This window comes from Stegodyphus dumicola, chromosome 6, assembly GCF_044657685.1.
Source record: "Stegodyphus dumicola isolate Sdum_Otavi_A_Nest chromosome 6, ASM4465768v1".
Lineage (NCBI taxonomy): Eukaryota > Metazoa > Arthropoda > Arachnida > Araneae > Eresidae > Stegodyphus > Stegodyphus dumicola.
This window is the reverse complement of record NC_140773.1, coordinates 44,393,856-44,538,034: the sequence shown is the minus strand read 5'-3', so window position 1 is coordinate 44,538,034 and position 144,179 is coordinate 44,393,856. Positions and strand designations below refer to the sequence as shown.

The following is a 144,179-nucleotide window of genomic DNA, read 5'->3' as shown; positions in this document are numbered from 1 at the left end:
TATCCCCTATTAAAGACCGGATGTTTCTTGCTGGACACCCATCACAGGGATGTTTTGGCCTTCAGTCGCATTGCGCTCCATGCTACTTTTTCAATAAAGCTTCTTTTTATCCCTCTGATTTCTCTTTTAGTAAGTGTTGCTTACATTACTCATGTCCTTACGTATTGGGGATCAACCGTCTCGTCCTTAATTTTTGCACACCAGTGTACACCTCTTTGCCACCTTGTGGTTAAAGGCCTGTCTTCTTTATTACAATGATGTACAGATGCCCACTTTAAGATTTGTAGTGAATAGTGAACATACTGTGAAACTGGTTGCTTTTTATAAGAGATTGCGAGGAATATTTCTGACTGTTAGGCAGGATTTGTATCTTTTTTATGAAGACAAAGGCTGTATTAGCAATCAAGAGACTGTGAACTATAATTTTCTAAAATAATGATACAGTGGAACCTCCAGATATGAAAAATTCCTCTATATACGAGAAATTCAAGATAAGAGGAAATTATGAGCAAAAAATTTGACTCTTAAATACAAGCATTGACTCGAGCAATAAGCCGGGCTGTTGGTGCGTGGCACCATTTCCCATCCTGCTCGACTCGGGGAATCCCATTGTCAGATCCCTCCAATTGTTTATTACATTCAATTTTAAAATAATTATTTCACGATGCCTTCCAAGAAGATTGTTGCCTTGGATAGTGCTGCAAAGAAAAATAAGAAAGCTATGGCTGTTGAAATTAATATAGATATCTATACAAGTATGGTGTAAGAGTGACAGAATTGGCGAAGACTTAACAGCCTTTCGACATCGACAATTTGCGCTTTTCTGAAGACTCAGGAAGAAATTAAGAAACTTGATGTAGCTAAAGGAGTTAAAGTTGCTTCCAAGCACTGACCGTAACTCCTAGAAGATGTTGAGAAGCAGTTTTTGGTGTGAATTAACGAGAAGCATTTAAAAGGTCGGTGTCGGAAGCTATCATAAAGATAAACTGTGGTTGTATTATTTACTAGTGTTATGTATTAGAAAAAATTATTTTTATGTTGATATTTTGAGGGGCGCAGAACGGATTAACTGGATTTCCATTATTTTCAATGGGGAGGTTTGCTTCTAGATACGAGAAATTCACTATACTAGCTCGGTGCTGGAACAAATTAAACTCGTATCGCGAGGTTCCACTGTATTTCTGTTTCAGTGCCCACTTTGTGTCTAGAAATATCTACTGAATGCTAGCGATGAGATAGAGATTTCTATACAAATATTTTTTTTGTGTGGGGGGGGGTGTATTCAGCAAATTACTTATTTTAACTTTTCAGCACATCCCAGTCCTGCTATTTTGTTTAGACAAAATTTAAAGTAGAGTAAAGGAATGCCATTGTTGTGATAAATAATACAGTAGTCATTCTAATGCTTATGAATTTTAAAATTTGGTGTTTTTCTTTCAGAATTCAAAGAGGCCTTTTCATTGTTTGATAAAGATGGTGATGGCACAATCACAACTAAAGAATTAGGTACTGTAATGCGATCTCTTGGCCAAAATCCTACTGAGGCCGAATTACAAGATATGATAAATGAAGTAGATGCTGATGGTAAGAAATTTTACTATGCTAAATCATAAATTTAAGTGCTGAATGTAGTTTTAATATAAAAAATGCAAGTTAAGTAAATTAAAAACTTCTGTTTATTATAAGAATCAGAATCTAAAATTTTAAAAATATTTCTTTATGAATTTGAAGGTTTATGTAATAAGAAGAATGGGGGGGAACAAGACTTCTGACAGTATGCTTTTTAAGTGTTAAACCTGAATTGGTGGGTTAACAATTAAGAATGCATTTTAAAATACTTTAACCTTTTCCAGTTACTGGGACATATATGCCCTGCACTACTTTAAGTATGTCTCAAGAAATTTCAATAAATTATGCAGATTTAAAATTTATTCTTTAATAAGGAGTAGGACATGTAAGATCCTGTTGATTTGTTTTTCTGCTCCTTGCTATGAACTTAGTTGACTGAATGGTCCTAATGCAGAAAAAATCTGATGTGGACATCACGACTTCCTTGTATTGTCTTATTAAATTATGCACTTTTTGCTGCATTTCATTTAAACTTATAGCCTCAAATTTCATTAGAGATACATTTCTCAGTCGATTAATTCGCATCTTTCTTCGTGGCAAGACAAAAATACATAAAAACTCCAAACATCTTCATTAAAGAATGTAAAATATAGAAAAACATAAAACACCAAATAGAAGGTTTTCTTTTTTTTAACACAAATAAAATTTGTTTCTATGCAAAAAAAGCAATTTGGCCGAAAGACGGGTTTTTGGTGCACAAATCGAAATTTTTAAAATGAGACATCTAACAATTTTAGAATTATCAATTTAAAAGTTGTTTGAGTGACACTAAGCTCGACTTCTTAGGCTTAGTACCAATTAGCAGCTTTTAAATTGACAGTACTACAACTATTGCATGCAAATTAACTACAGGCATAAAAACTTTAACCAGAACATAATTCAATGACTTGTAAAGCAAAACATGCACAATTTAAATTAAAGCATATAAGGATAAAAAAAACTGAACTCTCTAAGCAAGGTAATAGAGTGCGTATATATGTATGCAGATCTTTAGTGCTGCCGATTGCAACCAAAATGAGAGGTGCACAACTGCATACTTTAATTCTCTCATATACAAAATTTCGAGTCTCTGAGGCTACTCGTTTTTGAGTTATGACAGATACGTATGTACAAATGTCGCGAAAAAAGTCTGCTAAATTTATTTACAATTTCTTTTTTGAATAGATTCCTTTATTTCTGTCTATACGTACAAATGTCACTTAAAAACATCATTCAAATGTATTTAAGAGTGGTCAAAATGGATATTTTCATCAAAATATATCCAAAGTTTTTTTGGATTGCAATACTTCCTTTAAATTGTACAAGGAAGTAAAAATTAGTCCGTATAACACATGGAAAAAGGTTAAAGCATAGTAAATGTTAAAATTTGTAACTGATACTGTTACTTTTAGTCATAATTCTGGGAGATTTGAGCTTCTCTCCCCTCCCCCTTTTTCTTCTGGTAGAGCTGTTTTTATCTATGCTATGTGTTCCTTTTGGAAGTTCATAGTTAATAAAAACTTATCTAGTATGGCAGATTTGTAAGGGCCCTTCAAGTGTTTTGTTAGAAGTGAGTGTTTAGTTTTGATGGGCAAGCCTGTAAGCAAAAAATATTTTGTGAAAACATTTTGTCTATTTATCTGAAAATATTAAACTGAGTTATTTCATTGAACATTTTGAATAACTTTTTAAAGTGCCTAAAATTTACATAACCAAAACATAATGAGCTGTCAACTTTATATGTATTACTGTGTATATAACCTAAGGATATATTAGGCTTGTGTATATGTGTGTAGTTTTTCTGGTAATTGAAAAATGAAAGTGTACTGTGGCTAATGTTTAAAATTTATTTTCGATAAAGTTTGGGAATAAATTGATAAAAAATAAGTTTATTAAAAAAAGTACTTATAAAATTTTACAAAGTATATATTAAAATAATGTAATTTTATCGGTATTTTTATTATTACTCTAAGATGATATTTTATCTACTGTTATGAAAGATGTATTTTAAAAAAGTTAAAACAAATTATAATTTTATCTGTAGAACCATTCTAATAGAAATTTAACTGCTTTATAAAAATTTTGCTCTAAATCAGCCATCTATATCCGAGAAAAATGTTTGCATTTAAACTATTAAAATATAAATGTTTTAATTTGTATAGGAAATTGATATAAAGTAGCCTTTCTTAAGACATTGAAAGCTAGAAACATTTATATTACATCTCTGATTACAACTATGCACGCTCCCAGATTAATTTGATGTCAGCTAAAGGTTGGTTAGCAGATTTAATCAACTGAAATATGTCATTTAGTAAAAATCTAATCAATCTTTTGATGGTTGTACTCTGCCCAGGGTCTGTCAGGCTACTAATAGCAACAACTTCAAAAGTGATGAGTATTTCTTAAAGCAAGGATGAATATCCTGTCTAAGGCAATTTCCTCTTTAGGAACATAAAATTCCAATTGTGTGTGCTCAGCTTAGTAATTTTTTATTGTATTGTGTATCAAATATATGGAGATGCCTGAATTTTTGTGTAAAAGCAGCTGGTATTGTTATATCAACTCTGAGTATAACATATTTAATGAGATGGCTGCTGATTTAATTTTGTTTATTTCCGTGCTTTAAAACGTTATTTGTTAGTATGTTTTGTGTGGCTTTTAAAGGTGTTTGTTCTGTGCACTTAAAGTAAGTAGATTTACCTATTAAAAATTATCTCGCCGGTTTTCGAATTCAGCATGATGGGCTCGCCTTTCATTCAGTTTTCTGTCATGAGTTTCACATGCATTGGATTCATGAAATGAATTCCTAATCACTATACACTGAAGTGACAAAAATCATGGGATAGCAATATGCAAATATACAGATGGCAGTAGTATGGCGTAGAAAATGTATAAATGCGAAGTGCTTAGGCAGGGCTTTCATTTGTGTTCAAGTTATTCATGTGAAGAGGCTTTGGCGTGATTATGGTCGCGCACGACGAGAATTAACAGACTTTGAAAGCAGAATGGTAGTTGGAGCTAGATGCATGGATCATTCCATTTCGGATATCGTTAGGGAATTCAACATTCCGAGATCCACAGTGTCAAGAGTGTGCCGAGAGTATCTAATTTCAGGCATAACATCCCACCATGGACAGTGCAGTGGCCGACCACCTGCACTTAACGACCGAGACCAGCGACGTCTGCGTAGAGTTGTCGATGTTCACAGACAAGCAACACTGCGTCAAATAACCACAGAAATCAATGTGGGACGTACGAGGGACGTGTCCGATAGGACAGTGCGGCGAAATTTGTCTTCCTTGGGTTATGCCAGCAGAAGACAGACTCAAGTGCCTTTACTGACAGCACGACATCGCCTGCAGCGACTCTCGTGGGCTCATGAGCATATCGGTTGGTCCCTAAACGAATGGAAAACCGTGGCTTGGTCAGATGAGTCGCGATTTCAGTTGGTAAGAGCTGATGGTAGGGTTCGAGTGTGGCGCAGACCCCCACGAAGCCATGGACCCAAGTTGTCAACAAGGCACTGTTCAAGCTGGTGGTGGTTCCATAATGGTCTGGGCTGTTTTTACATAGCATGGACTCAGTCCTCTGGTACAACTGAACCGATCATTGACTGGAAATGGATACCTTCAGCTACTTGGAGATCACTTACAGCCATTCATGGACTTCACGTACTCAAACAACGATGGGATTTTTATGGATGACAATGCGCCATGTCACTGTGCCACAATTGTTTGCGATTGGTTAGAAGAATATTCTGGACAATTCCAGCGAATAATCTGGCCACCTAGATCGCCCGACATGAATCCCATCATACATTTATGGGACATCATCGAGAGGTCAGTTCGTGCCCAAAACCCTGCACCGTCAACACTTTCACAATTATGGACATCTATAGAGGCAGTATGGCTCAATATTCCTGCAGGAGACATCCAAACTTCCAACGACTTGTTGAGTCCATGCCACGTCGAGTTGCTGCACTTCGCCTGGCAAAAGGAGGACCGACAAAATATTAGGAGGTATCCTATGACTTTTGTCACTTCAGTGTATTATACTTTTTCCTAAGATTAAGGCTCTTCCATTTTAACCTGCTATTTTCGATACATACTCAGTTGTTGCTAATAAAAAAAAATTTAAATTGTTAATTAGAAATTGAGTTGAATTGAATTATCTTTAGTTTTTCCATAAAGGAAAATTGCATACTAGGATTGTATTGTAAATAAGCTATACATTAAAGTGCCATATTATTAATAGTTTAATATTCCAGCTAGGTAAACTTTTTTGTAGTAAAAGGTATTTATTCTTCACAGCATGGGCTAAATTTAAATTTTCAGCATAAATACTGATCTTTGGCAAATGTCAGTTATTTATTATATATGAAATTGATTATTAGTTTTAGTTTTCTTAAACGTTTCATTTAATATTTTAATGTGAAACCTAATACATTGCCACTGCTCTGTCCATGGTGGGATGTTAGTTTTCCCACTAAATAACGAGGCTTCTATTACTTTTTTTGAGCATATTTTTAATTTTATTCCATTAAAAATATGATCTTGCTTATATTTTTTAACTGTTTAATCAGGAAATGGCACAATAGACTTTCCTGAGTTCCTTACTATGATGGCACGAAAAATGAAGGATACAGATAGTGAGGAGGAGATTAGGGAAGCCTTCCGTGTCTTTGACAAGGATGGAAATGGATTTATCAGTGCGGCGGAGCTTCGCCATGTTATGACAAATCTTGGGGAGAAACTTACAGATGAAGAAGTTGATGAAATGATCAGGGAGGCTGATATTGACGGTGATGGCCAAGTTAACTATGAAGGTATTTTTTCAAACTTTTTTTTTTTTTTTCCCCTGCTTAGTCTTCTGGATTACACTATTACTTTGAACGGATATATAAGGTTATTATAAAAATTCTTTAATTTTAGTAACTTGTAAGTAAAAACATAAGCTTAAGTTCAGTTTAAGATAATTTATTACTTTTTTATTAACTGAAATTCAAATATACAATAAACTTCTAATAAATTAGAAGTTTTATAGCTGTTCACAAAAATTTTTCAGATGAACTGTTTAATTAAATACTTTAGAATAGTTCGTAGGTAATTTTGGATACAGAAGCGCAGTGGTTTTCAAATGGAAGAAGGATTGTTATTGAGTCTGATGTATCCTCCTCCTCCTGTTGAGAAAGTTATATCAGATTTGATTGAAATCCTCTTATATTTTTTCAGATTTGTAGTTTCTAGGTTTTAGTTTCACATTTTTTTAATTCTTATTTTGCATATTTTTTTGGATATTTTGAAATTTATTGGTGTAAAATTTCATTTCTTTTGGGTCTTCATGTAAAATTGGTTCTAAATTTCTTGCTTATATATGATAAAAATGTGTAATTCAACTGTATAATTTAATTTAGTAGTATTCACTTAATTCCTCATTTTTAATTTAGGTATTTCCTCTTTATTCTAAAAAAAATATATATACAGTGGTGGCCAAAATTGTGGACACTTTTGGAAATTTGTATGTTTTTGAACTTTGTATGCTGATAGAAAACGTTACGTTTTACAAAATGCAAACTTGTATGTATCATTTTAAAGAGAATTTATTACTGAATTCAGTACAAAACACAAAATTCAATTATTTGCAATACAAAAAAGTTAAACGATAATAGTTATCAATATACATTAGACAGTGATGATTCCGGTGAGTTAAAGTACTTAGTAGGGTACCCTTTATTTTGTATTACAGCTTCACATCGATGTTTCATTGAGCTGACAAGAGTTTTAAAAGCTCTTCTTTCGTTATTACATGATGCCAGGAAACAATTATAGCGTCAATTAATTCCCATTTATTTGATGGGCGCCTCATTCAGAAAAGAGTTTTCAAACGGTGCCACAAATTTTCGATAGGATTGAGGTCAGGACTGTTTCCTGGGCATGACAGCAAATTAATGCTCTTTGTACGAAACAACTCTTCCGATATTTTGGCCGTGTAGCAAGGAGCAGAATCCTGCTGAAAGATAAACGAAGCATTGTTGGGAAAGAGATCTCTGATGGAAGGTAGAAGTTTTGGTTCTAGAATAGTGTCAATGTATTTTCTGGCATTCAGTGTCCATCGATGACACGAAGGTAACCAATACCATCTGCTGACATGCATGACCAAATCATAACACTAACTGGGTTTTTCACAGTTATGCTTGAATGCAGTCAGGATGTAGCTCTTCTCCTATTTTACATCTTGCATATTTTCGCCCATCACTACTGAATAACGATATCTTAGTTTCATCACTCCATATAACTTGTGACCACTGATCATCTGTCCAATTAATGTGTTCTTTTGCCCACTGTAGTCTTTTTTTTTTTTTTTTGTTGTTGTTGTTGTTGTTGTTGTTGCTGAAAATTAAGATAAGCTTCTTTTGTGGAATTCTACCTCTCAGTCCAACATCTGTTAATCTTCTCCTGATTATTCTTGAACTGACAGAAACACCAGCATCATTCAGATCACTTCTGATGGCATTTTTCTATCTTGGAGACATAGTCTTTTTATTCTGCCATCAATAGATGTGGTGCACCTTTTTCTGCCTTTTCCTTCTTTGTTTTCTATTGAATGTGTCTCCTGATATCGTAAACAAAACTTTCGGACTCCAGATGTAGTCACTGAACCACCCGCCTGTCTTGCAATTTCAGCATGGGAAAGACCACTTTCTCGTAATGCAGTAATATTACATTTCTTTCTAGGTGTCCAATCTACTCTTTTATTTGATGTCATTGTTTGACTAAATATTAAAAATGTTTACAAAAATTCCTACTTGTTATTGCAGTGTATAAGAAACAGGTCCTCCTTTTACAGAACATGATTGAGAAAGGTATTAATTTAATAAACTGTGCATTTCCCATCAGAATGAGTATATTACTTTTTATGCCATTCCTAAAGAAATCAACCAGCTTATTGAAAGAAGTCTTGAAGGTTCATTTCAAGTGCCTCGTGGGAATTGTATTATTTTGCAGTAGTAAAATTGTTCAAGGTTCATATTGCAAGTCCCAAGATAGGTTCAGAGAATAATTTTGCATGAATAGGGCAGGGCAGATGTTCATATGTTCTCATTGATTAGCATCAGTATGTTTATGTGGAATCCGTCTGCCTAACTTAAAAATTTCCTTCTAATTGTGTTGAATAGTTAATGATGAATTAATCCATTCTACTAATGCTTTAACAGTTTAATTTTAGCACATCATTATCAAAAAACTAGTAGAAACCCACAGCAGCTGGTTCCTTTCAAGCCAAGGTTGCCCTACCCATATTTATAGAATGGCACTTGCAAGTATTCAAACCATGTTTATAAATATTTAAGGAAATGATTAAAGAGTGGCATATCAAATGTGCTTTTCTGCAACAGCCATTCCCATGAGAGTATTTAAGCAGCAATTAATACGAATATGCTTGCACCTGAATTTATATGAATAATGCCTTCTTTGTTAGTGGTATTGTACTATTTGAAAAACAACACTACTTGGAGAACAGTTTGATAGTTCTTATTATCTAACACGAAGGTGTCCAAGTTAGGTATAGAAACAGTGTGGTTCATTCAGGCTGTTTCAACTCATCTTTATCGTAAAGAATAGTAATAAAGACTAGTCTAAAGGGGGGTAGCAGCAGCTGTTATTTCAATGAATAATGAAGGTTTTTTTTGGTCATTTTCAGTTCAGCATTGGTTGAAGTTTCAGTCAGTTGTATCTAAAGGGGCTATACAATTAATTGGAAAAGGCAGTAAATTTGCTTATCTTGTGAACGTCTTCTGTCTCACTATTGATTTGGGATTATTAGTTCTTCCAAATCCTATTATACTTGCAATCCAGCTATGAAAAATAATGTATTTGCATCAGTTTAAAATAGCACATGAGCCCGTACTACGCGGGATGCTCGAAGCCCTTGCTCTGGGTCTAACACTGGGCTTGCACCACCTTACCCTGTGGGCACAGAGTTCTCTGCATCGAGCCGGGGGTGGGGGAGATATGAGGAGAAAACAAATAACTATTATTTATAACCATTACAAAAACTTAACAGGCTTCTCAAGAATTAGCCAGGTTTACATAAAAAAGATGTGAAGATTTTGCGATTGTGTCGTGGCATCATACTTATCTGTTTTTGACATTGGTATTTCATCCATGCATTACATGTCTCCATTTGTTTAATTTTTTGTGAAGGAAAAGTTTGTAAAATTCTAAAAGATTTTTTGCCTGATTGATGTAACAAATCACTGTCAAATGTGTTGAAAGTAATCCATATTTGTAGATGATATGTTTTCGGAAATTGTTTGGGTTGGAAGTAGAAGGTATCTTAGTTTCAAAGAGATGATAGAAATGTTCATTGAAAATTTATTTGGTTGAGTTTTACAATTTAAAAATCTTAAATAATTTCAAAAAATTTTTGCCATGTTAAAAAATAGGCTAGCATCTTTGGTATGACCATGTGTAAGAAGCTGGGAGTACATATAAATAATTCTCCTTAGAAGTTAATAATTAAATAAATATAAGTTTTTTAACTTTTCAAACAGCTTGTTAAAAACTGTCTATTGCTGATCACCTTACCCTGCATCTGTCTATTTCATAGTCTATAAAATTTTCTTCTACAGTTGTACTAAAACGTTTTGTCTTCAAATTATTTTGAATAAAAATTTTGGTTTTAATTTATTGTTTTTTCTCTTCCAGAGTTTGTAACAATGATGACATCAAAGTAAATAAATATTGGTTGTAGAGAAATGGAGCACTGTCCACATCAGCGGGATACAGTGACTGTATTAAAGCTTTAAGAAGTTCAGATTCTTTTTACTTCTTTCTATTTTAATGTTCATGTACAAAAACTAGGAAGTAACACTCTATCAGTCATCTGGTGTTACTCTTGTAAAAACATTTTTGTACCATATTCAAGGGCTGCAAGATGCACTTGTGATGTGTGAATGATCTGTTAATCTCATTTTAACTTTTCAGCTTCTGTAAATTAAAAGTGAAAATTTGTTCTATCATGCTTTTGCTGTTTGTAAAGTTAAACTACACATTCCATTAATCTAATTAATTTCATATGTTCTTTGATTTGTGACCATTTTGTTTCTCTAAAACTTTATTTAAGTTAACCAGTGGAATCTTGCAGAACTTATTGCTTGCTACGTGCGAGTGCAAGGTTGTTCCTCACATGCACGTTAAAACTTTTCAATAAAAATTCTCTCGAGAGACTATCTATTTACTTTTGTGTGATGTGTCTTTAAAACATTAATTCATTATTAATTTATGCCTATGTACTTTTGCAGTAAAAAATGATGCTATTATTTCAAATTGAATTCCTGCAGAAGTTTCATGTACTATCAAACACTTAATTTCTTAAATTTTTTATATACTTTACGAAGAAGCCCAAGTGTAGTTTTTTCTTATTTTCTGTTAAATTGTAGAACAATCTAATTTGCATGTATATACGAAATAAAATAAACAGAATAGTTTTTAAAGTATGGCTTCTTTTCTAAATTCTTCATTGAATTTAACCTATCTATAATGAAGTAATGACTCGGTGTGTCCTTGTTCTCGTATAAAATACCTTAAAAAAATACTTTTTTTAAATTGTCTTTAATGCCTGGCATGTAAAAGATTGCAGTTTGATGTAGTTATTTTTCATAATAACATTAACTTTAAAATCTGAATTTGGCCATAAGTTAAATCTTCTATTTCATTTTTAGTCCAAGTGGGCTTTGTCCCGGAGGGACTATTGTTTTCGTTTTGCATTGAATCACTCTGAATGTCCATTTTACTTTTCATACTATTGCCACCAAATATTATCACCCTGTGTTATATTTGAAGAAATTGAATAATGAAGAATGATAAATGTATGTATGTTTCTTGCATTGTTATAAAACAATGGTACCTAGAGCCATCAAATTTTGAATGATGTTAATCCTAGTGCGAAGATGGGCATCTGGAAGCCCAAATTTGGAATTTGTTTTATTATCGATTTCATATTTTGTAAAACTTTAACAAATGTTTGATTAACGAACTCTAGGATTTCAAAGCGAGCAATGGCAACATTGTACAGAAAAAACTTTTTTATCTCCAGCATGTGAGACTGTGTATCGAAAATTCTAAAGCTATGCTCAGTTTAAAATTATTCTGCGGTATTGCTCTTGCATGAATTTTATGGTTTAAGTGCGAAGAACGTGATATTTAATAAATAAAGGTAACACACAAAATGTAAAAAAAAAAAAAGCGCCACTGTGAACGTAATTTAAAATCTGAAACCTTTCAGATTTTCTTTTTTTACATTTGCGATTTCATTTTTGTGTAATTAGAAATAACTTATAGAAAATTTGCATTTTGTAAAAAGCTTTCTGTAACATATTGAGAACTACATAAACAATAAAGAACATTTTAATGTGGGTAAAAGATAATAAGATTAATTCTATAATTAGTGAGTACATAAAATAAAAACAAAATAATGGAGGTGTTGAAATTTAGAATTTATACAACTTGTTTAAAATTTATAAATTCATAAATGGGTTTAAAATGTTAAGCTGATGCATTGAAAGTAAGTATAATCAGTTTAACCTATTGAATCGATTGTCAGTACCATGCCAAAAACCATGAGACAGAATTTATGTTGCAGTTCCTTTTTTTTGCATCTTCTAGGTTGTCTCTCTCTCTCTCTCCCTCTCTCACATGCGTGCAGTTTAAAAATAATAGTAATTACCTAGAAATTGTAAATTTCAACTAAACACATATCAAATTTTAAGTAAATAATTCTAAAAACTAATTTTTGTAACATAGAAACATCAAATGGAAGCATTCATTGGTTATTTAACATGTTGAGGACACAATCACTGATGGCAAATAAAAATTTTCATCTGTAATTTGTGAAATAAAATGTAATAAATAAAAATATATCTACCAAATTTAATAAATTTCTGATCACATTTAACTTTCATTTTATGGTAGGTATTTACTGATCAAATATCTGTATAATATGCACAAAATGATGCTACTGACAAGAATTAAACAGTGATACAACATTTGATGCTACTGACAAGAGCTTGTTTAAAGTATGGATAAAATTGCACTTAAATTATTTACTTTAATTCTTGGTAAATATTTTTTCATCTAATAAAAACATTTGTGTTTGGCATAAACTGTTCCTACATTTGTAACTTCATTGTACTTCATTTCAACCAGAACATTTTTACCATTCATTGCATAAATCCATATAGTGGCCTCTGCAAAGGTCAAATATATGTGTGCTGTAAAAGAAGTTGAAAATGCATAATATTGTTGATATTTAAGGGATTTTTAAGAATGTACTTTTCTCAGTTTTGAAATTGCATTATGTTTTACAGGTCAGATTATTTTTTAACTATCATATTCATTGATAAGATAAACAGCATTGAAGCTTTCTTCTCTTCCTAGGTTTGGCATAGTTATTGGAAGTTTTATCTACTTTTGTGAAGTCTTTTGACAGCTGTGCACATACAGACATTTCTGATTTATGTAGTGATCTCTGATCATTCAAAAACTTTAATGTTCAAAGTTACCTTAAATGTGGTTGCATTACAAGATCATGAAATATGGATAAGAATGTTTTTCAAAATTTACATACATTACTTTTGACATAAAATTACAAAAAAAAAGTTTAGGCATTATTGAAATTGCTCATCAATGAATCCCATGAATGTTCTTACATTTGGGATAATTTTCTAAAGATAATGAAATATGCTAGTAAAAGTAAGTGAGAAGAAGAAAGAAAATTTTTTCAAAATGTACAAAAATTTATATCTTAAGCCCATAAGTTCTGTTAATTTTGTTTTGGCTGTGTTGAAAACTTTAAATGTCCATTTCACTTTTCAAATTGTTGCCACCAAATATTATCGCCCTGTGTTATATTTAAAGAAATTAAACAATGAAGAATCTGCATGAATGTATGTATGTTTCTCGCATTGTGATAAAACAACGGTTCCTGGAGCCATCAAATTTTGAATAATTTAATCCTCTACTGAATGTGAGCATCTGGAAGCCCTAAGTTGGAATTTGTTTTATTATCAATTTCATATTTTGTAACACTTTAACAAATTTTTTATTAACAAAGTTAACGATTTCAAAGCGAGCAATGGCAACACTGTACGAAGTAGGAAATATTTTTATTTCCAATGCATGAGACTGTGTTTTAAAATGCTCATTTTAAAATTATTTTGCAATATTGCTGTTGAATTGGATTTTATGGTTTAATTGCAAAGAACATGATATAACGCCCCTTTGGGGTGTAATGTATGATCTGAAAGCTTTTTTTGTATGTGTGTGTGTGTTGTTTTTGAAATAAAATTGAAAGATTTTTTGAACAACTCAATTTGCAACTTTTGTAGTAATATCCAGTTAGAAGAGGACAATTATTATTTCTTAGAGTAGTTTTAATATGCTTTATTGGTCGGAGATGTGTCTGGCTTGCATTGGACAGGGTTCGTACGGTCTTTAGGAGTCTTTTAAAAGTTCTTAATTTTAATCATCTGAAATTTCTGTCTGTTTTTACAACTGCCATTTTGAGTGTGAATTAGCATTTTGGAGGAGTATTTTTGGTGATTCACTGACATATATGATTATCTTATCTTTTGAATGGGTTATAATTTGTTTCTAATTCTAATATAAATGATGGGATACTCGAGTTTCTAAGCAAGAAGGGGAAAATAAGCATTTTGAAATTCATTTTTTCGAATAAAGAGCTCTTAAACAACTTGTCACGTTTAGGGATGTGAATTCTCTTATTAAACTGTTCTAAATTTGGCAATTTTAAGATCAGTTTCTATATAAAATTTTTAATTCCGAGATCTGAGAATTTTTCAACGATTTTTTTAAAGCATCATAACATTAATAAATTTCATTAAAATAATGGTAATATATTGCAATTATATTTAAAATAAAATATATTTCAGAGTTGCCTTTTCGACTGCTCTAAAGGCCAACCCGATTTACAATATATTTCTCCCGAATTTTTCTTATTCTTAAAATTTCTCACGATTTTTATGGAACTTAATACTTCGTTATATAAACAAAAAAAAAAAAAAGTGATTTTGGACGTCTTGAAAACAATTGAATTTTCTCTAGATAGATTATGTCTAAAACAAAACCTTGCGAATCGGACGAGAACTGCTTTCTGAGTGAGAGCATACACGTATCTAGAAACGTTCTCCAGTTCTCTAATGGGCATCCAGCTTCACTGCTTGTCATCTAGCATATATTAATTAGCCAATGAGCACAAAGCAAGCTCAAGGCTGTTATTTGGATGTTCTTTAATTATTTCGTTTGTTTTGTCTTGAGTTGTGCGAGTACCACGTGCCTTCGGGAGATAGTTTTAGAAATTATCATCTTTTGTTATGTCTGTGAGAAAGGTGAAATACTTGTGTACGTTTCAAAAATCGTATACAGTTGACTTTCCTTCCATATTTCCTCAAGGAAATGTAATAAATTTGTAACGTGTACCGTCTGCCATTGCAATTTTTTGATTTTGCATGGTGGAAGGGCGGATGTTCTCAAACATGTGCATATACAAAAACACAAGGACAATATGAGTCATTTTGAAAAAATATAATTTTCTTCGGAAACAAAGGACCAAAAAGTTAATTATGCAGAATGTCTTTTCTCTGCCTTTTTACTGGAGCACGACTTGCCATTAAATGCATCGGATCACGCTGCAGCTTTATTTAGAAAAATGTTTTCCGATAGTGAGATCGCTAAGAAATACTAAAGTGCAATGACCAAAACATGTGCAATTGTTAAAAAAATGAGTTTGAAAAATAAATCTTCAGTTATTGATTGCATTAAAACAACTCTGTTCTGCCTCTTTACGGTGGAAGTGATAATACCGATTCAAAACTGTATCCAATTGTTTCTTTTTTTAATCCAGCGTCTTCAGAAATTGAGTGCAGTTTACTTTCTGCCCCCACATATGGACATTTGACAGGCTTTAATGTAGCACAGCTAATTATTAAAACTTTAAAAGAAAATGCAGTCCCTCTAAGTAATTATCTTGCATTTTGTGCCGATAATGCACCAGTAATGATAGGCTTGAAGCCTAGTGTTGCAGGCATCTTAAGAAAGGAAAATTCAGATTTGCAGATTATGAGGTGCACCTGTTGTCATTTCTTAAATTTAGCAGCTGAAAAAGAGGCAGCTTCTTTACCAATAAATTTGGATGAACACATTGTTGATATTTATTATTATCTTGAAATGAAGGGAAAATTGAAACAGTTCCAACAACTGCATAATACTGAAATGAGAAAAATTTTGAAATGTGTGTACGTGCTGGCTGTGTTTAAAGAAATGCTTATCTAGAATCCTCTATCAATGTTACCCACTTCTTGCATTTTTTAAAGAAGTAAATGCTTAGAGAGTTAAGATAAAAGGCTCTATTGAAAGTTATAAAATACCTAAAGTAAATGGAGATGTACTTAGTAGTTCCTTTGTTAAAAAATAGGTAAAAAAAATCATTTCTGCCCCTTTCAGCAATTAAACTGGCAGTTCTGAAAATAATACTGCAAAATATGAGTGTAAAACTGATGCAAATTTCTCTCAAAATAAAAAAATTGCTCAACACACGAAGCATTATCTGATTAATTTTATCTTGTGAAGAACGAATATTTGTTTTTTTCTTCGGTCCTTAACAAAACTTTTTGCTTTTTTTGTACAATTCATTTTGCCATCATTCGATGTTTTTAACAGAGTGCTACAAAGCAGAATTCCATTAATTCATGTTTCGCAATAAATGATTTTATCAAAGTTTGTAAAACCAGTCTATGTTTCGTCTTGTAATTCTATACAGTCAAAAGTCGTTAATCCGGACTCGTCGGGACTTCGGCGATTCCGGATTATAGATCATCAGTTTAAATCTGGTAAGATGGCATGCAGAAATTACAAAATTAAAAATATGAAACCGTAATTTATGAAATAAAGAACAATTATGATCTAAAGGGTATCAAAATTTACAAAAAGAAAAAGCTTAATATTTATTTGTTTACTTTTTTAAACATTTCTTTCAATGTAAGTTGCTTCGTTTCATGTGATAATACTTTCTCTTTAATTCTATTAAACAGACATAATTTCTTGTTTAGTTACAAAGTTCCGCTGTTCAAGTCCTATAATTGCTGTGTTGAGAATACGGACTAATTTGTCAATCGAAATGTTTTCGTTTTCAATAACCTCTGCGTCACTTTCTTCGCTATCGGAAGCGAATTATAATGACGAGGAACTTAATTTAAATCATATCAAAGACGGAGTACATCGAAATGAAATACTACACTTAGTACGGAATTATAAACCAAATAAAATGAAAACATCTGCCCTGAAGATAAGGATAGTGCTGACAGATCCAACTTCCAATCCGCCGCGTGAAACTGATAAACAGATTTCGGATTTCAAAACATACTTTCGCTTTGTAGATACAAATTACATATTAGTAAATATATATCGGAAATTCTATTTGACATAATCTTTCTAATCTATCATAATCTAATAATGACGTTTCTGCCCCCCCCTCTGCCGCAGAGCAGCGTAAAATTGATAAACATATTTCGGATTTCAAAACATACTTTCGCTTTGTAGTAAATATATATCGGAAATTCTATTTGACATAATCGAAAGTTCAAGCTTACTTTTATAAAATTGCTCTAACAGTCTGCAAAAAATAATAAGCCGGATCCATTTCGAAGATTAAGGAACAACGCAATCTGCAACATTAACTGAATTAGATAACTTTAGCTTAGCGTATAACTCCGTTACACATTAAACGCGCATGCGCAAAAACATATTCGCAGCCGTAAGGGTCTTACGCGCTCTCGTAAACGCCTGTGCGCATGCGTGAACTCGACGCATGCGCGGAAAGTTTGTAGCTTTGAGGTCCGGATTATGGGTGTCCGAATTAACGACTTTTGACTGTATATGATGTGATTTATGGTGAAATAGAAAATCAGAAGAAAGATGGTTATGGTTTGGTTATGGGAGTTGCAACTGCAAAAGTAGTGGAAAAACTTTCAGAAGAAGACAAAAATAAGTCTTACCTTCATTGTAGAAGTTATTTCTGTTGAGTATTTGATTACATAAATTTCCAGTCAACGATGAAGTGATTTTGCATGCTAAAGTTGCTGATGTTTCTGCTCTAGCAAATGCATCTTTTTCTGATATAAGGTACTTTTTTGAGCAGATTTCCTGTGTTACTTCATTTAGTAATGAAATATGATATTGATGTTGCCACTGATAAAAATATTGCAGTTGCAATTTTGCAGTTTACAATTAGAAAACTTGAATGAAGTTATAAAATCAGCTAGGATTGACACCTAGTGGAGTTCAATTGGAAAACTGAAAGGTGTTGATGGAATTTTAAAATATAGCGAACTGTCTAGAATCATGTTGGCCATCTTGACAATTCCCCATAGTAATGCAGAGTGTGAGAGGATTTTCAGTGCTATTGCGGAAACGAGGACTAAACTTAGATCTAATATTAGTGATGACACATTAGAATAACTTATATTAGCGAAAGCAGGCCTACGTGGGAATTGCTACGAACAAAATTATAAAGGTTTTGTGTAACGAAAGCAAAATCTGCCACTGTTCATAACTTTTGTACGAAAACTGATTAAAGTGTCTTTGTTTTCTTAAACGATGCAAGTAATAAAAATGTTTTTTTATGTGTAAGGTACTTTTGTGTTGCTTGCATTTAAGAATTAGTAACTATTTAAAGTGAATTCATTATTAAAAACTATATTTTTATCATTTAAAAAGTCTTTTTAACATTTTGAAAAATCTCCTGATTTTTGAGTGTCATAGGTTGGCAAGTATGATATTTATTTTTCACTGTCATATTAGTTTCATTTTGGCAACAACATATACAATATTTTTTAATCTGAAAAATAAGGTATAATGCTATAAAGCACAATTTATCAAACAGCTCTTGGCAAAAGCAACTTACCCGATTCCTGCTATGCTGCCTCAATGTGGGGGGGGGGTTGTCACGTCACTGGGCGGAACGGGCGAAGTACTTCGGGATCATAGCTCCTGGTAGGGCCACCTAGGTGTGAAGGCCGTTCCAACATACCTAGCTAAAGCATAGCAGGTGAAGATCCTTCAGGGGATTACCGTCTCGGTGATCGGCTGTCACAATCCTGTAGCCCTAGTGATCTCTCCTCTAAACTGCAACTTCTCCCGTGTGGTTTCCTTTTCCGAGGTTCGGGCTCGTCATAAGAAACTGGAACAGCCTTGTCCCTAGGTCTTCGAGTTGCGAGAAAACTGCCCACGTGGTTTGCCGTGCGTGGAGACCCATGTAACTGAAAAGGAGGGGTGAGGTACTGTCCCCGAAACACTGCTTTGGCTTCTGCTTCAGTTAAACGGGAGTCACCTTGTCGTCCTCACGGTTGTCAATCGGCTTATCACTAATCCTTGTGTCAGTGGCATGGGGACAAGCTCTCGAGAGTACCTGCTTTTGGGAAAGCCAACTGTGGGACTTCAGTTTGCGTATAGGTCCGGCTAGCCCTGGCGTAGGAATCTTCGTCCCCTTGTTGGGCTCTACGGTGGGTGGGACGGTTGGACCCGAATCTTTCCATTTAGATATGAATGCTATGATACCTTCCTGCTCCAACAATATACCCGATACTCCGACTGTGACCAAAAGGCTAAGAAGCGACATAGAAAGCACTGTATCAGATGTACTTTTTCCACGTTTTTTAATTATAACCAGCTCTGAAGAATTGAAATAAATGTCACCCTTTCTAATAAACAAGCATCTTTTGTCTTCTGTAGAACTGAAAAATATTAAGAGACTTCGGTCTGGAGACCTTTTGATAGAAACTTTGTCCGGAAAGCAGTCTAATAGTCTTTTGAAACTAAATTAGGACAAGTAAACATTGCAGTTAAGCCACATAACACTCTAAATTCGTCTCGAGGAGTGATCTCTGAAATAGACTTACTGTCGGTAACTGAAGAGGAATTTGTTAGAGTTGGCAGATCAAAACGTGTGTGGTGCTCATAGGATCAAAATACGGAAAGAAGGTCAACTCATTCCCACTAAACACATCATACTTACTTTCAAATCTCCTAACCTGCCTAAAAACATCAAAGCTCGATACCCAAACTGTTCAGTCAGGCCATATATACCGAATCTAGTGCGTTGCTTTCAATGTCAGCGCCTTGGACATGGAAAGACCTTGTCGCGGTAGTCTCACGTGCGCTCGATGTTCCATCGTAGGCCATAGTGAAGGCTGCTTTGCTGACCCCTTATGTATAAACTGTAAAGGCGAGCACCCAGCTTTTTCAAGATCATGTCCGAAATGGCAGACAGAAAAACAAATTCAAAACATTAAAGTTACACAAAAGATATCATTTGCAGAAGCCAAAAGACTTGTTCTCTCTAATCAGCCAAGACCTAATAAATCTTATGCATCCACAACAAAATCATTCAGATCAATATCAATGTAAACCACAATAACCGCACAGAAAAAAGAACTAGCAATGACAGAAAATTCTAGAAACCAAAAATCAGGGAAAAAACCTGATGTTGAAAGTAGTACACTGGTGACTGCGTCCAAATGAAAAGAGGATGTCCAACAGAACAAACATAGAGATGGTATCAAAGAGAAAAATAAGCAAAAACCCAGGACCCCCCAGTCAAAGTTCCATTGCAAGCATGAGTTCAGGGCTCCTAGACGAAATGGACGTTGAAGAAGCGTTATCCCTTCCGAAACACCTTTTGCCTCGAAAGTTAAAACAAGCATTCATAATGGGTACATTTATTTCGTGGAATTGCCGGGGATTTCGTCAAAAAATGGATAACATCAAGGATTTAATAAACATGCATCAAACTGCCTGCCTTGCGCTTCACGAGACCTTGTTAAAACCAAGCAGACATGCTAAGATACGGAGGTATACCACAGTAAGAAAGGACAAGCCATCTGAGGATCGTGCCTGTGGTGGTGTGGGCCTTATCTCCTCCCACAATCACCCATATATTGCTCTCTCTTTGACGACCTCCCTTCAAGCTCTGACGGTTCAGATTAATTTACGCTTTTCAATCTCTATGTATGCACCATTTATTTACCCCCACATGAGCATGTTGATCAGCGAGAGTTGGAAAGAATAATAGAACAGTTCCCAGAACCTTTTTTGCTTTTAGGTGACTTCAATGCCCATAGTACCTTATGGGGAAGTAGGGACACTAATTATAGGGGCCGGCAGATCGAACAATTAATGGAAGATCATTCTATTTGTCTCCTTAATAATGGAGAATGCACTTACTTTCATCAGCCGACTAGAACATTTCATGCAATTGATCTGGTTTTTTGTTCTTCATCTCTACTAGCTTTCTGTTCTTTCAGTGTAGGGGAGATTCTGTACGATAGTGGCCATTTCCCAGTCATTCTAAATATTTCAGGAAATTCAAAGATCTCAAGACAACCACGCTAAAGTTTAACAGGAACTAACTAAACTTGCGAACAGCTCAAGCGGATAATAGCAGCACTGGTGCGAATAGTCCATTCCCTGGGTTACATCATACAAATACATTGGTGTTTTACTAGACTCAAAATTAACATGGCAACTTCACATTCAAAAAGTCATTGCGAATGCGAAAGCTGCCAAAGCCAACCTCCACCCTTTTTTCGCTAAAAATAGCGACCTGTCACTTGACAACAAGATCTTTCTTTAGAAATCAATAATAAGGCCTGTCTTACTTACGCGAGTCCCATCTGGGGCTCAGCTGCTCTGGCTAACCCTAAACACATCCAAATTTTTCAATCTAAATTTTTACGGCAGATAATAAACGCTCCATGGTTCGTAAGGAAAGATGACATTCATAACGATCTCAAAATTATGCCCATTAATCGCTTTATACAGCGACTTTCGGAAAGATTTTTCAAAAACATCCATCTTGTTGGAAATCCTGTATTACATACCTTGCCGGTATATGATCCTGCGGTTGCCTCTTCAAAAAAGCGATCCATATCTGTTTCACAGCCTGATTACGCTCAATTGCCATTTAAACGGCGCTGTTATGAACATACGAACGCCCAAGTCGATGCTATCTCACGTTCCTGAACCCCAACCGCCTCCGCGTTAACAATGCGAAAGGGCATTGACCGGAGAAACCCTGTTCTTTAACTCTTTAAAAAGAGCTTTTTAACTTCTCTTTAACAAGGGACAACTTTATCTCTGCAGCTGCACGCGACTGCACTTTATTCTGAATCACACGTCACGGAATTATCAACGTCACATTGCGACGTTGATGTGAAGTCAGATTGGGACTTTGATGTTAAGTCACATTGTGACATTGCTGTGAAGTCACGCTGTGACTTTGTTGTGAAGTTACACTGTAATATTGTTGTGAAGTCACAATGCGACATTCATGTAACAACTCATTTCGACTTTATATAAAGTCATAGAGTGACATGAATGCAGAATAGCATTTGAAAAGCTTTTATTTTAAATTAGGCTTCTAATTTTTTTCCCGTATTTGATGTAATTATTTTATTTTATCTCTGATGATGTGGAGTTAAAGGCCTATATAAACTTCTTTTGTCCAGCCAAGGGAAGCCTTACCCAAAGAACGTTTATGTAAAGAAGGAAAGGCTCCATAGATGTAATGTAAATCAGTTTATCTTCTGCGCCGCTAGAAAGAAGAGGGAAATTTTGTTATTGTGGCGACGGAACCCGTTGGCTAGAATTTCTCCCTCTGTGACCCCAACAGCACGGCACGTCGCTGCAACATTGCAAACGTGTCGCATTGTGAGGACCTCAACGTCGCAGTAACACTGTAGGAATGGCTTAATGTCCGCTTTTTGCGACGTTGATGTGAAGTCAGATTAGGACTTTGATGTTAAGTCACATTGTGACATTGCTGTGAAGTCACGCTGCGACTTTGTTGTGAAGTTACACTGTAACATTGTTGTGAAGTCACAATGCGACATTCATGTAACAACTCATTTCGACTTTATATAAAGTCATAGAGTGACATGAATGCAGCATAATAAAGTGCCATGAATATAATGTCACTAAAGATGTAAATGGATGTCACGCAACATTGGATTACTTTCTACATGATTAGAGTGATGAACTCCTATTTTAGAGAACAGGTAACTACAACAATGTTTTAATGATCCAGTAAGGTATTATACTTTTTAAGGTATTAAAATACTTCCGTAATATTCGAGATTTTTAAATAATTGAAAATATCCAATATAATCATTTGAAATTTCCTCATCTTACTGAGATTGTATCTCACCCTATTAAGGTTATATAACTGTAGTCCATTTACATTTCTGTATAAACTAGAGTGTACAGAAAATACAGAACGTATTACAATATATATGATGCTAAAGTGACCTATGGTCATTTTCTAACCGTATTAAATTGCTAATACTTTTGGGTTTAAGCTGTCTAGAAGCTACATAATTTTGCTTTCATTCTTTAGAATTTAATATTTAAAAACAGTTCATATTTTCCAAAATTTCTAAATTGTATTAAATATCTGAGTTCTTATTATAACTTATTAAAAATTTTATTTTATTTCTTAATTTAACACCTTCTTCCCCCTTCTTTCAAAATAGAAATATTTCAAAAAATTTTCTTTGGCTTGCAATGTTTATAATAACTATATTTCTTAATACCTTTTTTCCCCTCATTCTAAACAGAAATACTGTAAAAAAATTCTATTTGGCTTGGAATATTTTTTTTAACAGTTTAGCTTTTAATAATGTTTTCTGTTTTCCATTTCTTTTTTCCTTAATTGCTTTCCTTCCAGAAAAAGAACTAAATTATTTTGATAACTGGATAAAAGGACAACCGTTTTAGTACTATATTTTATAGGACATTTACATATTTTATTATCTTGTTATATAACGAAATGTTTCGCTTTGAATTAAGCTTTTATAAATCAACACAATCATAGACTCCAAATTAGTTAACTACAATCTTCGTTTCCAAATTAGCGATTTGTTGCTTAATCTAAAATACTGAACAAATAGTTATGGGTACAAAAGCAGCAGCTGGGAAACGTGGCTATGGATACTAAATTACAGGAAATAAATATTTATACTTAGTTATATTAGTTATACAAAACGGGCATTCCCTTACACCATTATTACTCCATAGACAAATTACAATTTTATGAGATTTTTAAGCTATAAATTTAAAATAACTGTCTTACACTGCATAGCTTTAGTATATTTAAATAATTGTATTACGGTAAAAATATCGCATAATTTGTTTCATTTGATGTTTAATGTGAATCATTTGTTTTAAATATTTCAGCATTTCCTAAACGCATTTTTCTGTTCTCTTAACAAATAGAGTATTATGCAAAAGCATAACAAATTTGCATGAATTAATTATTCCAGTTCATAAAACAATTATTGTTACCAAAGCTGACTTACGGAAAATCTGTATTATTCACTTCTGAGAATAAACACTATACTATGACCTTCACAGCAATGCTTACATACTATTCGTAGCTCATACGGTAAACTGAATGAAACTCGGCTGTTTATGCGTTAAAATACACAAACTCCTTTATTTAATCAACACATATGGGGAGTAAACACTTATTGTATACTGACTTGAATGATAGCAGTAATAATTAATATATAATAATTGAAAATAAATTTAATAATTATTATTAAGAATGAAGTGATTATCGACGAGAAAAATACCAGAGATGCATGAACTTTATAGAAGCTCGAGAAAAATCATTATGTACATATACTGTGGCCCACCAGCGGCCGAGCGGTAAAATCGCTAAACACTGGTAGTTCGGTCTGAGGTTCGAATCCCGGAAACGGGCTGCCTGCGTTTTCGTGGTTTTCCCCATGTGTAACGTGTATACGAGCCAGTTTCCTTAGAAAGTCCTCCACGAAGGTATCCCTCTCCTTAGGCAGATAGCCCTAGTGTGCTTTGCCGTATTCTCAATACACCACCACTACCACGTACATATATTGTATGTATAAGAATAAGGCACATATACTGTATGTATAAGAATTTGGAACGTAATAAAAATGTTCAGGAGAAGCAGTTATGAGATTAGTTTCAGATATTAAAATCTGATGATAAGGCCCTCATGTTTTACTTTTCTTTAAATTGGACTTTCTTTAAAGTTTTCATTTGATTTCTTTATTGAAATCAGAAATGATTCCAAACTGTTAAAATGTCAAAAAGGCATCAATACACGTTTTAGCAATGATGTTATAGTTTTTTTACAAACGGGAATGAAAGAAACAGTTTCCTTAGTATACTTTTAACTGACGGGAAATAGATTATTTAATTTCTTTAATAAAAAAAATGAAAACACATGTGGAATGAAATATAAAAACACGTTTATGCCTTTCATTTTAGAAACTACGCAATTAAAACTGAACTTCAGTTATTTACATTCAGTTCAAATTGAAGTTGGCTGTATTTATGAAAATAAAAGTAATTCCACTACTTAATTTTGTAGTAATAACTTTACAACTTTTGTTAAAATTAAAAAATAACGAAAATATAAAACTCTTCCTCTTACATTAAAAGAAATATTTGTTTGTTCCACAGTATAATGCAGCGCAATTATACGGAGTTTTCAGAACCTTCGATTGACTCTCCAGGAATTGGCTTTCTTTTATAAAATTTCCAAACAAATTTATTTGTTTATTTAAATGCGGAAAAGAACTGAAGTCGGTCCCAATAAAAAGAATTCCATGAATTTATATTTTACCAAAGACTTTACTTTAATTCATCAGTGTTTTATAATATGCGAATTAACAAGTTATCACAATGAAATTTTTAAATTCCTTTGTGAAAGATTCCTTTCTTAATTTTTTTAAGCTTTTTAAATACGATTGCAGAAATTAGTATCTTTTCAGTGTCTATTTTTGCACTGAAAAATTATTAAACCAGAAGTAGATGTAATAAGCTTAGATAACTAAATTAGACGTAATTAGAGAGTTAAATGTGATTCTTTAGTTTATAATAACAAAATAAAATATCTTGTTTGCAGAAGTGAAATATATTAATTTAAAATAAAATTATTATTTCGAATAAAGTTTATCGGTGAAGCTTAAATATACATTTCGATTTATAGTAATTTTCATTACATTTATAAAATTGTCTGCAATAGGTTAAATTTTCTTAAAATACAATTTCAAATTCGGTTTCTTTATAACATGGAGTAACTTGTACTTTTAGAAACAAATTACTATTAATTTATATTCTTTTGTCACAAGTGATATTTGAACTTCCTTCATATATAAGTAACGATGAAATATAATTTCCTTATTTTTAAATTGTTGTCTTTTAAATAATTTATGTGTCTATTTAAAAAATTAATACCATAAATATATTCTCTTAATCTCTCAATTAACAAATACTTTAGCACAGGTTTTCATGTTTTTCTTAATATATAAAGAGAATACGAGTTAGTTTCCTTAGAAAGTCCTCCACAAAGGCATCCCTTCTCTTAAGTAGACAGTAGTAGTGTTTTGCTGTATTCAAATAATTTGACCTAAAATAGGAAATATTGTTCTGTAACTAAATCTCTTAATAAGGAAATTGAGTTACTTTATCAGGTTCAATGTTTCTTCTTACCTTCTTCGGAAACATACAATGACCTGACTAGAACAGAGAGCTTACTAAAGCTATGTTCACTAATTGTAGTAAGTAGACAGGATACAGACGAAGGGTATACAAAACCCTTTATTTTTTTCTTTATATACAATGACTTCCGTACTTCGGAATACAATGACCCTCCACTCGGGGTCTAACTTAAAAGATATCAAAATAAAACTAAACTCTAATTTAACTTTAGAATAAGATTGGCCTTATAATAACAGGAAGCGTATGTAGCACAGAGACTGTGAACACTACAATACGTTTAATTTATCAAGAGGATTAAAACCTCTGGCCTGGAAGGCAAATAGCAACTGCGTAACTTCTAAGGTAAGCGGCCTGCTTCGAACTCACGGCTTCCTCTCCTCTGCTTGGCAAAAAGGCCACACTTAAATACTTGGCGTTCGCCAGACAACTTTGCATAAACTCCTTCACGCTTATAATTCTGGCCGGAAGTAGAAAATAAGAAGTGATAGTAAAGATTTAAAATAAAATAAACGTTAGTAAAACTTAAGATCCTTACATACTTCCCGCCAGAGTTAATTAGTTTGAAACTGAGGTCTAAAACGACCTTGTTGAAAACTTTTAGCTCTAGAAACTAACGCGAGGCCAAACTTTTACAAACATAACTTAGCTAGAAACTAGAAAATTTTAAAAGAAAGAAATTTGTTACAATAGCAGCTCCCGGAATATACAACAATCTTTTTTCTTTTTCATCTGTACTGCATCAAAACAGGAGCTTTATTCAATTCTGGTTCCTTCCAGAGATCTGGAAGGAAAACTAGTTTAATGAAATGTTACAGAATGACATTGCAAATAACATATAGAATATACTTTTCTTAACATTCTTATTTCATTCATGACTATTTTAATTATCTCTCCCCGTGCTCTCTGACATGTGTTGTAAAAACACCAAACACGAATGTGTTTCTGTCTATGTGTTCAACACTTCCTCCTACAATCAAAACACTAACGTGTTAAAATTCAACATACGAGACCTCTTAACACACCCTAATTTCAACTCTAGACCCTGAGGTACTATTCTGAAAGTGGTTAACTCTAAAGTGTAGCGTCAGAGAGCCTAACTACATCATTCAACCTTTAACACATATTCACCATGATTTAATCTTTACAGTCACACGAATAACAAATTTTTTAACATTACTTTCACTTTTACCATATCACGTTATTTCTAAACATTCAAAATAACAGTTCACATGTATACAAGAACATATCAAGACGCCGTTAATTTTACACATTTGAAAACATACATTAGTAGTACATTGTTAACTTCTATTCTTTTCAAAGCAAGTGCCAATTCTTTCTACATTGAAATAATACTACATTTCAAAAAGTCTTTCAGACTAAAACTTCTTTCTTGTTAGAATGTTTTAAATAAAATTTATACAATAACTTTTTACAATATTTAAGTCTTTATACAACGCTATTATACATCAACTTTAGTTTTACGCGCGAGTAATTGAAAAACATAATAAGAAAATCGGTCACAACTCATTTCTCGCCCTTTTGGCGATAAAGGTAGACCTCGCATGAGGTAAAACTTCTTGAAATCTGCCACTTGCAGTAAGAATGAAAGATTAACTTAAGTTTGTAAAGTAACACAAAATTTTACTTATCTTTGTAATATTCAGACATCCTTTTCTGGGCCCAGTCTTTAAAGGTGCTGCAGACCGTAGCTTGGTTGATCCTCCTTCTTGTACGGGCTCGCCCTTCAGTGCTTTCCTCTGGAAGCTTCCGTTTTTCACCACTACGGCCACCCTTGAACATCTTCCTTCTGTCCTCTGCTTGTGGTCTTGGCCGTTTGAAGGCAGCTGGTCTTGGTGGAACCGGGAAACTTCTGTCGTGATCCTGCTTGGACCTCGTTGTTGGCCGTTCAAATTTTTCTTGTACTTTTTCCTCCGCCGCTGATGGCCCTTCCGCAGTTCGGCGACTTTTGCTGCGGAGAGTTCTGTCGGATGAGTCAATCTTCCGTTTCACAGCCGGGTTATAGTTGCCGTCCTTTCTCCCGGTCTTTTCCACATACGTCGTCCTTCTCCCTTCTTCATTCTGGGGGTGTTCGTGAACTCTGTTTTTTGGACGGTAGAACGGCTTCTTTTTCTTTGTACCTTCAATTTTTCCGCGGGGCAATTTTCTTTTCACTTGCTTCTGTCTCTCATTGGCTTGCCCTTGTACTTGTCGTTTTCCCACCTCTGGAACTTGTACCTGCGGTGTCTGCCGTACCGGATCCTGCAAAAGATCTGAAAAGATTTGCATTTTATTACGGTCATAGAATGGTTTTATCTGGTCAATGTTTGCGGAACAGGTTTCACCATTTCTTGCCTTTAATACTACAACAGCGTGAGTTATTTTTTCTATAACATATGGTCCTTCAAAGCGTGGGAAAAATTTGGCAGTTTTATCTTCTGGTGCTGAAGAAAGTGAATGCTTAATTTTTAGTACTTCATCCCCTACTTTATAAGTTACTCCCCGTCGTTTCAAGTCATAATACAATTTTTGTTTTCTTTGTGCTACTTCTGTATTCTTTTTTGCTTCTTTTATTAGTTTTTCTATATCACCCATTTTAAATTCTGGGGCTCTTTGTTGCACATAAAATAGTTTATCTAACGGTGTTATAATCTTTCTGCCTAGAAATAACTCAGCAGGAGTTTTTCCCGTTGTATCATGTTTTGCGGTCCTAAGGGCGAAAGCAAATTCATTGACATAGTTATCCCAGCTTTTATGAAAATTTTTAACATAACTACGGATAATTTTCACTATATTTCTGTTGACCCGTTCCGCTATATTTGATTGCGGCCGATACGGGACCATTTTTAAATGACGTATGCCCAGTTTTTGGCACATGTCTTCAAATATATTACTTACAAATTGAGGACCATTATCCGATATAACTTTTAGGGGCGCCCCGTATTTTAAAATATATTTATTTAAAATAGAATCGGTAACTAATTTCGCGGAGGCTCGTTTTAAGGGAACAATTTCGGTCCATTTACTAAAATGATCAACTATAACAAGGAGATAGCGACTTTTGTTTAACTGACTTTTTGGGAAAGGGCCCAATAAATCGATACCGATTATTTCATTTGGAAATTCGGATTTAATACTATTTAGAAACCCGGCCGGGCGGAAATTAATATAATTAACGGCTTGACATGTTGGGCAGGACTGGACATACGCCCTTGTTAACTTTTGCAGTTCAGGAAAGTAGACTGCCTCGCGTACGCGTTGAGTAGTTTTTCGAATACCAGCATGAGAAGCTAAAGGGCTGTCATGGAGCTCTTGCAGGATATTTAATCTAAGACTAGCTGGGATAACAGGTCGAAATTCGTTGTTGGAATTCGTAGTTTTTGTATAAAATAATAGACCATCTATTAGTTCGTAATGGGCCGCCCTATTTCTTATCGCCACAATATCTTGGTGGCTAAAATTTTCAGGATCCTTCAAATACTCATAAATACTTCCAAACTCAGGATCCTTACCCAGTTCGGTTATTACAGTTTCTCGGGAATTTATTGTACACGCTGTCAGCATTGCAACTTTGACGGTATTACCCTGTTCGTCTAATTTAATTCGTGACAGGGCATCTGCTACGATATTTTCCTTTCCGGGGGTATGCTTGATTACCAGATTATATTCTTGCAGCTTGAGTGCCCATCTTATTAACCTTGGGGATAAATTTTTTCCAGAGTACAATCTAGTTACCGCCGCATGATCAGAATATACTGTTATCGGCGCCTTTCCAAAATAGACTCGGAACTTTTGCACTGCTAACAGAACTGCAAGTGCCTCTCTCTCGGTCGCGGAATAGTTTCTTTGTGTTTGATTTAAAGTTCGGCTAAAAATGCTACTGGCTGCTGATTTTGCGAAAGTACCGCTCCTACCGCATAATCCGAAGCATCCGCTGAAATTTCTAAATTTTCATCCTTTTCAGGAAATTTCAACACAGGGGCTTGCGTTAATGCTTGTTTTAATTTTTCGAAAGCACTATTGGCTTCGGCCGTCCACGAGAATCTTGCCTTTTTCCTTTTTAATTTTAACAATGGCTCAGCGATAGCCGCAAAATCTTTTATAAAGGACCTATAATATGAACAAAGTCCTAGAAAAGAAGAGAGCTTCTTTGCCGTGTTTGGAGTCGGATACTTTTGTACCGCGATTATTTTTGATTCATCTGTCTCGATCCCTTTTTGCGATATTTTGTAACCTAAATATTTTAATTCAGGGGCTGCAAATTTGCATTTTTCGACATTAACTTTTAGACCGGCCTCATTTAATAAAGAAAACACCTGTCTTAAATCCTGTACATGTTGGTCTAGATTATCACTAGTAATAATGATATCGTCTAAATAGATAAATGTGGACTTTCCGAGAACAGGTCTTAACACAATGTCCATGCATCGCTGAAATGTTGCTGGGGCGCCTGAAAGGCCAAACGGCATTCGCAAAAATGCATAAGTGCCAGACTTGGTTATAAAAGCAGTCTTAGGCACGTCCTCAGGCCTGATCCCTATTTGAAAATAACCATTCGTTAAGTCTAAAGTTGTCATAAATTTGGTTGATTTTATGTTCCTTAAAATTTCTTCTATAATCGGTAACGGATATACCGGATATTTCGTTATTGAATTTAATTTACGGTAATCAATAGCGAATCTCCACCTTTTTGGATGCTCCAAAGGATAATCATTATTTTTCTTACATAAAACCACCGGACTAGCATAACTACTTGAGATAGGCGTTACGATCTTTTTACGTAGCATATCGGTAATATGCCATTCTATAATTTTTTCCTTATTCTTATCATACCGGTATGGTTTTTGACGAACCGGCAATGCATCTCCGGTGTCAATACTATGGTTAGTAACCTGGGTAAATCCTGGAATATCACTAAATAAGGAAGCAAATTCACTTACCACTTGTCGGATTCTATCTTGCTCGTCATTAGGCAGGTGGTCGAGATTTACCCTTGGCGGTTCAACCTTTTCTACACGCACTGGTTTCATCGTCAGCTTAAGAGACGCTTCATTAAAATCCAGTGTAGCTTGTGCGTCTGAAAGAAAGTCTATTCCTAGTATTAAGTGTGCTTGCAAATTCTTTACTATAAAAAACATCACCTTTACTTGTTCGTCCTTGATACGGATGTACAAAGGTACTTTACCTACGCACTTACATTGTTCTCCTTGCGCCGCTAATACTGTTGTATTATCCGCATTATATATGCGGTATTTGCGAAAATACTTTCTAAAAAAGACTTCTGCCACACAGGAACACTGCGCGCCGGTATCCAGGAGTGCGGTGGCCGGGATATTATTTACCAAGACTTCAATCTTCGGAAGAGTTAAATTTTTCACCATTACTGTATTTAACTTGTAGGAAGAGGGGTTTTCGTGGCCTTCGGATTTCCGCACCCTCTCGTCAGCAGAAATCCGTTTTAGTTTAAATTATTTTTTCTTTCGGTGCTTTCCTTCTTTCTCCACTGGCCTTGAGACTTTTTTTCTGGGTTGCTATTGAACTGTCGACGTTTGCCGGCTGTTTTTGAATGCTCGGGTTTCCTTGCCCACTGATTCGCTTTTTCTCCGTAGCCATGTGCTTGAGTTTGCTGTAGTCTTGGCGTACCAAATTGGTTTCGCTGTTGATATTGGCGTCTTCTTTCGACGTCCGCCGTTCTTCTACTTTCAAACTGGATTGCTAGCTCAAATAATTTTTCCAGTGTAGTCGGATTTCTCAATTCAATAAAGTCTTGCACTTGGGGTAGTAACCTCGGCAAAATCACTTGAATTATTTCAGGATCCGGACGGTTTCCATACAAGAGCTTGAAAACGTGAATTTTTCTTAAAATAAACCTGGAGAGGTTTTCCATTCTTTGTTGATATATACTGAAAAGTTCTGTTTCTAATTTCGCACGATCCCTTACAACAGGGAAGGCTTTTAGTAGGGCAGTCTTGAAATTTTCGTAGGTATAGGTGGGACTTCCTGCTTGACCCAAGAGACTTCTGCCGATACATTTGAACCAGTTAAGCGCTTGGCCCCTCAAAGCGCTGGTAGCTAAGGTAACTTTTTGAAACTCGTGCACGGGGTAGAGCATGAAGTGGTCATCCAATTTTTCCAAAAAACTGGTTACCTGTGAGTTTCCATTAAACGTTGCTTCTGGTTTCATCGAAGCGCGCAGTGTCTGGACAATATACCCAAATCCTTCCAGGGCGGCAGCTGGCATTTCTGGATTCTGAGCTGTTTCTGCAGGCAGCACAGGTTCTTCTTGAAACTCGGCCATGGTTATTCTTCGTCGGGCGCCACTATCAGGTTCAATGTTTCTTCTTACCTTCTTCGGAAACATACAATGACCTGACTAGAACGGAGAGCTTACTAAAGCTATGTTCACTAATTGTAGTAAGTAGACAGGATACAGACGAAGGGTATACAAAACCCTTTATTTTTTTCTTTATATACAATGACTTCCGTACTTCGGAATACAATGACCCTCCACTCGGGGTCTAACTTAAAAGATATCAAAATAAAACTAAACTCTAATTTAACTTTAGAATAAGATTGGCCTTATAATAACAGGAAGCGTATGTAGCACAGAGACTGTGAACTCTACAATACGTTTAATTTATCAAGAGGATTAAAACCTCTGGCCTGGAAGGCAAAGTAGCAACTGCGTAACTTCTAAGGTAAGCGGCCTGCTTCGAACTCACGGCTTCCTCTCCTCTGCTTGGCAAAAAGGCCACACTTAAATACTTGGCGTTCGCCAGACAACTTTGCATAAACTCCTTCACGCTTATAATTCTGGCCGGAAGTAGAAAATAAGAAGTGATAGTAAAGATTTAAAATAAAATAAACGTTAGTAAAACTTAAGATCCTTACAACTTTAACAGCACAAATATCTTATACGTAAAAGTGTGACATAATTTGCGAAAAGAAAAGATCTGATATAATAAATTTTAAAACTAATCTCAGAAATTCACAAATAGGTAACATGTAGAAAAGTTCAGTGTTTTAAAGTAATACACCATTTGTAAAGTTATAATAATTAAAAAACATGTTCTATATAACTAAAACGAGGTTATAGAAGTATTGCATCATTTATAACGTAACGGTAAGTACCACGCATGGAAGTAAGTAATTATTTTGCAATAATTTCGAAAAATAGCTGAACACGATGGAAGTACTGCAGTAAAATGCATAAAATCAATTCTTTTTTCACATTATCTTTTAACATTAAAAACAACAAAAAGTAAATTATATCTAGCAAATAAACCTGACTCCTTAAATTAAAATTTCTAAGCAGTGAGATAAAAATAAGATGACTTTTGATAATGGCCGTTGCTTCCCCACGCTTTGTAATACAAATAAAAGTTAATCAATTGCCAGTATGTCTTTCTGTTTATTGCATTTAAATTACGCTTTTATTATTACATATTAATCATTACTGATATCATTCACTTCAATGTACAATAAACAGTAGTGCTTACCTGAAAATGTAGCACAGACCATGTGTTCGGTGAACAGAACTAAAAAAAAATGGTCGCGAAAATCCTTAAGACAAACAAACGCTATGCAGACAACAAACTCTTTCATCAGTCTCTAGACACTAGATATGGTAGAATTTGAATCCATTCACCACAGAATCTAGTTCAATGATTTCAAAGTACCATATCAATAAAAACACGCTAAGAACTGTTAATATTTTTTATAAAAAGAAATAACTAAAATTGCAAGCTATTAGCATAAAAGACTCATTTATTTAGGAAGGTTTACTGAAACACATAGCAATGAATCGGGGGGAGGGAGGTCAAGGCACAAGAAAACCCCCCATTAAAGAAGAATTACGCGAGCAAGGTCAGGTTGGGGAAGACTGCGAATTTCTTATCGTCACAATAAACGTTTGCTGCGGCGTGTATGTGATATCCGTACGACATTCACATCCACATCACAATGCCACATTTCTGCGGCGTTGTACCGTGGTCACAAATGTAATGTGAAGAAAATGCAACATTGAGAGGTCACTGCAACGTCATAGCAACTAAGTGTGCTGTATGGGAATGTACCAGACCTGGCCGAGATTTTCCTCCTCTGCGACGTGTACAGGAAATTGAGGAATACGTTTAAAATGAATAAGAAAATTAGGTGAAGTTTCACTTTCACTGGCTGTTGAACTTCCATTATCCATAACGCAGTTTGATGTCTAAGTTTATATCCGTCAATGTGGAGGAAAAAAATGGAGTCACACAGCTTTAAACTCTTGATAAATGTGACCGTCGAACTTCGACTTTAGCTTTTTTCTTTTCGACGACAGATATTTCACGCATGCGCAGTTGTCTCTCTTTTTGTTTGAAGGGAGCCACTTCTGCTGCTGCGAAGTTTTCCTTCTTAACAATACATATTCTTTCAGAAACATCTCAGGGAAACTGTGAAAAAAATTAATATCACACTTGCAACTATGCGCCGACTTCTTGGCAGAAGAAGTCATATGTCCGCTTCTAATAAACTTCTCTTATATAAATCTATACTTCGACCAGCATTACTCTATGTTAATCCTGCTTGGGGCCACGCTGCCAAAACTCACCTTCAACGCATCCAAGTTCTTCAAAACAAAGCACTCCGAAAGATTATCAACGCGACATGGTTCATTTCAAATTCGTATATCCACCGTGATCTCAAAGTTGATACAATTCAAAATTACATTCAAAAACTTGCCAGAAATTTCAGTTCTCACTCATCCTAACAATTGCATAACTCTCTTAGATGTTCTCCATTTCCCAGAGAAAGGCACAAATATCCATCTGACATTCTCCATCCTTAACATCTTTTACTTATACTAGATTCTTCAGTTTACTGATTTGGACCTTCGACCAGAAACTCACCTTTTTCGTCGACTGATGGCGGCCACCCGACTTTTACTTTCGTCTTTTTGTTTTACTGAAGTTCTTCACTTGATACAGAGTAAAAGGAGGCACTGCTTTCTGAATCTCAAGTTCACTATATGTTCTTAGAGTATGAGTAAAAGAATTATTTAATTATTGTAGAGTCATAAATAACTAAAGAGATATAGATAGCTATTTCCGAGTAATAAATAGCTTCTTGAGGTAACAAATTTGGTGAGAATTTTTGAACATTAGATTAGCTCATTTGGGTAAACTAGAGCTACCAGAGAGGATCTCTGGCAAAGAATATGTATTACTAAAAAAAAAAAAAAAAAAAAAAAAAAAAAAAAAAGAGTTGCACTAAGAAAGTTAACTAAAAAACAAAAGTTACACTAAAAAAAAGTTAACTAAAAAAAAAAAAAAAAAAAAAACAGAGTATAACATATTGCCATTTTCTGAAACATAAACTGTACAAGACATAGATAATAATATGAATAGATAATGAATAAAAAAACTATAGATTTTGATTTGGATTATTCAGTTATGGCAAAGCACACGAGGGCTATCTGCCTAAGGGGAGGGATGCCTTTCGTGGAGGACGACTTTCTAAGGGAAACTGGCTCGTATACACGTTACACATGGGGAAAACCACGAAAACGCCCATGCAGCCAGCCCGTTCGCGGGATTCGAACCTCAGACCGAACTACCAGTGTTCAGCGTCTTTACCGCTCGGCCGCTGGTGGGCCTAAAAGAACTATAGAGTAAAGAAAAAGATTACATCTGCTTGAAGTTCGTGCAGTATTACACCATAGTAACTAATAATAACTCCATAGTAATACTAATACATCTATGTATTACTCAGAAGCTGCAGTTAAAAAAAAAAAAAAACGTACATAAAAATATTAGAGTCAAAAGATTGTTCAGCTAATCTGTTCGTCTACAGACCTTGAGTGCACCCAAGTACTCCTTTATTGCTCCATTCTGCTCAGGAAGAATCATCAAGGCCAGGCAACCTCGTTTGAAGGAAAGTTAAGTTGAGTGTATGGCAACACTACTGTTGTTATGGCGTCATTTTCAAATGTTGACGTACGTCTAATAAATATGTCAAATAATGCATATCAGATTCTGTAGAACAGTTTATGATCTGTTTTAATCGGATGGGCATGCGATAGTCATAACTTTAGTTTGAACTGTTGATTTTTTTAAACAAGGGTAATCTTTAGTGTGTATCAGTTTCGGCCAAAGTGTTGCAAGATAATTTTATTCGAAATCGATAAGAAGGTTTCCACTCAGGTGGAAATAAATGTATTTTTAACCTTTAAAATGCTTTCGCAAACATTTTCTATTATTTTTACTTATATTTACTAAATTTTTCTGCTTATGAACTTTGAAAATATACTTTATGAAATTTCTCTTCTAGCAGATTAACTCCTACAATCTACACCTACCAGAGGCTCCCACAAATTATATGGTAAGTGAATTTGTTGCTAATACTTTTCGAACTTGTTCGTACCATCTGCAGTTAATTATGTTTTATACATTTTTAAATCCATGAATATGCATACTTATATTTTTTTATGCATTAAGAAAATAAAGGGATTTACAAAGTTTGAGGGTAATTAACTGTATCTTATGTTAATTAATTAATTATATCTTATGTTTAATTTTATGTTAAAAAATTACTTTTGCAGCCTCAAAAACCAGAAATGTTATATTTTTATAAGTTACTCGATTTTTTTTTAATTGTAGTAGGTCATCTTAATTATACATTGTTTTTTAATTTGAGAGGAAAAAAAGATGCCCAAAATAATGATTTGTTTACACATAATGTTCTGTGCAATGCAGATTCCTATTATCGGTTGATGATAAAGAAGGTATATTTCTATTTTTGTTAAGAAATGTTTTAGTATTTGGAACATAAAGTAAAAAAAAAGGAATATTTCGCTCTTGGTCATGTGTTGCTTGTTTTTGAATGGTCTTTTTTAATTTTAAAACTAAATTTTTAAAAGGTGAAAATTGAACTGGTAACAGAATTTAGTTGGATTGCATGGTAGTTCTTTCTTGGTCGGATATTTGCATTTGAATATCATTTGCTGATTTTTAAACAGCCTAAATTGAATTTCTAGATTATTTCTAAGTCGTCTATATGCATCATGGCCAAAAAGTATAATTTAGGTGTTTTTTTAATGATTTGCATGCAAAAGTTTCCTTTCATGGATTTTATAAAAGAATCCATACTCCATTGTAAAAAAGAAAGTGTCCTTTTTACAGTCGTGCATAAAAAGAGTTTTAATTATGAAGAAGGTTAAATATTTGGTGCTACTTTGGTAGACGGTTGCATGGATTTTTGGCAATTTATGTTGGCGCGGTTTTTACAATCGTCAGCCATCTTGAAAAACGCTGTTTTTACGTATTTTACGCATAGTAAAGTATTCGAAACTTATAAAACTATTCTAAAAATAATGGATTAATTTTTTGTTGAAAACGTTGTTTTTTAAGATGGTGGGCAAATGTAAATAAATACATTTACTATGAGTATAAAATACTAAAGTAAGGTTAAATTATTACTTTCATATAACAAAGAAATAGAATAAGAACCCGCTATAAAAATATTGCTCCAATGTTTAATTGGATTAAAATATTACTTAAATTGAATATTGAATTAAAACCATCATACCAACGTTTAAAAGAATTAAAATATTACTTAAATTCAAATCCCTTAAAATAAGTTTTATAGGATATAATTACATTAAACATTAAAACATATGTGGTAATAAATATCTCGGCAATTTTTGAAAACAGTGTATTAATTTTTTTAAATAAAAATTGAAGTATACAATTATAAAGTAAAAGAAATATATGTACACTGCTCAAAATAAAAAATGGGACAGTGCTATATCTCCCGTTCTACTGGGGCGATTCACGAAATTCAAATTGCGTTCTTCATGTCTCGAAAGCGCGACTTAGGATATATATTAGATTTATATATAGCACTATTCTAACATAGGTATTTTGACACAAAATCGGACTTTTTCTGAAATAACATACCATTTTTTTTTACATATTTCGATTCTACGACTCAAATTATGCCAGAATACCAAGTTTTGTAAAAATCGTACGAGTAGTTTTTGAAATATTAGCTCTCAAAATTTTAGTTCCTCAATGTTAATTGAATTTGGCAAATATTTATTTATATCTCTTTTTTTATTAAACTTTTCCGATTTTTCTCTCACATTTCAAAATTTAGGTTCATTCCAAATAAAATTTACCCATTTTTTGTGTTTTATTTTTTAAATTTCTATTTTTAAATAATTTTTATAAATTTTTCGAAAAAAATTTTGAATTATAACCTATAAAATTTTTACCATCATCTTAAAGTAGGTATATTTTTGAGCATATCTGCAAAAAATTAGACTTTTTTATTCAAAATTTTCTAAGATATACACAAATTTACATATTTTCGCGTTTTGAAATTTGGCATCTTTTTTTTTTAAGCGATAATAATGCCAAATGTGGTCTAAGGATTTTTGTTACACTGTATTGCCACAGCTATTTTTAACTTTAAATTTCAAGTAAAATTTTACGGAGAATTAATTATATGACATTTTTTCCCTCAAAGATGTGTAATAAATATGTATTAATACTATATGAAAAGCTATTTTTTTAAATAAATTTTTTAATATTTTTTTTAAATTTCTATCTTTTTTTTTTTTTTTTATTTAATAAGAGTAAATTTTTACCTTTATCGTCTGCTACTTTACTACCGTTTTATCGTTTGCTACTTTACTTCGTTTAAATCGAATTGTCTAAAACTGAGAATTTTCGTTTGATGTTTATTTGAATTTTATGACATTAACTGCACAATTTATATCTAAACAAACTGATGCTTTTGAAGTGGCCGAAAGAGCAGCTGGTACTATCATCTATATTTTTAAAGCACAGTATATTTTTATAGAAACATAAGATTTAGAATAATCATTTTTATAAAAGTCAAATTATGATATAAATATACAAACCTCTAGAGACTGAATTTCTACATAACCATGAAGTTCAATGGTTATGTAGAAATGATCTGCAGCTACTTAATGGCTGGATAAGTCAGCAGATTCCGTGGACAAGTAAGAATAATTATATAAACGACACCCAACATTCTGAATTCAATTAACAACAAGGACACGATGTTTATTAAATGAATTCAAGAAGTTTTAAAACATAAAAAATCAACTCATTTTTTATCCTAAAATGTATTTTTGTGCATAGCGTATTTTCATTATTCTAATTTAAAATTCTAATAATTCTTAAAATTCTAATTTAGAATGTAATTGTCAAGAACTGATTCCTAATCATCAGTAATATATTAAGTAATTATTACGGTTATTAATAAATCCTTCTTATAAAGTAATTGCAAATATTTCAAAAAACTTTCTGTCTGAATGCAAATCTTTTTAATTTTATATTAATCAAGATTGCACACGATATTATTTATTTGCACTTCAATTCTTAACGTCAGTTCTAGTAGAAGTTACAAATCAATTATATTTAATTAAGGATTGGATTGGATTGGATTATTTAATTATGGCAAAGCACACGAGGGCTATCTGCCTAAAGGGAGGGATGCCTTCGTGGAGGACTTTCTAAGGAAAACTGGCCTCGTATACACGTTACACATCGGGAAAACCACGAAAACACCCATGCAACCAGCCCGTTCGCGGGATTCGAACCTCGGACCGAACTACCAGTGATCAGCGTCTTTACCGCTAGGCCATTTGTGGGCCTTTATGAAATGGAAGGCGATAACTTTATTTAAAATGATTGTCAGAAATACCAAAATGTTTCGAAAAGTTGGATACTTTTTAATATACTTTCAGAATGCTTAAAGAAAAAGAGAAGAAAAATAAATTTTTTCGTAAAATTTAGTATTTGTATTTTTTTAATTTAAAACTTTTCAATGTTATGATATTTGATTCTTGCGATTTCAAAAATAAAATATTTGACTAAAATATGAATAACATTTTAAGAAACCAAATGTAGGATAAAATTGTGTAAAGCAATGGGCACAATGATAAAACTGTTTAAAGCAGTGTATGCAAGTCATCCTAAGTTAAAATGTCGGTTATACATCTCTCTTATTTATATATATCTTTTCTGAACGGAACATTTCTGAACAACACAAACAATTAAAAATAAAAGTATAAAAATTTAAAAATTACCTAAAATAATAACTATGACGAAAAATATATATAAAGAAAACTATTTGAAAAAAAATAAACGCTGCACCTTTATTTACGCAGTTCGAATAGGTAAATAGAAATTTTTAAAACAGTTATTCGAAAAAAAAACACGTGCAACTTAAACAATTAAAATGAAATTCGAAAAAGAAAAAATTACTTAAAATAATAAGTTATAATTAAAAATATAATATAAAGAATATTATTTGGAAAAAAGGAACGATGGTGACTTTTTTTCCTCTCATAGGAAAGGAAACTAGGTTGCCATATATTAAGAAGTTCGCCAAGTGAAGTATTCTTGGCGCAAACTGACAAAAAAGTGCCAACATAAATTTGTGAATTTCTCCGTAAATTTCGCTCCAAATTTTACAAAATTTCCTATTTAGGCGTAATTTGAGTCGTAGAATAGAAATATGTAAAAAAATTGGTATGTTATTTCAGAAAAAGTCCAATTTTGTGTCAAAATACCTATGTTAGAATAGTGCTATATATAAATCTAATATATATCCTAAGTCGCGCTTTCGAGACATGAAGAACGCAATTTGAATTTTGTCAATCGGCCCAGTAGATCGGGAGATATAGGACTGTCCCATTTTTTTTTTTTTGAGCAGTGTACTTACATTTTTTGAATATTTAACCTGCCGTATATTGATAAGTACCACAAAAAAATCTAAATTACAATTTAAGTATCTATGAAAAAGATTTGAAAAAATTTGTAAAAAAATTTGAAAAATGTAATCTAAGGAATTCGAAGAGATGAATAATAAAATTTTAAAATGGCGCAGTAATGCACAAATAGTCAGTAACCAATCAGGGAGCTGATTACATCACGAATAGAATTAAAATTATTTAAATAATCATACATAATAAAATCATTTTAAAAAAAATGCAAAATTAAATTGTATTTTAATATTTAACAGCCATAAATAATATTTAAAACATTAGATTAAATTTATAGATATTAAAACCAATTACTTTTAAAGTAATGTGACATCATTCATTACATCATCCACAACATAAAATATCATAAACAATAACATTTTTATTTCAAATAAAAATGCAAAATTAAATTGATTTTTAATATTTAGAAGCCATAAATAATATTTAAAACGCAGAATTTATGCATAATAAAATGCATTATTTTTTAAATAAAATGACAACAAAGTTTCGGTTACCATAAATAACTTGCCTAGCAATGGGCTTACCATAAGTTGTATCACTCTCCAAAAAACAAATCGCCAAAATCTGTGCAACCGTCAACCAAAGTAGCACCAAATATTTAGTGTACAGTGATGATAAGGCTTTGGTTGGAAAGGAAAAAGTGGAATGATGGTTTTGTAGCTTTAAAACATGTTATATTTTTAGTTTATTTTGACATTTGTACCTGGTCCTTTAACACTCTTATTAAAATTAATAGAATTGCCATGTGTCCATATTTAGTTTAGATAGCTTGAATTTTAAATTTCCTTTCCGGCAGTGGCGGCTCGTAATAAGCACTGTGGAACTGCAGCACCCCCTATTTCCACTTATTATTATTTTTAATATTTAATATAGTGTGCCCTTTAGTCTTTAATTCTTTCTTTATACTTTTACAATACATAATCCTTAAGCTTAATGTCAGTAGCCATCCACCACTTTGTGAAAAAAGTCTTTGTTTGGAACTGCACGCTTCACAGTTCCAGCGACGTGGTGTTTGGTTGTTCTGCGCATGCTCACACAGAAAGCAGCACACGAGCTAGGCAGAGAGAAGAGCACCGTTGCTCTTGCAGTGCCGAAATTCTGGCATGTTGTTGTAACATGATTTCTTTTTACTCCGCGCGTGTGGTATTCCTCCACAAGGTGGAACTTCATCATACGGACCATAAACAGAGGTCATGAAAATTTGCAACCTTTAAAAAATTGCCTTACTGAAATTCAATCAATGTCAAATGCAGAACAACGACAATAAATGAAACAACTGTTCTTATTGCAAAAGCAACAGAAATTTTAAAATATCTAAATGATGATAATTTCAAGTTTTGGTTAGAGCATTTTTATCAGATGCCTCATGTTGAAATAATATACAACTAAATGCAATCCAGAGAAATTAGTGTGTTTAAAGTTAATGAATATATAACAAATTTCAAAACTGCTATTTTAGAATTAAGAAACTCAAAGTACTGCGAGAATTTTTCAAAGACACTGATGGCAGAAGCTAAGGAAATATGTGACTTTATACTGTGTATTGATATAATGCACAGATATTCTTCCATTAAACACTTAGCAGCTGCTAAATTGTTAAACAAGAAATGCTCCGCTAGTTTTAGGAATGAACATTCTACAGAAGAAATAGTACTGACCACTGAAGCATATCCAATGATTGACAAAGAAAAGCTTGAAACTAAACTAAAAGTATTCTATTGTAGGTCTGATATCCATGAATACAGCAAATTAATTGAGCTACTGAACTTTATCTTCGAAAATAATCTAGATGAAATTACGAAACAAAAATTCTCTTGAGAGTTCCCATGACTACATCAGAGGCAGAACGCTGCTTTTCGACATTGAAAAGAATGAAAACTTTTCTAAGAAGCACTAGGAATTCGGAAAGACTAAATGTGCTTGCATTGCTTTCAATAAAGAAAAATTTCCTCAGTTGTCATCCAGAGATCAAGGAGAAAATTATTGATCTTTTCGTTCAAATTAAAACAAGAAGAATAGATTTCATTTTTAAATGAATAGACAAAGATTAAATTGTAGCAATTTCAGTTAAAGTCATTAAGAAATGTTTAATTTTTTCTTGTAAGATTTCATGAAGTTTCAAAATAAATTTTCTTTTTATACATGTCTGTTTCCTTTTAGACAATTTTAAAACGAAGGTTAAATTATTTTGGAACAGCACCTCCACTAATTTTACCCATGAGCTGCCACTGCTTTCCGGTCAAAATATATTTACGGCTGCCCTTTGGTGAAAATTGGTGATTTTTGGCAGTACGTGGATACTGAGTTGGTGCAATTTTTTGTTGTTATTGTGGCTTTGTGTAGCGGTGATTTTTATGCCAAAAATCGCCACTACACAAAGACAAAATAACAAGTCAAAGAATTGCATAAATTCTATATCCATGTACATATATATCGACCTATTTTCACTTAAAAAAACATCAGAGTATTGCACGAACTTGGCATTGTGCACTCTCTAGACTTTGTCCATGTTGTCCATGTACACCCATGCATATTCACTTAAAAAGTCAAAGGAGTAGCCAACAAAAAATATATTATCTCATTAAACTACATTTTAAGTCAAGCAATCAAATAACATAAAAAGGAAAATTCATCTTAGCACTGCACAAAGGAAATATCTGCTTACCTTATTTAGAAATTTTCCTTTCTTCAGTCAAACAAAATTCCTTAAGAGCATCCAAAAATTTCCTAAAATTATCTGAACTAGAATCTATATACTGGCGACGCCACATAAATTCACAAAAATAAGATTAAAAAATATCCCCCATAGTGCCGGTAACCTCCGACGTTAGACCATGCACATTTTCTTCCTACAAACAAGACACTTACATAATGCCTTCTAAGTAAACCTTCATTTACACACCACTCATTTAATGCTCTTTTTCCCTTTCATTCCAAATTGTACAGAAGCTACAAATTAATCTTACCATATTCAGCCATTCTACCCTCTAAACCACAAAGCAAGCAATGTACACTGCTCAAAAAAAAAAAAATGGGACAGTGCTATATCTCCCGTTCTACTGGGGCGATTGACAAAATTCAAACTACGTTTTTCATGTCTCGAAAGCGCGACTTAGGATATATATTAGATTTATATATAGTACTATTCTAACATAGGTATTTTGACACAAAATCGGACTTTTTCTGAAATAAGATACCAATTTTTTTACATATTTCGATTCTACGACTCAAATTATGCCAGAATACCAAGTTTTGTAAAAATCGTACGAATAGTTTTTAAAATATTAGCTCTCAAAATTTTAGCTCCTCAATGTTAATTGAATTTGGCAAATATTCATTAATATCTCATTTTTTATTAAACTTTTTTGATTTTTTCTCTCATATTTCGAAATTTTGGTTCATTCCAAATAAAATTTACCCATTTTTTGTGTTTTATTTTTTAAATTTTTATTTTTAAATAATTTCTATAGATTTTTCGAAAAAAATTTTGAATTATAACCTATAAAATTTTTACCATCATCTTAAAGTAGGTGTATTTTTAAGCATATCTGCAAAAAATTAGACTTTTTTACTCAAAATTTTCTAAGATATACACGAATTTACATAATTTCGCGTTTTGAAATTCGGCACCTTTTTTTTGAGCGATAATAACGCCAAATGTGGTCTATGGATTTTTGTTACACTGAATTGCCACAGCTATTTTTAACCTTAAACTTCAAGTAAAATTTTACGGAGAATTAATTATATGACATTTTTTTCCCTCAATGATGCGTAATAAATATTTATTAATACTATATGAAAGGCTATTTTTTTAAATTATAGATGATATTTCAAATATTTAACTATTTCAAATTTTTAACTATTTTTTTTTAAAATTTCTCTCGTATCTTTTCTTTTTTTAAAAAATTTAAGAGTAAGTTTTTGTAAGAGTAAATTTTTACCTTCGGCGTTTTATCGTCTGCTACTTTACTTCGTTTAAATCGAATTTTCTAAAACTGAGAATTTTCGTTTGATATTTATTTGAATTTTATGACATTAACTGCATAATTTATTTCTAAACAAACTGTTGCTTTTGAAGTGGCCGAAAGAGCGGCTGATACTATTATTCATATTTTTAAAGCACAATATATTTTTATATTGTGCTATTAGAATTAGAATAATCATTTTTTATAAAAGTAAAATTATGATATAAACATACCACCCTCTAGAGACTGAATTAATGGAAGTTCAATGATTATGTAGAAATGATCTGCAGCTACTTAATGGCTGGATAAGTCAGCAGATTCTGTGGACAAGTAAGAATAATTATATAAACGACACCAACATTCTGGATTCAATAAACAACGAGGATACGATGTTTACTAAATGAATTTAAGAAGTTTTAAAACATAAAAAATCAACTCATTTTTTCCTAAAATGTATTTTTGTGCGTAGCGTATTTTCATTATATCCTTAAAATTCTAATTTAGAATGTAATTGTCAAGAACTGAATCCTAATCATCAGTAATATAATAAGTAATTATTACTGTTATTAATAAATCCTTCTTATAAAGTAATTGCAAATATTTCAAAAAACTTTCTGTCTGAATGCAAACATTTTTCTATGCAAATATTTTTAATTTTATATTAATCAAGATTTCACACCATATTACTTATTTCCACTTCAATTCTAACCGTCAGTTCTAGTAGAATTTACAAATCAATTATATTTAATTAAGGATTGAATTGGATTATTTAATTATGGCAAAGCACACGAGGGCTATCTGCCTAAAGGGAGGGATGCCTTCGTGGAGGACTTTCTAAGGGAAACTGGCTCGTATACACGTTACACATGGGGAAAACCACGAAACCGCCTATGCGGCCAGCCCGTTCGCGGGATTCGAAACTCGAACCGAACTGCCAGTGTTCAGCGTCTTTACCGCTCGGCTGTTGGTGGGCTATTTAATTAAGGAATGACCATCTAAGTTAAGAAACAGCGTACCGTAACAACATTTCAATTATTGGTTCCGTATCTTTCATGTTACTCCCGATTGGCTAGCTACATGATTTTTAATGAGTATTCGGATTTTACTAGTAACTTCACTTGGAAATCGCGCTTAAACTAGGTTAGTTGGTTATTTGAACATAGAAAGAACATGGGAGCTATTTGATTAAGATGCTTTCATAGAGAATCTTTGTAAAGAGAACCTAAAAAACTACGAAAACCAACCATGCAGCCTGGGTTAGACTGAGCAGCAAACAATTAGTATTTAACAATCTTTTCTTTTTCAAATGCTAGGCAACTGATGAGGCTTCAATTAAATCTCCAATTTAATATTTTATTTGTAAATATTTAAAATATTGTTGTATTCTTTGACACAAAAAGCAGAATTTAAGTTTTGTTAACTCGTTAGTAAACTACCAAGCCGTAGTGCAAATGAATATTCAATTTCTTTGGCAATAATTGTATTCACCTAATATTCTTGGAATATGAGCTAAAGAAGGAACGTTCTCGGAAGATTAAAGAAGTGTTTAAATCCAGTGATATTAGGTTTGACTTACAAGCTCAGGATCAAAACGTTTCTGCAATTGCCCGAGTAGTTGATTTGTAAATGGATGTGAATTAAGCAGATGACATTTAATCTTACGTTATTCAGCCAGAAAACGTATTCCAAATGTTTTGTGTTGCATGACAATGCATCTTTTCATTATTCAATAACCAGTCGAAGAACCGCTTGTGTTCCGAAAATAAGTATGTCTACTCAATCGTCCTGCATGTTCTTCAAATTTGTCTTCTTATGATTTTTTTTCTTTCCCCAAAACTAAAGTTGCCTCTCAAAGGAAAGTTTTTTGACATTGAAGAGACAAAATTAATATGACATCTACTTTTAGAGGCATGTCAAAAACAGATCTCTACAAACCTTCTCTTCCATTACATGTTGTGCAGTCAAACAAAAAGTTACATCAGCGTAAATTCTATAATCTATTTTTATTACACTCTGATTACTTTATTAACATATAGTGAATGTATACTAAATCTTTTACTTTAGCTTAAGTAATTCGGAATTTTTGACGGAATTGTTGTCGGAACTAGGACTTAGAGGATAAGTCAAATTAAATATTAAAGCACAATATATTTTTATAGAAACATAATATTTAGAATAATCATTTTTTATAAAAGTAAAATTATGATATAAACATACAACCCTCTAGAGACTGAATTAATGGAAGTTCAATGGTTATGTAGAAATGATCTGCAGCTACTTAATGGCTGGATAAGTCAGCAGATTCTGTGGACAAGTAAGAATAATTATATAAACGACACCAACATTCTGGATTCAATAAACAACAAGGATACGATGTTTACTAAATGAATTTAAGAAGTTTTAAAACATAAAAAATCAACTCATTTTTTTCCCTAAAATGTATTTTTGTGCGTAGCGTATTTTCATTATATTCTTAAAATTCTAATTTAGAATGTAATTGTCAAGAACTGAATCCTAATCATCAGTAATATAATAAGTTTTTTTTTTTGAGCAGTGTACTTCCTAACCAATACACACCACAAGCCTTTACAAATGTTTCCCATAGTTCAAAATTTACCACAATGATGCAACTGATTTCATCATAATAGGGTTTCCATAACATTCAACTACTTATGCTACAATCAAAATCGTAAAAACAACCTTGTATTTAGCGTAAGTATATAGAAACACTCAATCAATTTCGAGGGCAGCTAAAGGTCCCTCCTCAGCAGGAGAAAGAAATACATAGAAAGAAGAAAAATAAAGGGGGAAGGAGTCTCAGAAACACGTGATCCTTATCAGCACTGCACGTGGTTATAACCGGATTTTTGATCAGATTTACACTGGCTGCCTACTTTTACTGAGCCAGGCTACCTGATCAAACTGTAACACAAAGGTCAAGAAAAATTAGCGAAGTTAAAAATAGGGAGCGAGGGGCAAATGTACCTTCACGCTCAAAATCTGAACTTCGAATAATGGAAAGCAACCACTGAACAGATTTTTATACCCTCTGGTAGTACCAAATGCGAGGAGGTAACGCCATCTATCGGCAAAAATAACAGAATTAAGATAGTAGAATTTTATAGGCATTAGAAAGGACTGGATTGGACTTCAAATCATTAACTAAACCTGCTAAATCTTTGTGAATATGAAAAGCCTCAAAATCCAATTCACCCATGGAAAAAGCCTTTTGGATAATTTTTGCAGACCCAAAGTCAAAATTATGGTTAAATGTCCAACTATGATATGCTATTGAAGACTTGTTAATTTCGCCTTTTCTGACATAAGATTCATGTTCCTTGATATGAAACTTCAACGCTCTTTTTGTTTGGCCAATATATCTTAAATCACACTGACACGATATACCATAAATTCCCCAAGAATTCAAGACAGAAACGCAATCTTTTAGAATCGAAGGGTGAATTTTATTAATAAGGAAGAAACCGACTTGAAAATTAAATTTCTTGAGAATCCGTGCAATTTTATAGCTAACAGAAGGATAAAATGGAAGCACAACAAGGTGATTAATATTATTTCTAACAGTGGAATGTCTTCTTTGATGGGAATCTAAAAATTTTTTAACGGCTTTATCAATAATCACAGGAGAAAATCCACGGTCAATCGCAACTGCTCTCAAATAATTAAGTTCATTGGTAAGCAAAGATTCAGAGGAACAAACTTTAAGCGCACGGAATACATAATAGTAAAAAGAAGCCATTTTTGTTTAACAGGGTGGCATGACTTGGCATGGGGTGGTAAACAAACTGCAAAGGGTTTACGGTACACAGTAGTGCTAAAATCAGTTTCATTGCGGATTATAAGAATAAAGGAAGGGGAGGGAATTGTTGAATTCAATTTCAAGAGTGAATTGGATGGCTGGATCAATTGAATTCATAATAGATAGAATCTCGGATAAATCCTCTTTATTACCGTCAAAAAGTGCGAAAGTGCCGTCAACATACCGAATCCAAAGACGAAAAGATAGTTTATCAAATAATTTCATTTCAAAATAGTGCATATAAATGTCAGCAAGTACCAGACTGACAGGATTACCCATAGCCAATCCTTCAACTTGATGAAAATATGCATTTTGGAAAACAAAGTGGGTTTGACTCAGAGAGACTTTAGTAAGCGAAACCAACTCATTAATTTCAGTATGTGTGAAGTGAAATTCCCGAAGCCTAGTTTCAAGACAATTTAGTGCTCCTTCGACTGGAACATTAGTAAACAGTGATTTGACATCAAATGAAACCATAATGGAACGAAGTGGAGAAATATTTTTAAGTTTATCAATGACTTCAACAGAATTTTTTACAATGTGAATATTGTTAGCAAGTAGAGGAGAAAATCTGGAAACTAAATATTTGGCCAAAGGATATGAAGCAGTACCTATGTTGGAAACAATTGGTTGAAAAGGAATACCGGTTTTGTGGACTTTTGGAAGAGCATAAAGCCTAGCGCAATTAGTAATAGGTGGAATAAGTGATTTTTTCAGTTGAGTTGGCAGAATATGAGAAGATTTGATAGCACTTTTAACTTTCGTGAGGTCCGAAGTTGAAGGATCTTTAGGGATCGAGCAGTATGGGCCTTCATTTATCAGTTTAGAAACTCCAGTAATATATGTGTGTTTGTCCATAACAACGATCTGTCCGCCCTTATCAGCTTTAGAGATAATGATATTAGTATCAGAATGAATTTCACCTAAGATCTCATTTTCCTTTTTGCTAAGATTCGAACCCAAAGATTTGTTGTTAAAATTAACGTTATGAGTAGTTAGGTGGCGGATTGTATCCTTCTGCGTTTCCCAAATTTTGCTCATAGACACATATACATGTGCATATATATATTGCTGAATCCTATTTTTTCCTGCGTATATTTTTAACTATATGTATATTTTTAACATATATGTAACATATATGTATATTTTTAACTTCGTATATTTTTAACTAATTTTTTTTGTCTTTTGTGTTACATGTTTGATCAGATAGCCTGGCTCAGTAAAAGTAGGCGGCCAGTGTAACTCTGATCAAAGATCCGGTTATAACCATGTGCAGTGCTGATAAGGACCACGTGTTTCTGAGACTCCTTCCCCCTTTATTTTTCTTCTTTCTATGTATTTCTTTCTCCTGATGAGGAGGGACCTTTAGCTGCCCTCGAAATCGATTGAGTGTTTCTATATACTTATGCTAAATACAAGGTTGTTTTTACGATTTTGTTTGTCACATTAACGTGTTTCTCTTCTAGTCTACTCATGTTACCATAAATTAAACAACAACTTGGCGATAAATGAAACAACAACTTCGCAATAATACAAGGGGCATCCTTCATTCTACTCTAACCTCCTTTTTTTGTCTTATTGTACTTTAGTAAAATTAATGGAAATTGTATTCTCTTCTATCAAGAGACCAGATTCAGCAATATATATATGAACATGTATATGTGTCTATGAGCATATATGTATCATGTATGCGTGTCGCACACATATATCCATATATACATGCATAGATTGTACCTGGTCCCGATAACAGAATTGCACCAGAGATTGTCAGCATTTTTAGGTAAAATAATCAATGTGGTGTTTGCAAGCAATAAAATTCAAATTAATTCAGTCATGCTAGTTATGAATGCTTTGAACAGACTAACTAAAGAAGTCATACCCTTCCTGACTAGAATATTTCTTTCATATTTTGGAGTTAAAGTATGACTGATAGAATCTGATTATCTGCATTTATCCACCAAAAGCTCCCATAAAGTTGGCAATCTTTGGTGACCAATTTTTGCCAATTTTGCAAGTGAAAAACACTAGCCATTTTAAAAAATGGTGACACAGTGAAAATTGCACAAAACGGCAGCAAATGAATGAAATCGATAATGCAAGAAGCGTCCATAATGAAACACTAAAAACTGCCACAAATTTACTAAATTAAAAGAGCAACAAATATGCATGATAAAGCACTTTATTTTCTTTTTTCCGGTCTTCTGCCCTTGTGCACAGCTAAAAAAAAAAGAGGATTGTAGAATTGTCAGCATTGCAGAGCAACTTGGCACTGCTCTCCATGTGCATATATACCTGTTTAAACTTATAAAGAAATCAAAAATTTTCTCTTATTTGGAGAAAACTGTTACAGTAAACTCCCATTAACGTGAATCTCAAGGAACTAAAAAATCAAGAATTTTTGTTAACTGGGGACTCAAATTTTATTTTTGGAATAGTTTTTTCTACATATTAGCAATTTACAGTATATAGGTACACCTTGCACAAAAAAAGGGGGGGCAGTTTTATATCTCTTGTTCTACTGGGTCAATTGACAAAATTTAACATGCATTTTTCATGTCTTGAAAGTACGACTTAGGATATATATTAGATTTTTATATGGTATTATTCTAACATTGTTATTCTGACATATTATCAGATTTTTCTGTAATGATACACTAATTTTCCCTATTTCGATTGTTTTTAAAAAATTAGCTCTCAGTATTTTAGCTCCTTGGTGTTAATTGAATTTGGTATCTATATTTATTAATATTGTTTTGGGGGAAAAATATATTTTGGGGTACCCCTTGGGGAACACTGGCGATTTTTTTTTTGAACGATTCTTGTCTACATGCTACGCCCTCCCAAGTAAAATAGTGTCCAAAACTTAATGAAATAAAACATAATTAAAACATAAAAAAATTATTATCTCAATAAACTGCACTTAAATCAAAATAAAACAAGGAACTAACATAAAAATGGAAATACATGTTTCTAATCTGCGCAGTACAAAAAGGAAATATTAATTTGCCTTATTTAGAAATTTCTATATCTTCAGTGTTTTGCACACAGAATTCCTTAGCAGCATCCAAAAACTGTTTAAAATTATCTGAACTAGAATCTTTATACGGTTGTCACCACAACCACAAATAAATTCACAAAAATAAAAAATATCCTAACCTACTGCTGGACTGTCGGTTGCATTTCTTTCGAAAATCCCTTTTTCCTTTCATAGTATTGATATGAGCCCACATACCTTTCATAGTATTGATATGAGCTCCAGTTTCCAAATCCTTAAATCTCATTGCATAATTTACTGAGAGGTGAATGAAGCTATTTAAATCTTCATTTACATATGAGTCAATCAATATTTTCTTTCCTATTCTTTCCAAAGCATACAGAAACTTCAGGTTAATCGTATCACCAGCAGGCATTTTATGGTGTAAAGCATGAAATAAGCAACATACTTCCTAACCAACATCCAACATGTAAATAAGCCCTGAGAAATTTTCCCAAGGGAGGAAATCGCTGCAACCATGTCATTATAGGATTTTCACAACATTCATCATAAAGTTCTCAGGTTACCATAAATGAAATAACAATTTGGCAATAATCCAAGGGGTACCCTAAAATATGGACTACGCCCTTTTTTTTTCTATTTAACTTGATTCCTTGTCTCACAGTTTGAAATTTTGATTCAATCCAGATAAAATTTGCAGCTGTTTTCTGATATGTTTTTAAAATTTCTATTTTTTAGTAATTTTTATACATTTTTTGAAAATTTTTTAAAAATTATAATTATCAAATTTTTACCATCATCTTAGAGTAGATGTATTTCTAGGCATGCCTGCAAAAAATTAGTGTTTTTTTATTCAAAATTTCTAAAGATATATGTGAATTTATATATTGGCGCATTTTGAAACTTGGCATATTTGTTGTAAGCAATAATGTGCTTTATGCACTTCATTCAAATTCTTTGAAAGTATGAATGATAAACCTTTTTTCCACTTGTGCAAAATGAAAAAGGGGAAAGGAAAATAGCTTGCTATAAATTAAGAATTTCTGGAAGTCAATTATTTTTGGTACAAACTGAAGAAAAAAAAAACAAGATAAATTTTTTAAATTTCTTAGTGAGTTTCTCAACAAATTTTACAACATTTAATTTTTGTGAATAATGTGTATACAGTCAAAAGTCTTTATAATCCAGACTCGGCGGGACTTCGGCGTTTCCGGATTATAGATCATCAGTTTAAATTTGGTAAGATGGCATGCAGATATTATAAAATTAAAAATATGAAACCATAATTTATGAAATAAAGAGCAATTATGATCTAAAGGGTATCAAAATTTACAAACAAACAAAAAAAAAAAGCTTAATATTTATTTGTTTACTTTATTAAACATTTCTTTCAACGCGCGAATGCGTAAAGCGTACATTATGCATAGTCGAAATTAGAAATTTGCAACCCGAAAACTATTTGATGTGTATTTGTGATATTTATAATGATGAGGAATTTGATTTAAATCATATCAAAGACGGAGTACATCGAGATGAAATACTACATTTGGTAAGGAATTATAAGCCGAATAAAATAAAAACATCTGCCCTGAAGATAAGGATAGTGCTGACAGATCAACTTCCAGTTCATTGTGCGCCGCAACGTTCCCCCCCTCCCACAGAGCAACGTGAAATTGATAAACAGATTTCAGAATGGTCAGGGAAACAAAGGATATGCCTTTCCATTTTTTTGAAGCAATTCCACTTTTTGTTTGATGGATATCGAAACATGCTTTCGCTTTGTACATCCTTTGGCAGCTCCAGAATCAGAAATTTCTTTTTGACATAATCGAAAGTTCAAGCTTACTTTTATAAAATTGCTCTAACAGTCTGCAAAAAATAATAAGCCAGATCCAATTAGAAGATTAAGGTACAACGCAATTTGCAACATTAACTGAAATAGATAATTAGATAATTTTAGCTTAGCTTATATCATCTGTTATACATTAAATGTGCATGCATAAGCGTATTACGCACATGCGTAAACACATATGCCAGGTGTAAAGGTATTATGCGCATGCGTAAAAGCATAATGCACTTACGCAGAAAGTTTGTAGCTTTGAGGTCTGGATTATGGATGTCCGGATTAAAGACTTTTGACTGTATAATCAAAATTCGGAAAAAAATCGGCATGCCCTTTTCAAAAAAAATATCCAACTTTGAATCAAAATGCTTATCTTAGAGCAATGCTATATATAAATCTAATAGAGTACAAAGTCCGAGATTCAAACTCGTCGGGACTTCGACGATTCTGTATTTGGGATTTTTCCGGATATTAGATCATCAGTCTAAATCTAGTAATATGGCATGCAGAAATTATGAAATTAAACATATTAAATCATGATTTATGAAAAAATGAAGCAGTTAGGATCTAAAAGGTATCAAAATTTACAGAAAAAATGCTTAATATTTATATGTTTATTTTATTAAACATTTCTTTCAATTTAAGTTATTTAAGTAGCTATGTTTTTTGCTAATACTTTCTCTTTAATTCTATTAGAGAGATATAATTTCTTGTTCTGTTACCAAGTTCTATTGTTCAAGTCCTGTAATATCTGGGTCGAGAATTTCGAGTAACTTGTCAGTCAAAATTTTTTCATTTTCAATATCCCCTCTGTCTCTTTCTTCACTATTGGTCCTGGCATTTTCTGGATCTAGAACCATACTACAGATTTCGCCTTCCTTTACTTGATTGATGATTAGGGTGTTGTCATCGCAATGAAAAACTTCTGTTAATTACTCTTCTTCCCTAAATTCTGCCGCCCGATACGGCCATGTGAGCTCTGACTTTATGTGAATAACAAATCAGTTATTCCTAATTCAGATAGCACTAATGTAATCTTTTGGCCTATGTGTATAATTAACAATATCTATTTTTAGCATATGAAAAGAAATTTTTGTTAAACTTTCTTTTTTTGAAAGTTTTTGAAAATCTTTCATCGTCAACGTTTCTTAGCGCATTTAAAGTATATCTGTAATCGGTGCCAAGCGTAATGTCAACAGAAAAGATTACCGTAGTCTTCGTTATTCAATTACTAATATAAAAAATTTTTTTAGGCATGAGTCATTACTCAAAGTAACGACTCATGACTCAAATTGTAATGTATTGATAAACATGCGGTGATGAAAGAAAAATACAGTAATAAAAAAATCTGAAATGTTTCAGATTTTAAATTACGTCCAAAAGGGCATTTTTTTAACGTTTGTGTGTTACCTTTATTTATTAAATATCATGTTCTTTGCGCCTAAACCATAAAATTTAGTTCAATAGCAATGTCGCAAAATAATTTTAAAATGAGCATATCTTGAGAATTTCCGATATCGTTTGACACGCTATAGATAAAAAGGTTTTTCTTCCCCCATAGAGTGTTGCCATTGCTTGTTTTTAAATCGTTGAGTTTGTTACTCAAAAATTCATTAAAGTTTTACAAATATGAAATCGATAATAAAACAAATTCCAAATTTGGGATTTCAGATTAGCAGTAGGATTACGTCATTCAAAACTGGATGGCTCTAGATGCCATTGTTTTATCACAATGCGAGAAACATAAATACATTTATGCAGATTTTGCATTATTTAATTTCTTTAAATATAATGCAGGACTCTAACATTTTGTGGTGACAGTTTGAAAAGAGAACCGACATTTATGAGTCCGATACAAAATGCCAAAACGAAATAGTCCTTCGGAACTCAAATCCCTTTGGACTAATAATGATTCACCAGGTTTGGTGTCAAGGGTTAAAATATTAGTTGGTGTGAAATCAAAAATCTTTCTATGTAGAATGTTTTGATTTGAGGTGTATGCCAAGCAGATATGCAGATTTGGAGTCAAATTATTGATCTCGCAAATTTATGCAAAAATGATTATTTCTTCAATAATGATTTATTTTATTTAGTTTCGAAGTGAGATTAAGAATCGGGACTCTGTCATATTTTATTATGGGGGGGGAATCAAATGCATAAAGCATACAAAAAAAAAAAAAAAAAAAAAAAAAAAAAGTGGTTGGGCTCAGGTCTTTGAGGTCAGGATGTTAGATCATTCCGGATATTGGATGTCTGGATCTCGGACTTTGTACTGTATACATCCTAAGTCGTATTTTCAAGACATGAAACATGCAAGTTAAATTTCGTCAATCAGCCCAGTAAAATGGTAGGTATAAAACTGTCTCCTCCCTTTTTTGCGCAAGTTGTATGTATACACTACAGTGTGTTTTGTATGTTATTGCTACAGTACTACATTAATTACTATAAAAAGTGTGCTCACAGATAATTTTTTGATGAAAAATTCCTGTATTTTGCGCTATTGTAGATGGGTATGAAAATGGTGTTAACTTCATGTCCAAATGTACTCGTGACTTCTATAAAACTGGGGTTAATTAGCGTGTTTCAATAAAACATTCTGAAGTGTCTAAGGCATGTAACAATCACTGGCAGGTGAGCGAAATGATATCCTCTCTATATTCTTCTGATGACATTTCTTAGATGACAGACATGACTGCTTGTACAGTACAAAATCCAAGATCCGGATATCCAAAATCCAGAATACTCTAAAATCCGGATCTCAAAGCCAGGAACCTTTTTTTTTTGCATGCTTTACGCATACACATTTATTTCCATAATAAAACATGTGAAGATTTTCATTTAAAAATTCCGATTCTTAATTTCACTTAGGTCCTAAATGAAGGAACAATCATGTATAAGCATAAATTTCTGAGCTTAGTATCTCAAACCAAAACATTCACCTACTAGTATTTTATATCCCTGATGCCGACCTGGCGAATCATTATTTATTATATTTTGCTTTCATCACCGCATGTTTATCAATACATGACAGCTTCAGTAATGACTCATGCAGCAATGTCTAAACATTTTTTGTTATATTAGTAATTGAATAACAAGAGTATGGCATCCTTTTATGCTAACATTACGCTTGGCGATGATTATAGATTTTTAAATGCTCTAAGAAATGTTGACAAGGAAAACATTTCTTTTCATATACTAAAAATAGATTTTGTTAATGCAACTCATAGGCCAAAAGATTACATTTAGTGTTATTTTAATTAAGAATAACTGCTATGTTACTCGCATAAACCCAGAAGCGGTAGCAGAATTTAGAGAAGACATTTAGGGTGACAGAGAGGTTAATGAAAATGAAAGAAATTCGATTGACAAATTGGGCGGTATTCTCGACACAAAAATTACTGGACTTGAACAGTGGAAGTTTGTAACTGAACAAGAAATTATATCTTTTTACAAAATGAAAAAGAAAGTATTAGAACAAAAAAATGAAGCAACTTAAGCAACTTACATTGGAACAAAAATGTTTAATAAAGTAAACAAATAAATATTGAGCTTTTTTTTTTGTAAATTTTGATACCCTTTAGATCATAAATGCTCGTTATTTCATAAGTTGCGGTTTAATATTTTTAATTGCATAATTTCTGCAGGCCATCTTACTAGATTTAAATTGATGATCTAATATCCGTAAAAATCCGGAATCGCCAAAGTTCTGACGAGTCCGGATCTTGGACTTTGTACTGTATATCAGATATCATTGCAGCACACATGGCAACATCGCCATCTGCACTAATAAACTTCTCAAAACTAACACCAGGTTTTGCAACATCTTGTAGAATATTGGATTTGTTAAGTGAAGTGGTATTATCACCATCTAACTCATCAACTGAATTAACATTTATATGTTGTCAGGCTGTGCTGAAACAGTTCTATGTGTTGTGATAACACTAATTTTCAGTATACAGCGATAGCTTTTATTATATTATGCATTTTTCAAGTTCATGTTATCCATCTTCTTTTCATAATTTTTTTTGTAAGTTTTGATACCCTTTAGATCATAATTGTTCTTTATTTCATAAATTATGATTTCATATTTTTAATTGTATAATTTCTGCATGCCATTTGACCAGATTTAAATTGATGATCTATTATCTGAAAAAATCCTCAATCCGAAATCGTCGAAGTCACGACCAGTTCGGATTTCGGACTTTGTACTATAGTTATTTTAATTTGCGATGAGCTGAGAGAGTATTTGGAGCCACATTCAGAAAACAAGAGCACAATTTCTACTGAAAGAAAGGTTATTTATTCTTTTCCTGAAATTATAGATATATGTTGTGTAGTTTAAAAATGTAGAAGATAAGTATTTATCTAGCACATAATCCTCTTCAGTTAATAATAATATAGACATCCGGGAAGTGTCTGCTTGATTTATGTACAGCAAAAATAAGTTCATTTTAAAATATAATAGTGGAATACCTTAACAATGTTGTGAACACAATAAGGAATACCGTTCGTTATTACGCGAAATTCACACTACTGTAAAATAAAAATTAAAATATATATATATATATATATATATATAAAACTATAAAATAGCTTTATAATATTTTTTCAGTAGTAGTACTACTAACTAGTGTGATATTTTTAAAAAATAATTTTTAGCCCAAATGGCCTTAGCCCAGAAAGGCTATTAATTTCGTTTTGCCATTTTGTGGCGTTTCACGATAAATGGCATTTCACTTTTCAAATTGTTGCCATCAAATATTATCGCACTATATTATATTTAAAGAAATTAAATAATGAAGAATTGGCATAAATGTATTAATGTTTCTCGCAATGTGATAAAACAGCGGTACCTAGAGCCATCAAATTTTGAATAATGTAATCCTCCATCCTAATATAGGCATCTGGAAGCTCAAATTTGGAACCGGGAGTTTGTTTTATCATCTGTTTTCATATTTTGTAAAGCATTTATGAATATTCGATTAAGAAACTCAATGGTTCCAAAGTGAGCAATAACAATACTGTACAAAAAAAAAAAAAAAAAAAAAAAAAAAGAGGGAAGAAACATTTTCATCTCTAGTACGCGAAACTGTGTATTGGAAATTCTAAAAATATGTTCTTTTTAAATTACGTGATATTGCTGTTGAATTGAATTTTATGGTTTAAGTGTGAAGAACATGATATTTAATAAATAAAGGTAATATGCGAAACGTTAAAAAAATGCCTTTTTGTGCGTAATATAAAATAATATTACGCACACATAAATTTTTTTTCCTCTGTGTGTGTAATTTTATTACGATTTAAAACAGGTTTCTAAGGGAGGACTTTCTGAGAGAAACTGGATCGTATGCACGTTACACATGAGGAAAGCCACAAAAACGCTGATGCGGCAAACCCGTTAGCGGGATTCGAACCACGCAACGAACTACCTGTATTTAGCGACTCTCGCTCTGCCACTGGTGGGATTATTAGTAGAATTATACTGCATTACTATTGTATTATGCTATAAGACTGAGGGTTTGTTCATGAAACAGTACATTTGTAATCTATTAGTATTAAAAAATCATTGTTTCTTTGACAACTTAACAACAACACACACACACACAAAAAAAAAAAAAAAAAAAAAAAAAAAAAAACTGTTCATAGCAAAGTTCTTATTTTTACATTGTAAAAGAGATATTGATTACTATTACAGTTTTATATTTAATGTGTCAAAGTGTTAAAACACCGGTTTGAGAAGAACAACTTCTGCAGGAGACCATCATTGATTATTTTTACTAGTATTTCCATTGTGAAAATAATATTACTACCTTTTGATTATTTTAACAGAATAAAATCTTTTGAGAAGGAAGAATATTTAAACTAGCAGTTCTTATGTATATAAGAAATACAATAACAGCAATGTAATATTAAAAGAAAGTATTACTAATATACGTGTGACAAAAATTGCAATACTAATTAATCACACATACAGAATAGATTATTATAATTTTGGTTATGTATTTTATATTGAAAAATTATTTTCTTTCATCTTAATTATAGAATAAATTATTTAAAATAAAACATTTTGATGCATGTGTTATAGTTGAATGCAGCAGCAATCGTCCATACTGTAATAACGAATGAATTTTATTTCTTTTCCTGAAAGAAATAATTTTTATAGAAACAGGAAATAAAAGAAAGGAAGAAACATTAAGAAAACTATTTTCTTTCTAATTTCTTACTCAAAGAAATATTTTTCTAATATTAACTGTAAAATAAATTATGTGAAAACACAGTTTTAATGTAAGCATGGAAAATAAATAAATAAATAAAAACTTAGTTTACTATTAGATTGCAATGCAAATTAATCATATAATCATATTATAAATTTAAATGACTAAAATTGTTTATTTCTAAAAAGATTTTAAGTAAGCTTAATTGATTCACTGTTATCTATTTACCGTTGCTTTCATGGTATCTCGCATCTCTCTTTATTTCTTAGCCCTAAATTCCTGCGTTAACTTTCCCCTTAGAAAACGAGATTTTCCTTCACATAACACAGCAACATATTCTGTTGCATTTTTGGTCATAATACTTTTTTTGTGCCATTTCTTTTAAGCTACAAATGCATCGCCTGACTTAGTGAAATAACACGGGAGAATATTCTTAGAACTTAAGGCAGCACACACTATAAATTTCATTACTCGTCTGTGCTGTGATTGGTCTGAAGCTTCTTGAAGACTTGTCCCCTTTCAATAAAGTCAAATGGATCCACCCACTCACCAACTGAGGAGCAGAGAATTAACTTGAAAAGGGCTGTCCATACCATTTTTTTTTTTTTAGTCAATATTGTTCGCTCGAGTAGTAGATGGATCCAGTGATCGTAGAATAGGCGTCCTGGTCCTGACATTAGGAAGCTTCTCAAAGATGGTAATTTTGAAAAACAATGGAAATAGAGAAATCTTTAGAGACGTGTAACCAAGTGGCAGTAAGAAAGATCAATGTAGCAACATGTATGGAAAGATATGGGTCAATAAGAAGGACTTTAAATCAATTGTTGAGAATAGGCTGCAGAAGCACAAAAATTTAGGCTATTTAATGAGCATAAAGATCCACTTCCTAAATTCATATTTAGCTTATTTTCCTGAAAGTCTTGGTGACTTTAGTGAAGAGATGAATGAGAATTCTGTGATAAATTTAAAAAAAAAAAAAAAGTTCACCCCATGAGCACAGCAATCTGTTTTTGCTGAAAACAAATCGGAGAATTGCACAAACTCGGCATTGCGTGCTTATATTTCTCAACAAATCCTTGTCATTTTTTTTTACACTGTTATTCTTTCTATGTACACAGCAATCTGTTTCTGCTAAAAAAAATTTTTAAATGCACAATTTTGGCATTATGCTCTAGTCATGAGCATGAATAGTGAAAGTAAGGTTATCGGAATGAAATCATTATTTAATAAAGAAACCACCAAATTTGGCATTCACCTGATACTTAAACGTTTTTATTTATTTATTTATTTTTATAATTGTTTAAGCTTTTTAAATGAAGGTTTTGGCCATGGTGATCATTAGTTAATAGGCTATTTATTTTTCTTTCAACATTTGCCTTTGCTCTTTTCAATGCCGTCGCATTGATTTTAATTTCATCGCTCCCCCAAAACTGAAAGGATTCATATAAATACTATAAACATTTCACAAATCTTTTGTCAGTTGTGCCGGTATTTCTACCAACATAATAATATATGGGTATCAAGATGTATTTAGATCTAATAAAGAAGTCTTAATTACAATACTTGCTTTGTTTTCAAATGTACAATACTATTTATCATAGGGGTGAAGGGGAATTCAGTTAGATTTTTATTTACCTGTAAAGTATTTATTTTTAGTTTATGAACATAAAAAAGACACTTTTATTCAAGTTTTGGTATTATCACTATTTTTTATACTTTTCTTGTTTAATTTATGAAATACATTAAAGAATAATCTGAATTTAAATAAATATATATGTATTTTTTGAATTTTGGAAAGGAGAGGGAAATGATTGTCTAGCAGTTGTGCAAGAGGTGCTTAGTACAAGAAAAGGTTGAGAACAACTGATTTATCCTTTCTACAAATTTACAGACTCTTATGTGACAAAAAGCAAGAGCAATAATGTATTTATTTAAAAAATATAAACTGTATATTATTCTTTATATTGATAGGATCTGACAATGTCTTCACATATAACTGGAGAAACAGAAAATGGTGAATTTCTTCGTCAGCTGCTAGAAGAAGACATTGATTCAAAGTATGGTTTTTAAGCTTTCATTACCATTTATTTATAGTTTAAACTAAAAGTATGATTTAATCATAATACACAATTTGTGTAACATTTATAAATGTATTTTCAAAAGTGGCTTCGTGAGTCCAGTTATATTTATACCATTATTAATGGCATAGTAATCTGTTGTGCATCCGTTCTGAATACTGTTTTGTGTACAAAGTTTTGCATTAAATTCCCCAGAAATTAACACAGAGTAGTTGCTGCTCTTGAATGTATCAAGTCTTTGGCAGTAATTCTGTTTTGGGAACAACTATAGAATGAAATGACAGTAAAAGGATCACCATGTCTGTTGAAAATCATGGCTGCTGTAGCTTCAAGGCTAAGAGGCCCATTAAGTTTATATAGGATGTACCTGATGCAGTCCTTGATGGTAGTATCACTTCCTCTATTGTGCTTTTTGTCTGTGCATAGGACTTTGTATCCCTGCATGTCCATAGTGCGTAGGACTTTGTATCCCTGTACACTGAGTTTTTCATGCCGTAGGAGATGGGTTTTGTTGGTGAGCATAGCATAATATCAATATTATGATTATGAGAAAGTAGTGAAGCTCTGTATTCTATATTTTAATTCCATTTGTTTTAAAAAAAATTATGACTGAAGACGCCTGCATTTCCATAGTGATTAAAATTGCTGTGAGGATTAGAATTCATTCTTAAATTTACTGATAAGTACTAGGGACTCCATTCCAATTTGAATTTTTTTCGTTATATTTTTTTGATTGCTTTAATCTCTCAAAGAGGTATTTAGCTTTAAAGAGTATTATTTTTATCCAATCTGTAAATGATTAAGTCTGTTCTTCACTCTTTTTATTTGAGTCATTTCTGTTTGATTGCCATACGGTGTTTCTTAAATCTGCAATAGGAATCTTACTTAAGGCAAAAAATATTCATTTGTTTTTGGTGGTAGTTCAATGATTTTTTCCTTGCTTATTTGTGGTTTTTGGATATTATGGGTATACAAGATATTAGGCTGTGTGTTCTCCACCACAAAGAATACAATTTCTTGGAGTATTCTTGTCTTTTTGATAATTTTTAATAAAGTGTTCTTGTGCACATTTCAAACAGTGACTCGTATGGCAGAAATGGGTCTTGCTGTGGCCATGCATTTAGAAAATCTCATTCTTTGATTGAATAAAAACTCAGCTATTTAAAATCAAAGAATTCTTCACTAAGTTTAAAGAATCTAAAAACATAATGGACAAATTAGAAGGCAGAATGGCTGTTATACAGTATTTTCCAAACTTAAGCCCCAACTTTTAATGCCTCATACCAGATAGAAAACTTAATTGCAGCTACCAACAGCTATTTAAAATCGCTGTTATTTTATATCCTATTTCAACAATAACGGAATTTGAAGACAACTACATTAAATTACTAACTATGCATCAATATATTATATATATGATATGATTGGTTAATGAAACACATCTCCGGCTATGAAACAAACAAAAATACATGATTATATAATGCTACAAGAAAAGATAGGACTCATAATAGATGTAAAGGCACCATTATAATAATCTGAAATTATATTAAACACCCAAGTTTTGAACTTTCTAATACAAATTCCATTGAATGCACAGCAGTAATTATCTACAGAAGCTTGAATAAAGAATTTCTATTTATTTCAGCCTACAACCCCCTCCTCCCAAGCAGCATAATCTCTACTCAAGACTTAGATATTTTAACTTCAACAAACTTTTCTACCATAATAGCTGGTTGTTGGATAAAACTGTTTTGACTTGAAATCCAGCTTCGTTTAATATCCAATTTATTTTGCTTTACAAATACATACTGATTAATGCGATTATTTACATATAGAGTTTAATATAATGATGAAATGATCTGTACATCTTAATGATGAAAAACATTCATTATTTCAATAACGTAACTTAACTGCTGCTTACTTGAAATGGGAATTTCCCGATTCACAACACACCAAAACAAAACAGAGATATCAACAATGTTGCCACTCAAAAGCAATTTAATTCAAGATGTAAAATGATAATAAATTGGTGGCACTTTTAATCACATTAATAATGCAACATTGTCCCGCCTTTTGATAAATGATATTATATCAAAATTATATTACAAAATTACAAAATCTAGTTAAAGTTCACAGTCTGTGAATTTAGTAGGCATTTTCATGTTCTGACAAGTTCTGGTGATTTTCTCCTTAAGAACTTCATGAACAATCTCTGACTCCTTTCCTGAAAGATTCTCCTTCTTGTTTGAATTACTTGAAGCTTGAATTTCTAAACTATAGATATATTGCACAGGTCTGAGTATTTTTCCATGAGTAGTTTTCAAATACACGAATCTAATGTCTTTATCAGGGTAAATGTGAATTACACGCCCCAGCGGACAAAATGCATATTTTCGATTGATATTTTCAATTAAGACACAATATCACCCATTTTTATTGTCTGCTCTGGAAGTTTTGAAGATTGTTTAAGCAGTAGTTATCCAAGGAACTCTTCTAAACCTCTGCCTGAAGTTTTCTCTAAGATATTGTTGGTATTGAATTCATTTTGTGAAATTTACTTTGTGTATATGTATATTGAGTAAACCCCATACCATTACCAGAGGAGAAAGTAACAGATTGCAGTTTTCCAGATTACGGGTGTCGATTTGGCTGGACCTTTATACCTTCAAGGCCAGAAGAAGACATGGATAGTTATATTTACATGTGCCGTTTATCGGGCAATACACATTGAAATTGTTACTACTCTAACCACAGAAGCATTTATGCGAAGCCGGAGAAAATTCATAGCTCGGAGAGGAAGACCAAGTATTATATATTCAGACAATGATACTAACTTTATGGGAACTAATGACCTTTCCAGAAAATTAATTGGAGGGAAAAGCCACGATTAAAAAAATTAAATGGAAATTTAATCCTCCTACATTGGCATGGTGGGAAAGACTGATTAGAATTATAAAGGACATGTTGAAGAGTATTTTAGGCAGGGCAAGCCTAGATTACGAAGAATTACTCACTGTGTTATATGAAGTTGAAAATGTTGTCAATTCCCGTCCTTTGACATACATATCGGAAGACATTAAAAATTTAATGCCTTTAAATCCAAATATGTTTTTAAGGGACAATGTAGAAAGTTCTACAATTGAATTTGATCACATAAACGGAACAGAGCTGAATAAGTGTTAGCAGTATCGTCAGAAACTCAGAGAAGATTTAAGAAAAAGATTCAGAGCTGAATACTTAGGACAACTTAAAAATTCTAAGAAAGTCGGTAAAATCAAGGAACAAGTGAAATTAGGAGAAATAGTTTTGGTTGGGAGGGAAAAGAGTAAACGGATTGATTGGCAGCTAGGAAGAGTAATTAAGCTGTATCCAGGAAAGGATGGACATGTTTGTGTTATTCAAGTAAAAACAAGGAATGGTGATATAGTAAGACCCGTGCAAAATATTTATCCTTTAGAAATGGGTGAACAAGCAAACGAAATGACGGTTTTGCGGTCTCTTCCGGATAGAAGAATTGAATCAGACCTGAAATCTCCACCAGTTATTTCCAGGAGTGGGTGAATAATAAATAAGCCAAGGAGACTTGTTCTGTGATGTTGAGTACAATTCCATTGTACTCAAGGTAGGGAGATTGTTACAAAACCACGAGCTGATAGACAGAGGGCGCTGACTAACAGCGCTCGAGCAATGCAGATGTTTTTTAGATAAAAATAAACAGTTGAGAACTAATACCTGTTTATCCAAAGTATTTATCTTTTGCCATTTATCTTCAAGTTGAGCAAAAAGAACTGTAATTTTATCTAAATCTAATGTATGGACCTTTAAAAGTTCATCTAAATTATTCGCAGTCTTAGTAAAATTTGTTCTTAAACAACCTCTAAATCGTTTAAGTTCTTCCATAATTGAAATCAAAAGTAGTGAGTGTTATTACTGTTCGTAAATAAAATTCTTAATAAATAATCCAAAGTTCAACAAATATTCATTATAGAATCAATCATTCAAATTTTAGCAGTAATACTCTCTATTTAAAATAAAATCTCAAAAGCCTCTGTTTCACTGTAATAAATTTTGAATTAAAGCTACCTGGCATCCTGTCACGGACATCATTTTGTTATGTAAAAATACAAAATATCAAATTAATAAATCGAATTTACTTTGTACTTACGTTCAATCTGACTGCCAGGTAGATCTTCATAAATCCAATAATGTGAAGCTATTAGAACAAACTTTATTACAGTCTATTTACAATATATACATCATTAATAATTTTGTTACAGTTCTGCATTTTGTTTTTACATGGGATGATTTTTTCCGTAATCAGTTCTCAACTGTTTATTATCTCAAAAACATCTGCATTGCTCGAGCGCTGTTAGTCAGCGCCCTCTGTCTATCAGCTCGTGGTTTCATAACAATGCCTTCGTTACATTCCAAAGTATCCAGAGACAAAGTTTTAAATCGTCTTTTTGAACATCGAGCAGAAATTCAAATTTTCTTCTGTGATTCAAAATTTGAATTGCAAAAATGCTCATTTAGTGAATTATGGTTGGCGCATTTAGCATATTCAGCTGATATTTTTGGAAAGTTAAATGAATTTAATTTAGAATTAAAAGGAAAAAGGGCTAATTTGTTTACCATTAGTGATAAAAAGAATATAATGATAAAAAAAACTCGAGCTAATATTCAAAGAACTGAATAATAATATTTTAAGCTTTTTACCACTTTTAGAAAGTTTTCTAACTGAAAATAATTTGGAAATAAAAGAAGAATTGGCATCCGACATTAGAGATAATTATTTTTCATTGATGAATAATTTCAACATGTATTTTCTGAGGATTGTAAAAAAGAAAAGTGGACTAGAAATTCATTTTGTTCAAATATACCTGAAATTTGTGAAGAAAAAGAACAATTGATAGAAATTTTCTGTGATCAAATTCTAACTGAAGATTTCAAAAATAACATACTTGTTAACTTTTAAATACATAACAAAATTAAAAGTGGATTCTAATTTATGGTTAAAAGTAAGTGAAATAAGACTAGACATACAGAAATTGATCTCTCTTAAACAGGCTTAAATTTTGCACTAAAATTTAGAATTGTAACTTAAAGTAACTTAAATTTTGATAATAAAAATAGTAACCTATTTTTAATCTAATATTTTTTAATGTTTGCATGTTTTATAAAAATAGTCAAAAGGTTGTGCAAATGGCAAAATATTTTTTTTAATATTTCTGTAGGGAAACTAAAAAATGATAATGGCAAAACGTGGTGATGGTACTAAAGTTTTTCATCCTTTGTTTAGATTATAATGTATTTCTCCTGTCTTCTTAGCATGCCTTTTGGTGTAGTGCTCAGCATCCTTGGCATGTATTTGTGGTTCGAGACCCGGCGAGGGCATTGCTCATTTTTCATGTCTTCTGCTTCCAAAATATTCTAATGTTTCTGCAGTGGGCCCAAACTAAAAAAGGTGGTGGATGATGATTCTCCACCACCAGGGTTTGGCGATTGGGTCCCCTAATCCCCCAGGCCCCCTTTAAAAGGAGGAGAATATAAGGTATTTCTCTTGCCTTCTTAGCATGCTTTTGTGGTGTCGTGTTCAGCACACTTGGCATGTATTCAAGAGGTCCATGGTTTGAGTTCTGGTGAGGGCACTGCTAATTTTTCATCTCTCCTGCTTTTAAAAAATACCTAATATCTCTACAAGATAGTATGCATTAGTCAAAAGGTTGAGAACCTCTTGCCTAGATTTTGGCATTTAAAGCGCTGTATAGCTGTTCTTCTAGATTTGAATTTTTCAGTTTGAGCTACAAAATGTAAAAAGTGATTAATTTTTAGGAATTTGTCATGGTTTAAGAGAGGTAAAAGTTGAATTTGAAATATAAATTTTAAAGCTTTATTTTTTGGGGTGGATAGTTTTAAACGCACGTAAATTATGAGCTCTTAAGGCGTGGTTATTTTTGTGAAAGTAACAATTAATGAGTTGATGTCTAATGACCATACTGGTTGGTTTGTTAGATTTATGCTTATCTTGAAAAAATTCTGCATCACTATGGATTGTTCATAGATTTTGGCATTTAAAGCGCTGTATAGCTGTTCTTCTAGATTTGAATTTTTCAGTTTGAGCTACAAAATGTAAAAAGTGATTAATTTTTAGGAATTTGTCATGGTTTAAGAGAGGTAAAAGTTGAATTTGAAATATAAATTTTAAAGCTTTATTTTTTGGGGTGGATAGTTTTAAACGCACGTAAATTATGAGCTCTTAAGGCGTGGTTATTTTTGTGAAAGTAACAATTAATGAGTTGATGTCTAATGACCATACTGGTTGGTTTGTTAGATTTATGCTTATCTTGAAAAAATTCTGCATCACTATGGATTGTTCATAACTGTTCAACAGATTATAGCTTTTGATTAAATTGTGGAGGATTCTAAGATATTTAACATCATTCTTGAAAATAAATTCAGCATTACTTTCATTCTTTGCTTTTTCCTCTTAAGAGAGATAATCAGGATTAGCTTTCACCATCAGCTGCGTGGAGACATTATAAGAGCTATCATGTGTTGTTCAGATGCAGCATTGTCTAAATTTTCAACAGCTATGGGATTTTCCATAGGTACAATCAAGGAAATTTTAATGCATTTAGCAGTTTTCTTTGGGGAGACAGTTCCTTGTCGCAAGCCAAATGATTGTGTTTCAGGTCAGATTTCATTAGACTTATTAGGTGTATCATTGGAAGTTGGGTATGTAACAGGTGTTTAGACAAAAGCCTAGTATGTTTGTGAAATAAGCAACATTCTGGGTCATCTATACTGGCTTAATAAGTTTTGCACTTACTATAGATGCATATGCGAACTTCACTGCCAGTTTTAACCTGGTTTTTGAGGAAAGGATCCTGTCTTCTTCATTCTAGAGTAGTTGACATCTTTCATTTGCATTATCTTGAAAGTCTGATCTGATTCTGTTAAGCAGCTGGCTACAAATACCAACTGTGTCGAAATTTGTTATCACAAATAGAAAAGTCTATATCTGCTGAAAATATTTCAATCCATTGTCTCAGGTAAGAATTTAGTATCAAGAATTATCAGAGAAGCAGTGTCTCCCTTGGATGATTGCTCATGAAACAATTCGTCATGTGTTAGTGAGAGAAAGCATCTTCATTCATGAGGACTGAAGGCAAATTGGAAATATTTGCCAATAAAAAGCAAGACTGGACGAAAAGAGACATGATGAGGGGAAATAAGAAACAAGGAAGATTTAGGATGAGGAGGTTGGTAGTGAGTGGTTTAAAAGCAAAAGTGCAAGAAGGGCGAAAAAGAAGGGAGTCACCTTGATAAGTAAACCTTTTTCTTTACAAAATTTGATTTCAGTGCATTATTCAATAGATCAAAATTAAGTAATTTGTACTTTATTATGCATTGAATGATTTTGCATGATTTTCAACTGAAGTAATTCTAAAAATGTTTAAGTTACTCACAGATGTTTAGTAGGAGCAGCATTTTGACTTACAGGGTTTTTAACAAAAAGATTCTTGTCGCCACAAATATCATCTGTGCAAACAGTTAATGTTGGCATGTTTAATCATATTTTGTCAAACAATTTTTTATTATTTGAAAGAAAGAGACTTGTGTTAGAATACTGTGTTGTGAAATTTGTAAAAAAACATCGTGATTATTAAGTACAAAGTGTTTGAAATGGATGTATAACGCTGCCAGATTAGAACCAGGGCTATGGAGTTGGTAGGAAAAATGACCGTCTCCGACTCCTGGAATTTTAAAGAATCCGACTTTGACTCTCTCATAAACATGCAGGGCTCTGGAGTCAGTAGGGAAAATGACCCACTCTGACTCCAACTTCTGGAATTTCAAAGACTCCGACTCTGACTCCCTCATACATATGTAAACATATACACATGGGCTACAGCTTATTTTTTTAATATAAAAGATGATACAGGGAAAAAAATTGATGGCATAGTAAATTATTTATTCCAAATATTTCTCAAAACCTAATTCATCACGGGAAGAGGATGATAAATACTCATTTGCAATGTCTGCAGCTTGACTGTCCTAATTTGAATACTCCAATTGCTCTGAGAATAATTTCATTCTTAATGAAAGTTCATAGATGGTTTTCTTTGCCTTTTTAAATTTGTTTGTCATACAACAAAATTCGGTGTTTTCAATCTACATATATTGAACCCAGCAAGATCTCATTGCCTAGCAAACTAGTTTATCTTTTCTTCATTAAGAAATTAGTCCTTCTGTAATATTTTCCATTTCAGAAAGAACAAACATCACATTCTTCTATTCTGGCGTGTTAATTCTTCAGATTGTAGCTTTTTTATGGCTGTATACAATGTAGAAGAAGGGTTTCCAATCCTGGGGCAAGGTCATTCCACAGTCTTTCTGTTAATGAAACATTAATGTTATTTACATCTCCTAAAAAAGTTCTTAATTCTAACAACCTCTATATCATCAAGTATGTACTTCCCTATCTTTTTGCTTGATCAAAAATTTCTCATTTTCCTGCTCACTTCCTAAGAATGGCGTCAATTGTGGTAGTTCTTGTTGCTATTGTTTACCTTAACTTGTAAATAAGATTTGTTACTAAATGAAGTAACAAATGAATCAGTTTAATCAATAATGACAAATATCACATCTATCTTTCTCCCTTATATTTATTTATGTCAATAAAATAGAAAATAACTATTTATATATGGTTCATAAATAAAAATAATTTTTCGGTTTGTCATTAATTTTTTTTTTTCAATTCACTTTAATTTCATTTCAAATTCAAACTGTCCAACTAAAACTGGAGTTGGAGTTGGCCTGTTTTTAGCGAGTCCAACTCTGTCTCTTTTTGCCCCAAAATCCACCTAACTTCGTTTCCGACTCCATGATTCTAACTCAACACCCTCATTAGAAACGCCATTTGTTTCCAGTTCTGTTGTAAAAAGTTAGCTACAGAATGTCACCAAATCGTGTACAGTTTTAGGTACTAATGTTGTGTCATATTACACTGTGAAGGTTTGGTATCGAAAGTTCAAAAACAAGGTCTATGACATTCAAGAAGCAGAGTTCTCTGGCTGGCCTACTGATGTTGATGAGGCCCACCTGAGAGAACTTGTGGAAGAAGATCAGTATGCAACCACTCGAGAGCTTGCTAAGGAGTTAGACATTAGTGCAATGTCTATTAGTTATGCTATGCATTGCATAAACTTGACGTAATAATTGAATCGCTAAGTGAAACATGAACTGAAGCAGATAATGACAGACGTGTTCAGGCCTGTACTAATCTGCTTCAATATCAATGCATGGACAAAATTCTGTACCGAATTATCACTTGTAATGAAAAGTGGATTTACTTCAACAACACAGACTGAAAAGGGGGTTGGTCTGCACCCGGTGAGCCTGTCAGTAGCATTACAAAGTGCAATTTGACTAACAAAAATTTCATGCTTTTGATCTGGTGGTATTGTCGTGGTATTATTCGGGAAAGCATATTCGGGAAAGGTAAAACCTTCAACAGTAAGAAATGTACAGCGAGATGCTAGTCTGCATTGACACTGCTATCAAGGGAAAGCGTTGAACTGAGCTCTTTTGCAAAAAGGTAATGTTTCATCTAGATAATGCAAGACCACATGTGTCTGCATTCACTGGCTGGACTCTGTCTGGACTGAAATGGGCTCCTGCCATACCCACAAACATTACAGCCCTGACATTGCTCCTTCGGACTTCCTTTTTCCACACCTGCAGCTACATCTTGCTGGTGCTATCTTCCATTCTGCACAGGACGTCTGAAATATGGTTGATCTGTTTTTGGACATGTGGCTATTAAATTTCTCCGCTGAAGGCTTTGAAAAACTGCCAAAATGCTGGCAGAAAATCATAGATTGGGGTGGTGATTACTACTCGCACTAAAGATATTGCTTTCATGTTTTTTTTCCTAGCTTTATTAAGAACATTTTCTCTTGGAAAACTTTCATTACAATCAGATATCATAATGTAAACAAGCTTCTTGAGATGGAAAATAATCACACCAGTAATCTTTTTAGTATTTATTTTAAAGTTTAAATAAAGATTTCTTGGTGAAATCAAAAGTGAAACATCAGCATAGTTACTGAAAGGAAAGACACAGCGCTCCCATCGCGTGAAGCAACTTACTCCTTCGACATTTCTCAGACAAAAGCACTTTTTTTACCTTTTTCGTTTTGCATCCCAAGGAAACTGCACAAGGGGGTTATCCTTAACGAGTTTTTTCTTTGATTATGTTTTGGCTATTTTGGCAGACCCCGTGGTTTTTTCTAAAGAGAACACAGAAAGATCTCTAATATTATCCACATGTTGCAATATATTTTTTGCTTAGTGGATGATACAGAATGAATTTTTATTTTCAGTGAAAAATACAAACACATCATCTATCTACTCATATTTTTCACTTATTGTGGAAAATATTTTAAGTCAAAAACAGGTTCTAACTTCTTTCTAATTCAAGAGGTATTCCTGATTTTGCTAGCTGTAAACAAAAAATCACTAGTTTATGTTAATATTTAAAATTTTATATAGCATCCATCTATGTTCGTTTTTAATTTATGAAAATTTTTGACATTACCATTTCAGCTCTTTTTTTCCTATTTAATATGAATTTTGATTTGTAATTTAATATGAATTTATTGATTTACATGACTCCAATATCAGTAAAAATTTTTTGTTATATTTTTTACATTATCCTTGCAAATATCTTTTAATTTTTTAAAAATATCATAAAATTTACACATTACATCTTTTGTATTAATAACTTCAGGACATATTTGAATATATATGTTTTAAAATTTCAGCTTTGAACCTGTTAAAGGAGGAAGATCCAGCAAAAGATCTTCTGTAAGTAAATTTTTACTTTATATATTTTTATATATAGATGAAAGTATTAAAATATGATATAATTACACTCTTGGTTTGAACATTTTTCTACTCAACATGGGATTTGGTAAATTGCTTTATTGTGAGCAATTGTTATTTTTTCCCAAAGCTTATATTTTATTAATAAATGTCTGTGTTTTTAAGTGTTTAAGTGATTAGGTTCCACATCAGACAGAAGCACAAATTTTGATTCCTATACCCATCATACCATTTTGATAAACTTTCACAAACACATCAGACAGACATCGAATACTAGCATCTGTTCTATATCCTGGAGATCCACCACAGTATTTATCAAGATTATCTGTCTGAAACATATAAATCAATATTTGTTTTGTATGGATATATTATTTGGATGACTTCATGTTCACCTTTCTAAGTTCAATTAAGAATATTCACAAATGAATTACCCATTTATTCCAGTAATTTTCCCAGTTTGGAGAGATCTCCATCTTTTTTACAGTAATTTGCAAAATTTTCAAATATTTAAATATATAGCATGTTATTGTATATTTAATATATTTCAGTCATGAATAACATTTCTTTTATTTATACATTCTGCTGCTGATTTTGCTAATGATTCAGGTTTCAGTATTTCATGTTCAGCAACAGAACAATGACTTAATCTATCCAAAAGCAATCAGCTGTTCCTACTTCAACTGAGGTTACTGTAGAAAAAATACTATAGCTATATCAATTTTTACAGGGTACAGATGAGTGTGTGCAGAAGGTGTTCCTTCCAAATTGATAATCAAAGTGCCATTAAATTGATAAAAAGTTAAGTGTTCCATAAATGCACAGAACATATAGATATATGTTACCATTTTATTCATGAAAAATATAAGAATAAAAATGTAATTGTCAAATATATTAATTTCAGTGAGCAGTACGCTGATATTTCTATATAAAAGCTCTTCCCAAAGCAAAATTTCAAAAACTCAAATTGCTCAGTGTAACAGAGACTCAAAATAAACACACCTTTGTAACTGATTATGAATATTGGGATGCTTATTACTCTTATATATATATATTTGTTTTCTGTGTATTACAGTACAAAGTCTGTAATCCGGACTCGTCGGGACTTCGGTGATTCTGGACTAGGGTTTTTTCCAAATTATAGATCATCAATTTAAATCTGGTAAGATGGCATGCAGAAATTACACAACTAAAAATATGAAACTGTAATTTATGAAATAAAGAGCAATTATGATCTAAAGAGAATCAAATTTTACAAAAAAAGCTTAATATTTATTTGTTTACTTTATTAAAACATTTCTTTCAATGTGCGCATGCGCATGCATTACGCATAGTCGAAATTAGAAAATTGCAACCAGAAAACTGTTTGATGTGTATTCGTGATATTTATAATGACGAGGAAATTGATTTAAATCATATCAAAGACGGAGTACATCGAGATGAAATACTACATTTAGTAAGGAATTATAAGCCAAATAAAATAAAAACATCTGCCCTGAAGATAAGGATAGTGCTGACATGTGAACTTCCAGTTCGTTGCGCACCGAGACGTCCCCCCTTCCTCAGAGCAGCGTAAAATTGATAAACAGATTTCGGAATGGTTAGAGAACAAATCATTAAGCTAAGCTGTTCTGATTGCGCAAGTAATATTGTGCTAAGTAGGAAAAAATACGGTTCATTTAGACTATGTCTGGACTTAAACGACACTTAAAACCTGGTGAATCCTTTTCCGAATATTTAATTGCCAAGCATGAAATAGCTAGTTGCGGTTCTGTTGATGATTCATCAATTCTTGATTATGTAATCAATGGGATACCCGATCAGAGTAGTAACAAAATTATTTTGTATGAGTGTAAAACTATTTCTCAATTCAAAGAGAAATTAAAAAAATATGAGAAAAATCGGTGTTCCAGATACGAAGAATAAGGGTTATTCAAGTACTAACACACAAAATAAAGCATGCGCTATACCTAATAAAAATAAAGAACCGAGGTGTTATAACTGTGGAAGTGGTGTTGTTTAATTTTCTGTATTGTATTGTATTGTATTGGATATTCTCAAACAAAAAACAAAATATAGTTTTGTTATTACTAATTCAACCTTATTTTTAATATTTTTTAAATGATTATTTATAAGTACCGGATATGGAACAAATATTTCATATTTAAATGGGATATGTAAGGTTCTCTTTGTTATGCTGTAAATAATTCTTAAAACAATATATGAGGTATAACCAGCATATTATATTAATCATGTATATGAGAGAAAACTCATCAGTTTTATGCATTGCTTGCTCTAATGTTAAAATTTAAACTATTGTTAAGATATTCTGTGTTAACAATGTGAAAAAAAATTAATGTAAACGGAATATTTAACTCGAAGACTATGACTAAAATAATATTTTCAGAAAGAAAGCTAAATTCGTAATTTATATATATATATCATTTTTTATGCTTTTAAATTATTAATGTTAAATTAGTGTTTATAGAAAAAAAATCATTATTTCTGTTATATATTTTTCAGATCCTGAAGCTGCCAAAAAATTTGGATATGGAATTTTGTAATGTATGCAGTACTTTTAAAAAAATTCTTTTTGACAATTTCTTTTCCTTTTTAAGAGGTAATTAAATATGTATGCTATCAAACGGCATGACTTAATTCCCTGCTTAGTGCTTTCTCTATTTCATGTTAACACATGGCTCATTGATTTTAAAAGTTGCTGAATGAAGTTGCTAGTCATCTTCTGTAGCTGTTTTAACATTTCTAGTACCTGGATTGGTCCTTTTCTCTCTTCTGTTTAACAACAAAATGTATCACATATTGATTGTTGCTAAACATTAACAAAAATCATATTTTCTAAAAAAACTTGGCGAGCAGTTCCTTGCACATGTGTATTTTAAATGAATCATTCCGAATACTTCTTTGATTGTTGTGTTATATGAATTTTGTCTATTTATCTGAATTTCATCTTTGATTCATCAGTTTTCTGGATTTCAGTCACTTTAGTAATCAAAAACCGCACCCATACAATAAATTTTATCAGCATTTCTTTGAGTGAGCAAAAAAAGAGTTCTGTAGTTACCAAATAGAATTGGCTTTATTATGGCAATTCTTGACAGTTGCATTCTCTATTAGATTTCTGATTTTGCTGATAGTATCAATGATACTTTGCACACTTTCTTGTCAGTTAAGTTGTTAATCTTTTCTTCTTTAATGTTGAAGAGTTTGATCTCATTATGAGATTTTTTCATAATCAAGTTTTCTAATGTCTTTTAAGCACTGAAATTTTAGAACACTGTAAAACTGAGACACACATTTGTGTTAGTAATGCAAGATCATTATCAAGATATGTGTTCTAAGTGTGATAGTATGAAAGTGTTAATGTTATATTAGAAATAACTTTTGAACTAGAATCTAATATAAAACTATGGTTTTCTGTATTTAAGAAGTATTTTTCTGGTGTAAAAGAAGAAAAAAAGTCTTAATGCTTAATGATAAAATAGCTTTCAGTCTGTAACAATCGGGCACATAACACTTTTTAGGGAAAATAAGCAAATTTAAATTTCATGTCTGCTTTGTTCAAAGGAAATCCTAATTAGCAATTTGTTAATTATTAAATATACTGATTGTGAAATAAAGTGATTTTGTAATATGCAAAATTGGATTAAGAAGTTATTAAGATTATAAGATTTAAACCACTTCAGAAGTCAACCCAAAACATTAATTTAGGGTTCATATAAATCTTCATTTTAATATTAATTTAGGGTTCATATAAATCTTCATTTATGCAAATTTTAAAATTTCTTCAAATGGAAATTTGAATTACACACTTTTAAGCTAATTCCAATACAAACAAGTATCTTTTATGTGTTTTGACTAAAAACTTATTGTACATAATTGCCTTTAAGAACAGTGATTTTTAGCTTAGGGTTTGAAAATATAAGATGTGTAGCAGCATTTTCAGCAGTATTGTACATGTTTCCCTAAAAAATTTAATTGATAATATCTCAGGTAATTTTAGAGTTACATAAGCATCCCCCCCCAACTCAGACATGAATAACATTTTTCTCATTGACTGTGTTTTTTCCTATGAACCTACTGCAAAAATTTCATGTTTTTACTAAGGTGGTGTCATGTAAATTGTTACAGTCTGAAAACCTTCTTTAAATTTATATTGTTTAGTGTACTTAAATTGGAATGCTCTTAATTGAAAACTGCTATGCAGATTCTTGAACTGGAAACTTCTATGTAATCTTTTTGAGAACTCTTATACAGCACTGATACTTTATTCATGCTTATATCTGATTATGTTAATGCATTCATATACTCATAGTTAAAATGCAATCAGATTTTGTGAATGGAATGCATTTAGATTAAAATCTGAAAAATGACAAGTGCTTTTAATGTAATTTATTTTTTCTTTTGTTATCTGATGCAGTAACTCGAATTATTTCGAAGTTGCAGCTTTTATGAGAGCATTTGGAACTTTACAAATGGAAATGTCTGAAGCTGAATGTTATCATGTCTTGTGCAAATGAAATTCTTTTTTTCAATATTCATTCTAAAAATAAAATATTAACTTTGTATTTAAATGTGTCTTTTAAAATATAGACAGAGGAATGTGAAATCCAAAGGCGAAGTCAAACAATGAAGCGAAGAGTTAGTTTTTCTGACACTTTTCAAGTTGTGTAAGTTTTGAAAAGTTATAATGTGCAAAAAATTAACTATAATTAAGGCATAATTATTACACAGTTATTATAATTACAAAATTTATTTGATTAGTTTGTATGTATACACTGGCAGAAATTAAAAAAGAAAAACTATGGCTAGTTTTAAAGTAATTATGATGGAATTAAATTTTGTCTCTGTCTTCTGGTGCTAATGCTCTCTGCACGAATGCACTTTCATTATCAGCTGTTCAATCTAAATTGCAAAAACAGGGCTCACAAATCTGGTGTTGAGTTCGGACCGTGTTTCAGGCAGTCGTTAAAGGAAACAGATTTCATTGCACTTGAGGATTCATCAAAAATAATTCTCATTTTTGTAGTTACTTTATCTTCACAAATTACTGCATCACATGCAATAAACTTTCAATAAGTTTCATTTTCAGACATACTGGAATCAACTTTCTTGGATATTATTTCTGAAACTTGCTTCGAAATAATTTCCTTATACTGGTTAAGAAAGGAACAATTTCTCTTAAATTTTTAAAAACTTCCTTCTGCATTGGCAGAATTTTTGGATAAAGATTCACCATTTCCATTGCATGGAAATGCTGAATAACAACTTCATAGCAATCAATTACCATTTTTATAAAGCTTTGGATATTCCCTTTAAACCTCATTATCATTGCATGCAATTCTCAAGCTTTCTAAATCAAATATTTTCTTTATAATCTCCGTTTCTTCTGTGCTTTCATTTCAAACAATAGTCTTCATTACTTTTAACTTTCCAAGGTTTCGATATGATTAAGGCATCCGATCTGTTGACCACGTCTCCAAGTTTTGTTTCCATTCTCACTAAATATCCTGACATTTGTTTTATTACCCCAGTAATGATAGTTTAAAAATGATCTGAACCAATTAATAATGATATTCTTAATTTTTGTGATTCTGATTCATCGGCCGTTTGTATTTCCATCTGTTTACAATAATCACTAATTTTTCTGCCAGGTCCTTTAACTATCACTTCGAAAATACAGGAGTTTCTATAATTTCTAAAATTATTATTATAAATGCTTCTAAAAATTACTTTTGCATGATTATGCATTACTCTTTCTTGTACTCTTGAACCCAAAATAAAAATACTTAATCATTCCTGACTTATCACTTCAAACTTTAATTTATGAGATATATGTTTATCAATGAAATTCTTTCACTATCTGTGTCGAATAAAGATTGAATTTTTACTTCCTGTTTTCCCTTAGTCAAATGGCTATCTGTAAATATATGTTGCAACCCTTTCGACTTGCAAAAGAATAATTTGATGTATCATTTATATGGCTGTCATTTGTATTTATTTTGTTTATTTCATTTCCTGATAAGCCTTTTGTCACTGTTCCCTCCTCATAAATATAATGGCTATGTTTTTTACCATACTTCTTGCACCAGATTTGATTGTGGCAAAATCTAGAAACATGAGACTTTTTTAAACAATTAAAACAATATCCAAGATGTAGTAAACTAGTTTTCTGTTCAGTTATAGATAAATGACAATTATCAATCATATGTTCATTTGTAGAATAAAATATGCATGCATTTTTAATTGCTGCATTTAATGCCACTGCTGTTGATAGATGTTTAGAATTCTCAAATTTCCTGTACTGTGAATTTTTCATTTTATTGTCTTCGTAATAAAAGTGCTTTTTGTGTGTTTCTATTTCTTTTTAAGAAACTAGGGTAATTTTGAAAGATTCCATTTTTCTTGTTTATTAACAGAAAGATTATACTCTAATATATCTCCAGGAATTAATTTTACTAAAATCACAAAAAGCATTTCACAATAATTATTTAGTTCTGCTCTGGCTGTTTCAAGATTTCGAATCTGAATAGTAATTGTGTCATGTAATTGTCTAAGTTCCTTTAAGTTCGAACATAATTTACAGGAGTTAAGCCTGTAGGGTTGCCACACTAACTGGAAAACCGGAAAAAGTCAAGGAATTCAAAAATTGACCAAAAAAGTCAGGGTAAAGTTAGGGAATTTAAATATTTTAGTGAAAATCTGGAAAAGTCTAATTTCATATGACGATCTCCTCCCAAAACTGACTTTTACGCCAACGTTGGAAGCAATCACTTTCTTGGTGAATTATGTATTGTGTGAGCATCCGTCGGGCCGCTGGGATAGAGCCAATTTTTGCAGCTCCGATCAGTTTGTCTTTTGGAAAGGTAAAGCAAGTTTCCACTAACTTTGAGAACCGAGAGACTTGCATGTTGAATGAAAGAAAATGCCTTCCCATTCTCTAAAATAAAATCTGTTTAATCCTAGTGTAGCACATGGGATTTGGTGACATATGATGAGCAGTAAACCGGACATTTATGAGCAGTAAAGGGGTCATTTTGGTGTTGGCAACAATTTTCAAAATTGTTCCAAGGCTGTACCGTATGCTAGGATTTTACCACACAATCTTTTTAATTTTTTTTAAAAATCTTTTTAAGGATGCCTTATGTGTCAATTTGCAGTAAAATAAAAAATAGTAATCAGCCATCTAGGCTAACTATTTAATATAACTATATTCTCTAAAATATTGATTACTGTAATTCAGTTTTTAAGTAATTAATTTTATTTTAATGTTATTTGTATCATTTAATGTAACTTTCTAAATTTATTATTTGTTAATGATAATTTCAAATTTCTGGCAGTTTTCTCTGGCATACCCCTGAAACTAATTCCAGCAGTATGATGACATACCATCACAAAATTTAATGCATATATTTTTTGCTTATGTATGCTTATAAGTAAATATTAAATACCTAAATTGATTTTAAAGTACTATTAAATAGATTTCTTTCATTTAGCTGCAAAATGGCTGGAAAAAAAAATTAATCCAGATTGGGCAGATTTTAATCTCAATCTCCAGTTTAGAAAACAAACTCCTAGCATAGTTATAATAGTAATATTTTGGGGATTATATATATGCATATATGTATAAAAGTTATGTGTAATCGGCAAATTTTTCTGTTTTCAAGTGGTACCATAACTAATTTACCTCTCAGCACAGCCAATGCACACTACACGAATAGACTAGAATTTTCTTTAAACACACCTGAAAAAGTCAGGGAATTTCATTCTCCTATTTGAGTGGCAACTCTGAGCCTAAAAGTTTGTTTACAAGCGAATGTACAATAATTTCAGTTTTACAAAATTTTTCTTTTAATAGTTCAACAGATACATCATAATTTTTTGCGATTATGTCAATCTTTGTATAAATTTTAATGTATAATACTTTAAGAATGATCTTAAATAGTTATGAGCTTTTTATAATTATTTATTCTCATTACTAGCACCTTCAGATTGTGCCCAAAATCTCTGCCAGTTTTCATATTTGTCATCAAAAGGTTCTGTTTTTAATTTCGGTAATTTGATATTAGGATAATTAGTAATTATCCCTTCTTCGGAAGTTCTGCAGGATTCATTGTGGGCATCAATTTTACTTTCGGTTCCATGTTTATGCTTAAAGTACTTTTCTAGTTTCAATTTGGAACTTGTAATCTTTTCACGGTATTTCTGGCTTTTCAGAACATCAGCTTTTAAGCATTTTTAAATCACTTATAAGTGCTTTCTGTGGTACAATCTAGCTGGTTGATCTGATTAGCTTTTTTTAATTGATGTTTTAAATTATCCAATTCATCATAATTAGTGTTTTCCCTCTTTTAATATGTCACTTTTTTGTTTCATAAAGTTTGGGTTAAAGAAGTTTGAATAGTTTTTCTTTTTCCCCTTCTCTAATTCATTAGGTTGTGCTATTTTGAATTACTACTAGTTGTTTCGGTACCATAAAACAAACAGACAGGGTTCAGTCTACAATCATTTTAATAAAATAAAAAGTTATTACATGGTTCTTGATTTCATGACCTACTCAGACAGTAATTGAAGATATTTGAGACATTAATCTTTTATTATCACAATATAATGAAGAACAACTTACACTCTTGATGAACAGACATCTAGCTACATTCTAAAAATCTAACAAATCATAAAACAGTTCTGGGTTGTCAGTGCCATCTCTGAGCTAGAGTTCTCAACAGGAGCAGAAGGTTGTTAGATTAAAAACAGAACATATTTTTCTTTTGTTGTATATTGTATTTAAATCATCAATCTTTGCAGATTTATTTCATTCAAAATGCATTTTATTTATGTGACTGCATATCCAGTTTTTTTAATTATTATTACTTTTTAAAAATTGAAATATTTTCCCCCCATAGGTTTATTATTTCCATTTTATATTCACACTTTGAGCACTCATTTGTTGCTGTCTTTTATCCAAATTATCAATATTTTGCAAATTAATTATAGACAAAATTGATTTAGTGCATATAATACTACACACTGAATTGTTAAAAATTAAGTTGTTCTTAATTATCTTAATTAAGTTGTATTTTTTTTATTTGAAGTATATTAATTTCACATCATTTTGTGGCACTTTTTTTCAATATCTTTTAATCAGTATAAAAGTATTTTTCAAGTACAGCTGTTTTTTTAGCTGAGTTTTTTTATACTAATTTTTGTTATTAGTGATTAGATTTTTCTGTTTTGTTAATAAAAACAGATAATTTAAATTTGAATAACTTCTGCCAATATAATTTCTGTTCTGGTAAAATTTATGTCATAAGTGTAATTTTTGCAATTTTAAGCTTGAAGATCAATTCTGTTTATTTTGTTTTATGTTTTGAATATTTGTTTTTTAATCATACAATTTCTGTATTAACTGCTGTCTACAGATTAAAATAATTATCTTGATTAATTACTAGAAAAGAAATAAAATAATTGTTTCCTTGATTTGAAATAATTCACAGAGCTCCTATGGAAATTTCCTGTTATGTTTTTACCACCAATCCTCGAATTCCATATCACAGATTATGTTCTTACTGCATTAATATAAATATTAACAAGACATAGTGCACAATAAAAATTAAGCTTTATTTAGGAACATCGCGCATACTCCCCGACAGCCTGCCTGTTTCGCTCTGCTCGCTAATAGTAAGAAATTTCTCCTCTAGGGTTGCCACACTTATTGGAGGGGACAAGGCGCGCTCCTTATCGCCATCACCACAGAGTTTCCCCCCAGTTCCTTTAATGGCTATTCAAAGGAACGACATAGGTTATGAAATTATCTCAGAGTATCCGTGCTGTCGGGTATTTTTTTTATGATTACAAAATTAGAATATAAAATTAGAAAAGATCAAAATGCAATTCAATATATAACAAGGTATTGACACATATAATAAACATAAAATAACAAGAAATATGTTAAGATATGAATTTTAAAAGAAATGTTTTAAATTGTTATGTAAGAAGCAAGTTTCTTAGGGAAGTGAACATGTCTTCCCGATCTGGTGACAGTTTGTGTCTTAGAGAGTTCGTTTGCAGATTTATTCTGCTGAACTGTCTTTAAGTCTTTATTTGTTTTCAGTTCAGGCAAATTAGAGTCCGGAAGCAAATAGGCTGGTTTCACACGGTCTATAGACACAGTAGATTTCAGACCGTTAACATCAATTGTGAAAGTTTTGTTCGTTCTAGAAAGGACTTTATGCGGACCTGTGTATGGTTGGCACAGAGGTGGCTTTACTCGATCGACACGTAAGTATACATGCGTACACGACTTTAAGGTAGCACTTACGTAATATTTTTCTTGGCAATGTGCAGATGTTGCTATTGGATTCAATTGTTGCATTCTATGCCTAAGATTCGTGATAAATTGTGTGTCATACGGAGATATCTTAGATGACGTTATCATATCACTAGGCAGCTTGAGAGTTGTGCCGTACACCAGTTCAGCACAAGATGACTGTAGATCTTCCTTTACGGCTGTCCGAATACCAAGCATAACAACTGGTAGTGTTTCAGTCCAGTTATTGGTCTCGTGAGCCTTGAGAGAAGATTTTAAATGTCGATGAAATCGTTCAACAATGCCGTTTGACATTGGATGATAGGCTGTTGTTGTGATTCTGTTCATACCCAAAATGCGCGTGAATTCTGCAAAAAGTGCGGATCTCATTTGAGAACCTTGGTCTGTTGTTATGATCGATGGGCAGCCAAAACGAGATATCCAACAGTTGAAGATGGCTCTGCAAATGGTTTCCGTTTTCATATCCATGATGGGAATGGCTTCAGGCCATCTGGAGAATCTATCTATTAGAGTCAAAAGGTACACGTTGCCTTCTGATGGAGGTAACGGTCCGACGATATCCATATGGATTTCTGAAAAACGTGCATCAGGAAGAAAGAATGTGCCCAGTGGTGCTTTAGTATGCCTAGTAATTTTCGATTTTTGGCAAGATTCACAGGATTTCACCCAATTTTTGATATGACGTTTCATATCGGGCCATACATAACGAGAACAAATAAGCTTCGTAGTAGCTGCAATTCCTGGATGTGACAGATTATGCAGATGATTAAAGATGAGTCTGCGAAAGGAATTCGGAACAAATGGACGAGGAATGTCTGTTGATATGTCACACAGAATATTACCATCAGAATATTGGCACGGTTTAAATTCCAGTTTCAAAGATGATGTGTTGTTTTTGAGAAGGTCTTGTACCTCCGGATCATGCCTTTGAGCTTCCGAAAATTTTTTAAAATCCAAAAATGGAGATTTTGTTATGGAATCAATTTCGATTCTTGAAAGAGCGTCAGCAACAACGTTTTTTGAACCTTGCACATGCCTAATATCAGTAGAGTACTGAGAAATAAAATCTAAATGGCGCAATTGTCGAGGTGAACATTTATGAGGGTTCTGTTTAAAAGCGTATATTAACGGTTTTTGATCCGTATAAATTATAAAATTTCTGCCCTCTAACATGTGTCGGAATTTCTTAATTGCAGAATAAATAGAAAATAATTCCCTATCGTACGCGGACCATTTCTGTTGACTTTTACTGAGTTTCATAGAGAAAAATGCTATAGGTTCCCATGTTTGTTGAGACAACTGCATAAGTGTGCCGCCGATTGCGACGATTGCCCGGGAATAGGGTGTCTCAAAAGGGTAGCCTGAGCAATGGCATTTTTGGCAGCAATAAAGGCTTGTTCAGCATTCTCGTTCCGATTTAATTGTGGGGATGAATCCTGAACACGAGAACGAGATTTCTTTTTATTAATATAGCCTTCTAACAATTTTATTAAAGGAGAAAGAATATGTGCTGCTTTAGGTATGAAACATCTATAAAAGTTAAACATGCCTAAAAATCGGCGAAGCTGAGTGAGAGTGGTAGGTTGAGGAAAATCTAAAATACATTTGACTTTGTTAGGAAGAGGTTCAATTCCGTTTTCACTAAGGTGAAAACCTAAGAAATCAATAGACGTTTGACCAAAGGTGCATTTTGAAACATTTATGCAAAGTCCATATTCCTGAAGTTTGGAAAATAAAGCTTTCAAATGCCTGCAATGTTCCTCAGAATCTTTAGAGGCTATGAGCAAGTCATCGACGAAAGCGTAAACACCTTCTAAATCCCGCGTGATTTCATCTATAAAACGTTGAAAAGTCGCGGATGCATTGCATAAGCCGAATTGCATACGGGTACTTTCGAATAAACCGAATGGTGTGCATATGGCGGTTTTGTGGATGTCGGCTGGGTTAATTGGTATTTGATGGTATGCCTTAATCAGGTCGACATGACTAAAAATTTTAGTACCGTGCAATGCAGCAGTAAAATCGGCTAAACATGGAATAGGGTATTTGTCTTTTATTGTTTGAGCGTTCAATGCTCGATAATCTCCTACAGGTCTCCATTCCAGACTTCCCTTTTTTGGAACCATGTGAAGTGGGGATGCATAATTGCTGCTCGAAGGTCTCAAATGCCCCAATTGCATCATAGTTTGAAATTCTTGTTTTGCTATTTTTAAGCGATCTGGAGCTAACCGACGAGGTTTTGCAACCACAGGTGGACCTTTAGTTATGATATAATGAACGGTGTTATGTTTAACAGGTTGGTTAGGATCTGGTAATCTAGTAACTGAAGGAAATTCTTTTAAAATTTTGTGATATGGTGTATCACTAAATACAGTTTTTACTGAATAAATGCTTGCATTTTTCACGCAACCGACGGTTTTAAAATGCGTTTTTAAATCTTTGAGACATTTGTTTCTGAGATCAGGCACCAATTCAAAGAAATGGAGAAAATCTGCTCCAAGAATGGGTGTACTAATATTTGCTATAAGAAAAGTCCATGTAAACTGTCGTCTTAATTTGAAATCCAAAGAAAGTGTTTTTTGACCATAAACATGAATAGTAGAAGAATTAGCAGTGAAAAGTGTTTGTCGGGACGAATTCCGTTTTTGAGAATTATTTGCTGGAAGTAAGGACACGTCAGAGCCGGTATCGACCAAGAATGAAAGGTTTGTTCTACGGTCACGAACGAACAGGTGACGTGAAACTTGAGGCAAAGAATAAGTCGCCTCTATTCTTTGCTGGTTTCGTTTCCCTGCCATGAACAAGGTTTTGTACATTTGTCATCTCTACACTTTTTCCCAAAACGTCTATGATACCAGCAAACAGAATAATCTCTCCTTTTGGAATTGCTTCTTTCTCTATTGCGATCTCCGCGGTTTGGCGAGCGACCACGAGAAAGAGAAATGCGATCAATACGTTTGTTTAATTTTTCTATTTGTTTAAATAATTTATCCTCAAGAGACTGATTGACTGTGCGAGAAACGGCACAAGTCCCTGGGGTTGGATTTACTTCTAAAATTCTGTCGGCAATTTCTGCAGCTTTATCTACAGTTAAATTGGAAACCGCTGCCAAAATAGACTGAACAGTCGAAGGCAAATGTTGAAGGAATAATTCTAACATTAAGTTATCAGGAACATTTAAAGATTCTGTTCGACGTTTCATATTTCTAAGCAAATCGGAAGGTTTTCGAGAACCTAATTCTTCTCCAGATAATAATTGGCGAATTTCTTGCTGAGAAGATTCTCCTGAACGATTTATTAACTCAGTTTTAAGCTTTGCATATGGATCAATAGGGTCTGGTTTCATAAGTAAATCCCGTACTAGTGATGCGATATCTGGAGGAAGATGAGAAACTACATAATTATATTTAGTAATGGATTCTGTGATAGGTTTGGGGGTGGCAAGAGCAAAGGTACTTTCACACATAATAAACCATAAAGATGGGTCTGATCGGTTATAAACCGGAATTTGGACGGCATGAACATCAGACATTGTGCAAGGTTTTTAAGCCAAAATAAAAGCAAAAATTTAACTAAAGAAAATTAAATTAAATGATAAGTAGAAAACAGAATTATAAAATGATCTATAATTAGTACTCATCTGTGATTCGGAGGATGAAAACCGATGTAATCCATTACTTCTGGTTTGGAGATCTTGAGTGATGGCTTGTAGTCAAAACCGAAAGTGCTTGAGAACTGTTCATACGATTTAACACAGTCCGGGTTACCATTATGGTGATTTCCTGTTATGTTTTTACCACCAATCCTCGAATTCCATATCACAGATTATGTTCTTACTGCATTAATATAAATATTAACAAGACATAGTGCACAATAAAAATTAAGCTTTATTTAGGAACATCGCGCATACTCCCCGACAGCCTGCCTGTTTCGCTCTGCTCGCTAATCGTAAGAAATTTCTCCTCTAGGGTTGCCACACTTATCGGAGGGCGCAAGGCGCGCTCCTTATCGCCATCACCACACTCCACAGTAAGATCTGTTTTTTCACCTGTAACTGCTTCTTTTCACCTCTTTTAATCTTCTAACTGGCCAATATTAGCAAACCTCCCAAGTTTTCATGAAGACTATAAAGATCGGTTCTGCCATCTTTATAGTCGATAAATTTAGCGTATATAAGTAAGAATCAGTTTTTAATGCTCATGTCATGAATTGGGTTCATAGTCAACTTTTATATTCCCTTTCTAAGAAAAGGTCAGTTCTATATTTTCTGTTTTGGTTGGCTGAATGACAAAATTCAGTTTGCATTTATCATGTCTTAAAAGTGTGACTCATGATATATATTTGATTTATACATGAAATTGTTCTAACATATTGTTACATAGGTACATTGTTATTGTACATAGGTAAATGATACGTGTGAAATTATTATATTTTTCTAAAAATGAAATATCTAGAGAGAAAAGCTATGCCAGAAAAGTAAGAATACAGGGGCAAGTTTATTTAACATTGAGTAAATGGTTATCTCAGAAATTTGGCGAGATGTCTCCAAGCTGGCAACGGTTTCGGCGACTAATTTTTTTGCCAAATTTGGTGAGAAATCGCCAAACTCAGTGACATTTGGGTCCAGTCCTGTATCACCATAACAGGTATTGTAATTGAATAAATGTAATTCATCACTATATTAGTTGTACCTGTAATTAGACCCTCATATCACTTTTCAGTAATTTCAAGAAGCAGAAAGCACTAGAAATGTCTTAGCGGCTGAGTGAAAACTATATAAGGCCAGTGAAAATATCTGCTTACAGTAGTTGCTGTTGTCAGCTATTAGTTCAGCGTGAGTTTGGAGTTCCATATTCGAGCTCTTTAAATTCCTGCATCATATCAGTAAATAATTATGTAAAATATGTGCGAGGTGAAAGCAACGAGATGATTCAATTTATTTGGAAGACCAATAGGCTTTGTATTCTTGTTGTAATAAAATTATATTTTACTCAAATTAACAAATATTTTGTGAAATATGTTGATTTATAGGATTTTTTTTTTTTTTTTTCCAGGGAACTGCATACAGGAAATATATATGATGTACCTGGAATCAATGGTAAGATATTTTGTAATGCTGTATTAAGAACATTTCATTTTTTTTGTGTAGTGGTTTTATGTGTACAGGTAATATAGACAAAGTAAGCATGAGAATGCCTGAGAAAGCTAAAGAATGCCTTATTTTTTTAGGTAAAGTCTGAACTACGTGTGTTATTTTATTCCGTAATAGATTTTCTTGTGGTATCTATCATGTATGCACTATATAGAATAACAAGAACACTTCAGGGCATATATAAAAAGAAAGTTATGATTTTTTTTTCTTTTGTGTGTGTGTGTGTGACTTTGTATATTTTATTTTAGAAAAATGTGTATGTAATGAAAAGTTAAGGATAAAATAAAAATGCAGAAATCTTTTGATAGAACTAAAAAAAAAAAAAAAAAAAAAAAAAAAAAGACCATTGTCTTTTGAGGGTATAAGCAGCACTGGAATGACATTTTCAGTAGTAATTTAATTATCTTTTCATACAAGGTGACTTCATATTTTCACACTTAGTCTTCATAAATCTTAGGCAGTTTCTGTGAATTGCATGATAGCAGCTGATCAAGTAGGTATTGGTCAGGAACATTTTCATCTCTGAGTGATTAATCAATATATCTACTCAGAGTAAATTATGATCTGGCAAAAAACTGATTGCAAATTCCTTGAGCAATTTAAAATTAGTAAAACTATAGTTTTTTTTGGTCACAACCATAATAATTGCCAGTAGATTACACAAGTCATCCAGGCCATTACCATTGTGAGAACATAAATTTGCATACTTTACTTCTAAAGATGCAGGAGAATTCCTTTTTTTTTTTTTTTTTTTCTGTGTGTGTGTTGGTAGAGTTTACTTTCCCTCCCCTCCCATGTATATTTCCAGAAACTGTTTAAATTTGTTTTTAGTTTCAGTAGTTTTTAACACTGAAGCAAACAGCACACAAAATATCACTTTTCAGTCTTTCATTGTCATATCTGAATCTTCATTACTGGCATATCTACAGATGGTATTGGGATGTCTTCATTTTGAAGTATTGAGTCATTTAATTCACAGTAGTTGTCTTTTGATTATTTATTGATAACAATAACAGCATGATTGAAACAAATATGAAATATCATATGCAGCACAGTGCCGGATCTACACATCTTACCATATCCTCGTTCCTGTGTGTTCTAACTGTATTTTCCCCCCGTCGCGGGAAAACCGAACATCAGTTTATCCCATTAGGGAATTTTAGTTGGAACATCCTCCGCCCCATGACGAAGGCATTTATCATAAATTCAAAATCTTACAATTAAATAATACATCTTATACTTTTACAAAACTTGTAGCATACAACATAGCATGAATACTTTGTATATAAAGGACGTTATCATCATACTAGCTACTACTATACATTTTATCTTACTTACTACCACAAGCTAAATGCAAATAGAAAAGGAAACAATTATCATCAAACAATACTAACACAAGTAACAAATTTTAGCTACTAAAGAAATACTAAATAGATACCTGAAAATTCTGAAAACGATCATTCATATCTCTTTCCAAGTTCCAAATGATATAGCATTTGGATAGGCCTTTTTATTACACCTAAAGAAGTTTTCACTGTGATACTTCTTACCTTGTTATCATGGCCTGTATGCAACTCCACCTTTCCCAGCTTCCACAGCTGCTGAGGTAGTTTGTGATCCCCTATCAAAACTACATCATTTATATTACAATCGGTGGTTACATTAACAGGTTTGAAACAATTTGCACCTTTTAATTGGAGAAGATGCTCTCTTTTCCATTGTCTCCAAAAATCATTTAAAATTTTCTCCCAATACAAATATCTTTTAATTAAAATTCTTTTGTTACTTGCAATATGTTCTTTAACATGACCAGCCTGTAGCGGTAAGGATGTTAACCGTTTTCCAGTTAGGAAATGAGCAGGAGTGAGAGGAAATGGCTCTGATGGATCATTTTAAATGTAAGTAAGTGGTCTAGAATTTAGAATAGATTCTATTTCTGTCAAAATGGTTTGTAATTCTTCAAAGGAAACTGAAGCCTTTCCTAGCACTTTTCTCAAAATACCTTTTGTCATCTTCACCATTCTCTCCCAGTATCCACCCCACCAAGCTGCTCTTTCGACAATAAAATGCCATCTTATTCCTTTTGTACCAAGATAATTTTGTACAGATGGATCAAGAATATTTGCATATAACTTCTTCAGTTCTACATCTGCACCTTTAAAAGTTTTGACATTGTCAGAGTTTATAGTTCGGCAAACACCTCTTCTTGACACAAAGGGATGAAATGCTAGAAAGAAATGTTCGGTGCTTAGGCTAGAAACAATTTCAAGATGAACTGCACGTGTGACTGCACAAGTAAACAAACAAATATAAACCTTGTCTCCATTTTTCGTAAACAAAGGTCCAGCAAAATCAACACCTGTGATTTCAAAGAGATTCGTTTCATGAATTCTATCCATTGGTAATGGAGCAATCACTTGAGTGCCCTTTTTAGCCTTAAATTTCCTGCAAACGAAACAGTTATTCAAGCATCATTTTACAGCTTATCTGCCTTGGATGACCCAATAATTTTCTCGAGTTTGAGTGAGTGTATCTGAAACACCAGCATGAAGCAAGTTCTCGTGTTCTCTTTTGATTAGCAATTCAGTAAATCTCAATTTTTTCAGTATAATCCATGGATGCTTTTCTTGAAACTGAAAGTCAGAATGTTGTAATCTACCACCAAGACATATGAGTCCTTCTGCCGCCAGGATCGGGTTTAGACCATATAATTTAGAATCGGAACTAAGTGATTCCTTTCGTGTCAATTTAATAATATCCTTTTCAAACTCACTACGCTGTATAAAACGAATCCAATAGTGTTCAGCACTTGCATGTTCTTCAGTTAGTGCTCCTTTATACTTTTCAGAATTTTTCTTACAGTTATTAATAAACTGTAGGACGTATGCAGTGATTTGAAGAACCTTAGATAAGTCACTGTATTTGTGCAAATTCAACAAGCTATCGGTACGTTCAACGTATGTTGGTAAAGCAATACAGTTCCTTTTTTCTCTCCTTTTCCGCTTCAAATGTATCAATATCAGCATTCGGTATTTCTTCACTGTTTAGAACATCTTCTGTTAGCCACAAGGGGCCTCTCTACCATGTTTCATCATTAATTAAAGATCGTGCACTTACTTCCCTAGTAAGTTTATCTGCAGGATTCAGCTTTCCGCTGCAAAAATTCCAATTCGATGGATTTGTCTTTTCTTTGATTTCCAACACTCTATTGTGAACAAATTGCCTCCAATCATTTGCAACACCTCTAATCCAATGTAGACATATTGTGGAATCTGTCCACATGAAAATGTCACTTTCGTTTAGAGAAGAAAACGTGGATCGTATATAATCAGATAATCGTGCGGAAATCAAGTTTCCTAGTATTTCTAATTGCGGCAAAGTCATTTTCTTCAGTGGAGCTAGACGACATTTTGAAGTTATAAAACTTTTCACACATTTGTTATGGTATCTAATCTTGAAATATGCGACCGCACTGTATGCCTTTGGGCTTGCATCAGAAAATATATGTACTTCCAGCTGCTGAATATCCAGCTCATCAAAATATGGTTGAAGTATGACAAGCCTCTCAAGCTAGGTTACTTCATTCCACCACTCCTGGAACATAGATTCCAATTCTGCTGGAATATTTTCATCCCATTTTAAGCCTTTTCCCCCAAAGAGTCTACACTATCAATTTAATTCTAACACTGAATGGTGTTATTAAACCTAATGGATCAAACAACATGCCACATGCGCTTAGAACTGTACGTTTTGTTGGTGTCACATATTTAAATTTTGTAAATTGATTCAAATCTATCTTCAAGGTGTCCTTATCATTGTCCCAAATTAATCGTAATACCTTTAATAGTATATCTGTTTGATTCGATGGTGTCCAACATTCCATTTGGGTTTCCTTCCATCTTTGATTAAGGATAGCTGAATTCGAAGACCATTGCCGTAAATTCATGTTTGTTTAATTCAGTATAAATTTAGAGTCTCTTGCACGAGATACCGCTTCTTCAACAGTTGATGCCTTACTTATTAATTCATCAACATAAAGTTCTTTCAAAATAGAACATGCTTCACCGTGTGAATTTTCATATTTCTTTAAATGAAGTCGTGTAGTTGCTGTCAAAATAAAAGGACTGCATTTCACACCAAAAGGAACACATGTCATTTGTAAAATTCTGATGTCACGACCATTGAAATCGAATTCGGTTCCCCCCTCATTTCTCCATAAAAACTGCAAAAGCTTTCGATCCTCCTCTATTATGCCAATCTCTAAAAATGCTCTCTGAATATCAGCACAAAATGCAATTGGGTGATAATGAAATCTTAAAATAATCCTGAGCAAATCTGGATTAAGGTTGGGACCACTATCTAAACAATCATTGAGCGACTGTCCATCTCTAACTTTCGACGACGCATCTTACACAATCCTAACTTTCGTACTTTCCTTTGATTCACGTACTATAGCATGATGAGGCATAAAATAACCAATTTTCCTATTAAAATCTCCATGAAAGGCAACTTGCTCAATAATACCATCCCTTAACTGCTCATTAATTATTTCTTTATAACGAAAATACAGATGCAATCATGCCTAAATTTATTATTTAAGCTTATCAAACGTCTTTCTGCAACTTCATAATTACCGTTCAATGTGTTACAACCCTCCTTCCATAATAATTTAGTTTCATATCTCCCATTTTTAAATGTGGTATTTCTTTCAAACATATCTATGACATCTGCATCTGATCGCGAAATTTCCTTTTCCTGATTTATTCCTATAGACTCCAAATCCCATAAATTCCGAACTCTTTCAAAATCTGTTTGTTCTTTCACAGAGACAGGGTTGCCACGCTACCTGGAAAACCGGGAAAAGTCAGGGAATTCGAAAATTGACCAAAAAATTCAGGGAAAAGTCAGGGAATTTAAGTATTTTTGTCAAAATCTGGAAAAGTCAGGGAAGTTCATACAATAATCCCGCCAAAAAAAAGCGATTTTTGCGCCGACGTCGGAAGAGATAACTTTTTTGGCGAATTCCCTATCACGTGAGTGTCTGCTGGCATAGAGCCAATTTTCGCAGCTCCAATTTGATTGCCTTTTAGAAAGGCAAAGCAAGCAAGTTTCCCGCAACTTTTGGTTTCCAGTATTCTCGAGAATCGCATGTGCAGTGCATGAACTAAAGAAAGTACCTGTTCTCGTATAAAACAAAATGGGTTTAATCTTAGTATACGGTACCATGGAGGTTAGAATCAAAGAATATGTATTGTAAAGAAGGAAAACCTCTCTGCAACAGACATGGCTCCGTTCCATCATAGAGGGAAACAGCTGTGCATGCGTGATATATCTGCCGCCAAAGCTGGAAACCGGTGTCGAAGTTCGAAGGTCACGTTATCAAGAGTTCATTAAATGAATATCCTTTAAAATTTCTTTAACCACTTGCGCTAAAAAGACGTGCCACGCACGTCGAGATGTTTTTGTCTCAAACTGCGAGCGACGTGAACACCACGTCGATAAGCATTTATCGCAAAAATGAAAATAACATGGTGCACACGTCGCCTAACAACGAGATTGTTTATTTCTCGAGTTACAGCTCTGGATTGCACTCGCAGATGCGGAGCGGCGTAAATGAGACACTTTACCACTTGCTATATTGTAGCGCACGGCACAAGAAAATATTTTTTGGCGCAAGTAAATTAATTCATAGGTTAGTAATTTTCAGGGGGGGGGAACTACGAAAATCCGTTTTTAAAATTATTGCGAAAAATCCAAGAAGAAACGTCCTATGATAAAACGTTTCTTCTTGGATTTTTCGCAATAATTTAAAAACGGATTTTCGTAGCTTTCTTTTTGTCAAAGAACGTTTCTTCTGAACACGTTTCTCAATTTCCGGTACACATCGCGGAGAGGGAAATTCTGGCCGCCAGGTTCCGTCGCCAAATCCCTTGGCAAATTTTCCCTCCGCATTCTAGCGGCGTAATAGCATTTTACTTATATGGAAAATTTTCTTCTTTACATAGACCAAAGAATTAGAGATTCTTTGCATAGACGTTTTTTGGTTAAAATAATCTCCATGTATGGATTTGGCGACATGATGATGATGCGCAGTAAACGGGTCATTTTGGTCTTGGCGACAATTTTCAAAATCGTGCCAAAGCCTAACCGTATACTAGAATTTTACCGCAAAATCTTTTAAAACTTTTCTTTTTAATAAATACCTTGCCATTTTGCAGTAAAATAAAAAATAGTAATCTGTCATCTAGGCTAACCATGTAATATAACTATATTCGCTAAAATATCGTTGATTATTGTAATTCAATTTTTAAATAATTATCTTTATTTTTGTTATTCGTATAATTTAATGATGCTTCTTCCCTCTAAATTTATTAATTATTAGTAAATAATATTTCTAAATTTCAGGAAATTTTCTCTGGCATAATCTTGAAATTAATTCTAGCAGTATGATGACATACCATCACGAAATTTAATTCACATATTTTTTTCTTATGTATGCTGCGAACTAAATATAAAATACCTCAATTTATTAAAATAGATTTCTTTGTTTCGTTTAGCTGCAGAATGTTTGCAAAAAAAGCCTTATTTTATTCCAGATTGGGAAGATTCTAATCTCAATCTTCAATGGAGAAAACAACAATTATTATAATTATATTTGTGTTTTCAAGTGTTAAGGTGCTTTTTAAGAACATACCTCACACAAATTAAATTTACCTAAAATCTAACCTAACTATTTAGCATTGCGTTGTGATTTATAAGGACCGGATTAGCCTCGTGTTGAACTGGTGATGATCATGAGTAATAATTAAATAAAACATACATTTGTTATCCAATGTATATATCTTAAATTTTATTAAGTTTCTTAAGTGGAAAAGTAAACAAAATTATCAAACAAAGTATACCAAGAATAATTAAGAATAAATGTCCTCTGGGATTTATTGAATAATTAAGTGAATTTGCTACACAATACAAGTAATACCATAATTTACCTCTTAGCGTAGCCAACGTACATTACGCGGATAGACTGGAATTTTCTTGAAACGCACCTGGAAAACCTGGAAAAGTCAGGGAATTTCATTCTCCTGTTTGAGTGGCAACCCTGCAGAGATATGGTTTGCACAAGTCTTATCATACTCGTAATTGCCATGCTTATCCGATCCAATTTCCTTACCTTGGATTACAAACCCAGATAAACTGTCCGTGATAACTAATCATTTCCCTAATCTTATGTTTCTTTCATTTTAAATTTCCCAAATGTAATCTGAGCTGATCAACATGTGTATCTCCTTTGTATTTCCAATGTCGGCCAATTCTATTCCCTTACTTAGAGCCATGTTTCTGACCCACTTTGAAGGAACTTCTATGTGGTCATGCGTAATCGCACCAATTACTACTGCTTCTATACGGAGTTTTTTACTTGGGTTGGTTCTATTCCGCAAATCAAGCTGAACTATATTATACTGCTGTTTAGGTTTACGCTCGCTACCAAACCCATATATTTCAAACGTTTCACATCTGGTGGCCTTCAATCCTAATGAGCTGCAGTTTTCCTTCTGATAAACGTTCTGTTACTCCCGCTGTCTATTAACACCCTCAAGATTTTGCTCTTTTTATTTGTTTTTAGCGCTGAATGTTTTTGTAGTAAAACCGGGCACAACGCTTCTGTACTGTCGGTTTTGTTTACAGATTCCCTTTTATTTCCTCCGAAGCAATGCAATGACTGTACTGCAGATAAATTATTGTCCGTTTCTTTACCATTTGATTCGGCTGCATTATTTGTTGGTTCAGCCTTATCGCATATTAAATAAGTGTGAGGTTTTTTACATAATTTGCAGATCTGGTCCTTTTTCCAGCAAAATTTTGAGGTAGATCTAAGTTTCAGACAAATGTAACATCGCCCCTGTGATTTTAACAAATTTCTTTTTTCTGTTAATGGTAAAGGACATTTATGTGTTTCGTGAGATTTATCCGAACAAAAACTACATATTTCATTCGCTACGGCTGTTAAAGCAACTATTGTTGGAATGCGCGCTTTTGAAATGTTTCATTTTGAGTCTACATAATTTTTCTGATAATTTTGACTCATTCCTCTATTACTAAAGGGAATTTTATTTCACTTAAAGTTTTTTTTGAATCTGATAATAAAGAAGATGCTTCTCTTATTTCTACCTCTTTTCTCAAAAACTCAACTAAGTGCTCTATATCAGATGATTCGCGCAATTCACGTTGTCTATTGTAATACAAATTTAGCTCTTCTGGAATTTTCTGTAGTATTACCGGGCAAAGTAAACTACTATAAGTGCCTGCTGCAACACCTAAAGCCTTTAATGATCGAATTTGAATTTCAATTGTATCATATATTCTTCGCAATGCTGTAACGTTCGTGCATGTCTTAACGGCATCAATCAGCAACAGTTTATTCATATGCGAGCTTATAATCAAATCTAGCCTTCCGAATCTTTCTTTTAACAACTTAATTGAGAAATCATAATTTTCGTTTTTTAATGAAGATCCCGAAACTGTCAATAAGGCAATACTTCCTAAAAATGTTTTCAGATACGAAAACTTCTCAACCTTACTTAAGGAATTGTTATTATGAATAGCTACTTCGTAGGAATTCCAGAAATCCAACCAAGAGCTACAATCACCATAGAACTTCTCAATACTTAATTTCAGAAGCTTAACTACACTGCTTTTGTTTCTTACTACGCGTTGTTCCAACCTAACACTTTCATTAACCCGAATTTCATTTTGTGAAGTCCCGTTAAAACACTTTCTATATGCCTATCTAGTTTCGTTTTCCATTGAATACCACGTTCCTGATATTCTTCACTCTCAGCAATTTCGTTTTCTGACTCATCTATACCAATTATCGCTTCTATTTCACTATCTAAACCCTTAAGATTCTTTATCTTTTCAATCAACTGGTTTCTTTGATCATAAAGATCATTAAGTTTGTGTTCTTTACTGTAATTTTCACTTAAAGGTTTATTTATTGCATCTTCAGTTTTTGCCAAACGATTACAAAAAAGCTGCCTAATGCAGTTTTGTTTCTGCTTTAACCTTTCAACTCGTTTCACCACGTTTGCATAAACCACTTCTGTTTTCAAAACTAAATTTCAAATCAATTTATAACAACTAAATAATCAATGTGATGTCTTCGTTTTGAAGTGTTGAGTCATTTAAGTTGTCTTATGATTATTTATTGATAACAATAACAGCATGATTGAAACAAATATGAAATATCATACACGGCACATTTATACATCTTACCATATCCTCGTTCCTGTGTGTTTTAACTGTATTTTCGGCCCGCCGCGGGAAAACCAAACATCAGTTTATCCCGTTAGGGGATTTTAGTTGGAACAGATGGCATGAATGTTTTATGAAACTTTCCTCTATAATCATTTTTTCATCAAAATTTCTATGGTGGATTAAAATCTCATCTATGTGTGAAGTAAGTTCTGTCTCTTATGACCTGATTCTTCTTGTACTGTTTGTATGCTTTCTGTTATCTTTTCCAGTTGTTTTTCAAACTGTATGCCTTATTAAACATCTTTACTGGAAAAGACATTATGAGATTCCTTTACCTTTGCAACCAAAGAGAATTTTGTATGATATTCTCTTAATTTCAAAATGAAAAATACTTTTTCTTCATAAGCTGAAAGAAATACAATTTCTTGCGTCATTGGTGAGGTTTTCCAGTTTGCATTCAGGTGCTCAGCATACTTATATTGTCGTGGTTGGTTCTTTCAATGTTACTTTGGTTGTAAGTAGCAAGGCTTGCCATGGATGGTCTTAAAGTTGTCCGCTTCTCCTGTAGACTATTTTGCACATTATATTTCAAAATTTCTGTCATTGTTGAAATACAGAATTGATGTTTCAAGCGATATAAATATGCTACCTCTGCTGTCTTTGATACAAGAACCTAAGAGTAAATCAGAAATTCAGTGAGATTATTAGAAACACTATTATAAATTTGTATTTCTTGTCTTGTGTCATTTTTTCTAGGTTTAAGATTGTTTCATTCATTTAATGCTAAGGTATTTTTAATTGAACTATGCATATATGTTAAAAGTGAAAATGTATTTTAGAATATTGAAAAAGAACTTTTGAAAATCAGTCAAGTTTAAATGTGCTGTATTTCTTTTATTGTTCCCTTTTAAAAATTATGTGAGTGCCTATTTCCATACATATATATGCATATTTATTTACTTAATAGATGATTCCAACTGTCAAATCCTCTTGCAACAAGAACATGGTCAAAATGCAGATGTGAATGCATCAAATAAAGCAGATCAAAGCAAATCTCTTAATGTATCTAGGAAACATAAAATGGAAGATACTGATGAGCCTATTGCAAAGAAGAAAACAAACTTATTTTTATCTTCCACTGGATCTAAAAATACTAAAAAGACCTTAAATTTTCGTAGAAAGAAAAAGAACATATCAGACAGTGATGAAAAAGAAAATATTATACCTGAGATCTTTGAAGTAAAAGAAAGTGATGATATGGAACTGACAATATTTCCATGCAGTTCTGATGTAAATACAACCTTTTTGGATGATGACATGGTTTTTCAAGATGAAAAGAATGTACTTTCTGATGTTACTGATAAAACTTGCCACTTTGTTTCAGAAGTTATGGAACTGACATGTAATTCTGAATATCCATTAAAGCAAACTTATTCAGATACTTTTGAAGCTGTTCCTGGAAAAAATGAAAAGAATGTACATTCTGATGTTACTGATAAAACTTGCCACTTTGTTTCAGAAGTTATGGAACTGACATGCAATTCTGAATATCCATTAAAGCAAACTTATTCAGATACTTTTAAAGCTGTTCCTGGAAAAAATTTTGTTAATAGTAGTACTGCACATTCTTCTACTGTCGAAATGCCTAAATATGATTGGCAACCTCTAGAGGAAACTTTTCTCAAGTCTTCCTCTAAAAATGTCAGTACGAATTTAAACTTTAATTTATGCCATCAAGTTAAGAATACAGATGAAATGTTTACTCTTGGTACTGGAAGCCACAATGAATTGAAGAATAAAAATACAGATATATACAGTAACAAAGAAAACTTCAAACCTTTTTCTTTTGCTTCAAAATGTGATTTAAAATATTTAACGATATCAACACAAGAATATTATAAAAGGATGGACAGAAATGCAACCTTAAACTTGGAGCATATTTCTGCTTTTAAATTATCTAATCTTGATTCTAATCAAACTGGAATAATAGAAAAAAATGATAGAAATACTGATTATTTAACATCAGATCTAATGGAATTAACTTGTAATTTTAAAAATTCACTTAAGGAATCGTCTGTGATGTATGATAGTGTTGAAAATATTGCTTCAGAAAGTTCTAGTATTAATATGGAGAGCACTTGTGCATCTGCTTCTTCCCTGAATGAACTTGCAGAAGAACCTTTGCACAAAAGTTTTAATCAAACTGCCAAAAATGCTGATTTAGGTAAAAATAGCTTGCATTCCTCAAATCACCTAAATGTAATTTGTAATATAGATGACAAATATGTACCATTAAATTCAAACAAAGGGTTTTTGTTTGATGGCAAGAGCTGTATAAAATCAAAGAAAAGTTTTGACAGAATGATTACTAAAGAGAGTCCCAGATTTGAGCCACATATTTCAAGAATAGAGAATCTAATGCAATCTCAGGAAAATGAAAATGACTTAGTAAAAAATCCCACTGTAATGTCTCGCTTGAAAGCAATTAACTCATCAGCATTGTCATTAGATACTAGTACAGATGAAATTCAACAAAGCAGTAAAAATTTTTCATATGATATCAATGATAAGAATACTCATTATTTTACATCAAATATGATGGACCTGACTCATAATACTGAAGCTTCATTTAAACAGTCTCCCACAGGAATTAAGAATTACTTAAAGAATATGATTTCAGCAAGTTCTTTGCAGTGTAGCAAGCACTTATGTGCTAGTTCCAATTTTACTGGTTCACCAGTTCAGGAACTTCAAAAAACAGGAATAGAATCTTTTTGTAGTAACTTTAATTTAAGTGCTAGAAATGGGGATCAGAAACTAATGATTAATAATTCTGAAATACATTCACAAATTCCGTTTGTACCTGTTTATGACATAAAGACTCAGCCTACAGCATTGAACTCAAATAAAAATATATTTGATTTAGATGCCGACATTAGCACAGAACTGAAGAAAACTGCATATTATGTTAGTTTGAAAGAACAGTCAGATTCTGTACCAGATATCTCAGGAGTTTCTATGAGATGCTCAATGGAATCTAAAGGAAATGAAGAAGCTGGTAAGGTGAATGGAAGTATGGTCTCAAATTCGAAATTTGTTAAGTTATTAGGCATTGATAGTAATTGCAGTCACATCAGTAACACTAAAGAAAAGAGTGATATATCTGTTCATGTTAATAACTCTGATAAAAATACTTTATACTTTACTTCGAATCCTATGGAATTAACTTGCAATTCTGAAAATTCTGTTGAAGAATTTTCCACATGCTATGGTACTTTAGAAGCAATCAATTCAAAAGAATCATTTAATGTAACTAAAGAGCAGAATAAGCATCTGTCTATAAATCCAAATAAAGCTATGTTGTTTTGTAATTCCAACAATACTAAATTTGTAAAAAGTTCAGATATTAACATTCAAAATGAAACTTTAAAAACAGATCTAGATTCTCGATCAAAATGTCATAAAAAGCAATCAGATGAGACAACAGATGTGATGCTAAACATGAAATTACTTCCAGCTGATACTAGTTTTAATGCAAGTAATAAAAATACATGTTATTTTACCTCAGAGTTTGTGGACTTGACATGTAATTTTAAGAATCTGTCTGAGCATTCTGCTGTGAATCATCGTGATAATACCCAGGACAATACCTCTTCTAGAAAAAGCTATCAGTCTGAGCATTCTGCTGTGAATCATCATGATAATACCCAGGACAATGGTATAGTTGATAAAAATACATGTTATTTCTCTTCAGATCCTATGGCAATGACGTGCAATTCTGAAAATTTAGCTGAGCATTTAGATGCAAGTGAATATAGCATTCAGAATATCTCTTCTGAAAAAAGTAATAAGAGCATATGCTTGTCTCATAATTCATTTTCAAATGATTTACCAGTAGCTGAAACTAGAAGAGTAAGTCCTAACAGCAGAGTATCTTTGAAAGACTGTTCTGACTTCATTTCAAAACATACAGAACCTAAATCTGAGACTACACTACAGAATTATAATTTAAATGGCCAAATTTCCAATGCTCAATGCATGGATCAAAGCAATCAAGCAAAAATTTCAGATGAAAAGCTTGAATATGTTGAAAACAGTGCAGTGGGGATAAAAAATTCAGATGTTAAAATTAGAGAAGAAAATTCTTTTCAGCAATTATCAAGTTATGATAATTTCAAGAATGTATCTTTAAAAACTGACCGTTTTACTTCAGACAAGTCTGTAACACCTATTGCAAAAAATTACTCTGAGAAATTTCAAATGTTTGCTACTCACTCTAGACAAAAAAGATCATACTCTCCTTGTAACAAAAATAGGAGCATATTAAAGCCTGAAGTTTCATGCAATCATTTTGAAGAATCTAATAATAGTATAGATCTACATGCTGGTTCCTCCTTATCAGGTGCATTAGTTCCTGAAATCCCAGAAACAGAGAAGTCTACAAAGAGGATTAGATATACTTTTACTCAGAATGAAAATATCAAATCGAAGACTATAAATGAGAATTCTAACTGTTATGAGACACAGCTTGATGAAGTTTTTAATCTAAAGGATAATAACCTGCTAATACATTCCAACAATAAAATTTTTCCTTGTGAAGTTAAAAATGATAATGGATTCACAGAAGCATGTGATACAATTCTCAAAGAAAAGTGTAAAACTGCATCTGATCTGGCACCCCTGCAACATAAGCAGTCTAGCGTTATAAATGCAAATGCCATACATAACTTTAAGCATGCTGAAATTCCTGATAGGCTATCCTTAGATGTTGAAGTTCGTGGTCATGACATTTCCTTAAGTTTACATACTATGAATGAGGAACTGCCAGCTGAAGAATATAGTTCAAATTGTATAAGAAACATATCTAAAACTAGTATATCAGATATACCCAATAATCAAGTGTTGTACAAATGTAACAAAAATTCTTATAATTTACCTTTATATATAAGACTCAAAAGGGATTCAATTCAAAAGGAAACTCTTTCAGATGAGAATCTTTCTTTAAGTTCAAATATACCAAATCTTACAAGACTAGAATCTCGATTTTTGAAACCAATCAATCCATTACAAACTGGCATATTATATACCATTAAGAAAATGAAAAATTATCCAGATATTAAGAAAAAGATAAGTGATGTATATTATTTTCCAGAAAATGTGTTTTCAGGCAAAAAAGAATTGAGGTTAAAATTGCCAAATGTTTGTCTGGAAGCCAGAACTTCTAATGTTAAAAGTGATTCTTTTCAATTCCAAGATCAATCACTTGTAAAAAGAAAAAGTTTTGCCATTTTTACAGAATGCACTTCTCATTCATCACAGGGGTCTATACATGCCAGCAAAGAAACCGCTAATGTTGAGTCTCATATAACATGCATAAATACTGATGCCTATAAAAATGATTCTGAAATTCATAAGCAGTATGAAGTTGCATCTTATAGTAATGGGGTAAAGAAATATGAACAGTGCTTAAGCAATGACAGTACATTACACAATGGTAAAATTCTAAGTGTTCCCAGAATAGAATTACCTACCTCATATGAATTTAGTACAACCCTGAAAAAAGATTCTAAAACATTTCAAGCAGTAAGTTCTTTTGAAAATAATTGTGAGGATTCTCTTGAATTACTCCCAGATTCTATATTAGAAAGCAGCATTTCTGTAAATACAATCTACTCTCGGAAAACTGCAGTGAGTACTTATGATGAAAATTCATTTTTAATTAAAAGAACTGTTGCAAGTGAGGATCATTTGGAAATGAGTGCAAAGAAAATAGTGAGTGCATCACGAATTAGCACAGTAAATTCAAATTTGTTAGAAAATTCAAAATTTTTATTGTCTTCTGTTACATCTTATAAACATCCCACAAATGAATTGTCTAAATTTCTTCATACAACTCCATGTGCAAAGGATGCAGATTTATCAGCTAATCTAAATAATCGTATCATAAAGAAAAAACTGTCATTTGTTGAATGTGATCTTAATGACAGCAAGCTACAAAGCATTACAAAACTTAATTTTTCACCAACCAAATCCTCCGTGCATGCAGATTGTTCAGAATCTGCATTGCTAAATATGAGAACCAATGAAAAAAACATTGAGATGATATGTACTCATCTTGTACCCAAAGTGAAAAAAATTGATGTTCTCAGTTCAGTAAATGCAGTTCCAGATGTTAATGTAACATTAACCACAGATACGAAAAGTTCACTTGGTATTAAAAATGATAGTGATCAAGAGGATTTTCAAACTCTTTCTACAAAATTCAACATTTTACTAACAAGATTTTCAGCAGGTACCATTAGCTCTGAATTTGAACTGCTGAATACAGAAAGTCAAGCAAATATTGGAAAGACATGCAATCAACTTGCATCAGAAGCTAAAAATTTTGAGCTTCATAATTCAGTAAATACAACCCCAGATGTTAATGTGGCTCCAATCACATGTGCTAATGAAGTAGATCTGAATAGCAGTAGTAGTGAGATACAAAACCTTCAGCTTCTTTCTACAAAACCCACTTTTTTACCAACTAGGCCTTCAACAAATAGGATTTGTTCCAACTCTGAAGTACCTGATATAGATGTTAGTCAATTACATGTTGGAATGACAGGCAATCAATCTGCATCAGAAGCACACAATTTCAAGCTGTATAATTTAAGTAATGCAATCCCGGATGATACTGTGGATCCAACTTCAGATATTGACTGTGCACTTCTTTCTAGGAATGACAGTGAGTTAAATAAGGAAGTTAATGATGCAAAGATTGAAATTTCAGACAGTCAGTTTGTCTCTGAAGTAAAAAAAAATGACACCCATGAATCAAATTGTACAGTTCCAGCTTTGGCTGCAGATGTTGATAATCTAACCAAAAATCCAGACATGGAAAGGCCTTTTAGAACTAGCATAGTGTCATCAAATGGATCAAGTGATGCTGAAATTTCTTGTTTAATTAAAGCAACTTCTTCCAATATTTGCAATGAAACTAATTTGAAGGGTAATAAAACTGAAGTTAAGAAGAATAGTAGTTCTTGCATAGATCACAATGAAGAAAATGAACGAAATCAACAGAAGAATAAAACAGAACTAAGGGCAGAAAGCAATTCTTGTGCAAGTTCCAATGAAGGAAGTTATATTTGTACAGTTCCAGCTTTGGCTACAGATGTTGATAATCTAACCAAAAATCCAGACATGCAAGGGCCTTTTAGAACTAGTATAGTGTCATCAAATGGATCAAGTGATGCTGAAATTTCTTGTTTAATTAAAGCAACTTCTTCCAATATTTGCAATGAAACTAATTTGCAGGGTAATAAAACTGAAGTTGAGAAGAATAGTAGTTCTTGCATAGATCACAATGAAGAAAATGAACAAAATCAACAGAAGAATAAAACAGAACTAAAGGCAGAAAGCAATTCTTGTGTGAGTTCCAATGAAGGAAGTTATATTTGTACAGTTCCAGCTTTGGCTAAGGTTGATAATCTAACCAAAAATCCAGAGATGCAAAGGCCTTTTAGAACTAGTATAGTGTCATCAAATGGATTAAGTGATGCTGAAATTTCTTGTTTAATTAAAGCAACTTCTTCCAATATTTGCAATGAAACTAATTTGCAGGGTAATGAAATTGAAGTTAAGAAGAATAGTAGTTCTTGCATAGATCACAATGAAGAAAATGAACGAAATCAACAGGAGAATAAAACAGAACTAAGGGCAGAAAGCAATTCTTGTACGAGTTCCAATGAAGGAAATTATATAGATGAAGAAAAGTGCACAGCATTAACAAAGTAATTCCTCTTTTCTATTCCTTTTTATTCTTTACATGTCTGTATTTATTTTGACAATCATATAATTCTCTTAAATTCCCTGTTTTCCTTCTTTTCAGAAAAAGTGTTGAAAATCAAAGTTTAGAATCTGTAGACAGAATGAAATGTAAACTAACACAATTTCCCTTAGCGTAAGTTATCAGCTTTTCTGGCATATAATAGAAGTGTGTGGTTATGTACAGTATATGTATATACTTCATAAGTTGCTTATGTTTGTTTTTGGAATCAACACTTTACTAAATACATTGTTTCTTATAGAGGTAAACGATATTGGATGCTAAGAGCACTAGATGAAAAGCAAGCTTCATTTCATTTAACATGGGGAAACTGGTTGTATAAATGTCAATTATTAATCCTAATTCCCTGTGAGCAAAGTGTTTCTAATGGATCTCAAATATCTTTCCATCGACTTGACTCTGGTATGAAAGTGTTGCTATTATTTTAATTAAAAAATACTTGCTAATTTCTGATTTAATGCTGTTAGTTACATATAGAGTTTAATAGATACTTTGAAAGCTAATCTACAAAGGTGTATCATTTATAAGTACTGAATGTTGCCAAATGTAGAACATTTTCCTCTTGCGTTTATATTTTTATGTTATTGATATTACAAGACCTTAACCTACTGTAATGCTGTAATGCTAGTGATGTATTGTAATGACCTAATACTGTAATGCTATAATGCTAATGATGTACTGTAATGACCTAATACTATAATGCTGGGCATGCTTTAAAATATACTGGTCAGCAATTCAAAATTCCCCCTCCCACCAATTTGAATCCATGACTCTGGAATGTTTCTTAAAAATTTTGTAGGAATTAAAATTTATTTTATTTTATTATGCCTAAGTATGGATCTAATTTATCATTTTGATCATATCTGGTTAAATCTACTGCACCATATTAGAACTAATACCATTTTTTTTTAATGTTTAGTAAAGTATCTCTGTGAAATAACATATATCTGTAGGGCAGCCTATATTAGTATTATTCATGAAGCAAAACAATTTATGCTTTGTATAGCATTGTTCTGTTGTCTTTTGTTATATAAGGCAATAAATAATTTGAGAAGAGGTTTTCTTTTATTTATCATATCTTCTGAGAAAGGAATTATAAAATCTACTGCTTCATCTTTGTTTCTAGAAACAAAATTTCAAGAGTGGGGATTCTTACAAGTTAGTTCGTAAAATTAATCCCATATGTAAACCAAAACAGTTTCTCTCCCCTCAGTTAATATAGTTAACCAAATAGAAGTATGAAATAATTTTTATAGGAAAAAAAAGAAATTTGGTTAATTCATCATTTTTGGTTATATTGTCAAAAACAGATCTAGCCAAATATCTTTTAGTAGATCCTGGATATTATCATTGTTAGGAGATTGGGCTTGGAGCAATTCTTCAATTCAGTATTCATATACAAGTATATTAGTTCCTATTTGAGTTTCTCCTGTGGTCTGATGCATCTGATAAATTTATCCCAATAATATTTTTAAGTTGTTAATTATGTTGTTTCATCATTAACACAAAAAATAATTTTAATTACTGCAAGATTCAAAAATATTGTTTCACACTGTATGTGAGATGGGAAAACTTTTCATACTGAAAGGCCACAATAAGTTAGCTGCAGTCTTATAAGGCTGTATTCAAGAAACTTCAGCGAGGTATACTTCAAGATGTGCATTCATTTTTTAAAATTTAACTGCTGTGTACTGACTATGTAAGACAAAATTTTTAAATGTATAATTTCGGTTAGTATCAATTACCATACAAATTCATTTCTTTGCTTATATTTTAGTGATTTATTTTAACTATTTATTTTGACACAATAATATATATGTATATGATGGGAAAATCCTGTTTATTTAAGTTAATTAACCTTTAAATTATTTTGTTGGAAAACATTTGAATAATGGTTACAGTATGAAAGTCTGCAGCTTTAGCTAATCCTCTAGGTGGATACCTATTATTTGTGGTCTTAAGGCTTAAGGGGGTGCTTGTAAATCTACTGAAATGATTGTAGTACATTAAATGCTTTAAAGGAAAGCATCATGAGTAAAACCCTACATTTCCAAGCTGCGGATCCTTCTGTTACAGTCTTCATCATTAATCATATACAATGTGCTCTCTAAAGAAAATAGACACATCGGATATTTGTATATTTTCTTCATCTTCACTACTTTGGTCTTTTGGTTAATTTCATGCTATTCATGTGCTATTTTGACTGTACTGCCTTTTACTGTTCAAAGACTGATAGCTCAGTTATTTTTTGCTATATGTTCACAATTTCATTGCTTTATGCTGTTGCTCGTCATGTAGAACCCTATCCATTGCGAAACTTCAGTTTTTCTTGTGGAAATTTTTTTAATATGTTATAGGATGTAATTATGATATGCATTTTACACCTATTTTTGTGTATTGCAACACGTGTCGACTTGAATTTAGATGATGCTCTAGGAGCTTCAAAGTATGCTTTAAAAGCTGAAGTTTTGCGGTGTTTGAAAGTGGTGACAAGTCATTACTCTAATAAATCTAGCAATGACATGGACAAAATTCTTTTAAGTGTGTTCTCTGATCTCTGCCACTTTGGATTAACACCATATTTTCAGAGGATAATGTATGACAAATTTAAGAAGTTATTCCACTTTATCTTGTTATTTGACTAGCCTTTGAATAAAACAAATCAGAAGAGCAAGATTTGCATATCAAGATGTTGGCAGTCTGGTAAAAAAAAAGTTGTAACTCGATTTTTGACATCTGTTTTCATGGGACATGCAACAGCTGCTTATATTTCTGAAAATCTTTAAATGGCAGTTAAAAAAATAGATATAAAAAAGCTGCTACAAATAAGTATGGATGGGTCAGCTGTAAACTGGAATTTTTTTGGAAACCTCCAAAATGAAATGACAAAGGAATATGTCACTGAATCTATATCTATTGGTAGTTGTGGCTTGCATATTTTGAACAATGCTTTCTATAAAGGAGTATCGTCTACAAGCTGGAATATACCTTCTATTTTAGGTGCACTGTACCATCTATTCAAAGATTCTCCAGCACATTGAGAAGATTGTTTAACAGTGTTTGTACATAAGACTTTGCCAATGAAATTTTGTAACTATAGGTAGATCGAGAATGTACCAGTATGTTTGCATGTGTTTGAAATTTGGAAAGATATAAAAGGTTATGTCAAGCTAATTGAGAATGGAAAATATGCAAAAATTTAGTATTCTGTACAAGGAAGTCATGTGATGTACACATCAGATTTTTTTCATTTGTGTGGCTGAACTGGTCAAACCCTTTTTGGAATTGTACCAAAGTGATGAAACACTTGTTCCTGTTTTTGCTTTTGATTTACACAAATTAGTTAAGCAACTTTTGTAGCATTTCTAAATTGTAAAAGAAGAGTACAAGCTAAAAATCAGTTCATCATTGAACTATTTATGTAATATTTTCTGAGAAAAGTATTGTTGATGAAATAAGCAAAATTAATTTAGGATTTAAGGCCAAGAAACTCTTGGAAGAACTATATGCTCAAAAAGAAATCATGGATAAAGATTACCTTTCTCTTAAATGTGACTCATGAACTTTTATTTTACAGCTACTTGAAAAGCTGGTGTAGACTAATTCTAAATGCTGTTTCTGTGAATCCAAAGTATATGGCACAAAACAGCACAAAAGCATACGAGAAAATGAAAAGTATATTGATGCATTTTCCCCCAAAAGATCACATTGCAGCCAAAGAAAGTGGTTACATTCTTTTGAAATATTCCAATTTCATAGAAATTGTTATCCTGCAATATGTTAAAGAATTTTTAAAAAAACCTATGATTTGGAAAAAAAAAAAAAAAAAAAAAAAAAATTAGATTAGGTACTTTTTTGCATGCATTCATTAAGGAATTCATATTTCCTATGAGCAAGCCTCTGTTGAATGAGGATTTAGTATCAATAAAATATAGAAACAGAAAATATGGGGGGGGGAATTCATACACTGCTCAGTGTATAGTTGGTGATTATGGGAAAGATGCTGATGGCATTCACAATGTATCAATTACGAAAGAGATGAGAGCGGTAACTTCATCAGCTCATTCACAGTATCTGTTATACCTGGAAGAGCAGGAGGGGAGGGGGAAGAATTATTCAGAATTATTCAGAATAAAAAAAATATAAAAAATTATTCAGGATAAAAAAAGAAAAGCAGAATAAACAGATGAATTGATTTCTCTTAAAGGAAAGAAACTTTCTTAGAAATGCTTGAAAATAAAGCAAATTAACTTGCTGAAAAAGCTGAGGTTAAAAAAGACTTGAATCTTTTAAATAAATCTAATGAAATGTTAAAAAACTATTTGTGAAGAACAAACTCTGTTTAGAGAACTGGATTCAGACATTAATGAAAAGAGACAAAAAAAAAGTCAAAAATAAAAATGTGGCTCATTAATAAGCATAAAAAACATTTATTGTGTGTGAATATAATAAATATGGCTTATTATTATTTATTTTCTCAATTTTAAACTGAAATTTCATCATTAAATCTTGTAATATAGTTTAGTTTTGCATAGTTTTTTTTTTTCTCTGTCATTATAAACTAGTTCCGTAAATTGAACTGTTATTTAAAATAAATAATAATAATAATAATAATAATAATTCTTTTCCATGTTTGAGTAATGCTCATTCTCTCATAATAAATACTGAATCTCAGATTTTAAATTACAAGTCAAATTAAATTTTTCTTTTAAGGCTATGCAGTTGTGTATACAGTCAAAAGTTGTTAATCCAGACTCGTCGGGACTTCGGCAATTCCGGATTATCTATTTTTCCGGATTATAGATCATCAGTTTAAATCTGGTAAGATGGCATGCAGAAATTACAAAATTAAAAATATGAAACCGTGATTTATGAAATAAAGAACAATTATGATCTAAAGGATATCAAAATTTACAAAAAGAAAAAGCTTAATATTTATTTGTTTACTTTATTAAACATTTCTTTCAATGTAAGTTGTTTAAGTTGCTTCGTTTCATGTGATAATACTTTCTCTTTAATTCTATTAAACAGACATAATTTCTTGTTTAGTTACAAAGTTCCACTGTTGAAGTCCTATAATTGCTGTGTTGTTGACTAATTTGTCAATCAAAATATTTTCGTTTTCAATAACCTCTGGGTCACTTTCTTTACTATCGGAAGCGAATTATAATGATGAGGAACTTGATTTAAATCATATCAAAGACAGAGTACATCGAGATCAAATACTGCATTTAGTAAGGAATTATAAGCTAAATAAAATAAAAACATCTGCCCTGAAGATAAGGATAGTGCTGACAAATCAACTTCCAATTCATTGCGTGGGGCTGCGTGAAATTGATAAACAGATTTCGGATTTCAAAACATACTTTCGCTTTGTAGATCTTTTACATATTAGTAAATATATATCGGAAATTCTATTTGACATAATCGAAAGTTCAAGCTTACTTTTATAAAATTGCTCTAACAGTCTGCAAAAAATAATAAGCCGAATCCAATTCGAAGATTAAGGAACAACGCAGTCTGCAACATTAACTGAATTAGTTAATTTTAGCTTAGCTTATACCTTCCGTTACACATTAAACGCGCATGCGCACACACATATTTGCAGCCGGAAAGGTCTTACGCGCACTCGTAAATGCCTATGCGCATGCGTGAATACGACGCATGCGCAGAAAGTTTGTAGCTTTGAGGTCCGGATTATAGATCATTCCGGATTATGGGCGTCTGAATTAACGACTTTTGACTGTATATGTAATTAGACAGGTGCTTATATTTTTTCTTAAAATGTGCTTGAAAAGTGCTTATGGGTACTTTTTTTTTTTTTTTTTTTAAAAAACTAAAATGTAGCTACTAACCCTGTTTAACTTTATAATTTCTACATTCCATTTTGCAAGGTTTAAATTAATGATCGAAACTTCTAAAATTTGGAATTGCTTAAGTTCTGATGATTCCAGACCTTTGATTTTTGTATGCTATTATTTTAAAATTATACAAACAGTAGAATAATAATTGTGATTTCTATGCAAAAGATACTGTAAAAATGTCTGAAATGCATATGTACACACGCACGTAAATTTAATTGAAATTTCGAGGAAATATATTTCAGAAAGATTTTCCTGTGAAAACATTGTGAAAGTTGTCAAAACTTTAAGTTCTTAAATTATTTATGTATATGTGAAAGCATTAAAACTGTGACATTATTAAAAATTACAGAGTGCCGTGTAAGAAACCTAGGCCATGAATTATTCCTCTGTCAAAAGAAAAATACTTCAATTTTACCACCAGTAAATTCTGAGAAAATTCTGAAGGTAAGAGTATCTGCTGCATATTTGATGTTCTTTCCAAACCTCTTTTTAAATGTAATAAAGGAATTTTCTATATCATGAAATTTATGTGGATTTTTAGTGAGTGTAAGCTTTTCTATTATATTTTTAAAATACACTAAAATTATTAATTCATATTTGCTTATTCTGATGGATAATTTGTCCTAGTTATTTTAGTTCATTTATTATTTTAAATATTTTAAATTTATTATTTTAAATATTTAAAAATTAAATTTGTAATTTAAGTAAAATAAATGATTTAATAATTTCTTAACTTGTGAATTTTATGCTAAGGCTCAAGCCATTTAGATTGAGACGCAAGACAGATGTTTTGCTTTCAAATAAAATTAGCTGAAATTGATAAGCTATTATTCTAGATTTGTGAATATGTGTTTAGTTTACTTCTTCCAAATACAGATTTTAAGGAATGACAGTTTTCATTCATGGTTTTCATTACTATTCAGATATTTCTGTTAAAGATTATAGTTTAATATTTATTCATGTTTTCCTGGGCAATTTTATTTTACATTTGGAAAGTTATAGTTTGTATAAATTTCAATTGCACAAATTGTGTAATCCTAAGCAGTAAAAATTTTTCAGTTGTAAATTAAGAGGCACTATGTTAAACTAAGAGTTTTAGAATTTGTAATTTCAAATTAAAGCTATCATATTAAACAAAAAATACAGTTTTTTCAGCATTAATAAAAGACAGTTGTCTTATTTGGACATTTTTAATAGGACAACATTTTTGAGAAAATGAAGTTTATTTCAATAACTGAAGTCTAATTCAATAATCGTTCAAAATGAAGTCTATTCAATGATTTTTGAAGTCTAATTCAATAATAATTTTATCATGATGAAAAGTATATGAGCTGTAATAATATATGTTATCACATTTAATAACACTGTGCACTATTATTTGAAGGAAGAAAAAGTACTTCAGGAATAAGAAAAGAAATTTTATTGTAATTGTAAATCTTATTTTGTGGGTTTGATCTAAAGCTAGATGAATTTATCTCATAAAGTGGGTTACTCACTACTTGCTCAGAGTTAAACAATTTTTAGTTACTTAAATGGAGTAAAAGGTGCCTGGGTATTTTTATTTCAGATAGTTAAAAGTGGAGTTTTCTAGCTTACAATTTTAATACTTTCAGGGTTATAAATACAGATATTTATGAGGATTGGGAGAGTGAAAAAACTTCATAGTTTATAGCACAAAAAAAAAAAAAAATACTACTAATAAACTCAGGGTTCGTACGGAAGCCCTTAAAAGTCGTTCATTTTGGCCAAAATGGGCAGAAAGTCCTTAATTTTAATATCTGAAATTTCTGTCTGTTTTTAGGGCTGCCATTTTGAGTGTAAATTAGCCTTTTGGAGGAATATTTTTGGCAATCAAATGACAAATATGATTATCTTTTGAATAGGTTCAAGGGTTACATTTCTTATTTCTAATATAAATGTTGGGATACTCAAGTTTCTCGGCAAGAAGTGAACATAGGCATTTTGAAATTATTTCGTTTTTTTCTAATAAAGAGCTCTTAATGATGACTTGTCAACATCTGGCAATTTTAAAATAAATTTCTGTAGAAAACATTTAAGTCAGAGATCTGAGAATTTTTCAACAATTTTTTTAAAAAATATTTTAACATTGAAAATCATTAAAATAATAGTAATATACTGTAATTTCATTTATTTTCACTTCATACTATGAAATGACATTACTTCTAATAAATGTATAAATTAAAATTCTAACTTTAATTTGAAATATCACTTTGTCTTTCTATTTTAATTTGGCTATTTCTCCTTTCTATTCTAAAAACGCTAACTGCTTATAATAAATGTTTCTAAATGCATCATTTCAAATTTAATTCATGTCTTCATATGTTTCTTGTATAATGCTAATGATATATGTGTGTGTAATAAATTCTATACAGATACATCAGACTACATTCATAAAAAAATCTGATGTGTACACCACATGACTTCCTTGTACGGAATATTAAATTATACACATTTTTATTGCATTTTATTTAAACTTATTAGATTGAATTAAACCTACTTCGCCGACAGCGCATAAACCACAATAGGATAAATGCATTCTTTAAAATTCACTTTGTTTACCATAGCGATACTCTGGCGCTAGGTTTACTTAACAGTATTTCATTCATATTATAACTCAGAATGCACAAAATGTATATCATTTAAAGAATTATCTAATCTTTGCCACATGTTCTATTCAAATACTATAATAAAGCTAGAACTATGTATAAAAGATATTAAGCAAACAAAACAAAAAAGAAACAGTTTTTCACAGATGATTGAGTATTTCTCATTTAATTAAATCAGTTCTCACTTCGCGAGAAGGCAAAAATACATAAAAACTCAAAATTTCTATATTAAAAATTACGAAGTAAATCTCAAACGCTTATTTCCTCTAAAAAATTCCAGAAAGAATTAAGTACGATTTAACTGGCAATGATAAATGAATGCGTTACCTTTGTTGTTGCGAAGCTAAGTTTCTCTAGATTGGCAACAAATCCACTAGTCTCCTGTTTCAAATGTAAACATCAATGGCCGCCATTAAAAACAGGCTTAGCGGCAATTAAACGACTTTAAAATTGCTGATAATTCTAAAAATATTGCACACAGATTTACTAAAGGCATAAAATCCTTAACCGGAAGATAAAAACAACATAATTCAATCATTTTTAAAGCAAAAAATGTACAATTTACAAACATATAAGAGTAAAGAAACTGAGATCACTGAGCCGGGTAATAGAGTGGATATATATATAAATATATTTATATACGTTTGGTGCGGCTGATTGCAACCAAAATACGAGGTGCGCATCTACATGTTATAGCAGTCCTATATACAAAATTTCAACGTTCTGAGGCTACTCGTTTTTGAGTTATGCGAGATACGTACGAACGTACGCACGTACGTACATATGTTCGTACAGACGCCACGAAAAATTCTCTTCCGAATTAATTTTAAAGCAGTTTTATAATTTTTTTAAAGGAAAAGAGTATTTTATTCTGTCCTTATGTACAGATATCACGCAAAAACATGGTTAAATTGCATTCGATAGCGGTCAAAATGGATATTTTCGTTGAAATATGCTGGCTGAAACTTTTCGCGATTACAATATTTCCTTTTTACTTCGTACAAGGAAGTAAAAATGCATGATATTAAAATTCTAAGTGCAAAATTAGCAACATTATTAATCAGAAAGAGGAAAACCATCAATCATTACTTCTACACGGAAAGAATACTCCAAACGAATACCCGAAAATTGTACTCAAAGTTTCCAATGTTTCTAAATTTCATTTGTGGTTGGCAAGAAAAAATTCGCCGATACAGAAATCATTCGCGAAACATAATCAGCATTTGAATAACAGTATACATTTAGATGTTTAATCCTTGAAAAGTTATTGATGATTTAGTACAATCAGGATAACTAAGCAATTTCAAAAATGCTTTTCAATGTCAAATTCCAGGATTTTCCCCGAATTGTGATATTTGCCACATATGCAGTATCAGGCCTAATGCTATTAGCTACAAAAACTGAACATTCCAATAGATTTTGAAAAGGTAATTTACGCATTTCATTAGTTTCTGCACTTGTAGATGCACAGTCTAATTTTGTAAGAATAGTGCCTATAGGTATGGGAAGTAAACTTATTCATTTCATAAAATATTAAGATTTTTCAAAAATTTCTTTGATGTATGTTTGCTGCTGTATAAAAGTCCCACTCTCATTTTCAAAGAACTGAATCCTAAGCAACTGTCTATTTCTGCCTAATACTTTAAGATTAAAATATATATATGTGATGTACCAGCTTTTGTCCAGAATAAAAGATTGGTGAAGAATCATAAATGTAGTCGTAGCTTAAATTATCAGACGATAAGTTTAAAAAACAGGATCCATTTATTATTATTCAGGAGAAATAGCAGTTACAAAATCAGATATCCGGGGTAAATAAAAAGAATTACTAATAACTTTTTGTATGAAGTTTACTGCATCGTGACATTTAAGAAAAGCCCCTGATATTCTTTTGCGAGTCCTTTTATAGCCTCTGGAAAGGCAGAGCTTCCAAGAAATGACGTCAGCCTCATCAGCCAATCCAGTTCGCTTTAAATATTTCCGGAACATTCTATAACTGTACGTGTAGAAAAGGCGGGAAAAACAACTTGACTACGAGGCTGTGGATTTAATTCCACGTACTTTCAAATAAGAGACTGTCGCCATTAAAAATGAAAAGAACACACACTTAGAATTTTAAGTGTATTCTTGACTATGGAATTTTATTATTACATATATTTATATATGTACATATATATATATATATATTCAACTTGTTGTACTTCAAACTTATTCATTATTATTATCTACAAAATGTTAACATCTAATAAACACAATTACACCATAGTATTTTATTAAAGTTAGATTTTCTAGAGTATTTTCAAATTTACAAAACTATTCAGAGCTGCTTTCATGCAAACTGTAAATGGTCTTGTGCAATAAACACATTATTCTTCTCCAGTAAAGATATCATGCTGATTCATATATATGTTTTCATTCAGCTTTGCATATAAATATATGCTTTTCATGTCTAATTGACAGTTAGTCTATCCATATAAATGTAAGTATTTTGAAAAATATTCTTATGATTGAATTAACTATGGAACTGTAAATGTCATCAAAATCTTCCCCTCTTTCTGCCTGAATTCCCGTGTGACTAGATGTGCATGTAACTCTTTCATTGTTTTAATTTCTTTTCAGAAAATACACTTATTTGTTTCTTAGTATATTTTTCCTTTCTGGCTTCTCAATTAACACCAAAATTTTCCTTTTCTCCATTATGGCTGTTTCTTCTGTTATTGCCTTATCCCATTCTGTGGCATTTGCAGATTTCTGTGCTTTCTTGAAATTTTGCAGGATAAAAATTTCTACAGAATTTTCCTTCCCTGGTAAACCCTTTCCTCCTTTTCTACAAAATAAACTTTTCCAGAGTACTCGTTTTTCCCATTAAAGTCAAACGTATCTTTCTGAAATTTAATGTTTTTAGTCTCGCAATATTTTTCAGTGTTGTAAAGGATCTAAAACGAGTGTCTGTTTGTTCTACATAGTAATATATATTTGTACATGTTCATCTGGCCTCTTAAATGATTTTCTTTGCCAGTTTGTTCAAAACTTCTTTTGATGTGGATTTGTCTTCTCATGGCTCTGTTCGCTCTCTAAAAGTTTCCTGTTCTTCATCCAATTCTGATGACATTTCTGGTTCTTATTCTTTAACCAGAGTTTTAAGTTTCTGGCCCAGGATGCTATCTGCTGCAATTATTCTTTCATCAAACTTCACATTACAGGTTTTTATTGGTCTCCATCCTTCTGCTAGCCATATTCTATATTTCCTAGTTTCCTTGGCATATCCTACCATAATTCTTTTCCATTTCATTTGCATTCATCTCTAATCTGTTTTGATACATATGCTTTATATCCAAACACTTTAAATTAAATAACACTGGGTTTTCTGTTCAGGAACATTTCTAAAGGGGTTTGGGTTTCTTATGACACACCTTGTTCCAAGTATTTAAGAACAACCAAGAGCTTCTACCCACCATTCTTCTCCCATTTTACTATCATTAAACATAGCTTTAACTGCATCTAATGCCACTCAGTTAAAACTTTTACATGTACCATTCTCTTCTAGGGTTAAGCATTTTTTCATTCAACACTAATTCTATTTTCGGCTGAGTATTTTTGGAACTGCCTGTTACAAAATTCACCATCATTCTCAGGGCATAAACTAATTAATTTCTGATTTGCCAATTTTTTTCATTTGCCTATGATAGCTTTTAAAGTTACTGAATGATTTATTTTTCATACACCATACAGTTAGTAATCTAGTCATCTACAATAGCAAGGAAATATTTAGGGCACCTTTAGATGGAACTGAGAGTGGACCACAAATGTTTAAATAAACTAATTGCAATGATTTATTAGATCTTTTCAGACCAGTTTTAAAGATGTTCTTCAAGATATAACAATAATACATAGCTCACACTTCTAAACTAGTTTTTGATTGAGTAACCCTTTCACACTTTTTGATTTTTTACTAGTGTTCTGTATGTAATCAAAATTTACATTGCCTAATCTTGAATGCCATAATTTTGCATTATATACTTTGACATTCTTCATACTGTAACCAACTTCTTTTTCATCTGTTGCATGCCCAAGTGGATTTACACAGTCTGTCATACAGTTTCATGTAGTATAACCTATCCCAATTTTTGAAGTATACACATTTTACTGTTTGAACCTACAAAATAGGCATCTGCCTTTTCTAACCTTGCTGCTGATAGTAAATTTCTTCTTATTGGATTATACAAATATTTTCTAATTCAATCCAATATATTTGGTTGCTGACCTTTATTGCAAATATCAAGGTACCTTTTCCCAATACTTTACTTTGAAAATTTCCCATGGCTAGAGACATATGAATCATATTTTCCAGCTTATAATGCACATCTATAATTTCAAGCTACATTTTTAAATTTTTAGGTATAATGAACTCAATTCTTCACATAGTATCTTAAAAGGTACATGTGCAATTCTCTTATCTTTTGAGGTCACTTATTCGAAGATTTGTCCTACCCTTTTGAACCGAATTGACAAGAGATAAGGGAAAAAGTATATGGAATAAATGCTTGAGGGAGTAAATATTTCTGCAAAGAAAGCAGAGGTGTCTAAAAGAACGTTATTGTAGGGTTTCGAGAAAAAGGAGGTATAATTTGGAGTAAGAATGCACTTGTAACCTGAATGAATTCGTGAAATTAGGAGTTAGATGTTTTCTCTTTCTGTAGTGATTTAAAACCGTAATTTTGAAGTGAAAATTGAAGGTTTTAGTAAATTGCATTTGCTTTACTGAAATACTGTTGATCTAGTGTTCCTTTTAGTCATATATATGGCTCCTTTAAAAAGAAACAAACACAGTGCTCATTTTAAATACAAAGCCATTCATTTTGCAAAAGAAAATGGAAATCATGCTGCAGCAAGGGTGTTTGGTGTCGGTGAAAGATGGAACAGATGATGATGATGATTTATTCATGGATCAGAGGAACAATAATGGTGAAGATGAAACAGAATTCGATGATGTAACTGAAGATATAATGAAATACAAAGATGACAAACTTTTCGTGTTAACCAATAATGAAAATTTTCAAAGTTCATAAGGTATGTCATTTCTTTTAAATAAACAGCATTTAGATACCTATAGAAATATAATTTTTTAATGCTTATTCCTTATTTTTAAATCTATCGTTTTCATACTCGGTGTATAATGTGCATTCGTAAATTTCAATCTTATTTTTTCCATTGAAATTGCGCATTACATGGGGGAATGTGTGGTATATAATTTATTTCTTCAAAATTTATCATTAAATTTCTATTGCTGCAGAAAAGAGATGTAGTGGCTGTATCTACGATCCAATTAAAGTTACTGTGTTACTTCCTTTACCTGTAGCGTGACGCAAAATTTTCTGTTAACATTAATTCTTTATCTGTAAACTGATTGTTTTAATGATCATTTTAAATTTCTGGTTTTTATTTACATTTTCTTTACACTGTGCAACTACATCTCACATTAAGTGTCCAAATTTGGGACATTGATGACAAGATCCTAGCTTTGTATTGCCTATTATTTTTTTAAAATTTTGTTTTTCTTTCAGTTCTATTTTCCCCTGCTTTTGGGCTAATAGTATTAAATATGCTTTCCTTACTGTCTTCTTAATCAGCATGTAACTGCCGAAGTGGTCTTTCTTTCCTTACTATTTCTTTATAGTTTTCAACATAAAATCCACATCCTTATAAATCAGCTATACAATCCTGGAGTATTCATGGGGTAAATGCTGAATTGACTTGAATCCTTTAAAAAGATATGCTAAGTTTTGTCCAGATCAGCTAGCTTGTTTACCTTCAATTTTTATCCTCACAATGAATAACCCCATCTCTTCATCTGGTGTATACCTAATGCTAAAAAATTCATCTAGTAGCTGGATTACTTTTGCTCTTATTTTTCATTCAAAATGCTTCTGTAATTCTTATTTACCACATGAACATTCTTGTATCAATATCCTGAACTATGTTTTAATTCCATAGTGTAATCTAGTGAAGGCTCTATTTTTTCTTAATGTGAAATCCTACTTTTCATGCCTTATCACACTTTTATGCAATTCTTCTTTACCTTCTACAGCAAGTGTGGCTCGCGAGCCTGATACAGCTCTCACAGGCAATTTGTGTGGCTCGTGCATATAAAATATATGTATGAAATATGGTAAACTAAAACTATTCAATGTCCAAAAAGAAGTAATTATTTAGTTTAGACCCTTTTTTCAGATTTATCAGGGATTTCTTTCTATTTAAAACCTCCTCCACTAATTCTATAATGATGTAAATATGAACTTGTGGCATTTAGAAGTTTGGTCAACCCTGTTCTATAAGTTTCAGCAATTTCTATCCAGGAACAGCAACTTTTAGGTCGACTTTCCATTGATCACATTGTGATGGCTTAACAGCTCAAGTTCTTTTGGTAGACATGACATCTTCAGTTATGTGTAAAACAACAGCTTAAACCAACTTCTGAAACACATCTTCCTCTTTTATTTATTTATTTATTTATTTATTTATTTATATATTTATTTATTTATTTATTTATTTATTTTTATAGGCAAGGAGCCCTATTCATTTGCATTCCTCTAACACTGAGTTGCCTAGACCCATAACCTCTCAACGTGAGAGGAATAAAAAAAAATTAAAAATAAATTGAAAAGCATACTTTATTTTCTTAAATAAAATGCCAGAACTTATCTAAAACAAAACTAACATTTATTTTACTCTTAAATTTAAATACTTAGGCTGTAATAACAGCCTTTACATTAAAACCAAAGCTAAAGAAAAAAACAAGCAAATACTCCTGAGTTCATTAATGCCGTAGTACCAATACATCACACCATATCTTTGACCAATCCACTAATACTATGTCAGTTTACTGCCGACTGGCCTCTGATCAAATTTAGCATAAGGAGAGAAAAAAAAAAGTTATGCCAACACATTTTTTCCTTCACTCTTCAAAGAGAAAAAGGCTTGGCGACAAAAATATTCTGCGCAATTAAATATATGCTTTTTCAGCGATGAAAAAAATGACTTTCCTCGAGAACATAACCTTAGCCATAGGTTTCACTATGTCTCATCATTTTGTTCATGAACTTTCTCATGTCTTAAACATACAAAATGACACATAAAAATGTAATTTAGAAGTATTACAAAAATATTATGTAATATCTAAACTAAATACATAGTGTAATTTTTTAAAAAAGTTTATGAGTTTGTTTTCTTTCAAAATAGAAGTGTTAAAAGTTCTTCATATCTATGAAATTCTATTAAAATATCCTTGAAATTCTATTAAAAATAATTATTTACTCATTATTGAACAGTCCACATTTTCTTATTGCAAAGCAATGTAAAATGGGCTTTAGAAATTAATAAACACAGAAAAGTAACAACATACAGGACAATAAGAAAATTAACTTTGAATTTTAAAAAAAAAAATGGTCGGGTCCTCCTCTACCAGCAAATAAACATAACTACTTGCTGATGGCTGTGAGATACTAAAATACATTAGCAAATAAAAACCTCCATTCCTTGTATAAGCATTGCATGAATATATAAAATTTATTCATCAGTATTTATGGTTATAAATATTCTTCAGTGTTTGCCTAATTGAAATGTAAACATAAATGTAAAAAAATTCAGATATATAAAATTAAGACTAATAACTTATATATTCAAAAGTCTTGCAAATTTAATGAAAAAAATTTTACTTTACCTCACAATAATAATGTGAACCTTGTAAGCATTTGTAATTTTATTACAGAATCAACAAATTTCTTATTCATTATGATTACAAAATAATTTAAGCATATAGAGCAACATTTTTGGCATTGCAAATAAATTCTGAAATAACCTTAAAATTACTCAGATTAAAGTTTGAAGTTTATTTTCATCCCTAAACTTCTTCATTTCAAAGTTAGTCCACATCATAGGATTCTTGCATAAGGTTAATAATGCATATATATATATACAGGGTGTGTCACAAATTCGGGCAAACTTAAAAAAATTCAGAAAAGTAATGCTTGAGAAAAATTTCAGTTTGCACAAATATGATCAGAATTACATTGAATTTTTTTCCACACACATATATATAATGTTTCCAAAAGTAAGAGGGTGCTCACGTGTCATACTGAGATGTTTTATGCAAATCAGGCAACACAAACAGAATGAAACAGATCACAGTAACATGACACCTTGCATTCATTTTAAAGCAAAAGGTGTTCAACCAGGAGACAAGCACAAAATATTAGGTAAGTGAAACACTTCACTATGCCTATTAAAGCTGAGTATAGCATGTTGGCATCGATGCCACCGTTGGTGGGTCGAATGGCATCTTCCATTTCCACCAAAGTGGGTTGCGAGTCCTGGTACACACAAGACTTTAAGTACCCTAACAACAAAAAGTCTACTGGGGTCAAGTCTGATGAATGCGATGGCCGCTTAAACTTACAACCTTGACTTATGACTTAATCTTCAGTGAAAGTGTTGAACATAAAAGTCTTGACTTAATGTGCCAACATGGGCTGGGACACCATCCCACATGAGGGTGATGACAGGTAATGCAGGGACAGCGTGGTCATGCAAAAGCATAACATGCCATTCTGCAGTGACTACAGGTTTTCCAGCTATATGCAGGACTATGCTTTTCGAAAAGGGAAGGGCCCAAAAGGAAAGACTTGGTGAAACCACATCATGCAATCATATAAAGAGAATGCAGTGATTTGGTCAGGTAGTCATGAGGGTTTGACATTGCCCAGGTGCAACTGTTTTGCATATTGACATCACTGTGCAGAGAAAAATGGGCTTCCTATGTCCACATGATATCCAGCAATCGTTGTGGGTCGCATTCCGTTTGTGTCAATACCAAATGTAGCAAAGTTTTGTCTGTTATTTGTATCTGCTGGTAATAACTGATGAAGTGCCTGTATTTTGTATGGATACAGATTCAAGATTCCATGCAGAATATGTTGAATCGACAACTCCCGAATCCTTTATTCTTCCAGCTTCACGAGCACTGCTATTCCCCGTTGATGTTTCGCCTGTCAGTTCTTTCATGATGCTTTGTACACAATAGATCTAGTTCCATTCTCAATAATTATCTGCCACTTTGTGAATAATCCTCTGTACTCTTTGTTTTGCTCAAAACATCATACTAAATTCATTATCCCATTCAATGAAATAGGACTTTTTTTGCCTCCACTTTTTTTTCTGTGTGAAACTTTTGCAGTGGAATACTTGTGGTTTCACCATTCTTGTAGAAAAGTTTAACCACCAACACACTAGATCTGGTAAGTATGCTGCCAGCATCGAATGATGAATCCATTTCCAGTCAGGTGTTTTATTATTGCTAGCCTGATTTGCATAAAACATCTCAGTTTGACGTATGAGCACCCTCCTTTGGTTATGGTTAGAATAATATTTTTATGCATGGTAAGAAAAGCTAATGTCCCTCTGGTCATATTTGTGCAAATTGATTTTTTTCTGAGCATTACTTCTTTTCTTATGAATTTTAGTTTGTATGAATTTATGATGCACCCTATATATATATATTATATATACACACATACATGTATATAGTACAAAATAAAATAATAAAAAATAAATGCTTTTCAAATTCATCACATATTCAGTTCGGAATATATCACCAACAAAAAGAAAAAACTAGAAGCACAGTGGCAAACTGGAAGAAATAGGGGGCAAAATATGCTAAAAAGAAATAAGAAATTTACAGCTTTTGCTACATTGTCATCAGGGGGTTGGTGCAATGAAAGAAGTAAATAAATAAAACAACCTACTTCTAAATGACAAAAACAGAAATAAACTTTAAAATTAGTCTTAAAAATACAATAAAAGTATTCTGTATATTTATTAGTTCAACCCTTAGAGGCCAAAGTAAACAGCACAAAAAACTTTAAAATTATGGCATCAGAAACATAGACAAATTCAAAAAGATTGTGTAAAAGTATACAACTTTATGCAATTATTTTGAGTAGGTTTTGAAATCTTTATTTTCTATTTATTCACATAGATATACATCTAAATGCTGTATTACCTCTATATAGGTAAGATAAAATACTAATTTCAATTTTCAATAACCACTCTCATTTTTATTTGATTATTTACCCTTTATATCCTAAAAATAATTATATGCTTATTATCTCTAAACTGCATCATTTTAAAATTAACCTCTTTTCACAATATTCTTATTAAATGATTATGATGCATAAATTTCTTGCATAATGCTTCATCCAATGATGATAATAATCAAAGTTGCAAAATGAAATTTAAATTAAGCTATCAAAATGAAGTAAATTCATAACCAAATAAATTTTAATCTAACTTTATATTATTAAGTATAAGTGTTCATTTATTTTATTAAGTATAAGTGTTCATTTCCTTCTCCACTTCTGTCTCCTGCTAGCTTACTCTCATCTTTTGCTCTTCACTCCATAATTAAATACTATAAAAACAGATAAATACTATAAAAATAGTTAAATATTATAAAAAATGTACAGTATTTGCTTAGAATTATCAAAGAGTAAAGGTGATCTTCTCAGTTATTACATTACTTCAAATAGGAATATTAAACTTCAATAATGATGATCACCTTCAAATTTACAATTGTGTATTTATAGGAGGAACGAGAAGCACAAAGTTTTCAGCTTCATTTTCTATGTCTCGTATTGTATGCAATAAAAGCCCAGCTATCTACCATTCAATTGACCAGAAAGCTCAAGTAAAAACATTTTAAAATTTAAATACTTCTTTCTTATGTTCCTTAAAAACAAAAAATTAAGAAAATCAGAGAGTAAAAATTAAGCAAATCAGGTCATCATTAAAGCATATGCAGGGTGAATCTGAAAAAGTAGCAGATCTTTACAGGATGATAGAATGCAGCTATACTAGCAATATTCACCATAGAAAGTTTGGGGGAAATGCAAACGGAACAGAAAGAAAAAAACGGAATGTTAGGGTATTTAATTTTTTTAATTTAATAGTTAGTTTCTTTGCATTTGTGTACCACTGGTTGAGAATCCCTGGTATAGACTACATAGACAGCATATAGAGAAAGAAGAATTACCATGCAAGTTATTCATACAGGTTTAACTAGTAATGATACATTTATGGTGACAAAATTATAATAAAATTACTGTAAAAATAAAATTATTTATATTTGTTTACATTGAATTATTATTATTTACAACATTAAATGTATTGCTGACATGAAATGTTGTGGAAAACTGATGTATAATTTCAATTCTAGCTTCTAGAAGAATATTCAGATATAATAAGTTCTGCAGAGGCCTTAATGCTGGATATTTCTCATGTATCTGTTAAACACTCATATCACTGCAGTTTTCAGGAGACTGTAACGTAAGTTTTTTTTTTAACCATGAAAGTTACACTATTCCATGTTCAACTAATGAAATAAATAATTATTTATAAATCACTATTTCAAACTCATTATTAAGTGCTTTACAATTTTTCATTTCTGGGTTTCATTTGATTTCAGGTAAGCATTATTTAATTGCTTATTATTTTTTTATCTTTTTCTGTCTGGTAATATTTGAATCTATGTCAAAGGTATCATTTTATATTGCACCTAAAGAATTACTGTATTTCAGGCAAATTCATACTTATATATACTGCAAGTGTTAGAAGGTAGCGTTTTCATTTAGTAATTGCATACCACTAGGTAGAAAAATCTCATTTTATCTTTTGCAAGTTTTTTTCTGTGTTACAATAACTCTGCAGAGAAAAAGAATCAAGCTTGTTGAAAAATTGCAATAGATGTATAGAATTCTGCATACTATTCGGTTTTGAGGGTTGTAAAATATCGCCAAACTATTGTTGATGCCAGTGCTGCCAAAAATAATTTCGGCAGCCCTAATCAAAGAAAGGAAGTATAATAGTAAATAACTATTTAAGATTGATGTTTTAATTTAGATGAAAGGTTAATTTCATATAATACTTTTTTACTATTATAGTTTATATAAAAAAGGCTAAACACGACTGAATGGAAGCATAAGAGTTAGTAACTATCTCAGATCATTATTATAATTTATGTAAAAATTGCTAAACATAAATAAATGGATGCCTGCATCGCTATTTCGCTATTGAGTTACCGCTAAAGCATAGTTTCATCTCGTTGGTTGTTCAAGCATAATTTTCTATAATGAATGATGCCTTTTCTTTGAAAAAATTTAGTTTAAAGTGCAGAATTGCCCATTTATTTGTTTGCCGTTTTTTACAAGGGTAAAAACAATAGGAATTTTGTCAATTTTCTTTTACTTTTTAAGTGAAAATAGGTTGATTAGGTTAAAGCCAAGGGTGTGCGCAGTGCCATTTTTGTGCAAATCTGGGATTTTTTTTAACCCCTTAACTGCTGCGGGCGTATATATACGCCTTGCTCAGCCGATGCGTTAACTGCCCCAGGCGTATATATACGTCCTTCCAAACTGCTATCATTTGCTTTGCGCTGCTACACCTAAAATTATTCGCAAAGTTAACGCATCGGCTGCGCATCTGGGGGGCAGTTAACGCATCGGCTGAGCAAGGCGTATATATATGCCCGCGGCAGTTAAGGGGTTAATTGAAAATATGTCGATGTGTACCCAAAATGTGTATATGCAATTCTTAAAAACGAGTCAAGCAGTGGGTGATACTACGCTTTACCCAAAATTCTATTGCAGACTTTTCGTCATGGGCAATTCCCAAATTTTTAAATCTATATGATATCAAAAAAGGATTTAAAAATTAAACTAGTATTTCAATGTAGTCTTAAGAAATATAGAACCGTATAAACTTGCGCAATCTGAAATCAGCGCGTACGCTTGCGTTGGAGCGCTGTTTAAATGGGCGCATTTGCTAGATTTGGCGCTTTTGCGCATACATTTTTGCCCTAATTTTTTTATGGTCCTCAAAACGGAATAGTACCGAATTCTGGATTATTCTTGCACTCAAAAACAATTTAAAGGTAATAGCTATTCATTTTGTCATTATAGATTATAATAAAAAATTATGTTTTTGTGATTTTTAAGAGCATTTCATAAGTTATGATTAGGGACACATAATTTTTTTAGCTGCAGAATTAATGTGATAGTAGTGAAGTTAACTAGCATTCATGAAAAAATGCAAAATTATATTGCTTTTAAACATTTTGAAAGAAAATTTGTGAAAATTAGGTACTGAAAGATAAATCATTTGATTTGCATGCCACTCGCTCTCCAGTGACTTGTTGCATATTATTTATAACCTCTGCTTCCTCTATGCATATCACCTATGTCTCTCCTGTACATACCTCTCATTCCCCCCATACCAGTCATCTCACTCAGCCAGTTTAGTCACTTGTCAAACTATTCAATAAGCACCTTTCTTTTGTTTTATTTTCTAATTATACAGCTGAATTTCCGATCATAAATTGATTCACGAAAAGGAACGATTAACAAAATATAGGAGTTTGCACAAGAGGGTTTGTATTTAAGTGAAACACGCATCCTTATGTGTCAATTTCAGAATATTTGTTCAAATTACGTAGACTGAATATTCTACATAAGGTAGTATCACAAAAAAGGAGGGAAATGCACTGTCATCAGGCTGATACATGATTAAGGGGCAGACTACAGCACAGAAAAAATGTCAAAATGGAAGAAGAAAAATTTATTTATGATACATTGACAATGTGTTTAAAAGCCAAAATTCTCATGCATAAATTAAATCACTCAGCTGTGTGTGATTATTTAATAAAATTTGTACCTGGTTTAGGTAATCTTTCTCTTAGAGATACTTTGAGGCATAAATATATACCACTTTGCACATATTCTGAGAAAGAAACAAAAGAACAACTAAAAGATAAGTCTGTAGTAGCTGCTATGAAAACATCTGATAAAAGTGAGAGATATGCATTTGCAATTTATGCTTTATATTGAGTTTATATACTGTAACTGTTAATTCTTCTACTAACTCTCAAGAAGTAGTAGACACTTTGAAGAAATACAAAACAGAGTATTCTTTAGTCTCAGACTCTGTGTACTACATGGCTGCCTGCTTCAGCTTACTGACCATATTTTGCACCACCAGTGTTAGGCACATCAAGTAAATCTTGTTGACCTTACTTGATGTAGTGTTTAAAGAATAAAATACTGCTCTAGCTGAAACAAAAACAGATTCTTGCACTTGAAAAAAATAATAATAATAATAATAATAAATGTGCATAATAAGACTGAAAATGACTTAATATACTTAAAAGAAAAGATACCTCAATTAGCCACAGAACTTTATTCTGAACCTATCATCTAATAACCAGATGGAATGCTTGGTTCAAAGTAGCCATGTATTTTATTAAATATATGGAGCATACTGTTGGAAATTTATGCAAATACTTATTTGAGTGCATTATTGTTGTGTATTATTGTGGTATTTTGCATTGTTTTTTTATATTCATTTGTTTAATTTTTGCATTTATGTAATAGTTTTAAGATTTATCTTGTGAATAAATGAATTTGTGGTTATAATTTTGTATATATGTGTCAGTTCTGAATTCAACAATATATAAATTACAAAAATAACTCAACTAGAACATGAGATATGGGAAAGAAGCTTTGGCAATTTCTTATGTACTTGGCTTGTTTCAGCTTTCTCACCAGCTTGTCTCAACCTCTTTCTTGAAGATTTGGAAAAATACATTTTCTAAGTTCTGTGAGTTACTTTTCTTATGAGTCAAGACGAGTTAGTTGTTAATCTTCTCGTAGGTTGTGCAGTTCAAAGAGAGTTAGCTGAATTGTGTTTTAGAGTTCATTCAGTGATTTTTTGGGAATTTATATTTATCACGCACTAAGAAGAAATGCTTAATATCTTCATTCTCCTTAAGCTATTTACGGCTATTTCTTTTGCTGTTTATCATTATTATTTATAATAAATTGTAGATTTCATCTTGCTCATCTGGAGTTATTATTTAACTTTCTAAGTGGCCAGGTCAAAATAGTTATGATGCCATTAAATACATAGCTATGCATCTTGAAATGTGTTCAAGCAATTGTGCTAGCATGCTAGCATAAATATTGGAAGAAAAAGAGTCAAGATATAAAGTAGAAGGGTTATTTTGGAATTATAATCTTGGAAATACCCTTTACTTGTGGCCTTTTCATGAAGTTTTAATTTTAAGTGCTGAACCCTTGAAAATTTGGTTAAAAAAAATCCAGAGGTTGCAAAAATTGTTGTTAGACTTGTAGATTTCTTTGAATACCAATAACCAAGAAGATGGAAAAGCAGCTGAAAATTATTATGGAATTGACTGCTGCCACCCAAGAAGCAAAAGCTAATGCCACTATGATAAAGTTAGAAGCAGCAGAAATGCTTCTGATAAAGGACAAATTGTGAATGTTATGAATGAGAAAGGAGCCAGTATAATAATAATAATAATAATAATATATATACATGAACCACATGTCTTCTAGGATTGCACTACATGGTCTATCCTTTAAGCTGTCCATTATAGGCAGGAGTTGCAGGCTCACACAACTCTCAGAGAGATTTCAGTATATCTGAGCTGTGTTATGCTAACTGGGAGCCACAGTCTAAAGGGCATAGATTAAAAATTTTCTCTAAAAGTAAGGTAAGATGTTAGTGTAATTTATTATAATTGTTAGTAGCTATATGCAAATTATGCTCATATGGTAGGTTGCAGCCTATTTTATCTGCTAAGCTTTCGTCTCTTACATTATACTTCTACTTCTATAATGAAATATTCACTGTTCTGATTTAGCTATGATTGCTCTAATTCCCTTGGCACTGTAGTAATCTGTATAAAGTGTCATAAAAGAAAGACTGAGGCAATTAGGTGGGAGGTGTTTGCTGCATAGTTCTGAATTTCTCTGAAAGTGCTATATACCCAAATAGTGAAAGGCATCTATTTCTCATCGCTTCCAACTTCACTTGTGAATTAAGAGCAATACAGGAGGCTCCTCAGAATTTACATCGACTTAAACAATAATGATAAAGCCAGAGGACCTGCAATTTACTGCGACTCTAAAGCTGCCCTAGAGGTAATACGGCAAGGACATTCAAGACTCACCCAGGATATACTCCAACACCTAGAAACGATGCACTATGCAAGTTATCTATGCACTAGGCAATGGATAGCTGCACACGTTGGAATCACTGGAAATGAAACAACCAATGAACTGGCTAAAAAGGCCAGAAATCTCAACAACTCAATCCCCAACACACTTGAAGATGCTAATGCCATTGCCAATCTGGCAAGCTCCGAAATGGAACTTTCTCCACAACACATCTTCACCTGTACAGCAATACTTGCAGCTCTGCCAGGCTTGGGGGAGTTTCCTTTCCAGGGAGAGCTATTTAGTGAAAAGATTGTGGAACTGGCAAAAATTGTGTTTCCCATGCATGGATCCATTTGACTTCACAAAGGATACTACACCAACCACCAACCAACCATTTGCTTCTCTTTCAATGCTTCAGGTACAATTTACATTCTTAATACAGTCTATTAAGAAAAACCGTCAGATATGTGAGATTGATGCAAACAGAGAACTTATGAAGACCATTACTAGATTGAGAACCTGCATTTTATAGGAATGAAAATGAATGAAGATTATACCAGATAATATGGAAATTGTAGGAAGTGCCCCGAAATGGAGCTTTCTTCACCTGTACGGCAATATTTGCAGCTCTGCCAGGGAGTTTCTTTTCTAGGGAGAGCTGTTTAGTGAAAAGATTGTGGAACTGGCAAAAATTGTGATTCCCATGCATGGATCCATTTGACTTCGCAAAGGATACTACACCAACCAACCATCTGCTTCTCTTTCCATGCTTCAGGTACAATTTACATTCTATCTCAAGAGCAGATTTCCTGTAGTTAGTAGATGCTTTCAAATAATAATGATCTGACTTTCAGGGAAAATTGCGTAGATGAATCTTCCCTACATTCTCGTTGTTCCATCTCTCCTACCATTTTTATGTATTTTTTAGCTGCCACTTCTGAGACTAGAACCTATGCATCTATCTCATCATTTATTGAGGCAAGCTTTGTCAGCCCATCTGTTATATCATTGTCCCTGACCCCTGTAGGTACCCAAACCCAGTTTAGAGTAATGGGCTGGGGGGTCTTTATACTAACATTTCTCATAGTGCGTTTATATGAGGTGGTTTTCAGGTCCTTTTGTTAATTCCTTATGCTGTCTTTTTAGAATATAGTCTTCTCTGCCATGCCTTCCCTTGCCAATAGGGCTTCCTTATGAAGACCATAGACTGTAATTTATATTAAATTTTTCTAAAAAGGTAGCATGATTGCTAGGTCTAAATTCTCCATGGTGAAATTCATTGCTGTCTTTAAATGTATTTTCTGTCTTTCAGCAGCCAGTAAAAATTTCTCTTTTTCTTTCTGAGAACGGAGCTTGTACTGGTGTATTTTCTTCTTTTATACCAGTTGTTTGGGAGTTCGATGCTTGCATTATATTACTGGGTTCATACGGTCCTTAAAAGTCTTTAGGTTTTTTTTTTGGGGGGGGGATGATGTTTGGTCTTTAAAAGTCCTTAATTTTGGACAAAACTGGCAAAAGGTCCTTAATTTTACTTATCTGATTTTTTTTTTTTTTTTTTTTTTTTTACAACTGCCAATTTGATTATGAATTAACATTTTGGAGAAATGTTTTTTGTCGATGCATTGACAAATATACGAGGGTTGGAACTTTAATAATGGCAACACAGCTGAAAAAACGCTACGCAACTAAACCAAAGAATATCGCGTACACCACACGTGAACTACATAACTACCTTATCTCTCAGCAAAAAGACTCGTCCTGCCTACGTCACGTGCATGCGAAGTGACGCGAAGAACGGATCCTTGTATTAACTCGTGGTCTAAAGTAAGTGTTATCAGGATGTTTCCAAAACAAGAGCAACGATGTTGGATAAAAATTGAATGTGCCAGAGGTCGTACAGCACGACAGTGTCATCAAGGGCTTTAAGAGGCTTGCAGGGAATCTGCATTGCCTTACAGAACCGTATCAAGATGGGTGAAAGCATTCAATGAAGGACGCCAAATCGTGGCAGACATGCTGCGGCCAGGTCGTCCGATTGTCATCGATGCAGATGTGCAAGCTGTTGCCGCACTAATGGACAGTGATCGCCACCAAATGATTCATCAGCTGGCCGGACAAACAGGATTAGCGCATACGACTGTGCTGCACGTTCTGAAGGAAAGCCTGTCCATGAGAAAAATTGCTTCACGATGGGTTCCGCATCAATTGACGGAAATGCAGAAATGGCTACGATATGATGCTGCCTGAACCCACCTGCAGCGCTATGAGCACGAAGGAGATGCTTTTTTATGCCATATCATTACGCTGGATGAGACTTGGGCCCGATCGTACCAGCCAGAACTGAAATGCCAATCAAACGAATGGCGTCATCACGGGTCACCACGACGTTCGAAATTTCGTCAGAACCCCAGCAATGTGAAAGTTATGGTTATTCTCGTGTATGACTGTGATGGTGTCATCCTAACGCATACCGTTCCCCCACAGCAGACCGTCACTGCGCAGTATTACTGCTCATTTTTGCAGCACAATCTCCGACCAGCTTTGAGAAAAAAATGGCGACACTTTCTGCAGAACGCTCCTCTCATTTTGCGTGACAGTGCTCGGCCGCATGCAGCGCAAGCTGTGACTGATTTGTTCAAGCGATGGGGCTGGGAAGTGCTTTACCATCCAGCATACTTCCCAGATCTAAGCCCTTGTGAATATGACTTAATTTCTAAGATGTAGGAACCACTTCGTGGCACTCGTTTCCAAACTGTTCTTGAGATTCTTGCGGCAGTAGACCAGTCCATTCAAACTATCAACAAAACAGGCACTGCTACAGGTATTCTACGACTTTCACATTGTTGGAAACGGGTTGTACACAATGCTGGCGACTATATTGAAGGACTGTAAAACATGGTGACATGAATCACTTTTGTATACCTTGTAAATAAATAGTTGCCACTATTAGAGTTCCAACCTTCGTATATTTGATGGGTTAACTTTTTAATTTTATCCTATTTCTTAATATATAAATGATGAATACTCAAGTTTTATAAGTGCAAGGCCCTGTTTTGATTGAAATATAAACATTTCGATACAATTAACTTTTCCTTTTTTGGGATATCTGTTCTTTTATTATGTGGCACTAAATTTGGTGACTTATGGACATTAATATCATAAAATAATGAAAGTAAATTAAAATTATATTTAAGAAATAACATTAAAATAAAACATTTTTATTTTCTCCTGCCATATTTTAAAGTAACATTACTTTTCATTTTGGTGCCTTGGAAATATCTTGATTCTGAAAAATAAACAAGATAATAAATGCTATAAAGCACAGTTTCTGAAACATTTCTTATGAAAAACAAAAATGCTACTGTAATTATTTAAGAACAAATTTCATTTGTCTTTTTTTTTTTTTTTTTTTTAATATTTTTTCATGTTAAGAGTTTCCCATGTAATTGTTTCAGGATATTTAAATGTTTATCAATTTTCTCTTGAAAGTTCACTTTACCCTACTCTTTTCTGATTTTTTTCTGTAATCCTATTTTTCTGGCAAATCTTTGCCTGAGGCCTTTCATATTACAATATACAAGAGAGACTACAATTTACATGTAGTTTCACTACAATTATTTACTTATGTACAAAATTAATGACAATAAAATAGGAATATTTAGGTTGATTAGTAATATAGCAGCATAATTAGTACATTAGAAATATAGTGTATATTAACAAAATGTAAACTTGTCAAAAGCTGTAATAGTCTTGGCAAACCCTGATAGTGCTCGTGTGTTAAGATTTCACTGGTACCATTGTTTTTCACAGTGCAAGAAATATACATTCATGCAGATTCTTCATTATTTAATTTCTTTAAATATAATGCAGGGCTGTAATATTTAGTGGCAACAATTTTAAAAGCGAAATGCCATTTACACACGCAACACAAAAATGCCAAAACAAAATTAATATCCCTTCTGGGCAAATTGTCCCTTTGGACTAAAAAAAGTTAACACTAAGTTTGTGTTCTACTTTTTGATATTCAATATAAAAAATTCTGATTTATCACAGTTTATGTAATCAAAGTTGTAGTGTAATTGTGAAATGATAATAGAATTTCAGATTAATGTTAGCAAAATAATATTTTTTTCCCTCCAGGTTAACTGTAGAAGTAGTGAATTACAGCAGAAAATCAGCATTCTCTTTAAGATTTCCTATAAATATGCAGTTATATCCTAATGAAAGAATAATTCCACAAGTCAGTCATGTGTCTGGCAGAAACATCAAGTAAGTTTGTGTATTCATTAAAATAATGAAACTACTTACATCGTGTTATTTGTATATGTACTTTTAAACTAAGTGAATTTTATTATCAGTGTTTTATAATTACTGCAAAAAAGAGAAATTTTAGTTTCTGAACTATATTGCCCCCTTTCCTCAAATCTTTTTCCTTACATTTTTTTAATAATTTTTTTCAATCTCTCCCATTTTTGTAATATTTTTTTCATTTAAAGTAAGGCAAAAAGTTAACTTTGTAATATAAGGAATTGGAGGAGGGAAGTAAACTGTTAGAACTATTGCAATATGTTAATTGCCGTAAAAACTAAGCACTAACTTAAATAAAAATGAAAAGAGATGAATCTGTGCTGAAGCTGCAAGATTAAATTAAATTCATACTGAAGTAAAAGAACAGAACATAAATTAAATATGAACTTAATTCCAAAAAATTTTAAAGGCCAACTTATTTTTATCTCCAGGAAATGATTAAAAAAAAAACTGAGTAAACTTAAAATGAAGGTTACAAAGAAAAAAAAAAACAAAAGTGATTAAAGAAAATGTTAAAAATGCAAAGTGCACTAAAATTGCCTGCAATTATTCAACTTGGTTTAAGGCTTCAAAACACATTTTCCTTGACAAGTTCTGTTTGAAGCATTAAACAAAGGAGATTAATTTTTCAGGCAATTTTATTGCATTTTTAGCCTCATGCTCTGTGTTTTTAAGATTTTCTTTAATCAATCTGTTTTTCACTTTGTACCCTTCATTTACCTTAACTCGGTTTTTTATCTCCAGGAAATGGTTACAAAAACCGAGTTAAGGTAAATGAAGGGTACAAAGTGAAAAACAGAAGTGATTAAAGAAAATCTTAAAAACACAGAGCATGAGGCTAAAAATGCAATAAAATTGCCTGAAAAATTAATCTCCTTTGTTTAATGCTTCAAACAGAACTTGTCAAGGGAAAAGTGTTTTGAAGCCTTAAACCAAGTTGAATAATTGCAGGCAATTTTAGTGCACTTTTAAAGTCTCGTGCTCTGTATTTTTAAACATTTTCTTTAATCACTTTTTTTTTTTTTTTTCTTTGTACCCTTCATTTTAAGTTTATTTGGTTTTTTTTAACCATTTCCTGGAGATAAAAATAAGTTGGCCTTTATATTTTTTGGAATTAAGTTCATATTTAATTTATGTTCTGTTCTTTTACTTCACTCTGAATTTAATTTAATCTTGCAGCTTCAGCACAGATTCGTCTCTTTTCATTTTTATTTAAGTTAGTGCTTATATATATTTACTAAATAAATATTGATTATATTATCTCCTAATATTAATTTTAGTATAAGTATCTAAAAAGAGTGAACCCAGAGGTAGGAAGTTTAAGATCATACAACAATTATATATATATAAGTTTTGGTATTGGTTATAGTGCTGTATAAGAACTATTAACAAAACAAACAAAAAAATTAAGCAGTGAATTTTTAGGAAATTTTCTTTTTGGGAATGCATTAAATTGGAAGGTGAATTAGAGTCTTTGCTGCCTGAGTACTTATCCCAGAATATATTTTATATTCCATGATTGACAGAATAAATAATGAATGCTTGTTAGCTTGTTATTTGTATGTGATTATGATGATACTGACATAATATAATAATCACAATGTAGGTCATGATATTCAAAAATTTTGATGCAAGCTCTCAAAAACTGAAGACTTATGATGAGAATATGAAATATTTAAATCTTTTTCAATTGAAGAAATCTGATGTTATCATCTGCAAGTTCTCAAATTAATAGGGGTTTCTCAATTAATCTCAGTTAATAGGGGTTTATCTTTTGTCTTAACTAGCATTGTGACAAAAGATACACTGGCTATTAAGTTCATATATCATGTTGGCCATTTGTTTACATAATAATCTCTTAAAATTAATAAGCAATTATAAATCTTAAGCTTAAAAATCACATGATTATGAGGAATAATCAAAGCAGTGGAGGTAAGTTCTTTCTCTTTGAAATCAAATTGGAAATAAACCTTTTTTAAGGTTGAAACAGTCAAAAACTGCAGAATGGGGCAGTCATTGAATGATAGAATGCTGCAGAAAAGCTGTTTGATGAAGCAAGTAAAAAACTTGGGAAGAGGTGAAGAAGGAAGAAGAAATAGGTAAAATCAGATGAAGAAGAAACATTAGATTAATTTACATTTTATATTTGCATGCTTTTCTACCAATTAAAAGAGAAACTTGGAAAATTTGCTAATTATTTCCAGGAAAACTTTTGATTTGCTTTTTCTTTATTTATAAAAGATGTAGCATTTTTTTCATATTACTGTTGGAAAGTAGTCAAACTTTATAAGTTTAAATGTTCAATTACATATATAAATATGCATATTTCTATTTATCTTTTGGCATTCAGAACTTTTTGATCTAAAAATTTTCTTTTTCAAAAATAAAGAAGGATTTTGGGACTACCATGAAGCCTATATTATGTAATGTGTATGTTATTGTTTGTATAATATATTGAAAGTAAATTAATTTATGTTGATATTGTAACAGCTTAAATGTAAATAAGCAGTTTGAAAAATTTTGTGATACTCACATATTATCTTATCGAACATGAAATTGCCAAGCAGCACAATTTTTGCCATTATGGATATGCGCTCAACACATATCAGCACAACACACTCATAATATCTGCATTTTTGTTTGATGTAAACCCAACTGATTCTTGGTGAGACACCTTTTGTTTTTACGAAAAAGGATATTAATTAACTGTTGTTGCTGTATGCATTTTTTGCATTTTGAAGAATGGGATTCTGTTTTCTGTAGAATCACATTTGTGAATGCACTTTGGTATATTTAAAGGCTGGCCGAGGGAATTAACATCTTGAATAGGAAAAGAACAGCTGGTTATGGCTGACAAAACAATCATAGATGAAAACAATCTTCTGTGGGAAATATGTAGTCATAGCACTTGGTAAAATCAGAGGACAGAACAAAATATTAGAAATAGATGAAAGCCTTCTTATGAAGTGCAAAAACAAAATAGGTCTACTACAGCAGTGACATAGCAATACCTCCACAGCAGTGCCTATTTGGCGGGTAGTGCAGTGATACTGATGAATGTTTTGTAATAGTTGTAATCTGCGCTAACTTTCATGGATCGATGGGATAATACATAAGTACCAGTTTTCCATGGCCATTAAATCTGAGAACTTAAAGAGGAAGACTGTGTGAGCTTTAAAAATTCTACTTTAAGTTATAAGGTTTTTCTCCTTCCTTCCAGCATGCCCTCATGGTATAGTGGTAGCACACTCGGCACATATTCAAGAGGCTCAGCTTTGAGTGCCAATGAGGGCATTGCAAATTTTTCATGCCTTCCTGCTTCAAAATAACCAAATGTCTCTATAAAGTGTCAAAAAATGTCTTAAAATTTTGCAAAGGTTATGCCCTGAAATTTTTTATTACACTACTGTGGATTTATTATGTTCTCTAATGTTTCCTAATTTGTTTAATCAACTATGGAAAAGCACAGAAGAGCTATCTGTGTGATTTAATGACTATGATTAAAAAAAGTTGCAGCCTATATAAACTGTTGAAATGATGCTAATTTATTTAAAGCAGTTATATTAAAATTTGGGACTGGTAAATTGTCATAGTAGTATAGTAACAGAAGTGTGTACCAAAAATATCATGGATGAAAATGTCACAAAAGAACAGTGCAAAGCAGAAAACAAAGCAAAGTGAAAAGCCTTGTAATTCTATGGTGGTAGAAAACATTATAAAAGACAGCAGTTTTAAAGCATCATTGTAAAAATTTTGTGGTAAAGGGGAGGTAATCACCTACAAAACATTGCAGGTATGCGTTTTCAGATTTTAAATGTTTCAGATGTATGCTTGGTGTTGTAATATGTAATGATCGGTGAGCTAAAAAGAAATCAATATTTCCCCCCATATTATTTCAAGTTTTTGAATGAAATATTAATTTTGACTTGAAAACCAAAAAGGAAATTTAAGCATTTAAAATTTAGTAAAAATTACATTTTATTTATAAGAATTAACAGAATTTTAAACTTATGTAAGCTGTTAAGAATCATTATTAATCTGTTTTATAATGATGTGTTAGTAGTTTTTTAAAAAGAATACAAAATTAAAATATTAAAATAATGAAAATGAATTTTGTTAGATTTCATACAATCAGATTTATTTGATTAACTGTCAGACTGTGAAATAATTTCTTTATGCTGCTGTTATGTTGATTCTTTAGTAAAGATAGCATTTAATTGTGTATCAATTAGCTTATCTTAAGATGTAATTTCATTAACATTTTTATTTAATCATTAAGTTATTGATTCAGAATGTAAGTTTACCACAACTAAAACAATACTTTAAGTTTTAAAAATGTTACCATCAAGACCTTGATAACAGTAATGTAAATATTATAGTCAAGAAAAGTGTGTACTGAAGCTTGCAATATGCATCATTACAACAATCTTATTCACCTCTGATATTTTGTTGATGCTTCCCCCACCCACCACTGCTATGTTTTGAAACCCTGAAATTTTGTATTGTTGTTATTTTCTATCATAATTCTTTAGAATTGCAAAGTTTTTCTCTTGCTTTCTTCTCTACCATTGTATTTTGTGTGATGATGCTTCCCCCTTTTTGCGAGGCTTTTATGTAAATTAAGTTACAAATTAAATGAATTAATGATAATAAAAAATTAACTAATTACTCAATTGTTTTGGAGTTTATCAATAACTACTACTATTAATAATAATAAAAATGGTGAATGCAGTGTATTTATTCTAATATATCTGTATCTAGAATAATTATAGAAATAACAAGAAAGTGTATGATAGCAATTGAGGATTAATTTCTTCAATACAACTATCATAATCACTACGATGACAAAAGTATTGTTGTCATGTCAGAATATTCAATAAATATATCTCCCTTGAAAAAAAAATTCCTCATCAGATTGCTGATGAATGATTGTATTTCAAGAAAATTAATACACAGTGTAAACTAATGTTTATAAAGAAATTAATTAAAAAATATAACATATTCAATAGACATTTATGTTTAGTTTACAGTCATTTATTAATAATTAAGATTATAAGCCTTCATACTGGAAACAGCATTTTCAGCTGCAGGTGTATTTGTGCTAAAATCTGATTGAAGGCTGGATGCTACAGCATTAAACAATTTGTATATCTTTTTAACATATTCTAAGGCACAAAATAAGTTTAAAATTGTATCAAATATCTTTTATTTATTTCCCCCTGATAATTATGTAAAAATATCAATGAGTTCAGACTTAGTATTATATTGTTAATAATTAAATAAATTTAAAAAAATATTTTTTTAATCACACTATTTCTCAGTAGATGTTACTGGCATTTTAAATTTTAATGCAAAAATTAACCAAAATGTTTTTATTATAGTTGCTTTAATTGAATGATATTTGTTTATTACTGATATTTGTTATAGTAGGCATTTTTTTTTTCTGCATTACCATTAAATGCAAAAATCAATAATTTTGCAATCCCAACTTGCAGGTTTATAAAATGCATGCATTACTTTTCTTAGATGTTGAACTTTCTGTATTCTAGCTCAAGCTGCAATAATGTTAACAATCTAAAGAATGCAAAATATAGATTTCTACATTTGATACCAAAAAACTATTGTTAGCAAACCAAAATGTCAGCATATTTTTTTATCACTTAGTGCAATATTGATAATGCAATTTGGATACTGAGTTATCCAAATTGCTTCATCTGGTAAATTCTTAAGACAGATAGCCCTTATATACTTTTTTGATAAAACTGAACTAACTCAAGTCAAGTGTTCATGTGTCTGCATGCATGCTACGCATCCATTCTTGTATTTCAAGTTCAATAATAATATGCATTATAAAATACTATAATTTGATCTCGACTTCTGAAATTAAAAAGTTTTAAAAGTGTAATCTTTCTTTTGTTTAAAAATTATATCGGGTTTAAATGAAAGTTTCTTGCCACTGAAAATATTGTCTGCACAAACAGTTCCATCATATTTTGTCAAACAATTTTCAGTATTTGAAATAAAGAGACTTCCTTTAGAACACTGTGTTGTGAAATTTGTAAAAAAATATTATTATTAAGGTGTCTGAAATGGAACTAACACACTACCAGATTAGAACCATCATTTATTTCCAGTTCTGTAACAAAAAGTGAGCTACAGAATATCTGCAAATCACATATACAGCTTTAGGTACTAATGTTGCATCACATGACACTGTGAAGGTTTGGTAAATAAAGTTTTAAAACGAACACTATGGCATTCAAAAAGCAGAGCACTCTGGCTGGCCTACTGATGTTGATGAGGCCTGCCTGCAAGAACTTTTGGAAGAAGATAAGTATGCAACTATTTGAGAGCTTGCTAGGTTAGACATTAACACCTGTCCATTAGTCATGCTATGCATTTCATAGACTTAACGTAAGAGTTTAATCACTGGGTGTTGCATGAGCTGACTCGAGCAGATAAGGAAAGATGTCTTTGGGCCTGCACTAATATGCTCGATTGTCAATGTAAAGACAAAATTATGTACCGAATCATCACTTGTGATGAAAAGTGGATTTACTTCGACAAGACAGGCCAAAAAAGGAATTAGTCTGCACCCGGTGAGCCTGTTAGCAGCGTCACAAAGCACAATTTGACTAACAAAAAGATCATGCCTTGTATCTGGTGGGATTGCTGTGGTATTATCTACAAAGAGTATCTGGAACAATATAAGGTGTACAGCAAGATGCTAGTCCATCTTGATGCTGCTATTCAAGGAAGAACGTCAAACTAAATTCCGGCACAAAACGGTAAAATTTTATCAAGGTAATGCAAGACCACATGTGTCTGCATTCACTGGTTGGACTTTGTATGGACTTGAATGTGTTTTGCCACACCCACCATATAACCCCGATATCGCTTCTTCGGACTTCTAACTTTTTTTCACATCTGCAGTTACATCTTTCTGGTGCTGTCTTCCATTTCACGCAGGACGTCCAAAATGAGGTTAATCCTTTTTTTGGACTTGCAGCTACCAAGTTTCTGGGCCTAAGGCTTTGAAAAACTGCCAAATATTGGCAGAAAATCATAGATTTTGGTGGTAATTACTACCTGCACTGAAGGTACTGCTTTCATGTTTTTTTTTTTTTTTTTTTTCTAACTTTATTAAGAACGTTTTTTTGGTGGAAAACTTTATTACAATCAGATGCATAAATGCGATAATTTAATGCATAGAAGAAAATACTGGAACTTTTAACAGCTTTTGATAGTGGCTGAGGGTGAAGGATCGATGAGGCAGTTAACACAACTGAATTGAATAATCTCCATTTTTATATTTAGGCATAAAAAAGTATTTCTTTAGTAGACAGATTACGTTTCGATCATAGTTGAATACGAAGAATTTTTATATACACAGATAAAAAAGGATACAACATCATTTTAAGCAGTGTGCAGATGTTGGAAGGCGGAAGCTAGGAAAAGGAATGACATAGTTGTTGTGCCAAGAGTATTTGTACTAGTATGATGCGTAAGTACAACTAATCTGTGATTGTTTAATTTTAGGTTGATATGTAACATGGAAAGATCTGAAATATGGGAGAGCAAATGAATTTAGGGGGAGAGCATACAATCTAGAATAGTTAACTTTGAAGTCGCCAATTATTCTTAAAGATTCTTTTGTTATATCTTCCATACATATGTATAAATTCTTTATTATTTAATTTAAAAAAAATATAATGCATTTTGCATGATACCATTTGATGACAACAATTTGAAGAGTGAAACTTTCGTTGCAACCAGATATTTCATGCAAGCAATCATATTTTTCCCAATCACTAAAACAACAGTTTTTATGACCATATATGTAAGTGTTGTAGGACAGAATATTTCTAAATGTGGAAAAGCTACTGATTATTATGTGACCCTGCATGTAATGTGCTGCTATGCGACTTGTTGAACATTGTTTAAATTTATAAGCTACAGAAATTGCAATACTTTAATATATATATATATATTTGGTCTTTGTTAGCATTTATTTCTGTTGTCAGAAAAGAAATCTATAATAACAATATTTTAAACAAAATATTTAAGTTTTAAAAAATAAGCTAATTTCATTTTTAGTTTAACACTGATTTTCGCAAAAATTTTGCTTATTTTTTTTAACCTCTTCAGGACTAGCACACGGAAAAGAAAATAAAGCACAGTCACTTGACCTTCCCCCCCCCCAAAAAAAAATATGGAATGTCGCCACTGGCCCACGCATTTTCAGCAGTTGAGCTTAATTTTACCAAAAAATAATGTAAAATCAGCAATTTATTATAATGAGCTCAGTTTTTGAAGTTATGGATTTAATATACCCATTCTTAATACATATTAATAGAAATAAATGAAACATGCGAAATACTAAAACAAAATTACATATACGAAATTTAAAAGAAAATTAAGAAATAATTATCCCTAGATAAGTTAGTCAAAGACTTAAGATAAATAAAGACTTAAGATAAATAAGTCACTTTCTTCGCTATTGGAAGCAGTACATTGAACGTGCTTTCATTTTGCAGATCCAGAATCGGAAACTCTTTTTGACATAATCGAAAGTTCAAGCTTACTTTTTATAAAATTGCTCTAAGTCTGCAAGAAATAATAAGCCAGATCCAATTAGAAGATTAAGGACCAACACAATCTGCACCATTAACTGAAATAGATAATTAGATAATTTTAGCCTAGCTTATACTGTCCGTTGTACATTAAACGCACATGCATAAATGTATTATGTGCATGCGTAAAGGTATTATATGCATGCACAGAAAGTTTGTAGCTTTGAGGTCCGGATTATGCACATCCGGACTTTGTACTGTACTAAGTTTTTAAATAAATATAAAAAATGACAACTGGTTTGAGTTTTTCGAAGTTCAACGAAGTTACACCCACTATATGCGTTTTCCCACATTCTCCGAACAAAATAAGCAAATAACTTAAATGAAAACATTGAGCTGGATGGAAAAAAAAAAAAAGGAAACATGCCCGAAATTCTCAACGAAATAAACAAAAATTTTGGTGCCCATATAACTTAAAGAGCTATGATTCCCAGTTTGTTTAGACCAATAAATATATCAAAAACAGAAAATAATGCTCATACATGAAGGTCAAAAGCCATGACTCAACCGATGTCAAAAGCGATACCATTTAGCACATCTACTGGGATTTAAAAATTCAAATAAATCATTCAGTTTTCAAATTATGGATATGCGACGCTGGGCTGAAGAGATTGGTCAGAGCTCTTTGCGTAGAAGCATTGCTGAGCTGGTAAGAGTGGAATCATTGCATCATGCCTGCAGGACGTTGGTCATGAATGGGTTAAAATATGAGTTGTCTTGCTTGTTTTGCAATTATTCACTACTTTATTACATGTAGTATTTAACATTTGGATATGCTTAGAATTTCTAGCAAATTTTTTTCTTTTTCTTTTCTTTCTTTTTTCTTTTAATGTAAGATTATACTTTGTTTAATGTTTTTTAGAGAGGAAATCATTCTTCAAACACTTATGAATGTTGAACCTGGAAAGAATTATCTCTGGAACATGGTTAAAGCAGCAGAAGTTGTCTAATTATTAAAAATGATTTATTGTAAATATACTACCTTACATTTATAACATTGTAAATATACCACCTTTTCATCATGGAATGCATTTGATATGTTTCATTTGTACTGTGTTTTACTTTAAGAACACATGGGCACAAAATGTATGAAAAAGCTATCTGCAGGTGACCTGGTTTCCTTAAATATTGATGAAAATATGTATTTCCACTACGGAATTTCTCAAGATAGAGAATTTTGTGAGAACAGTTTTAGCCCAAAAGCAAAATGGTTCTAAAAATGCAAAACTTATTATTTCTTATGATTTCCATTGAATTAAAATGTTTAATAAACAA

At 32.1% G+C, this 144,179-nt stretch overlaps 2 protein-coding genes across 5 annotated transcripts in view; both read left to right on the top strand.

The window, feature by feature from the left end:
• The window catches only part of LOC118183457 (calmodulin), a 25,051-nt gene extending 14,206 nt beyond the window's left edge, over positions 1 to 10,845 (top strand). Inside the window, exons 3-5 of the mRNA XM_035353006.2 lie at positions 1,441 to 1,584; positions 6,191 to 6,433; positions 10,314 to 10,845. Of these exons, the coding sequence (XP_035208897.1) occupies positions 1,441 to 1,584; positions 6,191 to 6,433; positions 10,314 to 10,342 (416 nt within the window). The 3' untranslated portion in view covers positions 10,343 to 10,845. The remainder of the gene's footprint in view (positions 1 to 1,440; positions 1,585 to 6,190; positions 6,434 to 10,313) is intronic.
• A 25,335-nt stretch (positions 10,846 to 36,180) lies between these two features.
• On the top strand, positions 36,181 to 143,931 carry LOC118193280 (uncharacterized). 4 transcript variants are annotated; one of them, XM_085818270.1, is made up of 14 exons: positions 36,181 to 36,325; positions 36,537 to 36,584; positions 61,829 to 61,914; positions 72,765 to 72,807; positions 75,346 to 75,387; positions 77,434 to 77,510; positions 88,222 to 88,265; positions 98,542 to 105,349; positions 105,448 to 105,519; positions 105,647 to 105,807; positions 111,619 to 111,713; positions 125,166 to 125,275; positions 134,104 to 134,232; positions 143,767 to 143,931. In XM_085818270.1, exons 2-14 carry the CDS (start codon positions 36,582 to 36,584, stop codon positions 143,852 to 143,854), a joined length of 7,758 nt encoding a protein of 2,585 aa, XP_085674396.1. In that variant the 5' UTR covers positions 36,181 to 36,325; positions 36,537 to 36,581; the 3' UTR covers positions 143,855 to 143,931. The 4 variants fall into 4 exon arrangements, with proteins under 4 accessions (XP_085674396.1, XP_085674395.1, XP_085674394.1 ...); XM_085818269.1 differs by having other exon boundaries at positions 36,181 to 36,418; XM_085818268.1 differs by having other exon boundaries at positions 36,181 to 36,418; positions 36,534 to 36,584.
• The last annotated feature ends 248 nt before the right edge of the window (positions 143,932 to 144,179 follow it).

Bases quoted from the DNA above. Each gene is read 5' to 3' on its own strand.
- LOC118193280 (XM_085818270.1), top strand. The intron at 75,388-77,433 runs GTATGCAGTACT...TTTAAAATATAG, and splicing joins TGGATATGGAATTTTGTAAT to ACAGAGGAATGTGAAATCCA. The intron at 134,233-143,766 runs GTAAGTTTGTGT...AATGTTTTTTAG, and splicing joins GTGTCTGGCAGAAACATCAA to AGAGGAAATCATTCTTCAAA.